The sequence below is a fragment of the Pipistrellus kuhlii genome, unplaced genomic scaffold (assembly GCF_014108245.1).
Source record: "Pipistrellus kuhlii isolate mPipKuh1 unplaced genomic scaffold, mPipKuh1.p scaffold_m20_p_34, whole genome shotgun sequence".
Classification (NCBI taxonomy): Eukaryota; Metazoa; Chordata; class Mammalia; order Chiroptera; family Vespertilionidae; genus Pipistrellus; species Pipistrellus kuhlii.
The window spans coordinates 3,591,358-3,729,274 of NW_023425534.1; the positions used below are offsets into that span (position 1 = coordinate 3,591,358).

Here is a 137,917-nt window from a genome sequence, read left to right on the forward strand (position 1 = left end):
AACTCGAGAACCACAACTCCAGGTTGCGAGCAGGTGGGTGGTAAGAAGCAAGTGCTCCCAGACTGCGAGAGGGATGACCCACTGCTGGCTTAGGCCCAATCCCCACAGGGAGCGGGCCTAAGCCAGCAGGTGGACATCCCCTGAGGGGTCCTGGACTGCGAAAGAGTGCCGACCAGGCAGAGGGACCCTCCTGCCCAGTGCACGAATTTTGTGCACTGAGCCTCTAATTAATAACTGAAAGGAGCAAAGAGAAGCTGCTTATCTGTCAGTCACACCTGGAAGCAGTTCATTGGCCAGAATAGTGTGGCCACTGCAAGGATCAGAAACCTGAGATGCACAAGCTCCTAGACGAAGGGAGTCCTCTCTGGCCCCAGCAGGCCTCCGGCCACTCCTGGCTTGTGGAACGCACATGCACTGCATTCACACACGTGCCCGTGGCCTGGGCTCCACACAATGGACCATGGACTTGAACTGCTGCATCGGACCAGGCTCCACTGCGAAGTGGAAACTCTGGACACTAGCTTTGCTTCTAGCTTTAGTGAAGCCCCGCTACACATTTTCCCGAACTTGACTGAGGGAACCGAGACTTTGGAAACAGAGAAATACAATTCCACGCAAAGAAAACCCATTCGTTATCCAGTGAGAGACTTAGAAGATTCGTTTTCTCAAGATACCACAAGAACCCCACTCCCACGAACCACAGAACTTCCCCATGCAGTCCTCCAAAACAACATGGCTTCTAACTGGCGGATGCCCACGTTTGCGCCATGTATCGCTGCTGAGCGACATGTCTGGTATTTAAGGCAAAGTGCACTCACGCTTCAGGGAGCCTCGCTGACTAGCGTGGCTGGCTCTCCCTACTTGAAGCCGGGCTCTCCCATGACAGTCTAAACCAGTGGTCGGCAAACCGTGGCTCGTGAGCCACATGCGGCTCTTTGACCCCTTGAGTGTGGCTCTTCCACAAAATACCACGTGCGGGCGCACACATACAGTGCGATCGAAACTTTGTGGCCCAGGCGCAGAAGTCGGTTTTCGGCCTGGGCGAGTCTATTTTGAAGAAGTGGCGTTTAGAACACTCAAGGGACCAGAGAACTACATGTGGCTCGCGAGCTGCAGTTTGCCGACCACTGGTCCACACTCACTGTGGGCAGCTAAGTCTCCTGGCCCCAAAGACTCGCTTTGAGAGTGAGGGTCCCCACCTGCTTAAACCGAAAGCCCAGACAGTATCTTTGATTCTTCTTCTTCCCTGTCACTACATCGAACACATCAGCAGACCCTGTCCATTTCCTTCCTTGAGCCTCTCTCTGCGGAACACAGGTGCCTCCTGTGTGTTAACCACGTGCTTATTTGGCACCCGGGTCCTGGCTGACCCTGGAGGAGGCGCCGCCCCCCCCCCCCCCCCCCCTCAAAAACAGCCAATTCCTAGGAATAGTGAATGATTCCCTGGGGCAGGCACATTTCCCTTACAAACCAACCCATAGGAAGCCCACACCTCCCACCTCCTCCTCCAGGGGGCGCTCACACCCAGGGCCGCTGTCCCCTGCCCTGATCACACCCAGGGCAGCCCTTAAGTCCCCAAACCACTGAAACTGTTCACTGGGGCTGGGCCTGAGCCTGCTGACCCCGTGTTCCCACAGAAACCGCAATGCAGGCTTTTGTCCACATTCCCTGTTCCCTCTGCCTCCGGGCCGACCCTGGTGACCTGTGACCTGTGACATGCGGCTGTACTGGTGACTTGGCCTGCCCCCTCCTCTTGGGGACTGTAACCAACCGTCTTCCCAATGACAGCCACCTCCCGATCGGCCGGCCTTGCCACGCCTAAAGGATCACACCTTTCCAATCAGCCCGGAGTTGTGTCTCTGGCCTGTCTGGACCCTTCGAAAGCTTCCCACCCGCTGTGTGCTCTCCATGAGGCCCGAGGCCCAGGAACCAGGGACGTTTTCCAAATGAAGACGATGATTTAATATCCTCCAGAGCCCTCCACTACACGTGGGAAGAAAGCCCGCAACCTCCATGGCCTCTGAGCCGGTGCGCCCGGCTCCTACCTCTTGCCCAGGATCCCGGCCACACGGCTTCCTGTCAGTGCTTCAGAGACGCCAGGCGGGCTCTGCCTCGGCCTTTGCATGCGCCCTTCTCTCTGCCCGGGACACCGTCCCCGGCCTGCGGGACCGGCCTGTCCCCCCTCCTCTCAGTCAAAGGTCACCGCTCGGAGTGGGCTTCCTTAACCAGGCTGTCGGACATCCCATCCCGTGTTCCTGTTGTATTCTCTTCCCCACACTTGCCACTCTGCCATGTTCTTTACTTGTTTGTTGTCCGTCTCCCCACCCCCCACCCCCCCACTTGGAGTCAAACATAAGCTCCTTGAGAACAGGGACCTTGTTCACAGCTGTGTCCCCCAAGTCTACACAGCCTGGCGTGTAGCACTGGACAGATTCATGCGGGGACCTTACCTGTACGTCCAGGACCGGAGCGAGGAGGGATGGGAGGAGCTGGGGGGTGCAGAGTTGTCCCAGGCTGTGGCCTTGCAGCCCCTAGGGAGTGCCGGCTCACCAGAGGCTCCCACACTCCTGGCCGGGGGCCAGGCCGCCCCAGTGCCAGGGCCGGGAAGGGCAGACAGGCCTGCTTCCTGGCCCAGCCGACGGGAAGCGCCTGTGTCTCGTGAGGTCCTGCTGACCATCGCACTTTCCCCAGACCCCAGGCTCACCCGCCGCCGGCTCCGCAGCTGGGCCGTCCCCGGCCGCACGGAGCTCGGCTTGGCCCACAGGATGCAATGCAGCGCTGCTGGTGCAGAGACGTCTGGGGTGGCTGCCAGCGCTTTATCTTTCCGTTTCATCTGCCAGCCAAGAGCTTTCCCTGCTTTTGCTTCTGGGAGCTTAAAACAAGGAATGCTGACCTTGAGTACAGGTGCCTCTTGCTTTGTACTCAAGGTCCCCTGTCCTGGTTCACGTCTTCTTTCCTTTGCTTGACATCCCCGCCCCACCTCTCCTACACACACACACACACACACACACACACACACACACACCTCCCCAGGCGGCCTCAAAGCAAAATTTTGCATTTCCCACCCTGAGATCTGGCTCAGGCAGTAGCAGCATTTCTCTTTTTCCCCAAGGGCACTGGGCCACCCCTTCAGACTTGGGCCCAGTGGCCACTCAAGTTCCCAGAATCACTCGGCCAAGTGCAGAGCCAAGGGGATCCGGCACCCAACCTTGGAGGCCCTGGCTCCCCACCTTGCATCACATTCATCTGACAAGCACTTTTGGAGGCTCTATCATTTGCCAGGCAGTGGTCAGCCAGGGCCTGCCTTGCTGGACCTGGTAGGGACTGCGGTCACATCAGTGTGGTGTAGCTATCCAGGCAGATGCTCCTGGAGCTCATCCCACCCAGGATGGCTGAAATCCCGCTGAGTTCCAGCAGCTTGTTGCAGGCCCCCAGATGTTGTGGCTTTGACGATGGGGCTCGGGGCCAAAGCCTGGGAATGTGATGTCGCTGGATGCTGGGAATGGCCTTCTGCTGACAGCCAGCAAGGAAGCATGGATCTCGGTCCCAAACCACAAGGAACTAAATCCTGCCAGCACCCAACTGAGCAAGAGAAGGGCTCCTCAAGGAAGGGACACAGCCCATGGGGACCCGTGTGGGACTTCTGACTGACGGGACTGGAAAAGTCTATGTTTGTGTTGTTTAAGCCACTAAATGGGGGCAAGTTGAGCGGACATACAGCTATTCATGGAGACTCTTGAAGCCATCCTTTACACAGCAGGGTGCTGGTGTTCTTGCGCCTGGGGAGGGAAAGATCTTCTGTGGCCAAAAACCCATGACACCTGTTCATTACCCCCACCACCACCACCACCACCACCACCATCACCAGAGCCAAGCGTGTACGGGCAGGGCTGACCAGGGAGCGCTGCCCAAAAATAGAAACTCCACAGACGTCCTCATGAGTCACTCATCACCCTGGGTCTCTGTCCGTGTCCGTGTCTGCGTCTGCGAAGCTGCCTGTGACCCTGACGTCTGCCCACCTCGCGATTGAGGAAGACAGACAAACCTGCTGACAGAGCCCCCGGGTGCCCGGACAGGCCCAGTTCAGGTCCGGGGACCCAGCGGGGGATGGGGCGACATCCCCTCTCTCTGGCTCCCTGCAGTGTCCCCCGCACACCTGGCGGCTGATGGTGTGGCCTGGAGTGTGTCTGCTGCATGGTTAGAAATGGTGCTGACGCTGGGACTTAGGTCCAGCTACCAGGTTTAGATATTTGCTTTGGGGGCCATACTCTCACACCTGGATGAGACCACACCGCTTGCAGATGGAAAGGAAGCAAAGCAGTGATCCAGCTCAGACGAGGAGGTGCTGAGCGGGGAGAGACGGCGGTAAGCACTGAAGGTGAAGGAGGAGGGCGGAGAAATGGAAAGGCCCCCGTGACGTGTGGGGTGGAAATACTCCCGGGAAACCAGGTATGACATCCTAGGCTCGTTGCCGTCACTCCTCAGACCCCGCCCCACAACATGCAACTGCACACACATTTTCTTAATAAGCCGGTTACAACTGACTGGCTTTGGGGGTATTTTTAAAGATGCCTTCGGGGTTCCTGACGATCACCCTCGTGATGGCTGCAGAGGGGTCTGGGAAAGGCCGCTCCGCTCACCTGTGTCTGGGCACCTGGCCTCTCCCGTCTGTGCCTGCCTTAGCCCGGGCTTACATGGCTGTGCGGGTGCATGGTGCGCCCAGAGTTACAGAGCGTGGGAAAGGCTCCTACCAGGAGTCCTGGTATCGCCCAGTCCAGTTTGGCTGGTCCCTGCCCAGACCCTACTGCCCATGTCCAGCTGTGGAGGCAGCCGGTGGGTACCTGGCTCCTTGACCCTCTCCGCACAAGCCCCACCCAGAATGGCCGAGTACCAGCAGCCCAGTGCAGGCCCCCAGATGGCTTGGGGCTTGGTGACGCTGGGGCCCAGCCCCCCTCGCCTCCCCAGCTTTCCTGGAACCCTCTTGCCCAACATCCTGTGTGGCAATTCTGCCCGTTGGCCCTACTTCGTCCTGCTGGCCACTGCCAAGTTCTCTCTGCCAGTTCCCGACCGGCTACCTCCATCAGACCCTTCAAGAAACAAAAAGCTGCTTCCCGTTTTCCCGCTCGGGTCAGATCCCCTCTTTCAGGGGGTTCAGCGTCCTTCAGTGAGATGGCCACGCATTCTTTCCTCTCAAGGATGGGAGGAAGCAGGGAGGAGCAGCCGCCTCTGAAATGCCCGGGGCGCCCTGGGCACACACATAGTGCAGTGGGACTGGGAGAAAAGTGGGCACAGGGCTGCTCCGGGCCGAGGAGCAGGGACTGCATGATAACGGCGAGGAGTCGGGTAGAGGACCATATATAAGGTGACCAGACGTCCCAATTTTTAACAATTTGTCCTGTGGCATTTAAAAAAAAAGTCCCGATTTTTTGAAAGATAAATCGGGATTTTTTTTTTAAACGCCACGGCACACGGGACAAATTGTTAAAAATCGGGTATGTCCCGCCAAAAGCGGTACGTCTGGTCACGTTAATCGCATACCATTCACTGGATGGCGGGCCAGGCAGCTGGCCAGGCTCCCTCACTGTACCCCTCGCATCACTCCACAGAGAGGGCAAGGTCTTCCTCCCACTTCCTGTCTCCCTAACAAAGCCCCCCAGGGGCAGGCTGCCCTGTACTGGGCACGTGTCACCGGCCTGAGAGCCCTGGGCCGGTGCTCTCACTGGCCCCCCTGGCGCAGGTGAAGAAACTGAGTCCCCGGTCACAGTCTTCAAGGTCACGCGGGGATCAACACAAATAAAGCTGCCTGGTGGAGGCATGGGAACAGCGGGCTCTCGGACCCCTCAATCAATGCCTCTGGATGCTGAACATGGGAGAACCCTGCCCCTCATCAGACCACCCGGATGGCGAAAAGGGAGGCCAGGGGCGAGGGGGGCAGGTACCCCGTTCCCACAGCGCGTGTCAGAGTCCGGGGAGGAGCCAGCGAGCAGGCTCCCGGGCTCCCGCCCGGACACAGCCTCTCCCCGCGGCCCCTGCGTCTCAGAGGCAGCCCCTCCGCCCCCAGCGGGGCCCGGCGCCGCGAACGGCAGGGAGGACGCGCCGCCTGGCCGAGCCCTGCGCTCCCAAGTGCAGCGCCGGCCACCACGCGAACCCGGAAATCGTCCCGGAGGCCCCGCCCCCTCGCCCTCTGACCCGAGCCGGGGGGCGTGGCCTCGCCTGCGTCTCCGCCTCCAGCGCGCGCCACGGGCTCAGTCCCAGTGCGCGTGCGCGCGCCCCTGACCCGGGCGCCCTGTGTGCGCGCGCCCCTGACGCGGGGACCCCCTGCGCGCGCGCCGAGGACGCCCGCGTCTCCGCGCTCCGGGCGGGGAAGGGGCCGCGGGGCTGAGCGCGCCCTCCCGGCTCGCCGCCCCGGCTCCGCTGGCGGAACCCGAGCGCGCGGTGGGCGCGGGGCCGTGACGCACACCTGTCGGCCGCCCGGCCCGCGGACAAGGAGGGTGCGCGGCGCCCCGCGCTTCGCGACCTTCTTACTTCGCGACGCAGTAAGCTCTTCCCCCGCTTCCCCGCGGCTCCTTTGGCCGAACCCGAGGTCGGTGGGTCGGCCGCCGGCCACGCGCGGCTGTGAAACCCGCGGGCCTTTCGCAGGGGCGTCCCCTTCGCCACCCCCGCCTGCTGCAGCCGCTGGGAAGCTGGCGGGCAGAGCTTGCTGGGACTCCCCTGGCACCCTCGCTGCAAATAAATGGCTTGTCCGCGCCCTGCCCCTGGGCATAGGTCTGTCTGCTGGCGGATCTGCAGCTGGCAGCCTGGCCCCTGCGAGGCTAGTTCTGGGCGCGCGCGCGCGCACACACACATATACACACACACATACACACACACACACACACACACACACACACACACACACACCCCGCTCCCTGGAATGCGGCTCATGGGAGGAGGAACTCGGTGCTTTTTCCCTGGGATCTGCTTCATCTTTGCATTAGCCCTCGGGTTTCAACCAGCGTTTCCAATGCACAAGGACTAGTTTTCCAGAAGTAAACCTGCCCAGAGCTCTGAAAATCGGCTCGCTCAAATTGGAAAGTTTTGCCTGAAATGAGAACTTACGGGAACATTATAAGCCTCGGTTCCTTGCTCCCCCCCCCACCCCCCCCCGTTATCCCCACCCCCGGAAAGGGGGCGATGAGGGAGCGCTGGTGCAGCGTGGCGTGTACAGGCCATGCTCTGACTCTGCAGCAGTGAACGGCTGGTTGAATGTTGGAGCGTGTGAGGCCCAGTGTGTAAGCTTCAGGAGCACCTGGGGTAAAACTCCGTGTTTGGCCTGAACAGAACTCACTTTCCTGGCAGCTTTTTTGTGTAACTTTCTTTGAGACACAGGACTGCTCATTAGTAACCGCTCCAGGCAAACACGCAAGTCATTTGTATCCAAACGCTGGAGTTTACTCAGTTACTCTGTTTAAAAAAATTGTTTTTCAACAATGATGTGTGAGAGAAATAGAGGAACATGAATAGGTTGTTCCACTTATTATGCATTCATTGGTTGATGCTTACACGTGCCCTGATGGGACCAAACCCACAACCTCGGTGTATCTTGGTTTTGCAGGATTATGCTCTAACCAACGGACCACCCACCCAGGGCTGCTAAGTTCCTATCGGATGGTTTTAGGCCATTGAGAAGGGAAACGGTTAAGGGCAAGGAAAGAAGCCGAGAGGCACGCTGTCACCTGGGGCCCTGCCATTCTCACTCTGTGGATGGCGTTGTCATCCTGGTTGGCAGACTGCACCTGGGGTGTGTCTGACCCTCCCCCGGCCAGAGCAGGGAGTCTGGTTTTGCTTCTTGCTGCCCCCCGTTGGAAGCCAGGAGGCTCTTGGGGAGAGTTCTCACTACTGTGTCCTCCCATCGAATTTCTGGGGGTTTTGGCGATGATCCCCATTTTACAGCTGGAGAAAAGGCCCTCGGCAGTAAAGCGAAAGCCTATAGCAGTGGTCGGCACTCATTAGTCCACAGAGCCAAACATCAACAGTACAACGATTGGAATTTCTTTTGAGAGCCACATTTTTTTAAACTTAAACTTCTTCTAACGCCACTTCTTCAAAATAGACTCGCCCAGGCCGTGGTATTTTGTGGAAGAGCCACACTCAAAGGGTCAAAGAGCCGCAGGTGGCTTGTGAGCCACAGTTTGCCGACCACTGGCCTAGGGCTAGGGCACATGTGTCAAATACAAGGCCCGCGGGCCAAATCCATCCCGCCAGGCCTTGCAATGTGGCCCGCACCGCGCTGTCATCACTGCACTCCGCTGCGTTTCCATCACAATGACAGTTTATGACTGTTCAGTAAACCATTCGGCCCGCGATTTAGGCTGGATTTTAGATTTTGGCCCCTTCTCTGATTGAGTTCGACACCCCTAGGCTAGGGAGTTAGAAGGTTACTCTCCTTGCTCTCTAGGCCCAGTTTTAAACCCCCTCTGGGGCTGGGGGGGACTTATAACCATTTCAGCATCATTTCCCGTTGCTTTTCCATCTGTGTGGTAGGAAGGTCAGGAAGCTGTCGATGAGCTAGCTTAGTTGTTCCTTGGCATTTTCTGCCTAGAGGTTAATTGTCTGGTAGCCGTTCCAGGAAGCTAGCGAGAAAAGTCCCTGGACTCCTGACGCTGCTGGTTTCACAATAAGGCCCTTTATGGGTGGCGCTGTGGGTTGCGTAACGGTGAGGCTAACGTTCCTAGGGTGCTTGCTGTACGCCAAGCTTCTCCACAGGGAACGTCCCGTTTGTTTTGTTCCGATCGGCGTGCTGTCCCCTCCGAGGGGAAGCACGGGAGGCTAAGCCATGTGCCAGGTCACACAGCTGCTGTGCGGCCGAGCCGGGACTGGAACCCCGAGTTCTCACACTTCAGAAACTGGAGGCACCTTCCTGGTTTTAACAGAGCAGCTCAGGCTGAAACACAAGGCTTTCCTGACGTCAGGGGGAAGGAGGAGGGTGAATCACGGCCAGGCAGAGGGGCCTGAGGCTGACCACAGCGCCCGGTGCTCGGGGCTGCTTGACCACACGCTGTAGAGCTGCCTCCCTGTGAGGGTGGCGGATGCTGGAGAAATGCCATGTAATTCACTCGTGTCCTGGCTGTGAGAGGAGCAGGATCTGTGTCCACCCTAATACAACGTGTACGTGTCGCCGTTTGGGGCTGGAGTCACGCATTTTTACAGGTGTGAGGGAGGGAGGGCGGTAGGGCTGAAGCCAGTCTGCCTGGATTTAGATCCTGTCACCTCTGACCTGCCTGACCTTCTAAGTTACTTCACCTCTCCCCGCCTTGACTTCCTCTTTCCGCATTCTAGAAACAGGGACAGTCAGTACTTCTTAGGCTGTGGTGTGATACATGTCCAGCTCTCAGTCTAGCATCGGACATATGATTAAATACTCTATAAAGATCTCTTTTATTATTCATAGTATTGGCACAAGTAGTAAGTTGCTGCTAATGTGTGCCGTGCCACGGTGCTGGATGTCACCGCTGGAGACTTGTTCCTGAGTGCCATCGCTCAGGCAGAGAGCTCACACACAGGCGGCGGTGGTCTCCTGCCAGTGGGTTTACTTGTTCATTCAGCAGATGTTTATGGCTCGCCCTCTGAGTGCCAGGCCCCTGTTTTGGATCAGGAGACATGCATTGAGCCGCCACGGAAACCTCTGTCCCCACCGGCACGTATGTTCTTGTGAGGGGAGGGGTCACAGACAAACCTCCTATTAATAAAAGGCTAATATGTAAATTGACCGAACAGTGGGACAGCCGGTTGCTTGACACTCACTAACCACCAGAGGGCAGACGCTCAACGCAGGAGCTGCTCCCGGTGGTCAGTGTGCTCCCACAGAGGGAATGCCGCTCAGCCAGAAGCCCTGAGCCAGGCTCACGGCTGGCGAGCACAGCAGTGAGGGGCGGGAGCCTCTCCCGCCTCTGCAGCAGCACTAAGGATGTCCGACTGCCGGCTTAGGCCTGCTCCCCATTGTCAGTCGGACATCCCCCGAGGGCTCCCAGACTGCGAGAGGGCTCAGGCCAGGCTGAGGGGAACCCTCCCCCCCAACACACACACACACACACACAGTGCACGAATTTTGTGCACCAGACCTCTAGTAACAATCACACATTAAATAGCGACATGTACCGTGAAGAGGAGTGAAACGGGTTGACTTGGGGACGAGAGGTTTCCGGTTTTACAGAGTCGGCCGAGAAAGCCTCACTGAGGTGACATTTCAGCAGAGAATCGAAGTTGCTGAGGGGTGAACCAAGTGGATATCTTTGGAAGAAGCAGGTGAGGCCGAGGGACCAGCAGGGACAGAGACTCGGGGGCAGGAGTGGCTGGAGCCTCGAGGGGGCAGGGGAGCCGGGGAAGAGATCAAAGAGCTAACAGCTAGGAGGCCAGAACGGTAGACCCTTCAGGCCGCTGAACAGAGAACACGGTGACCTGACCCGTCTGTAAAAGATCTCTCTGCCTGCTGTGTTCCGGGGAAGAGGGAAGCGGGAGGCCAATTAGCAGGTCTCTGAGCAGCCCAGACAGGTGCCAGGGGCGGCCAGGCCAGCGTGGCGCTGGGAGGTGAGAGAGGTGGGCGTTTTTACAGAACTGTCGGATTTGCTGACTCATTATGGCCCGAAGTTTGCCGGCCTGAGCACGGGAAGGCTAGAGGTGCCACTTACTGAGAACGGGGACATGTGCATGGGGAGCAGGCTGGGAGCTAAGTTCGTTTGATTTTCAGCGTGGGAAGTCTCGTAGACAGCAGCTAATGGTGTCAGAGTAGCAGTTGGTTGTCTGAGCATGCAGGCTAGGGGGAGAAAGTCCAGCCTGGAAACAGCCTTGGCAGAGCAGGCCGGGCATGCTGGTAAATGTGTAACAATCCCCCGGGCAGGGGTGCGGGCTGGTGGGGAGCTGGTGTGTGGTGTTGGCCGATGTCTGTTGTGTAAACACTGCTGGCTGGCCAGGGTCAGGCACTTGCTACAGAATATTTTCCCTTACAGATGCAACAGTGGGACTAATGGCAAGAGCACAGATAATAGTAAAATGCAATCTCACCTGTGTTTTTAATATAATTGGTTTAGTTCTAAATTTGTATCATCCCGTTATTAACAGTGGCCGTGCTTAACAAGTGGCTTGAAAAATTCCTGGAAGCTTAGCATTGAGTCTTGTGTGGAGGTACAAGGGGGCTCCGTCCAGCACACCGTTTGGGTCATGGGGACCCCAGATTGGTACCTAAAGAGGTGATAGGTACTCTCCGAGAGGAGGAAAAATGGCCTGAGTTTACCGTGAGTGTGGGGGGGGGGGGGCACAGACGGTCCCCCAAGCAGGAAAGAGTGAGGGAAAATTGAGTTGGCACTCACAGAAGGGACTGGGCACGGCCCTTTGTACTTCAGTTGAAAGGATCTTTAGTTTCACTTGTTTTCCTTTTAAAGATTCCAAAGTCCTAGGCTGTGGTTTGAGAAAACCTTCCTTCTTCCTGCCTGGTACACAGAAAGTGGGCGCCCAGGCTGTGGGTACCGGCAGAGGTGTGGATGCCATGCTGTGCTGGGGAGGGCAGGCCAGCAGCGGCCTCTGACCTTTACCTCCTGCTCCTCTCCCGCCCTCAGCTGCTGGGCCCAGGGGACCAGAGCCGCTTCCTCCCGGGCTTTACAGACACGCCGAGCGCGGCACGCACCTCCAGGTCTGTGCAGACCCCGGCAGGCACGGCGGGCGGTGCCCCACAGCCGCCTCTTTTGCTTGGGCAAAAGCAAGGACTGGAACCCCCCCGATTCTGACCCAAACCCTCTGGCAGCCAGCGCCCACACGTTGCATGTTAGCAGAGCTGTGCTGTGAAAGGTGAGTCCCCAGCATGCCTGTAGACCCCTCAGTCTGGAGCTGGGGCGCCTGGACCCTGGGCAGGTGCCTGGTCAGCCCCAAAGCCCTGATGAGCCGCCAGCAGACCTCCTGCCACCTCCGCACCCCTGCAGGAGGCCTCGGGCCGGCCCTGTGCTGTGTGTTGTGTTTCTGGCGAGTGTCTTGAATAATAATGGTTGTAAATGAACTTGCATTTTCTGCGCATGCAACTTACAGCTTCATAGAGTTTTGTCTTAATTTCTGAATGACACTCATTGCTTCATATTTTATTATTATTATGTTTTTATTGCTTCATATTTTAGTTCTGCATTTCCACCTGCTACTTTGGCCTCGGGCTGTGTTTCTCTGTTAATAGATGGCCATCTTCTTTCCGTGGAGAGCGTAGGAGTTGAGGACCGCAGAGTGTGGTGGCCCTGGAGCTCAGACCTCATGTCCTGGATAGGATGCTGGGGCCTAGCCCGGGTAGAAGTCTCGTTCAAGGTGGTGTGGTCGTTTAGCAGTGAACCCGGGCAAGAATCACCACGTGTTCCAACTCAGTCCGCTATTCCGTCCGTCCTGCCTGTGGCTTCTCCACCTTTTCACTGAGGGTTTTCTTGTTTATTAATGATAAAGAGAAGAGATTGAGAGCAAGGTCAGCGGTCAGAACGCCCCCTCCATGCTCTCGCGTGAAATGTAGCTTTAGATTTCCTCCACAGCCCTTCCCTCTCAGGGCAGGCGAGGAGGCAGGAGGAGGAGCTTCAGCGGAACCTCCCCAAGCAGAGCCGTGAGCAGAGCGGGCTCAGGCCACAGGCGCGTGCGGGGGCCGCCCCGGGGGCCCTGTTTGTCATTGAGGAGACGTGGACCCTCACTGTTGCAGGGACTTACTGTGTGCCAAGCCAGGGTCGTGTGGCTGAGCCCGAGGTGGCTTTGAGCCAGTCCTCTGATTGAAATGCCACGCTCTACACAGACGGAGGCTCAGGCTGTGTGGCCCCTCAGCTGCCCCTACAGTTTCCGCAGCTGTCAGACGGCCTCCGCGCTGAGCCTCCTCCACAGGCGCCTGGGGGAGGTCAGGCACTTAGCCCTCCGCGCACGCTGCCTGCTCGGGAACCTGGGGCATTAGCATCGGGCTCAGGGGGTCGGCAGCCGGCTGGACAGGCAGGTCTGAGCTGCCGTGGATGCCGAGGTGCCCATCGCGTGGTGAAGGGAGCAGGAGGCAGGTGTGTGTGTTTGGACCTGGGCCCCTCTGCTGAGAACTGCCGCTCTAGACTCAGTGCTCCGTATCCCGGAGTCTGGCTGTCCTAAGTGTGCTCTCCGGCCCCTCCCTAGGCCCTCTGCACCAGAATCTACGTTTTAAAAAAATCCTCAGGAGACCCAGATGCATATTAAGGTTTGAGAAACACTGTTAAGGTTAAGCAAACATGGCAATAAGCAAATCCAAACACACACACACACACACACACACACACACACACTCTCACTCTCACACACCGCCCACACTGGTTCAGGGAGGAGCTGTTCCCGGGCGTTTAGCAACCACAGAGTAAGCAGACTTGCTGCAATCGCGGGTAGCTCTGATCTGTGCTTGTTTCACGGAGTTCTGGGACATACGCTGAGGTGAGGGGGCAAACTGGAAACCGGCTGTCAGGGGAGGCTGAGTCAGAACCGGGTTACAGAGGGACTGGGAGGCGGGCGGGCAGGCCCGGGCCATCCATCGCAGCTCTCTGCAGCCTTCTGGGGTCGGGCCGGCGGTTCTGGCCCATGGGCTCCCTCACCTGCCCCCCCAGCCTCCGGAGGTTCTTGAGCTCCTTCCCCCTGGCACATCCAGAACCCTGGCCGCTGCTCGATCAGGAGCCCTGAGACGCAGCCTGCCAGCTGGCGGCTGCAGGCTTCACCTTCCTCCTGCTCTGACCTTGCAGCTCTTCCTCCCTCCCCACAGGGCATTGCCACTTAGGAAGGAAATGCTTGAAGGGCCAGGAGCTGGAGAGCAGGAGGAGAAAGTGGAGGGGCCTGTGGCTCCTCTGCATTGGGGGGCGGGGGGCAGGTGAAGGAGAGGGGAGCCCCCGGTCCTCCAGTTAAAGCTGCAATCGGGAAATGTCGGTGTCCTGTGCACGCTGGTGCCGACACTGTGGTCGGATCTCCTCTTGGTTTGGCTGCTAACGGTGCTGTCTCGGGGATGGGTCCCCAGAGATGAGGACGAGGCACAGGGCAAGTGGAGGAGGGGGTCAGATGCCTGAGTCAGGGGGCAGATCCCGGGCCTCGATCCAGGGGCGATGCAGCCTGCGGAAGGTCGGCTGGCCGGGGCTGCAGGGCTTCTGTCACTTCCTGTGATTTCTTTAAGCCTCAGTTTCCCTATCTGTAGACCAGATTACAGACTTGTGGTGGAGGATTCCCTTCATTTTTTATCTGCCTGCCATAATGGGTGTTAATCAGTCATTCTAGTTCCAAATAAATAAATAAATATTGACATGGTATTGATTTCGGAGAGGAAGGGCGAGGGGGAGAGAAGAGAAACGTCAGCGATGAGAGAGAATCATTGGTCAGCTACCTCCCTCAGGGCACGCTCCAGGGATCGAGTCCACAGCCTGGGCATGTGCCCTAAGTGGGAATCGAACCGTGACCTTCTGGTCCATAGGTCGATGCTCAACCACTGAGCCACACGGCTGGGCCTAGTCCCTTCCTCATTAGCACAGCCAGGCTGGACCCATTCCCCCACCTGTTCCTGAGACCCAGCTGCTGGCCCGACTCCTTCCTTCCTTTCTCACTCCTGCCTCTCCCTCGGAGCGAGGCCCTGGTGGAAATGGAAGGATGGGGAGCCTGGGAGTAAAACTGAGCCCGATGAGCTTTACAACCTCGGTTTGAACAGAGGCCAGAGAAGTCGACTCCCCTGGTGTGTTTGTGGCAGGTCCGAGGCCTCTCGCCCTTCATACGTGTCAGCTGCTCCAACCAGCCAAGTGGTAGGCCCGCCTGGGGGAGGCCACAGCGTGCCATTGCTGTGCAGTTAGCTCAGAGCCAGCGGCTGGTGCCTGTCCGGCTCCCCCACCTCTCACCTGGGGACCTTCAGTGCCTCGGCTCTTCTACCTGCAGGAGGGCGACGAGGTGGGACCCACCACTGGGTCTCAGGTTCCCGTCCGCATTCCGTGAGACCTAATGCTCACGTGCATCACGGTCATGCTTGGAACGTGTTGGCGTTCAGTGTTTGCTGCTCTTACTAATATACCACGATAATTATACAGCCCTGTCCCCGCACAACATAAACATTACCTCACTGTAATCTCGTAACAACCTTATGATGTAGGAACCGCTAATACCCCATTGCAAGTGAGGAACCGAGGAACAGAGGTCGTGATATTGTCCAAGGTGAGGGCTTGCGCTGAGATTTGAACTCAATTCTTTGGTTCCGGTCTGTGCTTTTATCCCCCGGTGTATTCGCTGTGTGCTGGAGCCAGTGCACTGGGAGAAGCCAGGGGAGAGGGGAGAGGGGTGGCATCTCTCACAGCTCCAGCCACCTTCCCGAGCTGCCCCGATGGTGCAGGCAGCCTGCGCGCTGGGCAGAGACTGGCCGTGGCCATGAGGTGGACAGCTCCGATCCCATGGCGGCCCTGAGGCCTCCCTCACGGCTGTGCCTCCTTCCCATGTTCCTGGAGCAAAACGTCCCACCTCTGCCCGGGGCTGCCCCCTTCCCGGCAGAGTCCTGTTGACAGAGCACACTGCCGACCCGCCGGCTTCCTGGCACTAACACAAGCTGCCAGGAGGAGCGGGGGGAGGGGGGGGCAGCGAACGCTGGGACTAGCGGTTTCCTGAGAAACACGTGGCTGTTTCTTGCCAGGCAGGAAATGTTCGATAGCCTGGAATCGTGTTTGCCTGCATCACGCCACCTGAGCGTGTCTGATCCTTCCTCCTTCTGTGTGTCTCTCCCAGGCGCCCGGGCTTCTGGAGGATGCTCCTGGTGGCAGTGTGCATGGCCCTTCTGGGCTGCCTGCGGGCCCAGGGCCTCCAGGGACACGTCTCCGTGGTCCTGCTGGGGGCCACGGGGGACCTGGCCAAGAAGTACCTGTGGCAGGGGCTGTTCCAGCTGTACCTGGAGGAGGCGGGGAAGGGCCACAATTTCAGCTTCCACGGGGCTGCTCTGACGGCCACCGAGCAGGGCCAGGAGGTCGTGGCCAAGATCCTGGAGGCCCTTTCCTGCCCCAAGGATGTGACGCCCGATCGCTGTACCGAGCTCAAGGGCCAGTTCCAGCGGCTGAGCCAGTACCACCAGCTGAAGACCACGGAGGACTACGCGGCCCTGAACAAGGACATTGAGGCGCTGGTGCAGCGCCAGGGCCTCTGGGAGGCGGGCCGCATCTTCTACTTCTCCGTGCCGCCCTTCGCCTACGCGGACATCGCCCGCAGCATCAACGGCAGCTGCCGCCCCGGCCCCGGCGCCTGGCTGCGCGTCGTCCTGGAGAAGCCCTTCGGCCACAACCACCAGTCAGCCCAGCAGCTGGCCGCGGACCTCGGCAGCTTTTTCCACGAGGAGGAGATGTACCGGGTGGACCACTACCTGGGCAAGCAGGTGAGCCTGCCAGGCCGGAGCGAGCTGGGGCCACGACACTGACTGTGGGGTTGGCCTGAAGCTGTGGGAGACATGGCTCCGTGGTCGTTTTGAAGCTGGGCGGGAGGTGAGAGGGCGAAGGGCAGAAGGTGAGCCGGTCTGTGTGGCCCTTGTCCTCGTGCCCTGTCCTTTTTCCCAGCAAGGGCTGTGCTCTGATCTCTCAGCGGTGCCCAGTGCCCCTTCTGGAGGTGGCCCCGAGACACTGGGGTCTGAGCCCGGCTTCGGCTGGCTGTGCTGTAGGAATTAGAATTGATACCTTATTCCACCCCCAGTGGCCTGGTTTTCAGTATCTTTTCTTCCTGGGTTCCGATCTTAGAACAGAATAGGGACCTAAGACCCCTGCTTCTCAGTTGGGCCCTGTGGCAGAGCGTGGGGCTGACCCGAGGGACACACCTCAGCTTTCTGCACCCTGGGAGCCCCGTTAGGACACACACCCCCCACCGCCCCCCCGGAAACGCCAGCAGAGAGCGCGCCTGCGTGCCCGGTGCTGACCGGCGGCGAGCCCTGGCCTCAGGCGTGGCTCTCCGTCCGTCCCCATTGAGTGTCAGCATTCCCAGAGTGGCCCTCAGCCAGGCCTGTCCCGGGGAGATGTCACTTGCTTATGAGAAAATGAAAAAAAATAGCACAATGTCGAGCTGAAGCTTTCCTTATTCCATTTTTGGTGTTACAGTATCTTTCTGATATTTAATGTTGATGGTAAGAGGCAAAAGATCATCTTAACTATTTCCTCTCCTGACAAACTAAAAGGCTGGCGGCCCTGGGGCGGTCACCTAAAGTGGGAGGTGGGAAGCCTGACGGCCAGGGCCATCGCTCTGACGGCCTCTCGGAGTCGGGAAGAGAGGGTGGGGCCCTCCTGGGAGCCAGGCCTCCTCCTCGGTCCCGAGGAGACCCCGCAGCACCCCGTCTGCTTCCCCGCCAGGCCGTGGCCCAGATCCTGCCTTTCCGAGACCAGAACCGCAAGGCGCTGGACGGCCTGTGGAGCCGGCACCACGTGGAGCGGGTGGAGATCGTCCTGAAGGAGACGGTGGACGCCGAAGGTGCGTGGAGGGTCCCGCTCCCGCCGCCTCGTCCTCCCGCCCGGTGTCTGCTGGGCGCTGGCTGCCCCTCTGCCTGCCAGTGCCTCGCAGAGGGTGCTGTCGCTGGTGTGCGGACCCCTAGCCCCCAGGGCCCTGCAGGCAGACCTGAGTGGCCAGCGCTGCCCTCAGAGCGTGGGGTCTCCTCAGGCCAGTGTGGCTCTGATGCTGAGCGGTTGGCCAGCAGTAAGTGCCAGAAGGTACCCCGAGTTCTCTGGGGGTGCGGGGGACAGTCGGGTCGCGTGAGGCTTCCTCAGACTTTTGTACTCGTCCAAGTGGCCACCTCTGCCTGGTGCCTGCCGGCTCCCCCACCTCTCACCTGGGGACCCTCAGTGCCTCGGCTCTCCTACCTGCAGGAGGGCGACGAGGTGGGACCCACCACTGGTCTTCTCAGGCTCCTGTCCGCATTCCGTGAGATCTAATGCTCATGAGCATCACGTTCATGCTTGGAACATGTTAGCATTTAGTGTTTGCTGCTCTTACTAATATTCCGCAATAATTATACAGCCCTGTCCCCGGCACAACATAAGCATTAACTCACTGTAATCTTATAACAGCCCTATGATGTAGGAACCGCTAATACCCCATTGCAAGTGAGGAACCGAGGCCCGCCCTGCCCCGCACTGTGTGCCTGGGCGGAGCGGGACCGGACCCTCAGGCCTGGGTGGGGGACGAGGATGTCTGTCCCTTGTTCTCTGCCTTCTCCTCTTTTTCCTTCTCTCTCCTGGTTGCTCTCTCCAGTTGCTCTCCCTCCTCTTTGGACGTGTATGCAGAGCTAGATCTGGTGACAGGGGGAGCAGTGAGATGCAGCCTCTGTCCCCCAGTACCTCACACATTCATGGGGGGAGAGAGTTTATGGGGACATACTCCAAACTGGATGAGGCAGGCAGGGGTGCGTGGGCAGGGGCATCAGGCAGCCCTTGGGAGCCAGGCCCGAAGTGCACTGCCGTCCTTCAGAGGAGCCGGGTTCCTCCAGCCCGGACCCCCATCAGAAGAGAGGTCCCCACGCAGTGAGCTTTCCGGGGTCTCGGGATCCCCCCAGCCCTGCCAGATCCCCCTGTGTCCTTAGCGAGGGCTCAGGCCAGGGCTCCCTCCTGGGCCTGTGTGTCTGAGGTCCTGGCGGCATGAGGGCGGGGCCTCCGCTTGCTCTGTCTGCAGAGGATGCTCGCAGGCCCTGTGCGGGGGCGGGCCGAGGGCCGCAGGATGAGGAGCCGGCCGCACCTGCTGCGGGACCAGCACTGCCCTGCTCTGTCTGCCTGGAATGGCCTGCTCGCCGCAGGGCTAGGGCGCAGGACTCCCCTCCTCCACGCTGTCTGGCAGCTGCTGCTGTGCCTGCGCCAGGCTGGGGAAGAGCCGCACTGTCTGGAGGTCCCAGTGGGCGCCATGGCCTCTCATTTTGGGGCCCCGTTGTCATTTGTGGGTTTCTTTGCAGGATCCCCATGGAGCCAGGGCCTAGACAAAGGGCAACATTCTAAAGGAAGTGAGTTCTCTGTCTCTGTGTCTCTCTCTCGCCGTCTCTCTGTCTCCTGTGTGTGTGTGTGTGTGTGTGTGTGTGTGCGTGTGTGTGTCTCTGTCTTTCTCTGTCTCTCTCTCCCTCCGACCCCACTGGGACTTAGGACACACATTCTTCCCATCCAGGAAGTGGCCTGTGCAGCTCTGGTGCCCCGAGCACTGAGCCTCGCTGTCCCCTCTGGGTCCTGCTTTGGAGCCTGGACCCTGCAGCCCCCCCACGATGGCCAGGAAGCCCCATGTGCAGCATGTCAGGCCTCGGCTCACCTTCTCTGGGTTGGGTAGGAAACAGGCAGGGCAGTCTTTTCCCTGCTGCTGGGGGTCACCGCCCGCTGCAATGGGACTGAGTGTGGCCAGCAGGCAGCTCTGAGCCCAGCGCTCTGCTCCGACCATTAAGCCAGAGGGCAAAGTGGGGCCTTCTCCCTCTAGCACCCCAGCCCTCAGCCCCTGGCTTTCTCCTTCTGCAGGTGCTCAGCCCTCACTGAGTCCTGTGAGGGAGGCAGGGGGGGTCCCTGGTGGCAGCCTGGACTACCACCCGAGTGCTGGCAGGGGCGGGGGTTTGAGCTGTACTGGCCTGAGCAGCTGCAGGCCCGGGAGAGGGACTTGTGAGCTGCAAGGTCATTAGGATGTCCCCACCCACTCACTCCCATCCACGGGGACGGGGCTGGCTGCCCCAGCTCCCTCCCTCCACGGCTGCGGTGGCTTTTTTCTTCCTTTTCTGCCTCAGCTTCTGGCCCAGAGGAGTTTGCTGCAGCGTCAAGGCCGCTGCACAGACAGCAGGGAGGGGGTGGAGGGAGGGAGAGGGAGAGAGACGCTGAGAGAGACAGACGGGAGGAGGGGAGGAAGACGCAGGCCTCCCTCCAGCTGCAGTGCAGCTCCCTCTTCTCATCGGGTGCCCTCCTGAGGGGTCCCCATCCAGTGAGCCCCTGAGAGTCGCAGGAGCCTGGGACCGGGTCCCCTGTCACCGCCCTGTGGGCCACACAAGCAGTGACTTCGGTGGGCCACTTCGCTTCTGTGGAGATGCCGCCTGCGGGTCCCAGTCTGGGCTACTGGGAAAGGCTCTGAGGAAGGAGGGCTGGGCCGCTGACGGACTGAGGCCCGGCTAGCGAGGGTCCCTGTCCTGCCCTGAGGATGGAGCGTGATGCATTCCACTTCTGAGGGCAGAGTGGCCGCTCGGTGCCTGTCACTGCGGGACGGGCAGCCGGGTCCTCCCAGAACCGGCTGGTGTGCCAGAGGGGCCGAAGCGCACTCAGCAGGGCACCCGCCTCCCTCCCGCCCCCTCTCCCGCCCCATCTGCAGAGCGGCCAAGGCGAGCCAGGCGGTGCCAGGCAGTGCCAGACTCCCTGACCAGTGGGCGCTCGCTCCTGGGCCCGCCCCCTTTTTGTTTTTAGTGATCCCAGAAGGCACTGGTGCGGTCTCAGCTGCTTTTAGTTTCTTGTGCTTTTAAAGCCCTGTTTGTACCAGGAAGTTGGGATCTCCCGTAACCTGGAGGCAACAGGACCGGTTTCCGGCCCCAGCAATCTCTGTACATGGGGGCGGCGACCCGGGGTCTGTCCGTCTGTCTCTCCCCGTCTGCCTCTCTCAGAGAGTCTTGGGGGTTAAATCTGATGGTGTATGAACATGGGAATACTTTACAACCGGAAGTGCTGTTCTCTATATATGTTGCAAGGGTAGGAAGTGGGCATGGCCTCAGGCCCTGGGTTCCACCTGACTTATTTATTTTTATTTTTAAAATATATTTTTATTGCTTTCAGAGAGGGGGAGGGAGCAAGAGTGAGAGAAACATTAATAATAAGAGAGAATCACTGTTTGGCTGCCTCCTGCATTCCCCCTACTGGGGATCTAGCCCGAAACCCAGGCATATGCCCTGATTGGGAATCAAACTGTGACCTCCTGGTTCATAGGGTGGTGCTCAACCACTGAGCTGCACCAGCCGGGCTAATATATACCTTTTAGGAGCTCTATATTTCTGTTCAGTTCTGTTTATGTCACAGAGTACGGATTGTTCTATTTTTAGGCATTTTGGTTGTTTCAGTTTTTGCTAATTTAAATAGTTCTTTGTGAGCTTTCAAAAAAATGTTAAGATATAATTCACATGCCACAAAATTTACCCTTTTAGCCCTAGCTGATTTGGCTCAGTGGATAGAGCATCAGACTACAAACTGAAGGGCCCCAGGTTCGATTTCGGTCAAGGGCACATGCCTGGGTTGCGGGCTCCATCCCCAGTTGGGAGCGTGCAGGAAGCAGCTGATCTGTGATTCTCTCTCATCATTGATGTTTCTCTCTCTCTCTCTCTCTCCTTCTCTGAAATAATAAAAATATATTTTTATAAAATTTACCCTTTTAAAATGTACAGTTCTCTAGTTCTTAATATATTCACAAAGCTGTGCAACCATAACTTTGTGAATATATTCTAGAACACTTATGAGTATTACGTTTATTTTCCCTCTAAGTTTAGGTGATCAGACATCCTGCTTTTGGCAGGACGGTCCCGATGTTTAACAATTTGTCCCGTGTCCCGTGGCGTTTTAAAAAAGTCCTGATTTTTAACGACTTGAGACAAATTGTTAAAAATCAGGACTGTCCCGCCAAAAGTGGGACGTCAGGTCACCTTACTCTTAAGTATATTTCCGAAGTGGAATGAGTAGGCCAAAGGAGAAAGTCTCCTTTGCTATTCCATCTCCCAGACTTCTCCTGCCTCCCCTGGGATGCCACCCCTTGAGGTTTCGAGGGGTCAATATAGATCATTTTCAGGAAAAAAAAAAAAAGTCCACAACAGCTGGTGGCAGCTAGAACAGCCCAGCTTGTTGGCATCTTCTGGAGTCCTCGCCCTCCCTTCCCTGGGCCTGTGCTTAGCTGCAGGCCTCCCTCTGAGAGGCACAGGTTCGGGCCACTGCACTTGAACTCTGAGAAGACAGCCAGCCAGGGGAGGATCAGAGTCTGCAATCTGTGGGCGGCGCCGAACGCGGCACCCCCAGGCGCCTGCAATGAGGAGGAGAGGAAGCGCTCTTTTACACAGCGGGCAGGACGCCTCGAAGTGCGTGCTCCCCGAGGATCGGGAGGGATAAAAATAGGAGAGGGCCACTGAGGGATTTGCTCAGCTAATGAATAGTAAGCAGATAACAGGGCTTTTAAGGACTCTGCTGTGTTCTCGCCATCAAAAATTCCTCTGTTTGCAAAGCTTTATTCTCTTTATACTCTTAAGTCCGCTGCGATTCATTGATTCTGAGACACGTCTTCCCCATCTCTGAAGTTGGATTTCCCACTGGCGAAATGGCGGTTGAATTGGCACTCCTTTTCTTCGAGGTTGTAAAAAAAATGATTCTTTCACCATCGATGGCAGTTTTGATTTGACGAAATCCAGCATATCCTTCCCATCATTGCCTCCCCAGGCCCATCTCAGACCACCAGCTACCTTTTAGGGTTTCTTTTTAGAGGAAGGGAGAGGGGGAGAGAGAGAGAAACATCAATGATGACAGAGAATCATTGATCGGTTGCCTCCTGCACGCTCCACACCCAGGATTGAGTTCGCAACCGGGGCCTGTGCCCTGACCCGAATCGAACATGACCTCCTGGGTTTGTAGGTGGATGCTGAACCGCTGAGCCACACTAGCCCGGCACCTTTTAGGTTTTCTTCACTGGAGGCCACACCACCTCTTCCGACTCAGCAGCGTTAGGACTAAAACCATCCTTGCATTTTTCTCATGAAATATAACGACTCTTTCTAACTCTTTATTCCCACGTGGTGACTGCTGTCCGAGTTGCCTGGCCGGGCCCCTCTCATGCCGCCCCTGAGCAGTGCCAACACCAGCCGGTGTTCATGGTGCTGCCTGTGTGCCAGGCACGGTTCCAGGCCTGCGTGTGTGCGGGCTCATTAGCCTCCAGCAGCCCCGCTGGGAGCACGTGTGAGACAGCCACTCCCCGGGCCACAGGCTAAGGCATGGCCGGGCGGAGACCCCACTCCAGGCCCCGACCCTGAGCTGCCTCTGGACACTGCTGCTCCCCGCACCCCGCCCCGCTTACTGTCATTCGGCCGCCCCGACAGGTCACCGGCAGGCCCTGGCCGCCTGGTCTCCCCACAGCGCCTCTCATGTCTCCACTTTGTAAAACAGTTCTATGGAGAGGTGATTATGTGTCACAGTTCACCCCTTTGAGGTGTGCAGTTCAGTGCCTCCCGTATGTTCACGGAGTGGGGCGGCCATCCCCACGACCCACTTGAGAGCATTCTCGTCACCCCCAGAAGCGCCTGCCTCTAACTCCCTCCTCTCCCCCAGCCCCCCGCAGCCCCGGACCTTTCTGTCTCTATGGATTTGCCTGTTCTGAACGTTTCACATCAATGGGCTGATTGATACGATCTGTGGCCTTTTGTGTTTGGCTTATTTCCCTTAGCGTGATGTGTTCAAGGTTCGCCCATGTTGTAGCGTTTGCCAGAGCGACCTTTTTCAATGCTGCCTAATACTCCGTCCTGTGGGCAGACTACATGTTAGTCCTGCGTTCGTCAGCAAGTGGACATGCAGGACGCTGCTCTTTGGTGGCTGCCGGGAGCAATGTGGCCATGAGCATCCATGTACAGGTTTTTGTGTGGACGTACGCTTTCCTTTCTCTTGTGTATACGTGACAGTAGGATTGCTGGGTCACATGGTGGCTCTTTAACTAGTTGCGGTCAAGAACTTACTGGCTCTCAGACTCCTCAGTCTAGTTCCCAAGGCCCTTCGCATCCGTCCTGGATGCCTGCTGTTCCCAGCCACAGCCGCTGCTTCTGCCGGGCCAGGCGCTGCCTCTGAACAGTGCTGGGGCCTCTGCCCTCTGGCCAGTGCTGTCCACCCAACTGGGATGTGGCCCAGGGACAGTCAGCCCAACATGCATGCCTTTGAGACACGCAGCATTTTAAGCAATCTGAACTATGTGTGCACATTGGAAAACCATGAGATTACGCTCCTTGGCCCAAATGCTTATGTTCTCCAAAACAATTAGAAGGCTTGGTCACCCGAGCCCACACTCCACGAGGCACCACCTGCTGGCAGCGGAGGCATTTAACTGTCCCGGGGGACGTAAGCGCTGCCCCATCCCCCTCACACCCGCACTGGCCCCCAGGCACGGGGTCCCCGACCTTTGACCTATCCCGTTCTCTGGATCCCTGTTCAGTTTGCTCCTCCAACCACAGTGCTCCGTTCTGAAGTCCCTGGTGCTTGGGCCACCAAGCGTCACCCTGAGTGCCGTGTCCTATGGTCGTTTCAGTGGGGTGGAGGAAGTAGAAAGGGAGATGTTTGGTGGCAAGAACTGCAGGTGCTGGGGCCAACTGCCTGGGTTCAAACCTTAACCAGCTGTGTGACCTTGGGCAAGTTACCTGACTTCTCTGGGCCCAGGGGTCACAGCAGGACGTCCTTAGATATCGGTATGCGAGGAGTGAGCGGAATGATACCCATTTGTTGTTATTGTCACAGCTTTTTCCTGGTGTCTTCTCAGCAATGTTGTAAGAGCTTTGATGGTCCGAACGCTGTGGGGCGGCCTTGGCCATTGTCTTTTTGGGACTCTGAGCATGCGGCTGGACAGGGCTGGACGGTCTGCTGTCCCGGGTTTCTGGCCAGGGATGCCGAACTCCTGGTGAGAAGAGTCAGCGCGCCCCCACGGGGACACGGCGCCTTCCTGCAGGCGGCTGCGGCCTCCCCTCGCCCACAGCACTGGTCCCCGTGTTGGCGTGGCCTGTTGGGCTGCTTTCAGGGCGGGTTGTTCCCTTGCCTGCTCCTGCTCACGTCCAGCTGCCGGAGCCGCGCTGGGAGCCGGGCAGGCAGGGGGCTCGGGACCTTACTCAGGCCCTGGTGGCCGCTGAGGGCAGTGTGCTGGCCATGCCACCTGAAAAAGGATCCCTCCTGTTGTTTGTGTGAACTAGATATTGACTCGATAAAAAGGAATGCGTACAAAATGCACATAAGATCCACAGGACTGGGGCACAGCAAATACCACATGCCCCCACCCGACTTTGAAATGGCTCTCGTGTCTCCGGGTCCCCCCGAAACTGCCTCCCGCCCCGCCTGTAGCGCTCCAAACTGCGGTAGACCCGCCCTGGCTCTGCCTGCTGCTGCCATGGCTGCCTGACCCTGACTTGGCTGTGGCATTTGGAGGGCGCGGTGCTGAGTGTGGGCTGGAGGTGGCTGTTTTGTCCCTTCATCCTGCACTCAGGACAGTCTCTGAGGTCTGGCTTCTAATAACTGACTCCTTCCCTGTTTCTGACACGGAAAGCATTCCCAAGTTCCTGGAGCAGGTTTCCTGTCGAGGTTCTGTTTCTCTGGCCATTCTCCATCCTGTGTTCAGTATTAATTTTTGAGGAAGCATTCATGTTTTTTTCCATCAACGTGTTTTTTGCAGTTGTTACATGGTGACGCGTGTCTAAGCGTTTTCTCCGCCGTTCAGCGTCCCGTGGCTGCAGGCGGCGCTCTCAGGCACCAGGGCAGCCGCTCTGAGCAGGGACCAGCTCCTGCTCCCATGGGGCTCCGGGTGTCGCCGGGCGGGCACTGAGTCGGGCAGGAGTGGGCAGGAGGCAGGGCCCACAGAGGGTGCCAGAGGTCAGGGACATCTCCCAAAGCTGATGGCGGCCGAGTGGCGCTGCGGGGGTGAGAACTAGCCTCATCGTGGACAGGGCATGCCAAGCCCCCACCCACCATCGCCCTCCTCTGTGTGTCCTCGGCTGGGGACAGGAGCCCTCCCATGTGCTGGAACCTCGCTCTCAGACAGTGGAGCATCTGCACTTGACTCTGACAGTCATAGCTCACGCCGAGCTCCGGAGGAGGGTGTGTGTGTGTGTGAGAGAGAGAGAGAGAGAGTGTGAGAACCGTCCCATCGCTGCTGTCCTCACCAAGTCCTCTCTTGCCCCGGGGGAGCAGGGACAGGCGTGGTGGCTGCCGCGCCACGGGACCTGCGGTGTGAGCAGAAGGCACGGGAGCCTCTGCACCGGGCTGGGCCACAGCGGGCTTGGGCTGTGCTGCGGCCGTGCCAGTCTGTGTTCCTCCCTCACCTCGTCCACCGCCAACGGGGCGTCTCCACAGGCATGTCCAGCCGGAACTCACCTGAAACGGAACTCGTGTTTCCCTCCATCCAGCTGCTCCTCGCCGTCTCCCCACCGTGGCGATGGCTCCACCACTCTCCTTCACTTAGGCCTTGATTCTAGGAGTCACTTTGGCTCCTCCTCGTTGCTCAGCAGCCCAGTCATCCCTCCCTCTAGCCCCTGTGCTCCCACTAAAGCCTTGTCCCTGGGCTCCTTGCTTCTACAGCCCTTCTCCCCTCACCTCTACAGCTCTTCTCCCCTCACCTCTACAGCCCTTCTCCCTCACCTCTACAGCCCTTCTCCCCTCACCTCTACAGCTCTTCTCCCTCACCTCTACAGCCCTTCTCCCCTCACCTCTACAGCCCTTCTCCCCTCACCTCTACAGCCCTTCTCCCCTCACCTCTACAGCCCTTTTCCCCTCACCTCTACAGCCCTTCTCCCCTCACCTCTACAGCTCTTCTCCCCTCACCTCTACAGCCCTTCTCCCCTCACCTCTACAGCCCTTCTCCCCTCACCTCTACAGCTCTTCTCCCCTCACCTCTACAGCCTTCTTCCCCCCAGCGGGCATGGTCTAGGCCGAAGGCGCCTCTGAGCTTGTCCCTTCCTGCTTGAAACCCACCAGGTGCTCCCCCTGAGCTCAGAAACAAGTCCCCCCCTCACCTGGGCTCTGGGCCCCTGTCCCTCCCTCTGGCCATGAGCCAGTCTGGCTCCATCTGCCTCAGGCTTCGCTCTGGAACTGCTCTCCCTGCCGCTGCCAGGCTGACCCATTTCAGGGGCCTTCTCTGCCTCTGTCACATCTCTCATTTCTCTGTTGACTTACTTTGTCCTCCCTCCACCTTCTTCCCCAGAAGCCGAAGATAAGGGCCTGTGTGTGTCCTTGGCGCCTGCACGTTGCTGGCACCTTGGTGCACTCGGTAATGGGTGGCAGTTGTCAGCCCCGCTGATCGGCGGGAGGCAGACACAGACACTCAGAGGTCACACAGTAAGCGGCCCTCGGACCGCAGAGCCAGGCCCTCCCCATGGGGCCGGGTCCTGGGCACATGCAGCCTGGCCGTGGCTGGGGCCAGAGCCTTCCCACCACTTCCTGGAGAAGCCCAGAGTGTGATGCGGTCTCTTAAATGGCTCCAGGGGTTTCCACATAACCCATGTTTGTGGGCTCTGCGGACGGGGCGTGGGTGCGGACAGGCGCCGGGCTGGGGTCTCGGTGCACCTCGGGACAGGGGCGTGTGGCCACCTTCACGGCTCCGGTCCTCCCCCCGCAGGTCGCACCAGCTTCTATGAGGAGTACGGCGTCATCCGAGACGTGCTGCAGAACCACCTGACGGAGATCCTCACACTGGTGGCCATGGAGCTGCCCTTCGACGTGGGCAGCTCGGAGGCCGTGCTGCGGCACAAGCTGCAGGTGTTCCAGGCGCTGCGGGGCCTCCGGAGGGGCAGCGCCGTGCTGGGCCAGTACCAGGCCTACAGCGAGCAGGTGCGCCGGGAGCTGCACAAGCCGGCCGGCTTCCTCAGCCTCACGCCGACCTTCGCAGGTGGGCCCCGGGCCGGGCGCGGGCTCCCCCCACCCCCCAGTGAGGCTGCGAGCCTGTCCGGCCACTGGCCGAAGCACCCCCCCCCCCCCAGAGCATCCTCTGGGCAGTCCCCGAGGCTCAGGCCTTCTGGGAGGGGTGCCCCTCAGACGGCAGATCATACCCGCACGGGAGCAGCACTGCTGAGTGCCAGGCATTCCATACACATCGTCTCATGCGGTCCTCACGGCACCACGGGGCAGTTGTGGTCATTATCCCGCTTAGAGGAGGAGGTGTGAGGTTCAGTGACGGCGGGAAACCTGCCGAGGCCCGCGGGCACAGGGATGGGACCCGGGCCGGGAGCTGAGTCCCGGGGACCCTCAGCCTGGCCCTTAGTCCACCCCCCACCCGCCCTTGAAGTCCGCCTTACCTGCACACCCCTCCCTTCTGCACATGACCTTGCTCAGGCATGCCTAAGTGCCCCCCCCCCGCCCAGCCCCCCAGCAGCCAGCCTCCCCCATCCTGGGACTCAGAGGCTCTGGGTCCCACCTCAGCCCAGCTCTCCTTCCTCGGGGTCGGTGAGCTTAGAAGAGGCGGTGTCTGCGATGGTCCCGAGGCTGTTTTTCTTGCTCCTTTTTCTTCTTTTTTGGTTGATCCTCACCTGAGCATATTTTTTTCATTGATTTCTAGAGAGAGGGGAAGGGAGGGGAAGGGACAGAGAAATGCTGATGTGAGAGAGACACGATTGGTTGCCTCCCGTATAAGCCCTGACCGGGGCCAGGATCGAGCCTGTAACTGAGGTATATGCCTTTATTTATTTATTTTCAAAATATATTTTATTGGCTTTTTACAGAGAGGAAGGGAGAGGGATAGAGAGTTAGAAACATTGATGAGAGAGAATCATCCATCAGCTGCCTCTTGCAACCCCCCCCCCCCCCCCCCACTGGGGATGTGCCCACAATGAGGGATATGCCTTTAACCAGAACTGAACCCGGGACCCTTCAGTCCGAGGCTGACAATCTATCCACTGGCTAGGGCTGCCATAGGGCTGCTTTTCTTTCTTCCTTTCTTTCTTTTTTTTTTTTTTTTTTTTTTTTATTATTTTTTTTAATATTTGTATTGATTTCCAAGAGGGAGAGGGAGAGAGAGATAGAAACGTCAATGATGAAGGGAAATCATCGATCGGCTGCTTCCTGCATGCCCCACACTGGGGATTGAGCCCATAACCCGGGCCTGTGCCCTGGACCGGGAATTGAACTGTTAACCTTCTGGATCATAGGTTGATGCTCAACCACGGAGCCACACTGGCCTGGCGAGGCTGCTTTCTGAGCACCGCCGGAGGGAAGGTCATGGGAGGGGTGAAGGGGGGGTGGGCCTAGCTAGGCCGTGGGTGCCCAGAGCGGGGCGGAGGCAGGAAGGGGAGGCGAGCGGGCGGAAGCCCGTGTCCGCGCTGGAGGGTCACCCCCCTGTCCTCGTCCCGCAGGCGTCCTCGTTCACGTGGACAACCTTCGCTGGGAGGGCGTCCCCTTCCTGCTGATGTCGGGCAAAGCCCTGGACGAGCGGGCGGGCTACGTGCGGGTGCTGCTCCGGAACCGGGCGTGCTGTGTGCAGAGCGAGGCGCGCTGGGCCGCGGAGCAGAGCGCCTGCCTGCCGCGCCAGGTGGTCTTCCACATCGGGCACGGCGCGCTGGGCGGCCCCGCCGTGCTGGTGAGCCGCAACCTGTTCCGGCCCGCGCTGCCCCGCGGCTGGGAGGAGGCGGCGGGCCCGCCCGGGCTCCGCCTCTTCGGCCGCCCCCTGTCCGACTTCCACGTCTACCGCCCCGAGCGCGAGCAGGACGCCTACTCCGTCCTCATCTCACGCATCTTCCACGGCCGCAAGGACTCCTTCATCGCCACCGAGAGCCTGCTGGCCTCCTGGGCCTTCTGGACGCCCCTGCTGGACAGCCTGGCCCGCGAGGCCCCCCGCCTGTACCCCGGCGGGGCGGACCACGGCCACCTGCTGGACTTCGAGTTCAGCGGCGGCCAGCTGTCCTTCTCGGTGCAGCAGGCGGAGCAGCTGGTGCCGGGGCCCGGCTCCGCCCCCACGCCCAGCGACTTCCAGGTTCTCAAGGCCACGTACCGAGACGGCCCGCTGGTCACCGCCTGGGCCGAGGAGCTGATCGCCAAGCTGGCCGGCGACGTGGAGGCGGCCGCCGTGAGGGCCGTGCGGCGCTCCGGCCAGTTCCACCTGGCGCTGTCGGGCGGCTCCAGCCCCGTGGCCCTGTTCCAGCAGCTGGCCATGGGCCACTACGCCTTCCCCTGGGCCCGCACGCACCTGTGGCTGGTGGACGAGCGCTGTGTGCCGCTCTGGGACCCCGAGTCCAACTTCCAGGGGCTGCAGACGCACCTGCTGCAGCACGTGCGGGTGCCGCACTACAACGTGCATCCCATGCCCGTGCACCGGCACCGGCGGCTCTGCGCCGAGGAGGACCGGGGCGCCGAGGCCTACGCCGAGGACATCGCCGCCCTGGTCGCCAACAGCAGCTTCGACCTGGTGCTGCTGGGCATGGGCGCCGACGGGCACACCGCCTCCCTCTTCCCGCAGTCGCCCGCCGGCCTGGAGGGCGAGCCGCTGGTGGTGCTGACCGAGAGCCCCTCGGGCCCGCGCCGCCGCATGAGCCTCAGCCTGCCCCTCATCAACCGCGCCCGGAGGGTGGCCGTGCTGGTCATGGGCCGGCTGAAGCGCGAGATCGCCCTGCTGGTGAGCCGCGTCGGCCACGAGCCCAGGAAGTGGCCCATCTCGGGCGTGCGGCCCGCGTCCGGCCAGCTGGTGTGGTACATGGACTACGAGGCGTTTCTGGGGTGATGGGGCCTCGCCCTCCGCTCACTCCCGGGCAGTCTGCCCCCTGTCCTCCCCCCTCCCGAGTCCTGCCACCTGCCCGGGCGCCTGGCTCTCTGGAACCGGGTGCCCCAGGGTCAGCCCCGGGAGAGGCCCCGTCCAACCCCTTTGATGGTCCCTGTCCCGATGTGGTCAGACCCGGAGACGAGGAGGAGATGGAGGCTCATGAGAAGCTTCAGATCCAGGTTAGGGAGAGGCGTCCCCCTAACGGGGAGTCTGGGGCTTCCACATCAGCATCAGCCTGCCTCGTGGCCAGGCTGGGCGCGGGTGCTCCCAGCTTCAGCAGGGAGCCTGGCCCAGCGGGTGCAGGGGCCGTGCCGGGCAGGCGTTGGGATTGCCTGGAGACCCGGGCTTCCCAGTCCTGCAGCCTCTTCCCTTCCTGCTTCCCTTTCCTCCCGGAGCCTCTGCTGTTCAGCTGCCGTCCTGCTCCCGTGGGCTGCCTCCTGCTCCGTGTGTCCTTCCTTCCTCCTCCTCCCAACTTGGGGGCGTCCATCCCTCCTTGGTAAGTTGGCTGTCCCCAGACTTCCTGTATAGACAGGAAGTTGATGACAAGAACACAGCCACAAATACTGGGTGCTATAACCGTGCCAAAACCCTGTGACTTGTTCGGGGCCCTTCCTAAGCAATGACCTCTGCATGGGGGGACCCCACCCTGGCCGCTGGGCACACGCTGGGCACAGCCTCAGGCCATCCAGGGTTCCCTCCCGAGGGCTCTTTCCCTCTCAGGACCTCCGGGTAGGTGTTGCTCGCAGGGTCCTCCCTGGCTTACCAGGAAAGATCTCGTCCTCTGATGGGGACAGCTCTCTGGGGGAGAGATGTAACACCAAGCGATGCATCGTCCAGACGCTCTGATCGGACCAGACAGGAGCCAGGCCTTTTGCTAGGGCGGCCGCAGCTCCAGCAGCCGGGGCTCAGCACCCTCCTCACTCTGCCTCTCCGGCACCCCACCGGCAGCCTCCTGCCTGCCCGCCCCTCTGCCGCTGCCTGCACCGCTGCATTGTGGGAGGCTCCCTGCACCGCTGCATTGTGGGAGGCTCCCTGCACCGCTGCATTGTGGGAGGCTCAGGAGCAGGGCCACCTCTCCTAGGAATGGGTGAGGTGCTCCTCTCTCGAGAAGCGGGGCCCACGGGGCCTGTTCTCCCGAGACCCCCCCCCCCCCCGGGGTGTCTGAAATGCTTTATAAAATCACCAGTGACGGGACAGAGTATTTCAGCTCCACCTGGGCATGCCCCCGCTGTGCTGTCAGGAATAAGATGCTTCATGTGACTGCGCCCCCCTCACCGAGACAGACGCCATCAGAGGGCTGTCCTTGGTGAGGAGGGCCCCCCGAAATCCATTTCTCTGCTTTTGACTGCTCAGACTTTCCTCGGCTACAATTTAAAGACTGTGGCTTCTGTGTGGGGTGGGAGCCTGGGAGCTGGTCCCTGTCCAGGGGCTCCTGTTAAAATCCTGCTTCCGCTGGCAGGCCGCCGCTGACCTCGGCAGCACAGAATCAGTGCCTGGTGGGGAGTCAGCATCTTGGCCTTTTGGCTCTAGAGATGCTGGTGGACACAGGTGGTTGCAGGTCGGTGGCCACGTGGGGGCGCTCAGGCACCATCCCTGCCGTGTTTTGCAGTCTGACCCCCATGAATTCCCCGTGTCCCAGGAATTCCCCTTGTCCTGCTCCCGTTTCTTGCACTCTGCCTCCCTGGGCCCCCAGCTCCCCCCCCACCCCCACCCCCCCAGCTGCTCCTTGGGAACGTGTTCCTCTGGGGTTGTAACACCAGAGCGGACGGGACCTCCCGTTCCCGCTTCAGTCTGGGATAAAGGGTGAGCCATCACCACTTCTGAATAACCGTGAGTCACTGCAGCCTGAGCCGAGCATGTCCTGTTCTTAGAGGGCTGCCTGCCCCGAATGCACCCTTTGTCTGGGGGGAGTTGGGGCAAAAATGCCAAAGGTTTCCTTCCACAATCCGCTGCTGTCTTAAAAGTCCCCCGGGGGGCCCTGTCAGCACTCACTCTCCCCACCCTTCCCCTCCCTCTTCCCCTTCCCCTTCCCCTCCTGGCCCTGAGCGGGGAAGCTCAGCTGGTGGTTTCCAAACGTTTGGGCCCGTGGCCCACAGCCAGAGCCCTGTCTCCAGCTCAGTGTGGTCAGGACCGGCCTGGGAGCATGTCCTCTTTTCTGTCTCGTTGAGAAAATGCTGCCCATCATCCGCTAACTGAGCTGATCCATAGTGTGAAAAGTGCTGCTGGAATCCGGCTTTACCCCGTTCCACGCCAAGGACCCCGGCTTGGGAGGGAGCACGCCTGCTGGCTCCCACGGGGACACTGCCACCATGCTGGGCCTCGAACCCGGGCTTCCCAGTCCTGCAGCCTCATGCCCAGGCCCAGAGCAGGGGCTCCCCCAGCACCTCAGGGCTGCTGGCGGGGGGAGGAGGGGTGGGTGGTGAGGAAGCGCTCCCCAGAAGCCTGGCAGCGATTGTGACGGGGGCTAAGTCCCGGGCTAAAGACTAAACATTCTGCACAGCGTGGTGTGGTGTCGTCTGATTGTTCAGCACCCTGTGAGGTGGTCCCGAGCCTCCTTCGCCGGTGACTGTGGAACTGGTGTCTAATGGCAACAGGCCAGGTGCTCCTGAGCCGGGTCTTAGGACTCTAGCCGGCCCTCCCAGCCCCGCGGGGCGCCTCCCTCTGGAGCCCCGGGTGCTGGTGCAGCGCAGTGGCCTCCTGGGCCGTCAGACCGGCATCTCTGGAGAAGCCGGTTGCCATGTGTGTCTGGAAAGGAGGGGACTTTCCAGGCTGCTGTGAGCGGGAATCTGATTGTGATCCGGGAGCCGCTCTCTGCTAACCACAGCCCCCGTCTGTCCGTGCTCCCGCCCGTGTCTCTGCAGACGGTGCTTCGTGGCCGTGGACTGGCACTCCGCCAGCTGGCTCAGCTCTGCCGGGCTCCCGGCCTGGGCGCCCGTCCTCCCTGCCCCCGGGATGGTGTGGTAGGAAGGAGGAGAGCGCCCATCAGACCGTCTACAGTTGGGTTTTCAGAAACAGTTTTTTCAGTGGAAACACCCACAGCCTCATCGGCAGTTGCCAGCAAGACGCCTGGAGGGGGTGGGGCAGGGACGCAGGTGTGATGGTGTCCGTCCTCTGCCCTCTGTCCTCTGCCCGGGGCTGGGAGACGGCACTGGGCTCTGACCAGGGAGCCGGGGAGACCCCTGGGCTGTTGGGCGGGGGGAAGGGGGGGAGCAGTGGGCACGGACACACCTCTGCCAAGCAGCAAGACTCTGCGGTGCCTTTTTGCCAAGAGAACTGCCTCGTTTTTATGGGAAAACTGGGCCCTTAAAGAGGCCTCAAACAGACACATTCAGTTTCAAAATGACTTTTTCTATGTGAGATGCAACATATATTTTTTTAAACAATAAAATTGTTTTGCCAAAATCCCTGTTTTCCTTCTTTCTGTGAGAGCTGGGGGGTGCGGGCTGTGTGTCCTCAGAGGAGGGGCTAGGGAAGCATAGAGGGCCCCCTGCAGACACGGGCCAGCCCAGCGGCTGCATCCTGTCTCCGAGGTATCTAACCCATCTCATGGGTCACCCACCTTCCGGGCAGCCCGCGGGGTGGGGAGGATGCCCGCCGGGGCGGGGGGGGGTGGGTACTGTGCACCCGGGAGGTGCCGGAGAGAGCAGTTCAAGCGGCAGGACCGGGGCCATTGCTGGCTTTGTCATGTCCTCTGCCTGATGCTCACCCCAACCTGTGCCACCAGGAACGTAGGGTTGTGGGCAGGCAAATAAAACTGCAGAACTGGAAGGGGGCAGGAGGGGGGAAGTTGGAGGGGGGGAGGTGGAGACGGGCGTGCACATCAGAAGTACAAACATGACGACTTCCCCTGCTGCCCGGAGGGTGTCCTCACTCTCTGGTCACTGATGGTCAGGAGAGCAGGTGCCATGGAGGCCCCTCCCCGGCCGCAGGGAGGTCCAAGGAGAGAGGGTGACCACAGGATCTCTGTTTGCCCACCCTCTGCTCCTGTCAGACCCGCCGATGGAGCGGGCGAGTGGAAATGTGTCACCCCGCTGTGCGGGCCGCCCGGACTGGCCCGTCCCCAAGGAGGACACGGCGCCCACGCGGCCTGGCCTCCCCGTGTTCATCGCTCGGGATCCCCACGCTGTTCCCTGCCGTTGAGCCTTCCGACCCGAGAGCCATTTGCTCTCAGACCTGGCGGACGGCTCACTTCCCACGCCCTCGGGAGGATCCGGGCCCAGGACTCGGGTCCCTGCTGCTCGAGGCCTTTGCAGGACCTCGTGCTGTGAGGGGCAGATCCCGGGCTCTGGGTTCAAACCCTGGTCCTGCTGGTTTGCTGGGGGGCGAGCGGCCTGGTTTACCACTGAGCTCTCTCGCCTCCTCTGGTAACCGGTAAGGGCTGCTTCCTGGGGAGGGGATCAGCGTGGCCCTCCCCCTGGCTCCCTCCACGCTGGAGGCACCACAGGGACGTGTGTCCACTCACCAGGCCCTCCCTCTGACACTGCAATCTCTTGTGCCCCAGGGGCTGTGAGACAAGGGGAAGAGCCGGGCGCACAGGAAAGGACAGTCTAGCAGGGAGCTGAGCTGCCCACCGGGCGGCCCCCGGTGCTGCCGCCGTCCTGGGCGGGGGGCACAGGAGGACTGGTGGGGGGGGGAGGTGCCAATTGACTTCACACCCCTCCCCTCCCCTGGTATTTATTGAGCACCTATTACGCGCCAAGCACTGTGCTTGGTCTGGGCAGTAATGGGGGCCCAGGACAGGGGAGGACCCAGTCTGTGGCTCCCAGTCCCACCAGTGGGGAAAGAGACAGGACCAGGTGGTCGCAGGCTGGCTGGAGCTGCGGGGGTGCCTGGTGGGGGCACTGCCCAGCCTGGGGCACCACAGACGTTCTCCAGGGAGCCCTGGTGCGGGCCATGGACACAGCCCAGCCCCCTCTGGGCCTGGGCCCCATCCTCTGAGAGCCGCGGGCCAAGGGTGCGGGACTGCGGCTGTGGGTTCTGGGGCTGATGGGATGCAATTCCCAGGAGGATCTGCTTCTACTCAGTGACCTGGCAGCCCCTTCGAGGGCTCGCTCAGCTGTCAGGATCGCGGCTGTGGAGGAAGATTGGTCCCCAGAGCTGTCCATCAGCAGCCCAGCTGGGCAGGGCCCCTCCTCTGAGCCTGCTTTGCCCACATGCTCAGGTCTTGGTAGATCTGCAAGTCCCCCTCCCCCAGCCACACCGGAACCCGGAGCCCCTGGCGGGAGGCAGAGCTTGTCTCTGGGCCTTTGCTGCCATCCCGGTGTCCTTCCCAGCTGCCCTGGGAGACAGGGTGACCCCCTCACAGGCCAGCTGCAGGGTCGCCTGGAGCCCCTCCTTGCAGAGACGCACAGGTTGACAGATGGCTTCAGGCATCTGCTGCGGAGTGTCTCCCAGATGCAGCTCCCAGACGGAGCTCAGCTCACGCTCGCTGCATGCCAGCCGCCTGGGTGGTCTGGAGTGGAATGGAATCCAGAGGCCAGAGGAGCCGGGTTCCGATTGCCACCAATTTCCTGAAAGTTCCTTCTGGAGCTGGCTGAGTGGGGAAAGCAGACCCTCACTGAAACCAGATGTCAGTGTCTGTCCCCACCAGCCCAGCCCGCCCACCACACAGCCGACGGGGAAGGCCCCGGGTAGAGGAAGCCGCTTCTTACTGGCACCTAAAAATACTGGCTTCGGTTTTCCCCTTTAAATAATAATAATTAAAAAAAAAATTCAACTCTCTTCACCCTAGTCCTTCCCCTCCTGGGTGCAGAGTGGGCACCCTGGGGACCTCACCCAGACTCGGCTTCCCCGAGGGACTGGAGCAAGGACAGCGTGGAGGACAGGAAGGGGCTGGCCTGCCCTGGGGGGGGGGAGCATTCCTGGGGTAAGCGGGAGGGGCTGACTGGCACTGGGTGGGCCCAATCTCCCAGAACACCCTTCATCTCTGTGGCACAGAGAAATCAGAGGACAAGGGTGACCAGATGCCCCAAAACATGAGAAAGGGGCAGGAGGGGCTAATGCCCAGAGCCACCTGGCTCCTGACGGCACCTTTGCCTATATCCTCCACGGGCCTGTGCCAACAGGGGGTGGCGGCTGGAGCAGAACCTGTCCCTCTGGGTCAGGTGCCAGCACTCTGCCGTGACTGAAGGCTCTGCTCCTGCATCTTGGTAGCTGGCTGCATGGGGGTCCTCAGTGGCTGGCTGCAACCATTACTGTCACAAGTCCAAGGTCACTTCTTTATTGATTTCTTTTCAAAGTTATGGGAACTTTGCCTGGTTTTCACCAGTGTCTCATTGAAAGCCACTGAAACCGCATGATTCCTTTATTCTGATGAGTGACCATGTCTGAGAGCGCTACACTGTAATGTCATGTGTTGCCAGCAGGTGGCGCTGTCCAATATGTGATCCTTAATGAAACCCACAGAAGTTGAAGGCCAGAGCCTATGAAATGAACCAACCTACTAATTCATGGATGCTGTGAGATCAAAGTTCTGTCAGATAAGGTCCACTCCGCTTCAGGGTCACTGCCTGAGGTAAGGAGATCCTTTGCTAGACATGCAGAACGGGTCTGAATTGTGTTAATACTCTTCAGTGTTCTTTTTGTTCTGCTGGACCTTGCCACACTTCTGTATTATGGATCCCATGCTTTCTTCTTTTAAAAAAAGATGAATCTTTATGGATTTCGGAGAGGAAGGGAGAGGGAGAGATAGAAACATCAATGATGAGAATCACTGATTGGCTGCTTCCTGCAAGCCCCCCACCAGGATTGAGCCTGCAACCCTGGGAATCAAATTGGGATTCCTTGTTCATCGATGGATGCTCAACCACTGAGCCATGGCCAGGCAAGGAAACCTCTTTTTATTCTTGTCAATAATAATATGTAACATGCGTCCATTATCTGGAAAGTCCTCAAAGCCCTATGATTAATATTTGTTGAATGACTGTCCCTCACCCCACAAATTCTGGGAAACGTGTAGAGCTGTACTACAGATGGGGAAACTGAGTCTCAGAGAGGTGAAGGAACTTGCTCAGGTCGCACAGCCGGTGAATGGCAGAGCTGAGGTTTGGGTTAGGCGTGTCTGGTTCCGAATTCCTTGCCCATTTACTCCGATCAGCAAAGGGACTTGGAGAAAATGGAGTCCCTCGTGCTTATGAAAACAGTAGGAGCCTGGCCCGTGTGGCTCAGGAACCAGGAGGTCACGGTTTGATTCCCGGTCGGGCACATGTCTGGTGGTGGGCTCCATCCCCAGTGAGGGGTGTGCACGAGGCAGCCGGTCAATGATTCCCTTTCATCATTGATGTTTCTATCTCTCCTCTCTCTTTCCTCCCCTCCCTTCCTCTCTGAAATCAATAAAATATATTAAAAAAAAAAAAAAAGAAGAAGGAAGTAAGGAGACAGTAGAATCCTGCTCTAGGGGCCCCAAGAGGGCACAAGACATTCCTGGACAGACTCTTCGTCATCAGAAAAAGCAGCTGCTGTTCATTTTGCTATCTTATAGTTTCTCCCCCTCATCTTCCTGAGACAGATTAGAGGCGTGAGCAGATTGTACTGATGAAAGTGATGAAATGTGTGTGTGGGTGGGGGTGGGGCTAGTCACCCTCCTGCCTCCTCACCCTTGTGGGACACAGATACTTAGCTGAGGACTCGGAGTCCTGTCTGCAGATTCCTGGATGGTGTTTATCAGCTGATGTTGCAGGATTACGTATCTTCTAACTAGCAGTAGTGTCGGCACTGATAAGGGGAGCACACAGGGGCCTCCTTTGGCTTCCCTGGTTGCTCAGCACCGCTCCCTGCCTGCGGGCCTCTGAGGGAGGACCGGCTTCCCAGGCTCCTCTGGCCCCCAGCCCGGTGTCCGGGCGGGGAGGGGGCCCCCGGGAGGCCGCTGGGAAATCAGGTCAGCTGATCTAGTTACCTGCCTGGGTCAGAGCTGGGTTTTTAGCTCCATGCTGCAGGCGAGCGGGGTGAGAGTGCTGAGGATGGCACACTGGGAGCCATCTGTCCGGGTTCCCATCAGAGGCGGGGGCTCTGGCCCCAGACAAACAGACCCTGCCCCTTGAATGAGGTGCACGCAGTCTGCATTGTCCAGAAAAGAATGTTCCGGAAGATGCCTCCAGGATGAGAAGCGAGGCCGCACCCTGAGAGGATGGCCCGATGGGGCGCACCCTCGGCATTACATACAGCACTGGGGTCACGGTGACCCCTCTGGGTCCACCGCATCGCGGCAGCTCGAACCAGGAGTGTGAGCTGAGCGGCCAGGGTGCCCGCACAGGCCTGTCCACCCCATGGCAGCCAGTTGAGCCCTGATCTTTATAAAAATTCAAAACAAAGCAAAACCGATTCACAGCACGAGGTGGGGAGACATGAGACTTTGGAAGCTAAGGGAGTCCGGTTGGGCTCCAAGCTTTGCTAAGCCGGGGCCTCTGCCACGTGTGGCCTCCTCGTCTTTACAAGGAGCTCGGCGGTCAGTCCTGCCCTTCCCGGCTCTGGTGCAGATGGAATACCCAGAGACCCACTGTACGTAACAGCTTCTCCGGCAATGCCGATGCCCCGTGCCCTTCTACACTACACAGCATGGGGTGGAGGAATATAAGATTTTGTTCTTAAATCAGTAATTTCTTTTAAAACGTCCCACGTCTAGGGTGCAAGTGGCTGCTGTGTAGGGGACGGGGAGCAAAATGACTGATGAGTGAGAGCCGCAGGACACCGTGGGGAGAAGTCTCGGCCGTGGGGACCTCCTGGGCAATTGCTCTCTCATTCATTCATTCGTTCATTCATTCATCATCACACATGGGACGCAGCCTGCTGTTTGCCTGGAGCCATCAGGACTGGGGTGCCCAGGCGCCCAGGCCCTGGGGCCTGAGGGTCCTGAGACCCCACACACACACACCGTGCGGGTACTGGACGCGCATAGGGACGCTGGAGGGGGCTCAGCTCTGCCCACCGCCGCTCTCCCGCGCCCTGGAATCCGGGACTTCCAGCCGCTGGGAACGTCGGGTGAGGCCAGCGCGGCCTGGCTCCGAGGTTCTGAGCCCCGCTCCCCGGGGGATTGCGAATTATTATTAGCGAGACCCCCTCCTGCCCTCCGGGCCGCACCGCGCTCCGGCGCGTGTTGCAACGCCGGCCTCTGGCCCAGGGAGGCCCCGGCGCTCCCCGTGGGCGCTCCGGGGGGACCGGCCCGGCGCCACCCGCGGCCCGCGGCCTGGAGGGCGAGGAGGGGCGGGGCGGGCGGGGGGCGCGGGGCGCGGGTGGCGCTGCTGGTCCCCCCGCCCGGGCCGCCGGGCCTCCCTCCGCGCCCCACGGAGCCGGGGCGGGGCGGAGCGGGGCGGGGGGCGGGGTCAGCCGGGCCGCCCCCCCCCCCCGCCCCTCGCTCTCACTTTAAAGCTCGGCCGCCGGGGCTCCGCGCAGAAGTCGCCGGGCGGCCGCGCTCCTCGGATCCAGCTCCAGGCGCCGGGCCGCGGGGCCGCGGGGAGGCGGCTCCGTCCCTGCGGGCGCGGCCGGCCCCGGCCTCGGCCCCGGAGAGCGGCGGCGGCGGCCTCCCCGGTAGGCAGGGCGGGCGGGCCGGCGGGGTGGGCGCGGGGACCGCGCACTTGGGGACCGCGTGGGAGGGCGCGGGCCGGGCGGGGAGGGCGCGGGGCCGGGGCCCACCTGCGGGGCGGGCGGGCGGGGGCCCCGCGGCGCCCGGTGAGTCCCGGCGCTGCAGCCCGGGCGGAGGGGCGGAGGGCGCGGCCCCGCCGGCTTCCAGGCGCCGGACCCCGGCCTCCGCTCCCGGGCCTCCGCCGCGGAGTCGGTTTCGCTTTTCCCGCCGTTTGCCCGCCCCGCCGCCCGGGAGCGCCTCCCCGGGGCCCTGGCGCCACCCGCCCCCGGAGCCGCCGCGGAGCGCGGAGCGCGGAGCCCGGAGCCCGGAGCGGGGAGCCCGGAGCCCGGAGCGGGGAGCCCGGAGCCCGGAGCGCGGAGCGCGGAGCCCGGAGCCCGGAGCGCGGAGCCCGGAGCCCGGAGCCCGGAGCCCGGAGCGCGGAGCCCGGAGCCCGGAGCCCGGAGCGCGGAGCCCGGAGCCCGGAGCGCGGAGCCCGGAGCCCGGAGCCCGGAGCCCGGAGCGCGGAGCGCGGAGCCCGGAACCCGGAGCCCGGAGCCCGCAGCCCGGAGCGCGGAGCCCGGAGCCCGGAGCCCGGAGCCCGCAGCCCGGAGCCCGCAGCCCGGAGCCCGGGTGGCAGGACCTTCCGGACGGAGAGCCGGGAGCCGGTCCGCGGTGAGGATGGCGGTGGACACGGTGAGGGCAGGGGCTCCGGGGATGGGAATGGCCCGCTTGGCTGCAAATGTGTGTGTGAGTGTGTGAGTGTGTGTAAGTGTGTGTGTGAGTGAGAGTGTGTGTGGGTGTGTGAGTGTGTGTGTGGGTGTGGGTGTGTGTGAGGGAGGGAGTGAGGGAAGGAGGTGTGTGCCTGAGTTGTGATGCCATGTGAGTGGGTCCCTGTGAGCCCGTCTGCGTGCGTGTGTGACTGAGTGTGTGAATGCATGTGAGAGTGGGTATGTGAGGCTCTGAGGTGTGAGTGTGCTTCTGCATAATGTGTCTCTGGGAGTGTGTGTCTCTGAGTGCATGTGTGTGTGTGAGTGCAAATGTGTGTGCCTGCATCTGTGTGAGTGTACGTCTGTGTGGGGTGAGTGTCTCTGAGTGTGTGTGAGTGCGTGCGTGTGCATGTGTGTGCATTGGTGTGTGTGAGTACTTCTGTGTGAGTGTGTGTGTGGGGGGGTGAGTGCATCGGTGTAAGTGTGTGTCCGTGTGTGTGAGTACTTTTGTGTGTGTGCGTGTGGGTGAGTGTCTCTGAGTGACTGTGCCGCCCATGCTCACTGGCCGTGGACCCTCTGGTCCTGACTGTGGGTGTGTTGGACCCACACTGGACGAGGGGCCTGCGGTGCCAGCTGAGGCGAGCAGTTGCCTCCCTCCCCCTCTCTTTCTCTGAACATGAACCCTGCGCTTGGGGTGAGCTGGCAGGGGCCGCTTCCTGAGTGAGTAATATTTAATTAAACACCAGCAGTAGCATCAGAACTGGTCATGAGTGAGTTTTAACAGGTGCTGGTGGGAAAAGCGCCGTCCATCCGGTGACTAAGGCTTGGTCCTGCAGTAAGCCTCCCTGGGGTCGGGGGGTGGGGGTGGGGGTGAGGAGAGCAGCCAGCCAGGCCGGCCGCCTCTCCCTCCTCGCCCGCTCCCGGCCTGGCTCCCGCTCTGGGTGGTGGGAGCGCTGGGTGACGCTCAGGGCAGAGGCTGGCCTCCAGGCGCCGGGAAGTCCTGTCTCACAGGCCCAGAGAGGGTGGCTGACTTACCCAAAGGGCACAGCCGGGGCTGTGGACCAAGCCTTCGGAGTCCTAGCTGTTGCCATTGGTTACTGTCCCCCGGGCTGAGGTCATGGGCCAGGCACTCATGTCTCCCCAGCTGTGAGGTGATGGGTGGATTAGGTCATTTGAAGCACTTCCCTGACTGCTTTCTCCTGCAGAGAGTGCTTTACCAGGAGATGGAGAGAGGGGGGGGAGAGAGAGAGAGAGAGAGAGAGAGAGCGAGCAAGCATGTGCATGGATGGGGTGTGGCATGACCTAATGCAATAACGTTATTAAGTCTTCCTTTTCTTTCCCTGGGAAGCACAGAGACAAAAAAGCAGTGACACGTTGACTGCTGTGGCTCGGACAGCCCTGAGCCAGCATGGATGTGGCTTTAGGGAGGTCAAGGATCAGGGGAGAACCCGAGGGCTCTGGGGGTGCCAGGAGGGAGAGATCCTGCTGGGGGCGCCAGTGATGTCACTGGGAGCCGGGTGGGGCTGCATTCGTGGCTGGTGGGGCCAGGCTGCACCCCACCCTCCCGGGTTCCCCAGGGCCGCCTCTCAGAATCCTAACGCCCTGGACCAAGGGCGCGTGTGCGGCAGGGGCACAAGGAGCAGGATCCTGGGATGGCCCTGGGGACGGGGACGGGTCCGGGCGGCTGGGCCAGCTCCAAGTGCCCTTGCCAGGCAGGCCGCTGAGAGGAGGGTGTGCGGGGGTCTCTGCAGGGGGCACCAGGGGGCCCCAGAGCCGCCTGGAAGGCTCTCTGCTTTAGGTTTTCTATGTCTCTCTTAAAAAGAAGTCACAATAACACCCGCGTAACATCCAGTGTACCGTGTTCGCCATCTCTGAGCGGCTGGTGCGGGCGGTTACACACTCCCTCCCTCTGCTGTGCAGCCAGCACCTCCGTCCCCCCAGGACTTCCCATCCTGCCCATCTGAATCTCTAACACCCTCCCCCTCCCCCAGGCCCGGGCACCCACCTTCGGGGTCCGTGCGTGTGACTGCGAGGTCCCTGGGAGAAGTGGAGGCACCCACGCCATCCCCTGTGGCCGGCTCATTCCACCCGCACGGGGTCCTCACGGTCCGTCCTGCTGCAGCCCGTGTCCGCGTGTCCTTCCTTCGTAACCCGCACAGCAGCCCGGTGTGGACAGACCGCACCGACTGTCCGTCCACCCCCGAGGGACGCCTGGTCGCTGGCGTCCTGTTGCTCTCCCTGAGTCGTGGGGAGCCTCTGGGGTGCTGTGGGGGTGCAGGGCTCTGTGGTGGACTTCTGGGGCCCCTGCCTTGCCCAGAGGGGACTGGCCCAGCCTCACAGGCCGCTGGCTGCCCCGCTGGCTGCCCCGCTGGCTGCTGGGAGGAGAGCTGAGGCAGCTGGGGGGCGGGGTGTGGGAGGGGGTGCTGGGAGCAGGGTCTCAGGCCAGGACCCGGGGTTCTGGCTTTAAGCACCCCCAGGGCTGCTGCCGGGTGAGGGGAGAGGCCTCCCGTGGAAGGCCAGCTCCCTCCCAGGTCAGCACGCCTGGTCCCACCTCCTGGCGTCCGGCAGGGGGAGGTCACTCCTGCCGCCCACATGCACAGCTTCCAGTCCGCCCCACTCGCCCGCTCTGCTGCTTCCCCTGCCCCCTCCTTTCTGCTGAGAGCTCCCGCCGCCCCCTCACGCCCCCCTAATGTTGGTGCTGTTGATGAGTCGTAAAGTAGATATCAGTGTTTTCTGAGGGTCCTAGGCGGCCCTGCCAGCAGTTCTCACCCTGTTGGTCCCATAATCACGGCGATGAAGTAGCAGCGAAAATAACGTTATGGCTGGGGGTCGCCACAACACGAGGAGCTGTGTTACAGGGCCACGGCGTGAGGAAGGTGGGGCACCGCTGGCCGAGGGCATTATGGGCCGGTGGCAGGCAGAGGTGAGGGGCAGGGCAGGGGCATTCCTGGTGGAAGGGTGGCAGGTGTAGACAGTAAGCAGGGGCTGCTGAGAGGCTGGAGAGGAGCTGAGGCAGGACAGAGGCAGGAGGATGGCAGGGGCTGGATGTGGGGGAGGGGCTGGGCGCAGGGGATGGACCTGTTGGGGGAGATGCGAGGAAGGGGAGATGCCGGCTTCCTGCGGGGTTAGGGGTTAATTGGACCAATGGGGCTTTTGGGGTGAGGATGGAGGGGCCCCGGGTTGTGAGGAAATGGGGGCTCCCAGCGGCAATGGGACCGGGTGGCTCAGTGGAATCAGCTCCAGGAGGGCTCTGATCCCTCAGTATGCCAATGGCTCAGGGGCTTGGGCTCATAGGGTGGGTTTTTGAATTGAGGTGACTGTCACATAACAGGACAATTAACCTTTTAAAGTTGACGACACGGTGGCATTTAGTGCAGTTGGCCCTCTGTCTCCCGGTTCCATATCCGTGGATTCAGCCAGCCGCAGGGGGAGAGGTTGGGGGGAAGTTACGTGGCTGCAACGTGCTCTGTGGTTGGTCTGTGCAGAGCACATGCAGGCCTCTTTCCTCGTCATTATTCCCTGAACAATACAGCATTACAGCTATTTTCACGGCACTTCCATTGTGTGGGCCATTAAGGGTAATCTAGATGTGATTTAAAGTAGACGGACGGGAGGCCCAGCCAGTGTGGCTCAGTGGTTGAGTGTCAGCCTATGAACCAGGAGGTCAGGGTTCAATTCCCGGCCCAAGGCACAGGCACAGGCACAGGCACAGGTTGTGGGCTCAAGTCCTTAGTAGGGGGTGTGCAGGAGGCAGCCAATCCATGATTCTCTCTCATCAGTGATGTTTCTCTCTCTCTCCTTTCCTCTCTGAAATCAATAAAAATACATATGTATATACTAATAAAAGGGGAATATGCAAATTGGTCAGGATGCCCTCACAGTAACGACCAAACACAGGCTGTGTGGGGCAACAAGCCTGGCAGGGGGGTTAGTGAGGGACGACCAAATGACTGAACAGCAGGCTTCGTGGGGTGACCAGGCCAGCAGGGGGGGCATTGAGGGGCGATCAGTCAGGCAGGCAGGTGAGCAGTTAGGAGCTAGTGGTCCCAGATTGGAGAGGGTGCAGGTTGGGTTGAGGGGGCCCCCTCCCCTGTGTATGAATTTCATGCACCGGGCCTCTAGTATATAAAATAAGTAAAACCAAGTAGACAGGAAGCTGTGTGTAGGTTATATGCAAATGCCGTGTCGTTTTACATAAGGGACTTTAGCACCTGTGGGCTTTGGTGTCCACAGGGGGTCCTGGAACGGATCCCCTGCAGATACAGAGGGACGGCTGGGCATGCACGGTGCTGTGCAGCCACCTCTCTCCAGTTCCAAACGGAAACCCTATACCCAGTGAGCAGCCACTCCCACGCCCGCCCCAGCGCCCGCAACCACCGTCTGCCGTCAGTCTGTGGATGTGCCGTTCTCTAGACGTTTCCTGGGGCTGGAAGCGCCACCCTGTGACCTCCGGGGCCGGCTTCAGATTACGGTGTTTGCCAGGAGGAAGCTGGCCTTCCCTTCCTGGTTCACTGGCGGGCGCCTGGGAGGTTCGGACAGATTGTCAGACACCAGGCCCCTGGTCGTGAGCAATCCTTCTCATTGTTTTTAATTTTCTTCCAGTGATCTTTTAAAAATGAACAGTCGGAGCCCAGTCAGTGTGGCTCAGTGGATGAGCATTGACCTCTGAACCAGAAAGTTAAGGTTCGATTCCCGGTCAGGGCGCATGCCCGGGTTACGGAATTGACCCCAGCGTGTGGGGTGTGCAGAAGGCAGCCGATCAATGATTCTCTCTCATCATTGGTGTTCCTCTCTCTCTCTCGCTCTCGCTCTCTCGCTCTCTTGCTCTCTCGCTCTCTCGTTCTCCCTCTCCCTTCCTCTCTGAAATCAATACAAAAAAAATAAAAATGAACACCTGGAGCCCTGGCCACATAGCTCAGTTGGTTAGAGCGCTGCCCCCATATGCCAAGGTTGTGGGTTCAATTCCCCATCAGGGCATATACAGGAAGCAACCAATGAATGCATAAATAAGTGAAACAGCAAATCTCTCTCTCTCTCTCTCTCTCTCTCTCTCTCTCTCTCTCTCTCTCTTTCTCCTCCCTTAAATCAATAATAAAAAAAAAATAATAATAATAAATACTTGGTGATGTCAGCTCCCTTCTTAAAGCTCGTCTTCAGTGACCATTGCTCTTAGGGTACACTCCCAAACCTGTTTTCTGAGACCGGAGAGGCCCCGAAGGGGGTGGGCTGTCTCTGGACATTCTGACCAGTGTCAACCAGCCATCATGCCATTTGCTCTCTGCCCGCCCTGACCAGTCACCGGCATCCTAGCCGTGGGCCCTGGCCCTGCCCCAGAGCCATGCTACCATGACTGCGGGTTGGGGGCAGTTTGTGGGGAGGAGACTGGTGGGTTACCCCAGGCCTGGGAGGAGACCTGCTGTGACCCCCGCCCCCCCAGGAACCCTGGCCCCTGGGCCATAGGAGCCCCCGACATCTTCTTCCTGCCTTCCCCCCTCCCCCCTCTGGCTGCCGTGCCGTTCAGGGTCTCCGCTCCCATCTGCTCTGAGGAGGGTTCTTTCTCTGGTGCCTGCCGCGTGCCAGGCCCGGCGCCCACCGTCGATGGGCTTCTAATCCTTCCCGCGGCCCTGGGTCCCGTGCTGCCTCGCCGTGTGCGGACGGGGAAGGAGTGAGCTGCAGGGGCAGCTTCTAAGTCACCGGAGGTGACGGGGCTCCGTGGAGGAGGGAGCTGGCCTGGTTCCACAGCCTGTGTCCTTTCTACTGTGAATATCGAACACCTGCCGTTTATTGGGCGCTTACTGTTTACCAGCCTGACTCTGTGAAGCAGCCTCGGCTCCTGAGAGTCTGCGTGGAGCAGGTGGAGGGGACAGGGTGTGCAGGACACGCTGGCTGCTGCCAGGAGTGCGGGGTAGGCGGCATGGCGGGCCTCGGGGGCTGTGCAGGAGGCGTGCTCTGGGCCGGGGTCTTCACGGTGGGGGGCAAGGAGGCTGCCCCATGGCAGGGGCACCTCCAATGCCAGGTCCGGGGGCTGTCCGCGGCACAGGGCTGTCCTTGCATTCCTCTCCCACCCCATTCACCCCAAAAGTTGCTCCTGAGATTGGGGGTCACCTCCATCTGCCTGTGCCTCCTCTGGCTGTCTCCCTAGGCAGCCCCGAGCCAACCCCCCCGGCCTTTTGCCCGGACGCTCCGGGGGCCTTCCCGGCGGGTCCCTAACCGTCCGCGTGGTGATCCGGCTGCAGGTCTGACCGAGGCCGGGGGTTCTGGCTGGGGTGGAGCCACCCTGTGGCTCTGAGTCTTTGCAAGGTCAGGGGTGCTGGGGAGGGTCCGTGATGGTCCCGCAGCCACTTCGGGGGGCCAGGCAGGAAACGGCCGTGCGGGTGGGTCTGCCTCTGAGGTGGACCCCAGAGCCCCAAGCAACCCCGAGGTGAAACACGGGGTTCAGGGTACGGAGGGTTTTGTGCAAGGCCAGTCTTTTAAAAAGAAATATATATTTTATGATTTTTTACAGAGAGCAAGGGAGAGGGGGAGAGAGTTAGAAACATCAATGAGAGAGAAACATCGACCAGCTGCCTCTTGCACACTCCCTACTGGGGATGTGCCCGCAACCAAGGTCCATGCCCTTGGCCCGAATGGAACCTGGGACCCTTGAGTCCGCAGGCCAACGCTCTACCACTGAGCCAAACCCGTTAGGGTGCAAGGCCAGTTCTTGAGGGCCCCTCCGTGGATTTCCGAGGGAGGGACCCCTGGGTGGGACAGGAGGGCCTGGGGGTCAGAGCCTCGCTGCCTGCTTACCCTGAAGGTGGGAGGGGAGGAGAGACCGGGACAGGGTCTGCCTCTCAGTGTGGAGACTGTAAGAAGCCCACTGACGCCGAGACCGGTTTGGCTCAATGGATAAAGCGTCGGCTTGGGGACTGAAGGGTCCCGGGTTCGATTCCGGTCAAGGGCATGTACCTTGGTTGCTGGCATATCCCCAGTAGGGGGTGTGCAAGAGGCAGCTGATCGATGACACTCTCTCATCGATGTTTCTAACTCTCTGTCTCTCTCTCTTCCTCTCTGTACAAAAAATCAGTAAAATATATTAAAAAAAAAAAAAAAAGAAGAAGAAGAAGAAGCCCACTGAGGAAGGTGCCCTCGGTGTGAAGCTCGGAAAGCCGTCCTCAGGGTCAGGTGGGGGAGAAACGTGGTCTGATTACGTCAGGTTCCGTGCAAGGCCAGGGTCCCCTCCACAGAACGTGCTGTCTCCGGAGGAAGGTGATGTTCAAAGGGCAGCTCCCCCTCCCCCCGCTGTGGCCCGGGGGCCGATTTTGATCCCATTTGTGCGAATGGCCCCCTTTGCCCGGCCTGCCCTCCGGGCCCGGCCAGCCCGTGGCCCTCCCTGTGGAGTCACACTCAGGGGTGTCTAGACGGCTCGGGGGAGAGGGTTTTTTAATTCCCCCCGGCCAGCCAGTCCTCCGTGAATGCCCGCTCTGTCTGCCTGTCGCCGTGCCTGGCTGAGCCGCCCAGACAGCCCGGCCCGGAGGCCGGGTCTGAGGGCCCGGGCCACGCCGGCTCCCCCCGCCCCGTGGGTGTCTCACCGCCGAGGTTTGCTCTGCTGCATTTTTTTTTTTTTCGTGGAAAATTCTGAGCCCCTCGGGAGCCCAGGGTAGGATGGGAGCCGTCACGCCTCCCCATGCCCAGGGCGGCCTCCCTTCGGAAGACGGGGCTCGGATGGCACCCACGGCCCAGGAAGGGGCAGCTGGACCTCTCGGGCTCCTGGTTTTAGTTTGTTTGTTTAAAATATTTGTATGGATTCCAGAGAGGAGGGGAGAGGGGGAGAGAGAGAAACATCCATGACGAGAGAGAATCATGGATCGGCTGCCCCCTGCACACCCCCCACTGGGGATCCAGCCCGCAGCCCGGGCACATGCCCTGGACCCGGAATCAGACCGTGAGCTCCTGGTTCATAGGTCAATGCTCCACCACTGAGCCACACGGGCTGGCAGCTTTGGGGGTTTAAAACCATGTCCTGACGAGGGGCACCGAGCTCCCAGGTGCCAGCCCTCCTCAGCTGGCCTGGCTCTGGGAGAAGCTGCCTGTGGGTGCCGCCTCCCCTCCCCTCCCCTGCCCCCTGCCCCCTGCCCGCCCCAGGGTGGGAAGACACACTGCCTCAGGACCTGACAGCACCCAGGGTGGCTTTATCCACCGGGTTTGGGGTCTGGGCTGCGACCTCCCTGGGTTTGGAGCCGCCTGGGGAATTCTCGGCGGCAGCCGGGCCACAGGTCAGGCCCAGCGGGAAACGGACGTGGGGATCGGGTAGAAACGGGGGCTGGGTTTCTCTCCCGAGGCCGGGGGAGGGTCAGGAGGCACCGAGACAGGGGACTCTCCCGATGACTCGGTGCTTGTCCTGCTGTAACCGTTTCCCTGAACGGACCGGCGGGCAGCACCCACTTCCTGGGTGGGGCACAGTGGGATGACTGACGACTTGTGGGGACTGCGCGTGCACACACCAGGCGCCGATGTAGGATTCCGTTCTGGCGTCGCCGTTCACATGCTCCCGTCGTACATGCCCACCCTGTATAGCTGGGCAGCCCTGGCGCCGCCAGAACCATTTCTCCTAGGACTGAAGCCGCCGGGCGGGCGGGGCCCGGGCCGGGTGCAGCCCCGGGGACCCCGAGGTGCCGGTGGCCCTGTGGGCGGGTGCAGCCAGGGGGTTTCTGGGGAGCAGCCCCCGAGCTGGTTCCTTGAGGCGGGACCACTCGCACGCCGTCACATGGAGTGGCGGTGCGGGCAGTGCGGGCAGCGGGGGTGACGGCGCTGCCCATGGTCCCCGGCCGGGCGGAGGCCCGAGGCCGCCGGGCCCTCCGGGCGGAGCCGGCGCACTGAGATTCCGTGGGCGCCTGCCATGCGCCGGGCACTGCTCTTTACCTCACTGACGCTGCCAGGAGCTCTGCTCAGGGGGGCTTCTCATGCCCACTGTAAAGGTGGGCAAACGGAAGCACACAAGTCAGATCGCTGGTGGGGATCACACAGCCACGGAGGGAGGCTGGACGCAGACCCGGGGTGTGCTCAGGCACCCCCCCCCCCCGGCCGCTGGGCGCCGGGAGGCTCGCCATGTGGTGGGGACGGGATGGGTCAAAAGGCCACAGTTCTGTGATTGGGTGTGCCAGGTACCACGGGGGGGGGGGGTGCTGGGTGCCATGGGGGGAGGGAGGTGCCGCGTGCCATGGGGTGTGTGCCAGGTGCTAAGGGGGTGTGCCGGGTGCTAAGGGGCGGGGGTGCTGAGTACCATGGGGGGGGGTGTTGGGTGCACACTGGTGGGGGGGCTGCCGGGTGCTAAGGGGAATGTGCTGGGTGCCATGGGGGGAGGGAGGTGCCGCGTGCCATGGGGTGTGTGCCAGGTGCTAAGGGGGGTGTGCCGGGTGCTAAAGGGTGGGGGGTGCTGGGTGCCACGGGTTGGGGGGCTGCCAAGTGCTAAGGGGAATGTGCTGGGTGCCACGGGGGAGGCGGTGCCAGGTTCCATGGGGGTGCCGGGTGCCACGGGGGTGTGTGTGCTAGATGCCATGGGGGGAGGGGATGCCAGGTGCCATGGGGGGTGCCGGGTGCCACGGGGGTGTGTGTGCTAGATGCCATGGGGGGAGGGGGTGCCAGGTTCCATGGGGGGTGCCGGGTGCCACGGGGGTGTGTGTGCTGGATGCCATGGGGGGAGGGGGTGCCAGGTTCCATGGGGGGTGCCGGGTGCCACGGGGGAGGGGGTGCCAGGTTCCATGGGGGGTGCCGGGTGCCACGGGGGCAGGGGTGCCGGGTGCCATGGGGGTGTGCCGGGTGTCACTGGGGGGTGCCGGGTGCCATGGGGTGTGCCCCTGCCGTTCTCGGTGGCCGGCCCCCAGCAGTGCTCCGTGGAGGGGATTGAACTCAGTCCCTGCAGAGGCGAGAGGCTGGAGGCCCTGAGTCTCATGCTTTCCCCTTCGGGAGTGACCACGACAGCTTGAAAATGCCCTCAAACGACCACCTGACACTTCAGTCCCTGCTGGGCTCTGAGTAGACCAGCTGGTTCCTCTTGACCCTGCCTCCCTTGGCCCCCCAATACGCAAAGCAGCCGGGGGCTCCCCGCCTGTGAGCAGCTGTCCCGGACCCCCAGCCACCTCCTGTGTGTCCGGAGGGGGACACTGAGCCGGAGGAGAGGGCGGGGCGGGGCGGGGCGGGAGGGCGGCTCGGCACCTGCCCTGCTCTGTGCGAGAACCTCGGAGGACTTCAGAAAGTGAGGGCTTCCCTCGGCCGGACCGGGCGGGGGCGTCTTGTTTTTCTGCCAGAAACATCGGCCGAACCGTCAGACCTCAGTCCCCGCCCGGGGGTGCTTCCTGAGCGATTCGGGTGGAAAGTGGTTCAGGCCACGCTTCTGAGTGAAATTAGGGTTTCAAACTGGGTCGCGCACTCAGGGGCCCCAGGGGCCCGGGAGGAGGTGCGGGCGAGCAGCGGGGAGGCGATAGGGGCGGGGGTGGACTGTGGCAAAGCGGAGTTCCGTGTCCGGCAGAGGGCGGCTCGCTGACCCTCAGGAGTGGCGTCCGGGGCACAGGCAGTGCCCGCTTCTGATTGTGCTAAAAGGAGCCAGGAACCCAGTTTTTAAAAGAAATGTTGGCACGTAACTTAGTGGTGGTTTGTTTGTTTGTTTGTTTTAAAAGAAACAACACAGCCAAAACCGGTGTGGCTCAGTGGTTAGAGCGCCGGCCTGCGGACTGAAGGGTCCCAGGTTCGATTCCGGTCAAGGCCACATACCTTGGCTGCGGCCACTTCCCCGGTGAGGGGTGTGCAGGAGGCAGCTGGTCCATGTTTCTCTCTTGTCGATATTTCTGACTCTATTCCTCTCCCTTCCTCTCTGTAAAAAAAAAAAAAATCAATAAAATATATATTTTTTTTAAATGAAAGAAGCAACACAGAATAAACTCCCTGGACCCTCCATGTACAGACGAGGAGGGCAAGGTCATGGAGCCCTGGGGCTCAGGGCGCTGGGACTAGACCCGTACCCGTGGGCGCCTGCCCAGGCTACATCCCCCGTCGCCTGCTGTGTCCTGGGGAGAGCGGAGGGCTGGGCTCTAACTCAGCCTATCCCGGGCACAGAGCCCCCAGACAGGGACCCCCCGCCTCCCCTCCCTCCGGAGTCAGCCCCAGGGCTGTCTCTGGGGACCCCGACAAGGCCCCTGCAGGTTCTGGTGCCCCATCTTCCCGGTGAGGAAACCGAGACCCCGAGGGGTCCCGCTCCCCGGACGGCATGGGTTCACTCAGACGAGGGTCCGATTCCTGAGCTGAGGCTTTTCGGCCATTGCACGCCGGGACCGGGCCCTCGGGCCATGCACCCTGGACCCGTGCAGGCGGACCTGCCATCCCTCCGCCTTCGGGCCCCTGCCCGGGGCAGGCCGTGCCGTTCGGGGTGGAGGTCGGGGGCACCCCAGGCCCCCCTGGGGCGCATGGGAACCTCCAGGGCACGGCGGCCCCGCCCCCCGGGGGGCCGCTCCGGGGCTCCCCCGGCTGCTGACTGCACTCTCTGTGCAAACGGCTGGGTTTCACATGCTCAAGTTTCCAGTAACTCCGTGGGCGGATTTGTTTCACTTCAGGGGAAAGCAAAACAAAACACAGCGTGGAGGGGGTTTTCTCTCCCAAGCGCAGGGCCGCCAATTACGGGTTCTGGTGTGTGCGGCCCGGGCACCCGGGCGGCCGCTGCAGCCAGAGGCTCTTGGCAGGCGGGCGCCCTCCGGGGTGGAAATCGCTTAGTCATTGGCAAGCGGGGCCGGAGCAGGAGGTCAGGGCGGTGCGCGCTCCGCCGCCGGGTCCTGCGGGGGGACGGCGCCCGGCTCTTCCCCTGGCAGCCTCCTGGCCGCCGGGCAGGGCCGGGCCGGGGCGGGAGCCGGGGACCAGGGGCCTGGGCTCACCCTTCCAGCCAGCCACACTCGCTGCGTGGCCTGCTGCAGGTGAGTTGGAGATGGGGGTGCACCAGGCACCTTGCCTTCTCCGGCGGGGGTGGGGGATGGGGTGGGGCGGGAGAGGCAGTCCCCAGGGGACAGCGAAGGGCTGTGGGTATGTGTGCACACACGTGTGTCTTCCCAGGTCATGTCAGCACGCTGGTCTGGGTGGGCACTGGCCACGCAGAGCAGACTTTGGAGCTGGGTTTGGGCAGGGTCCTGGGGCCTCTGTGGTGCCAGGCCTCTGGATGTGGGGGCTCAGGGGGAACCCCAACTCCTCTGGGAGAGCATGGGGATCTCAGGGCCCCTGCCCCCCTTCGGAGCACAGCAGACAGGCCGTGTGTGCCGCCTCTGGCGGATGCTTCCTCTCTGCGGGAGGCCGCCCAGAGGCTGTATTTAGGCGAGGGGTGTGGGCCGGAGCTGGGGAGGCAGATGGAGGTGGCCGGAGGGTGGCCCTGGTCCTTCCTTCCTCCTCCTGTGGCCTGGGCCTCGGGTCCCCCTCTGGGAAAGGGGGGTGGCGAGAGCACCTTGTGGATGGAAGGGGCCGATGTGGGGCGAGCTGTCTGGGGCAGCCCTTCCCATCACGGGGAGCCTAGGCCTGCGGGGCGGTGGGGCCTCCCCTTTCACCGTCCTCCCTGCGCTGAGGAGGGAACTGCCGTGGAGTTTCCAGTCCTTACTCCTGGCCTCAGAGCGTTTGCTTCCGAGCTTTCTGGAAGGGAAGAGGGCGAACCTGCCGTTAACCCTCAAACAAAACCATCTCAGGCAGCGCCTGCCCCAAAGCTGGAGCACGGAGAGGCGATCGGAAAGGTCTGGAGGCTTTTGATGAGCATGAGGGTGCACGCTCAGCAGGTGAATCCAGGAGGACTTCCTGGAGGAGGTGGCATTGGGGTGTGTAAGGACTAGAGGGGGAGGAGGAAGGGAAGGGATCTGTCGCTGGCCGAAGGGCATGTGGGCATGCAGAGTCGCCAGGGGCTGCGAGGGTGCCTGGCACGTAGCGAGCACGGAATGAAGGTCATTGTGAAACGCGGCATGCCTCCGTCCGGGGTTTCCAGTTTAGGTGTCTGGGAGATCTGGGAGAAGTGTGAGTGTGTGTGTGTGAGAGAGAGAGAGAGAGAGTGAGTTTCAGGCCACCAGGTAGGGGAAGAGTTTCAAACTGTACGCCACTGATTTCCTGAGGCGTGGGAACCGATTTTTTCTTTTTTTCAGTCCTGCAGCTGCTCATCTCCTTGGTGGCACTTTCATTCTTTACCTTCCCCGTCCCACCTGCCTGCACGAGCCTCTGAGTGCCGGGCTTGTCCTGCTCCGGCGGCCCGCAGGCGCCCCGGCCGGAAACGGGACCCGCGAGGACCTGGGAGGCCCCCGTCACTGCTCCGCTGCTCCGGGACTTCCCGGGGCCTGGCCGGCCCGGTGCGCGGCCGGGTGCTCTCGGCCCTCGGGGAGCCGGGGAACGTGGGGGGGGGGGGGGGGTAGCTGGGGAATGGGGGCCGCCGGAGAGCGGGGGAGCCGGGGAGCCGGGGAGCCGGGGCTCCGGGACCAGCCAGGTGGGGCCGCAGGAAACAGCTGGCCGCGCTCCCTTTCCGGGCAGGTTGGGGGGAGGTTGGGGGAACGTGGCGTTCCTTCTGGGAAGCTCCAGCCGGGCAGACGGCGTTTCCTGTGGTCTGATGGGGGGGGGGGGGGTCCGGTCCACAGCGGGCGGGGTGACGGTGGACCTGGGAGACCCAGGACGCACCCCTGGCTCCTTGGCTGGGACACCCTCGTGCCCGGCTGCCACCCCACCTGTCCCTCCGGCCTGTGGCCTGTGCCGTCTCCGCTGCGGCCCTCAGCCGCGGCCTCTGCTCTCGCGGGCGGGGCAGCGCTGCCTGAGGCCCGCATCCCCAGGCTGCGGGGGGGGGGGAGACAGAACCCGGGGAGCATCCTTCGCCGAGGCCCGCCAGGCCTTCTCCGTGTTCTTCTTTGTCCCCACGGCCCCGCCCCCAGCTCAGGGCCCAGCACCCGGGAGGAGCGTGAGTTTTGATTCTGGCTCGACCTGGTTCCCGGACAATTACTTGGCCTTCTTGAGCCTCAGTTTCCACATCTGTGAAAGCGGCATGAGCCCGGCCGGCGTGGCTCAGAGGCTGAGCTCTGGCCTAGGAACCAGGAGGCCGGCTTCCGTTCCTGGTCAGGGCACAGGCCCGGCTTGCAGGCTGGATCCCCCGTGGGGGGCGTGCAGGAGGCAGCCGAGCAGTGATTCTCTCTCATCATGGATGTTTCTCTCTCTCCCTCTCCTCTTCCTTCCTCTCTGAAACCAGTAAAAATTAAAGATAATTTAAAAGTGGGCCTAAGACCCATGTTGCAGGCAGGGACCGCTGCTGCTCCCCCTGAAGCTGGGCTGCGGAGGCAGCGGGGACATTTCGGGGCCGGGGCTGGGGCCGGGCCGGTGAAGGGGCTGGTGATGGGCGGGAGGAGGCCTGGCCCAGGTGTCCGCCGGGCGTGGGGAGCGGGGCCATGGGGCGGAGGGGAATTGGGTGGGTGTGGCGGGGGATGGAAGTGCCAGGTGTGGCTGGTGTGGTTTGAGCGGGGGGAGGGGGTGGTGGTGGTGGTAGGGCCACCCCTTGGAGCACTGTCCAGCCTGGTGGTTAGAGACGGGCCAGCCCCTCGGAGTGAGCTCCCGCGTCCACAGCCCTGGTCCTGGGGTGGGAAGCTGCTTCCGCCTTTCCTGTCTGCGGGCGTCCAGCCCACACCTGGTGGCCCTGGCTGGGCCTGGCCCCGGGCCCCCAGCACCTGTCTCCCTGGCCCTGGGTCAGAGGCAGAGCACCCCTCAGGAGGGAGGACGGGGATTCACACGCTCACGCCCATGGAATGCACGGATCCAGGGGTGGCAGCCGGACTTCCTGCTCAGCCCGGGGCTGGGGTCCCTGCCAGGGGCTCCCCGTGTCCGGTGGGTGTCTGCTTTTCACTGTTTCTGGGCACTGCCCCCCACACCCCGCCCCCTTCCTTAGGTTTCTCTTCAGTGTTCGTAGCAGAAGCTCCTACAAGTATTCCTGAGCTCCCGCCTGTGCCAGCATTGCCCTGGGGTGGGCAGGGTGGGGTGGGGAGGTATCTTCCACCTGCAGTACCTCCTCCATCCCTCCCCACCAGATGGCTTCACCCTCCTCTTGCCTTCCCTCCCCGGCCTACCTCAGTGTGTGCAGGTGTGGGTGCCCCTGCCCGCCTTTTGATGGGGAGTCCTGGAGAGCCTGTTCGTCACGGCGCTCTGGGGCGCGCTGTGTGTAAGCGGGGGCTTCTCGTCATCCCTTGTCCCCGGGGGAGGTGCGCCCTCCTGTTCCCTTTGGCGAGGGCTTCGGGCAGCGGAGAGGAGAAATGGGTTACCCACGTCACCGAGGGAGATGGGGGGGTGTTCCTGGACGTCCTGGGGGGGCACTAGGAGTCGCTGCAGCGTCCTGCAGGGAGAGGCCTGGGCTATCACACCGGGTGCAGTGGCTGGGACACCTGGGCTCCGTGGGCACTCGCTGGATGGATGGATGGATGGATGAGTGCCAGCCTCTTGAGGACATGGAAGAGTTGGCTCCTTCATCCAGGCAGCTCAGCTTTCACGGCCGTCTGTTAACCGCCTCCACAAAGGCAGGGCGCCACCGGCCTTGCCCGGCAGCCCCGAGCCTGGGACGGGGCCTGGCACACAGTGGGACGGGATCACTTGGTCCGGTTTGGGGTCTGACCGCAGCTCCCGAGGGGCTGCCCCTCTGGCTGACCAGGACCTCTCTCTGGAGGCGCCCGGAGGCGGGCTCGGTCTCTTGCTTCCGCGTGGGGGCTTGTCAGGTCGTCACTGGTGTTTTCCAGGCCGGTGTTCGTGGGCGGAATCAGAGGAAAGGCTGGTGTGTGACCGGAGGGGTCTCCCCAGGCTCCGGGGAGACCGTCCCCCTTTTCAGACCGGCATCCTGCTGCTCCTCGGCTGGTCCCGTCTCCGGATTCCTGCGTCCGCCACGCTCTCAGGCCCCGGCAATGGCGGCGGCTGGAACAGGTGGCGGTGTAATGGCAGGACTGGAAACGGCCTGTTTTCCTCGGAGCCTCCCCTTCCCCCCTCCTGTCCCCCTGCACACACACACACACACAGTTACACTCATACACACAATTCACACACATACACACACACACATTCACACATACATACTCACACACACACACAGAGTTACACTCATACACATTCACACACATACAACACACACACTCACACATTCACACACATTCACACATACATACTCACACACACAGTTACACTTATACACACACACTCACACACATACACACAGTTACACTCATACACACACATTCACACACACTCAAACACATAAACGCACGCGTGCACACATACATACATATACACTCACATATGCATGCGTACACACATACATACACACACTCACACTCAAACACACACGTGCACACATACACACACACTCACACAGACACACACATTCACACACTTACACACACACCACACACATACACGCATACACACACTTACACTCACACACACTCACACACACACACTCACACACATACACACACACTCACACACACTCACACACACTCACACACACACTCACACACACACACACACACACACACACACGCCCTAGCTGACAGAGCTCTTAGACGGTAGTTTAGTCTGCAGAGCATGCAGGCGGGCCTTAAACATTTACATTCCTCGGGCTTAGCCGGGTCCTGGGGACTCTTTGTGTCGCGTTTCTGGGTGAGTGGTGCGGAGGGGGAGGCGTGTGGGGGTGAAATGTCCCGATGGCACGGCGGCCTGAGCACCGGCCGCGCTGGGAGAGGCAGAGCCTGCGGACGGGGAGACAGGGTTAGACAGGGTGGAGAGCCCATCCGGCTTCCGGCCACCTGGGGGGCAGAGCGGGGGCAGAGCGGGGCGGGGACCTGCGGCAGCAGCCAGAGCAACGCTGTGGGCACTGTTGACCCAGTGCCCGCCACGGGCGGCCCCTTTGGGGCCTGAGCCGCCCATTCCCGCTCAGCCCCTCGCCCTGGGAGCAGTCGGGTGCCTGCTGTGCGGACGGAGGGCAGAGCCTGGGAGAGCGCCGGGCAGAGTCAATGCCCGCGCTCCCCGTGCTCCCCAGGGGCCTTGATCGGCTCTTCATTAAGGAACCAGATCGCAGGGCGCGGTCCCTGGGGCCCGGCTCCTCCGCGGCCTGGGACCCGCCTGCGGCCTCTCCGATCGAACCCTCAGCACGGGCCAGGCCCCGGGTGCGCCCACCCGCAGCATCTCGCCTTAAGCCATCCTGGAAGCGAGCGCCCTCTTAAAGGGACCATCGTCCCCGGAGCCCCCTCTTAAAGGGACCATCGTCCCCTCAGCCCCTTCTTAAAGGGACCATCGTCCCCTCAGCCCCCTCTTAAAGGGACCATCGTCCCCTCAGCCCCCTCTTAAAGGGACCATCGTCCCCTCAGCCCCCTCTTAAAGGGACCATCGTCCCCTCAGCCCCTTCTTAAAGGGACCATCGTCCCCTCAGCCCCCTCTTAAAGGGGACCATCATCCCCTCAGCTCCCTCTTAAAGGGACCACCGTCCCCGGAGCCCCCCTCTTAAAGGGACCATCATCCCCTCAGCCCCCTCTTAAAGGGACCACCGTCCCCAGAGCCCCCCTCTTAAAGGGACCACCGTCCCCAGAGCCCCCCTCTTAAAGGGGACCATCATCCCCTCAGCTCCCTCTTAAAGGGAACCATCATCCCCTCAGCTCCCTCTTAAAGGGACCACTGTCCCCAGAGCCCCCCTCTTAAAGGGACCACCGTCCCCAGAGCCCCCCTCTTAAAGGGGACCATCCCCATTGGCGTCACTAGCGGAGGGTGGGTCAGACTCTCCCGTGTGCTTTGGTTTTGGCTTTGGCCCAGCTGCCGGGGGAATGGTGGGGAGCCGCTGGGAGCCGGGAGGAGTGTTAATGGCTTTACTGGAGGAGGAGTTCTCCCCAGACCATGGCCGTGTTCCTCTCGGCCCTGGCGGTGTCCCATCAGCCTTTGCTGCTGGAATGGCCCGTCTTAGGAGCTTTAACGGGAATGCAGTTCCGTTGTGGGGAGAGGGGGACGCACCTACCACCTCGCTTCTGGCAGCCACTGGGGGGAAATACCAAAATAATAATAATAATAATAATAATATCTCACAACACCAACCACAGAAACCCTTAATTGCTCACAATGTCGTGTGGCATCCAAAACCGGCGTCTCTGTAACAAGTGGCAGGCGGTCAGTTTACTGTCCCTAACGCTGGCCTCTGAGAGGCAGTGACCAGTCCCCGCTGAGCAGCGACGGTGCCCGAGGCCAGCCTGTCCCGCCCCGCCCTCCCGGCCTGCGCCTCCGTGACCGGTCTGCGTCGGAGTGTCAGCGCGCATGAACAAGACTTCTCTGTGTGTCCCAGAAACACCCACGCGTACACCCCCTGTGAGGCCCATAAGGCTGTTGTCCCTGTTTCGCAGGTGGGGAAACGGAGGCCCAGGAAACCTCAGGTCGCAGCCAGGGAAGGGTCAGGCCTGGGATTTGAACCCGGGGTCGTCCGCTCGGCCGCCCCTGCTGCCTCTCACCCCACAGCTCTCCCCCAGTCCGCTCCCTCGCCTCCCAGGCCGTGTTGTGGCTGCACCTGTTGGCCAACAGGATCTGAACGTCCTGGCGTGGTGGTCGCTGGGGAGGGCGTCTGAGGGAGGGGACGGCACCCTCGCCCGGGAGCGCTGTGCTTACAGGGTCCTGGGCGGAAGGCGGGGGCGGCTGGGACCAGCGGGCTCCACGGGGCTGAAGCGGACAGAACCCCGGAGGTCAGCAGGCCCGGGGGGGGGGGGAGGGCCTGCAGGAGCACGCTCGGGCCTGCTCCGGCCGCCCTGACGGTCAGCTGGAGGCTGAGGGGCAGCCAGGGGGCCCGTGATGGAGGGGAGCGTGTGCGGGACCGTCAGACACCTCCGCCCGCCTCCCCCCTCCCCTTTGTTGTCTGGCCGCCGCAGACGTCTGGGCTTGCAGGGAGGTTCCTGAATGGGCCTCGGAAAGAGGTCACTCCCTTCCCGTGCCGCCGCACTGCCCCCCACGTGACCTGCCCGCGGTGACAGTGTCTGGCCGTCCCCCTTCGATGCCGGCTGCGCAGGGACAGGCAGTGTCTGGGAGCCGGGCGGCCGGCCCTCCCTGCGCTGGCCTTCGACGGCTGGCCGTGGTCCTGCCCGCGCCCCCTCCCCTCTGCCATCTCGGAGAGGGGAAACCCACACGGCTGACCCTCTGTCTGAGCATCCGACCTTTTCCGCCCCGTGGAGCTGGCGGCTTTGGCTGGCCAGCCGGGACAGACGGACTCCCGCTGGGCCTGCGCCGAGGGGGCCGGCGGCTGCACTCGGCCCCTCTCCGCCCCGGCCCCTCTGCCTGGCGCTCGGCGGTGGGCGGGTGTCTCTTCCACAGAATCGCGGGGGGGTTCCGTTTCTCCCCCGGCCGGCCTGGGCGCTGTCCCCCGGGGGCTGTCGGCAGAGATCACGGTGCATCTCAGAAGACGCCCTGCAGCCCAGGCGCCAAGGCGGACCAGGAAGGTCCACGCCATGTCGCCAAGCCGCCCGCACCGCGCCTGCAGCCCTGTCTGCGGTGGGGGCTGAACTCGGGCTTCCCCTTGGTCTCCATGGCACCCACCAGTGCATGGCCCCATCTCCCTCCAGAGGGGGTTCCGGCTGCCCCTGTGGCCCCTGGGCCCCCAGGCCCAGAGCCCAGCTGGGCAGATGCTGGGGCAGTGGCCCTCCAGGTCCTTAAGGCTGCCTGGGCCAGGTCCACCACGGACGTCCCCAGTGGGGCGTCCAGGTGCCGAGGCGTGGGTTTCAGCTGAGACGCCCACAGAGGGCAGGGCCGTGCCTCGGGAGTGTGGGGCCATGGGACTGCGAGCCTCCTCCCATCTCCCCCTCCCTCCTCTCAGGCCCTGCCTCCTGGGGGCCAGCAGGAAATTGGGGGGACTTTTCCTACAAGAAGAAGAACCAGCGTGCAGACCCCAAAGTGCAGGGCAGCGGAGGAGGGGGCTGCTGCAGGCTCGTCACTGTCTTCTCTGGGCCCCGGAATTGAGCTCCCAATCTGCCTGGGGCACCCTGCTCGCTTGGTCCCCCTTCCTTCCTTCCTTCCTTCCTTCCTTCCTTCCTTCCTTCCTTCCTTTTTTCCATTTCTGTTTTGTTTTTGTGTGTGTTTTTTTAGATTTTTTAAGGCCATATCCCTTCTGTGTGCCAACGCAGGGGACCAGATCCCTGGGAGTGATCACACGTTCACGCATCTGCTGCTGCCGCTGGCATGGGCTCCAGGTGGGCGGTACCTTCTGGCCCCGCAGGCAGGTGCGAGGTAGGACTCACAACGGTTCGTGGCATCAAGGGATTGAGTCCTAATTGGCTGTCATCACATCGATGGCTGCCTCTGCGGCAGGTTCCGCTCGGACCCCACTGCTCCGCACAGAGGGGTGCCCTGGAGGCTCCGGGGGAGACGAGGGCTGTGTTCAGGGTGGGAGCGCGGCCTTGGCTGTTGTCTGTGGCATCTCGCTGTGCCCAGCCTCCTCGGGAGGGCCGGCTGCAGGGGCCTGGGGCCCGGACGCTGTGTACCCGACAGGGAGGCCGCCAGCCAGCTGGTGGGGACGGGCGCCGTCCAGACAAAGGCCTGGTTGTGCCCCCGGAGAAAACCCAAACCTGGGTTTCCCTGAGGCTGCAGCCGGGTGCCGGCCGCCGGCTCCATAAAGGGAACTTTGTGCGGCTCCGAGGGAGGAGGCGCCGGGCTCCCTGGGAACCGCCGGACGCCCCGGAGCCACAGTTCAGGCGGAGATAACTCTGTGGCCCTCGACCTCGCAGACAGAGCGGACACCCGGCCAGACAGTCATGTTTGGGACAAGTCTGCGCTGGGTGCCCGGGGCCAGCTCTGTCTGGTCCAGGCCAGACGCGTTGCTTCTTGGAAAACGAGGGGGAGGGGCCGCAGGAAGGCTCCCCCGTGGCCGGAGGGGGCACCTCTGCCCACTGCGGGCTGGTTTCCGGGAAAGGGGGCCGGGGCAGGTGAGGGCCCTGCTCTCCCGTCCTGGCAGCCCCACACGCTGGGGACAGTGTGGGGTGAGGGGTGGGGACAGTGTGGGGTGAGGGGTGGGGACAGTGTGGGGTAAGGGGTGGGCTCTGGCCGGGGACAGTGTGGGGTGAGGGGTGGGACAGTGTGGGGTGAGGGGTGGGGACAGTGTGGGGTGAGGGGTGGGACAGTGTGGGGTGAGGGGTGGGACAGTGTGGGGTGAGGAGTGGGACAGTGTGGGGTGAGGAGTGGGGACAGTGTGGGGTGAGGGGTGGGGACTGTGGGGTGAGGAGTGGGACAGTGTGGGGTGAGGGGTGGGCTCTGGCCGGGGACAGTGTGGGGTGAGGGGTGGGACAGTGTGGGGTGAGGGGTGGGCTCTGGCCACGTTGAGGAATGAGGGGCCCCAGAGGGCAGACCCGGGGCAGTGGAGCTGCAGATGAGCTGAGGGAGAGACAGATCAGGTCAGGGACAGACAGGTGGTCACCTGTCCCCCCTTCAGGAAGCTGGTTTGGGAATAGGAGCCCGAGGCCCTGCTTCTGAGAGGTGGCATTTCTGCAGAGTGTGGCGGGCGGGGTTCAAAGTGGCTTCATGGGACGGAAGGAGCCACCCCCTTCCTCAGGTGTTCACTGAGCACCCCCTGTGCCCCAGGCGCTGCCCCGCCCCGGGGGACACGGTTCCCGAGGGGACCGGGGAGCACCATGGGGAAGCGCTGTGGAGAGGAGCTGGGTGGGAGGGACACGGGCAGGAATGCTGGGGACAGAGCAGCTGTCACTTAAACGAAGGTGGCTGGGAAAGGTGTCCGTTATGGCAATGAGGGATCGGCCACTGGAGTGCCCAGGCCCAGGGTACCTGGTACCAGGCAGAGGGCCCGAGAAGTGCAAAGGCAGGGGCAGCCAGGAGGCCAGGGAGGCAGGCCAGTGTGGGGGACAGAGGGGAGAGGCCCCGGAGGCCCAGGAGGCCCTGGAGGCGGGGCTGGGAGGGCCTGGGGGCCGCTGTGGGGCGTGTGCTTTTCACTGAGTGGAAACACGGGGGGTCCGGGCAGAGGAGGCTGGTGCTGGGGACCGGGAGGGGACGGCGAGGTGATGAGGGTGAGCGAGAGCTGCCCACAGCCCATGTCTGGGTTCTGGAAAGACTGAAGCAAGACCCTCTGACGGGCTTAGATGTCCACCCCAGCACCCTCTCCCGATGCAGCCGCAGTGGCGGAGGGTGCCTCCCCGAGGCAGGGGAGCGGCGGTTTGCCCGGTGCCTTCTGCATGCCGGGCTGTAGGCCTGGTGCTGGAGCAGCCTGGTCCCTGCCTCCCAGGAGCAGAGGCTGCCTGCCGACCCGGGGCGGGGCGCGGCTGCTCGGCACGTATCGGAGGACAGGGTGCATGCATGGAAAGCACCCCCGGTGTGAGGCCCGGAGCAGAGGCCTCCGAGTGGCGCGGGGGAGAGTTGGGGAGGCTTCCCCGGGGGAACCGGAGTCCAGGCTCCCCGCTCCCCGGGGAGAAGCCGATAAGAGAGCCGCGCCTCCCAAGTGGGCGAAACGGCACGAGCAGAACAGCGAAGTCTTTCAAAAGCTCGGCCTCGAGTCTGGCAGGACGTTCCCAGGGGTCAGGGACAGACACCCGATCCAAGCAGCCTTCCACAAGCTACTTGCTTTCTGAACTGGAAGCAGCTGGAAAGTCGAGGGGTTTCAGGCATGGCTGGATCCAGGGGCTCAGACGCTGGAGCTGGCAATTGCCTCTCTGTTTAAGCACCTGCTTTCCTTGTCTGGGGCCTCTTCCTCAGAAGATCATTAGAGCTGAGATCCCAAGGTGGGCTCTGACCGGCCTGCAGACTCCCTGCGAGCGGGTGGCTGATGGCCCAGGGCCGTGGACTGAGGCGTGTCCCCGCCCCCAGAGCTGGGACAGAGCAGGCGCACAGCCCTGGGCCGGGAGAGGGAAGACGGAGCCTTCCAAGTCAGAATGGAGGGGCATCACCGAAACAGGAAGGGCCTGGGGCGGGCAGGGGAGCCCGATGCCCGCCCCAGCGTGCCGGGGCCTCGGTGTTTTGTGTGTTGCAGCCGGAAGGGGAGTGGGGAATGAGGTCAGAACAATCGTGGTCAGAACCAGGTCATAGAAGGCGTGTGTGCGGGAGAGTTTGGTCACTGCCCCTGAGGGGGCCCCGTGACGCTGGCATGTAGGTAGCAGGCACGCGGTGAGCTTGCCAGGGCGGCCCGTGTGTTTCGCGAACGTCCACCGGGCGGCCTGAGCAGCCCCAGGAGATGGGGTTGGAGAGGGCTCTGGGTGGAGGGTGCGGGCCGGCAGGGAGGGTGGGCGCTGCCAGGACCCCGGAGGGCTCAGCACCGCGCGGCTTCCTCCCGCGGCCTTGCGCTCGCTCGGCGGGCCCCTCTCCCGGCGGGCCGTCTGGACAGATTTGGGCGGTGGGGCGGAACCCTGTCATTAGCTCTGCCTCGGCGTCCTCCGTGCCATCCGGAGGGCCGTTCGCTCACTTCCCTCTTTTAGCTGCCGGCGGGCGAAGGTTTCTAAAAGCAGCCGCCGCCCGGGGCGGCCTGCTCGCCCGGGTGGCCGGCTCCCTGGGCTGGCACGCCGCGCCCTGCAGCTGCCCCTTTCCCTCCGCAAGCACGCGAGGGGCGACGCAGTTGGGTGCCCTCGTCTGCCCCGGCGTGTCCCGGGAGCAGGGGGGATGCCACGGGGAGTGGGGTCCCTGAGGCTGGTCGGGCACCTGCGCCTCCTGTGTTCCGTCCTCCCCAGGGGCGGGGCGGGGCGGGGCGGGCAGAGGGCAGGGTCCCGCCGCGCCCGGCGGGAGGGGCCGGCGGAAGGCTCTGCGTGGGGCTGGGGCTGCGCTCCCCTCCTGGGGTCGGCTGGGCCTGGGTGCTCAGGAGACGGCTGGGCAGCGAGGCATCACCCCGCAGGGCCGCTGGGACCTGGCCAGCCCCAGCGCTGCTCACCTCACTTTTCTGAGCCCGTCTCTGCCCCGTGCCCTGGGGCCCCAGACGTCCCCCCTGCAAGCGCTCAGACTCGCCCCAGGTGCCCACGAACAGCAGTGGGTGGAGCCCGAGCGGCTGCCCCAAGCCCCCCTTGAGCGGGGACTAGCGGCCTCCAGACGGCCGAGGAGGGGAGAGGGGGCCTGGGTTCCTGGGGTCACTGACCATCTGGGTGCGGTGCTCTCCCTGGTGATGGGCTGCCTGGAGGGCTGGAGGGAGGGCCCCGGGAGGCGGCCGCTGGGCAGAGGTGCCCGGCCCTCCGCCCCTCGCCAGCCCCCAGAAGTCCCTTCACTCCGACTGCCTGGCGGCAGCGTCACCCGCCGGCGGCGTCTCAGGGGCTTTCCTCGTGGCTGCACGCCTGTGTGCGCTGGTGTAGTCGGAAAGACACGGTGCTCTGAGTCAAAACACAGAAATCCCCTGCGCACCCTGTGTCTGCTGCCGGGGAGCAGCTGGCGCCTTCTGTGGGGGGGTCCCTAATCCTGCCCTTCCTGCCTGCTCAGCGCCAGGCGGGTGTGGCTCCTGGCCCCGGGACCCAGCTTCCCCCCACCCTGGGGTGTTCTGGGGCAGCGCTCAGGGCAGACGTCAGGAGGAGCCCTGGCCCGCGATGCATCCGCTGCCCGTCACCGGGGCGAGGCGGGCACAGTGCCCACGTCCGGTGCATGTTCCTAGGACAGAGTCCACCACACAATCCAGGTCTTTTGGGGGTACACGCTTCAAAGTCTGCCAATGGGGTTCATAACCCCCTCAAAAAAGGCTGGTAGCTGCTTTAAATGAGGCTGTGGTTTGTGAAGGGAGGGGTCGGGGTCAGGGAGGTCTGAGGATGGGGTGGGGCGTGGATCCTGGCACTGCCCTGTGCTTTGGGCACGAGGTGGCAGCTGGTGGGTGTGACATGGGGCCTGAGCCTCCCAGAGCCGGCCCCAGCAGGCACAGGGCAGTATTCTTCAGTGGCCAGCGACCTTTTCCAGGTTCAGGCCAAAGGTCAGCTCACTGCGGGCCAGAGCCCATGTGGGCTGCGTGGGCCGTGGGACCTCTGTTGCATTTACCTCACTGCTGGTATCGAGAGCGAGCGAGAGAGCCAGCCGGTATGTGAGCAGAAGGGCAGGGTGGGTGCCAATAAAACTTTATTGACAACGCCAGGCTGTGGGCCCATCAGTTGCCAAATCCTGGTCTGGATGCAGAGGACGGGCCCAACAGGGCTCTTACCAGCCAAGATTGCCCGGCATAGAGCAAGGCCCTGACCTCTGGCCTTGGGCTCGAGGCAGACGGACAGGTGGGGGCCTGGAGACGCGGCGTGGACCGCGCAGAGTTTGCGGAGCTGGAGGTGAGCAGTGTCTCTGTCCGCCCGGGCGTCTCCCTTAGGGCCCGGGAAGCGGGGCGTGGGGGGAGGCAGGCCTGCTCGGACAGAATCCAGGAGCTGCCGAGCTGAGCGAGGTCCGGGCCCTCCAACGGGCGTCCCTGATGTCGGGGGGGAACGTGCTGTGGGGAGAGTGTCCCTTTCTTGTCTGATGTGGGCACCACGGAGCTAACACCTGCCGAGGGCACCCTGCTCACCAAAGCCCGAGAGAGACTGCCGGCTCCGAGGGCAGGAGGCACACACTGAGTGTTTCCAAGTCCAGCGTGAGTCATGGAGAGCAACGGGCTGCATTTAGGTGGCTCGTGGCTGGGCAGTCAGTTGGTTAGCACGTGGCTGGGTAGTCAGTTGGTTAGCTCGTGGCTGGGTAGTCAGTTGGTTAGCTCATGGCTGGGTAGTTGGTTAGCTCGTGGCTGGGTAGTTAGTTGGTTAGCACATGGCTGGGTAGTTAGTTGGTTAGCTCGTGGCTGGGTAGTCAGTTGGTTTGCACATGGCTGGGTAGTCAGTTGGTTAGCACATGGCTGGGTAGTCAGTTGGTTAGCTCATGGCTGGGTAGTCAGTTGGTTAGCTTGTGGCTGGGTAGTCGGTTGGTTAGCTCGTGGCTGGGTAGTCAGTTGGTTAGCTCATGGCTGGGTAGTTAGTTGGTTAGCACATGGCTGGGCAGTCAGTTGGTTAGCACATGGCTGGGCAGTCAGTTGGTTAGCACATGGCTGGGGCGTCAGTTGGTTAGCACATGGCTGGGGAGTCAGTTGGTTAGCACATGGCTGGGTAGTCAGTTGGTTAGCACATGGATGGGTAGTCAGTTAACACATGGCTGGGCAGTCAGTTGGTTAGCTCATGGCTGGGTAGTCAGTTGGTTAGCACATGGCTGGGTAGTCAGTTGGTTAGCACATGGCTGGGCAGTCGGTTAGCACATGGCTGGGTAGTCAGTTGGTTAGCACATGGATGGGTAGTCAGTTATAGTTAACACATGGCTGGGCAGTCAGTTGGTTAGCACATGGCTGGGTAGTCAGTTGGTTAGCACATGGCTGGGTAGTCAGTTGGTTAGCACATGGCTGGGTAGTCAGTTGGTTAGCACATGGCTGGGTAGTCAGTTGGTTAGCACATGGCTGGGTAGTCAGTTGGTTAGCACATGGCTGGGCAGTCAGTTGGTTAGCACATGGCTGGGCAGTCAGTTGGTTAGCACGTGGCTGGGCAGTCAGTTGGTTAGCACGTGGCTGGGTAGTCAGTTGGTTAGCACATGGCTGGGTAGTCAGTTGGTTAGCACATGGCTGGGTAGTCAGTTGGTTAGCTCGTGGCTGGGTAATTAGTTGGTTAGCACATGGCTGGGTAGTCAGTTGGTTAGCACATGGCTGGGTAGTTAGTTGGTTAGCACATGGCTGGGCAGTCAGTTGGTTAGCACATGGCTGGGCAGTCAGTTGGTTAGCACATGGCTGGGTAGTCAGTTGGTTAGCACATGGCTGGGTAGTCAGTTGGTTAGCACATGGCTGGGTAGTCAGTTGGTTAGCACATGGCTGGGCAGTCAGTTGGTTAGCACATGGCTGGGTAGTCAGTTGGTTAGCACATGGCTGGGCAGTCAGTTGGTTAGCTCATGGCTGGGTAGTCAGTTGGTTAGCACATGGCTGGGCAGTCAGTTGGTTAGCACATGGCTGGGCAGTCAGTTGGTTAGCACATGGCTGGGCAGTCAGTTGGTTAGCACATGGCTGGGCAGTCAGTTGGTTAGCACATGGCTGGGTAGTCAGTTGGTTAGCACATGGATGGGTAGTCAGTTGGTTAGCACATGGCTGGGCAGTCAGTTGGTTAGCACATGGATGGGTAGTCAGTTGGTCAGTTAGGTGTTGTTTAAGGTGACGCGGGTCTCGCAGGGGGTCCTGTGGGGCGGCTGCCTTCCGGGGGCAGTGGGTGGATCAGGGTGGGCACCAGTGGAGCTGCCCCGCCTGCCCGCCTCGGCGGCTGGGGCTCCTCTGAAGGCAGGAGGACGGCCGGCAGGTCAGAGCCAGAGCGCCGGGCAGTCACACGTTCCTCGCACACGCACACGCACACGCACGCTGCGGGGCTCGGTCCGCAGGATGCTCCGGAGACACGCCTGAGCCGCAGTCCGCGGGCGGGTTTGTGGCCGGAGCCGGCGCCTTGCTGGCTGGAGGTGACGTCCCCACGGTGCAGCCGCTTGTGGTTGCTGCCGCCGCTGCGGCCCCTCGAGGGAGGAGATGGAAGGTGCTGGGGCCGTGGACGTGAGTAAGGAGGGTCACTGACACCGGCCTCCTCCGGCTGACGGCCCCCACACATCCGTGGCCTCACGTGCGCACTCACTCCTCCCTCCTCCCTTTCCGCCTGCCACGCCGGCCCAGTGCTCACCTGGAGCACGTCTCCCCGTGTCTTCTGTAGAAGCTGTGGTAGGACACGTAACAGCATCCACCTCTGGCTGAGTCATCTCGAGCTGCTCTGACAGAAGACCACAGACCCGGCGGCCCGCACAGCGGATGCTTGTTTCTCACGGCTCTGGAGCTGGAAAGTCCGAGGCCGAGGTGCTGGCAGGCCCGGTGCTGGGGAGAGCCCTGCCTGGTGTGCAGATGGCCGTCTCCTCGTACACACGTGTGTGGACAGAGATTGTCTCTGTGGCCTCTGCTCAGAAGGGCACGAATCCCATTCACAAGGGCTCCACCCTCGTGACCATTGAACCACCTCCCAGAGGCCCCACCTCCATTGACTGTTTTTAAAGAGCGGGAGGGAGGAGGGGAGGAACGAGAGAGAGAGAGAGAGAGAGAGAGAGAGAGAGAGAGAGAGAGAGAGAGAGAGAGAGAGAGAAGAGAGAAACATCCACGTGACAGAGATACATCGATTGGTTGCCCCCCACCCTCTGGGGATCAAATGGAGGTATGTGCGCTCGATCGGGAATCGAACCCAAGACCCTTGGGTTCGCACACAGGCCGGCGCACTAACCGTTGAACTAACCGGCCAGGGCTGTTTGTTGAGTTTTCTTCTGAATTGCCTGTTCGAGTCTTCCAACCAGATGACGGTTGTGCGATCGATAGGAGGGCCAGCAGCAGATGTGACAGGCTTCATTGTAGGTGTTGAAAATACGCCGCTTTTGTGCACTTTTTAATTGCAGATTTTTCCAAATGAAGACAGGGTCCGAGGGAGAGCGTTGAGGTCAGAGAGACGCTGTGGGCAGGGAGACCCGTGTGGAGGCTCTTAGCTGCTCTAGCCCGGGAGGCGACAGTGACTTCACACTGAGAATGGGGACAGCTTTGGGCAGTGTGCTGGTGATGTGGGAAGCAGAGAAGAGGAGGAATCCAGGAAGATGAGGCGTTTGCATCTGGGTGAGGGGCAGAAATAGCAGAGATGTAGAGGCTGGGAGGGGCCCCATTTGTCAGGGCGGGGAGGGCTGGGGGTACGGGGGACAGGGTTGCCCTAAGAGTGCTGCTTTGGACCAGCCTGTAAGGTGCGTGATTGTCTAACCCAGTGGTCAGCAAACTCCTGCATCAGCAGAGCCAAATACCAACAGCACAAAGATTGGAATTTCTTTGGAGAGCCACATTTTTCAAACTTAAACGTCTTCTAACGCCACTCCTTCAACATAGACTCGCCCAGGCCGAGGTATTTTGTGCAAGAGCCACACTCAAGGGGCCAAAGAGCCGCATGTGGCTCACAAGCCGCAGTTTGCCTACCCCGGGCCTAACCGCTCTGCTGTACATCGGACACTGATGCAGAATAACACTGAGGCTAAGCGGCCGAGAGTGAGGCTGTGGGGTGGCTGTGTCAAGTTCAAGAGGAGCCTGTGGAGGGGGGCGCTCAGGAACGTGTGTGTGTGGTGTGTCTGTCTGTCTGTCAGGGGCAGGAGGAAGAACTAGCAAAGGAGCAGGGGTGGGGGCCCTCCCGTGCGGGGAGCATCCATCACGGGAACCAGCGTTCCAAGGTCAAGGGCGTGGTCGGGATTCTTCCACTCCGTGGGGGGAGGAGGAGATGCAGTTCCTGCCATTGGATGTATTGATTAGGAGGTTGTGACCTTGAGAGAGAATTTTCTTTCCCTAAAGCGGTTGGTGCGAGAAGCCGGCTTGCTGGGTTTTGTGGCCTGAGTGCTGGAGGGTGACGAGGCACAGGAAGTGTGGGCGGCTGCAGGAGCGGGTGCTGGGGGCACCGGCTCGGTGGCACCCGCCTCGGCCCTGGCTCCCGTGTTTTCACCAGCCGGTGTGGACGGGGCCGCCCGTGTGGTCCGTGAGTCCCAGCAGGTCCCCGGTCCCCGGGGGAATCCACCAGACACAGCCTCCTCCTGAGAACCCGAGAGCCGGGGTCTGCCTGCTGGGTGTCTGCTCTCGCTCTGTGCGGCCCCCCGGGCCCAGCGGAGACATGACTCATTTCCTGGACAGCAACCTGTCCCCGCTGCCTAGCCATTGGGGGCCTGGCCTCGCGTCAACGTATCTTCCTTTCATGGCCCCGTCTGTTTCCTGCCGGCTCTGTCTCCCTGTCGGGTTCGAGAAGCACCTGCTGTGGGAAGCAGTGGATGAGCAGCCCCATAGACTTGCCCAGGAAGCAGCCTGCGAACATTCAGTCTCTTCCTTCTTATGTCAAGCTAGAGGCCCCGTGCATAAAATTTATGCATGAGGAAGGGGTCCCCTCAGCCCAGCCTGCACCCTCTCCAGTTCAGGAGCCCTTTGAGGGATGCCCAACTGCCGGTTTAGGCCCAATCCTGAGGATCGGGCTGGCAGTCAGACATCCCTCTCACAATCCATGATCACTGGCTCCTAACTGCTCGCCTGCCTGCCTGCCTGATCACCCCTAACTGCCCCGCACCCCCCCCAGCCTGGTTGCCCCTAACTGTCCCCTCCGCTGGCCTGGTTGCCCATTACTGCCCCTGCTGTGGGCCTGGTCACCCCATGCAGCCTGCTGCTCGGTCGTTTGGTCATTCCTCACTGACCCCCCTGCAGGCCTGGTCATTCCACACAGCCTGTTTGGTTGCAATGGTCACTTGGACTTTTATATATAGAGATGGGAGGAAGGGAGGTTGGCAAACAGGTAAATGGCGACTCTCTGCCGCTCTGCCTCTGCCGCCTCGAGGCCGCCTTCCCTGCCCAGCACAGCGCCTGGGACAACTGCTCCTGCGCGGACACTGGTCGGCTTACAGGTGCAGACGGGCACGGCCAGGGACAGTCCCAGGGCCCAGTCCCAGGGCCTCAGGATAGGGGCGCTCCTTTCACCATGTAATCTTTCTAGGCCTCTGATTCTTTCTTCTTTTCATGTAAAAGGAGGCCTCTCTTAATTGTGTAACATATAGGTGCCATGTTTTGTGCCTGCGTTTTACACATGTCTTGTGCCTGTATTTTGATGGCCATTGGTACCATCGTGACCTGTGTGCCGTTCAGTGGCAGAAGCACCGTCCCACGGTGGTGCAGCCAACACCATCACCATCTGCAGAGCTTTCTCCCCCTCCCACCCTGAGGCTGTCCCCGGGAGGGGCCGGCCCGCCCTCCAGCTCCTGGCAACACCCCCTGCCTGTGCCCGGGTTCTAGAGGCCACCCGAGTGCACGCGTGCGGTGTCTGTCGTGTTGTGGCGGACACATGATGCCCTCAGGGTTCATCCGTGCCGCTGGGTCCGTGACCCGGCTGTGTCCGTTCCAGTTCCATCGACCGGGCCCACTGCACAGCAGCATCCCTTCCTCTGTCCGAGGACACGCAGCTGTGGAGATTGTGAACGTGTTTGAGACCCGCTTGCCCTGCTCCTGCGTCTGCGAACGCAGAAGTGGATGTGCCGGAACGCATGGTGCTGCTGTCTTTATTTTTTTTATTTATAGAATACACTTCTTTTTAAAAAGTATTTTATTTATTTTTTACAGAGAGGAAGGGAGAGGGACAGAGAGTTAGAAACATGGATCAGCTGCCTCCTACACCCCCCCCCCACCGGGGATGTGCCCGCATCCAAGGTACATGCCCTTGACTGGGATCGAACCTGGGACCCTTCAGTCTGCAGGCCGACACTGTCCACTGAGCCAAACCGGTTAGGGCTGTCTTTACTTTAAAAAAAAAAAAATTGTTTGTTTATTGATTTCAGAGAGGAGGAGAGAGGGAGCATGAGATAGAAACATCAATGATGAGAGAGAATCATGGATCAGCTGCCTCCGGCAGGCCCCCTACTGGGGATTGAGCCTATGACCTGGGCCTGTGCCCTGACAGGGAATCGAACCGTGATCTCCTGGTTCATAGGTCGATGCTCAACCGCTGAGCCACGTCGGCTTACCGTACCGCCCTCCGCAGCAGCTGCCCCGTTTTGTGAGCGGAGTGTTTTTATCCGGTCATCTGTAAGGTCTCTGTGGGCTCGATCAGACAGTGGGGCTGCCTGGTTCCGGGGTCGGAGGCTGGAAGGTGACCTTGGAGGTTGAGGTGGGGCCACCTGGGCATCAGGTGACCCCAGCACCTGACACCTGACTGTGTGTGAGGGGCAAAGTGCCCGAAGCGCCCCGGCATAGCGAGGGCCGTGCAGCACCCGGCATTGTCTGAGGACCCACGTGTGCGGGGGGGGGGGGGGGGGCGCCCTGCCCTTGGCCTCTTCGTGAATATTCCTGTTGCCTGGGACTCGGCACGCCTGCACAGCCGTGTGCGGAGCCCGCGGGGCCTCCACCCTCCTGCCTCCTGTGCCGGCTGCTGCCTCCCCAGCTGCTTTCTCGGTTCCTCTCCCTGTCTGTCTCTCTGTCTCTCTGTCTCTCTGTCTCTGTGAATCTCTGTCTCTGCTCAGAATATGTGTCTCTGCTTTTCTCTCTCTCCGTTTCGCTGTCTGTCTGTCTCTGTCTCTCTCTATGTGTATTTGTCTGTCTGACTCTCTCTCTCTCTCTCTGTCCCCTGGGAGGCCCCGAAGCCAGGGTCTGACTGAGGAGAACTAACCTGTGGGCCTTGGGGGTCAGGTGGTGCGACAAGTGTTCTGTGTTCTGGTGGCTCCCTGTTCATCGGGGTCTGCACCTGCTGCCACATTCCCCGTTCAAGGTCGGCGTCTGTCCCCAGAGAAGGCCGGGGGGATGGGAGAAGAGAGCATGGCTGGATGTGTGAAGGGCTCAGGTGTAAACCCAGAGGGACAGGGGGACCCTGCACGTGCCCCTGCCACCTGGGGAGGCCTGGGGGAACTGTCGCCTCCTGTACCCCATTCCACTCCGGTTTCCGCTTGTGGGAACCTGGGGCCCCGCCGGGGCCCAGGCTGCGGGGTGCCCCTGAGTGGGGGAACCCCTTTCCCAGGGAGGCAGTGGGGATCAGTGACCAGGCTGCGTCCGGGGGGAGCGGGGGGCGGGGGGCTCGGTGGGGGGCAGCAGAGCCCGGTGAGCAGGCATCTTACCATTCGCTGGTGGGTTTCTGTCCTTTTCATGACACGCTGCCTGGGGACAAGACAGCTGGCCGTGCTGGGAGGGGTGCTCGGAGGAGGCTGTCCCGCATCTGCCCTGCAGCCGGGCGGGCGGGGTCTGCAGACGGACCGCACCTCCGTACCTGCCGGCCGCCTGTCACTTCGCACACTTGGCCCGGTGGCTGCTGAGAGGGGTGAGGGCACCCCCGTGTCTGCGTGGGCGGGTCCCCTGGGACCCCAGCCGGCTCTCGGGGCGTCCGTCCCGAATCGGTGGACGGGTGGGGGAGGTCCCAGGGTCCCGGGAGGCACAGCAGCAGGAGGAAGGGCCTGGTTGCCGCGGGCTCCGGGCCCCGGCTCCCTGCGGAGGGCGTTGGAGAGCCGGCCGGCCGATTACCTTGTAATTGTTCCCAGCAGCGAGGCCAGGCCCGGAGCAGGAGCCGCTCCAGGGTTTGTTTGCCTCTGTGTTCGCCGGCCGCTGGTAACCAAGGGCCGCTTCCCCTTGGCGACGGAGGCGCTGGCTCCGGCCAGGCCGCTCCAGCCCCGGGAGCGAGGTCGGGGGACCGGCAGGGCCGGGCGCCGGCACACAGGGGGCCAGGCGCTGCCCGCAGACCCCTCAGCCCCCCGCCCCTCCGAGGACCGAGGGCTTCCCTCCCTGCGCTGCCCGAGCCACTCCAGGGCTCCGGACCCCGGTAGGTGTCTGGGCGCCCGGGAGGCCACTGGCCAGCGGCCCGTGTGGGGTGGACCTCGGCCAGCATGCGACGTGGGGCCCGGAGTGACCTTCCTTCCAGATCCCGGCAAGCCCCTGGGCCCTGAGGAATCCGGGGGAGGTGTGCGGGGAGCAGAGCCGAGCTGAGAAGCAGCCCGGGTCTGGGCCAGGGCGGGCGCTGTGGCCAGAGGGCAGCACAGGTCCTGGATGGAGTGGGGGGGGGAGGGGGAGGGTGTTGGTGTGAACGGAACAGCGTTATGACAGGTGTGGCCAGGAGAAAGCAGCCAGGCGGGTGGCTGGTGGCCTCGGGGATCCTGTGGGGGCAGAGAGAGTGGAGGGGGGCAGAAGGGAGCTCCTGCTCAGCCGTGAGCAGAGGAGGGGGCTGGACGTGGTGTCTGCCATAACCTTGGTCTTCCCGACCCGAGCAGCCGAGACCTTCCAGGCCGGCAGCCCTGCCTGTGACGGTTAACCTGTCGGCTTCCGGGCTGGGTGTGTCTGAGCCAGGTTCGGGGCCGGCTCCCTGCAGAGGGATGGACACCCCGTGTCTGCCTTTCCGATGGGTTTCCTCCACGTCTCCACGGCGGGAGGACTCCCACCAGAGCCCGCCCCCGCCCGGGCACGCACGCCCACCCCTGGGTGTCCGGCTGCGGTGCCACCCCCGGGCCGTGTGCGGGGGAGGGCCCGGCGCGGCCTCTCCGCAGCCCCCGCCCCGGTGATGCCCAGGCTGGGACCGGCCGCCCGGTGGGACCAGCCGGGGGCACGTGGGGTGACTGGCGCCCCCCCGAAAGGGACTGCTCCTCCAGGAAGGAGTCGGACGGCCCCGCGGGTAGGGTCCCGGTCGGTCGTGTCTGCTTTTCCGTTTGGGGACTGGAGGGGGTGCTGTTCGTCAGGAGCGGCGGGATATCGGGGCGAGGGGCCGGGCCGGGGCGCGGGGACCGCCAGGCTCCACTGTCCGGTTCACACGGACCCTCCCCTCGGCAGCTGCCGGAGCCATCGGGCCTCCTGGTTCATGGCAGCGCTGAGGGGAGGGCGTCATGTTACGAGGACATGGGTCCCGGGGGCCGGTCCCGCTGGCGGGTCTGCTGGCTCAGCAGGAAGGAGGCCTCTGATACGGGAGCGGAGACCTGGGCCAGCGTTAGGCGGAGGGGACCGCCGCCCCCGCCTGGCTGCGTCCGGTCCGCAGGCTGTGACCGGGCAGGCCCTCCTTGGCACAGGAACGTGGGGCATGGCCTCTGCTCCCCGTTCTGCCAGAGAAGGGACGCGGTTTTGTTTTCCGGGAGGAAACAGCTCTGCAGCACGGCCTGTCTGAGGTCTCGGCGCCCGTGCGAGGCGAGCACGTGAGCTGTGCGTCTGTAGCCCGTGTGTGTGTGTGTGTGTGTGTGTGTGTGTGTGTGTGTAGGAGCGGGTGAGGGGAAGCTGAGGGGAGAGGGGTGTCTGGAATGGCCGGTCCTGGGCTGGCTCACGTTCCCGGAGTTGGGCCGACAAGGGTGTCGGGCAAGCACGTGCCTTCGTTCTCGCTTCGTCTCCCCTCGGCCCTGATGGCCGCCAGGACCAGCCCGGTCAGTGGATATGGGTCATTTCCCCTTTTCCCTCTTCCCCTTTCTTCCTCCGTGTTCTCAGCGGTGACGAGTGGGACAGACGTGCCAGGTCACAGCTGCTTTCCTGAGACAGCGTTCTGTGTGTGTGTGTCCCGGGCACCTGGCCCCGGAGACGCCAAGAACCCCACAGACCCCCCCCCCCCCACCGCAGGGGCCACCCCTCCTGGAGCCGGCACAGCCGGGGGCTCCCCCAGGAGGCCTCGCCGTCACCGTCAGCGGGAGGCCTCGCCATGCGATGTGGCGTGGCCGCGGGGTGTGGCCTTGCTCTGCGGAAAGCAGGGCCCGGGAACCCCACATGTCCTCTGCTCCACCGCCTGTTCCCGGGGCGGGAGCGTGCGCACACACGTGTTCTGCCGTGATATCGGTTCTTCCATGTCCTCGCCCTCAGGCCGGCGGCCCTGGTGCATGCGGCCACTCCCCCCCCCCCCCATCACACTCGGGGTGCAGGCGCGCATTCCAGATTCCTCCGGGGAAAGGCGATCTGCAGGTGCCGTGTCAGGGCCGTGGCGCTGCCAGCCCGCAGCTCTGCATGCTCTCCTCTGGGGGCGGGGGCGGGGGCGGGGCGGGGCCCGCAGCTCTGGAAGGCGGCTCCCCACACATGAATGTCGTTAGCCGTGTCCCCGTGTGTCCCCGGCGAGCTGGTCGCCTCTGCTCCCAGCGTCCTCCAGTGCCTGCCAGGTGGGTTTGGGAAGATGCGCGTTTTTCACCTGTTTTTTTACGTGTTGGGGTAAAATTCACATACTACAGCAATAACCTTCATACAGGCCCAGTCCGTGGCATTCGGTACATTCCGATGTTGTGCATCCACCGCCTCTGTCGAGTTCCAGAACATTTCCACACCTGCCCACCCACCCCCCAAAAGAGGCTGGGACCCCGACAGCCATCGCTCACTGTTCCCCACTCCCTGGCCCTGGGCTCCTGGCCACCACTCACCCACTTCTGTCTCTGTGGACTCACCTATTCCAATTATTTCATATAAAGAACATGAAACAGCTCTAGCTGGTATTGCTCAGTGGGTAGAGCGTCGGCCTAGGGACTGAAGGTCCCCGGTTTCGATTCCAGTCAGAGGCACGTGCCCAGGTTTCGGGCTTTATCCCCAGTAAGGAGCATGCAGGAGGAAGCCAATCAATGATTCTCTCTCATTGATGTTTTTATCTCTCTTTCCTCTCTCCATTCCTCTCTGAAATAAAAAACAATATATATATTTTTTAAATGAATGCAATATGTGTCCTTTTACACTGAGTGGCCAGATTATTATGATCTCTGAACACACAATAATCTGGCCACTCAGTGTCTATCCTGTATAATAAAAGGTTAATATGCAAACTATCCCCTTAACCAGGAGTTTGACCAGCAGGCAGGCCGGCCAATCACCATATCCCCTCCCCCTGGCCAGGCTGGCCAGACCCCACCCATGCATGAATTCTAGGCCTCTAATACACACACACACACACACACACACACACACACACACTGAGTGGCCATATTATTACGCGTTCAGAGATCATAATAATCTGGTCACTCGGTGTATATCTGGCCTTTTTCACTCAGCATCAAGTTTTTGAGGTTCGCCTACATTGTAGCAGCCATCAGTACTGTGTTCCTTTTTTTTAAGTACATATTTTATTTATTTCAGGGAGGAAGAGAGAGAGAGAAACATCAATGATGAGAGAGAATCATCGATCCGCTGCGTCCTGCACGACCCCCACTGGGGATGGAGCTTGCAACCCGGGCCTGTGCCCTGACCTCCTGGTTCCTAGGGCCACGCTCAACCCCTGAGCCACGCCGGCCTGGCAGCACTTCATTCCTTCTTATGGCTGAATGGCGTTCCACTGTGTGTGTGCTACCATCGGTGTATCCACCCACCACTGCTCACCGTGGACGTCCCCCCTCCGTGGTGGTCCTGCAGTGGTGAGGCGGTGGTGAGGCGGTCTGAGCGGAAGGGAAACCAGAAGCTCCCCCTCCACACCCAGCGTTTCACTCCCCTGGGTCCCTTTCCGCCCTTCCCGCCTCTGCCTGGGGAGGTTCGTTCTAGATTTCACTCTCAGCGCGGATCCCGTTGTGCCCTTCGCTCCACTTGCCCTGGCACACCTTTGCCCATGCCCCTGCACGGCGATCCTTCCGGCCAGCCCCTGCGGGGCTGTCATACCCCCAGCGGCGCCAGCCTCCTCCTGCCTCCTGCCTGACCCCTCCCTGCCTGTCCCTCCTCCCGGGTCCCCCGTGGGAGCCCGGCCCGGCCCTCCCGCCTGCCCCCCTGGACTCGCTGAGGCCCTCCCCGCGGCCTTGTGGGCCCAGGTGCCCAGGCCTCTCCGGGTTGGCTGGGCCGGAGGAGGAAGGCCAGTGGTACAGAGGACGGTCCTGCAGGCCGCGGTGGCCTCCGGAGCGGGTCTAAGACCTTCCTGCCCCACCTGGCCTGGCCGCCCGGGAACCTCTCCCCGGGCTTCCTGCTGAGCCCCCAGAACCCCGGGGAGCGGGATTAGGCTGCGCCCAGAGCCACGCTGCCGGCTTCTCAGAACCCTTTCCAAGTTCATTGGCTGCCGTCCCTCCCGGGCCCCGAGGACGAACCTTCGTCCCCTGAGCTGCGCGGGAGCTCCTGAGCGCCGGCCGCCGCCACGGCCACGGTCAGCTCGAACCCGGGGAGCCCGGCGATGGGGTAGATGTTGGGTTTCCTTCCACGGGGGAAGCGGGGGGGGGGGGGGGGGGCGTGCCGAGGTCCAGGATCCTAAGGGCGGTGAGAGGAGAGGTGGCCGAGCACGGAACCATCAGGAACTGCCTGGGGTGTTAGGGAGAAAGCCCTCTCTTGGTGCAGACGCCCAGAGGCCCGTCTGTCGGGGGACGCCACGGGAATCAGGACTGTGGAACACTGTGCCGCTCCTGACGCGTGAACGTGGCCTCCCGCCAATAGATGGGTATTTGGGGAGAGCACAGGGGAGGACTTGGGGGAGGGGGTCCTTTGCTTTGCGTCTGCACTTGAATGCGCACCAGAGAGTGGCCGGGGGGACCCTTCACCTTACGGCTTACATATTCCTGGGCGGAGCGTTCCTAGGAGCCCAGGTGGCGTTTGAAATCTGTCAAGTCAGGACAGCACAGGAAGTGTCACAGGTTGTGGCGATCAGCCCGCGCCTGACGGTTCTCGTGTCATAGGGATGTGAGTTTCCAAAAACTGAGCTCCAGTCCTTTCAGCCAGCAGCGCCTGGCCCCCGGAGGACTCATTAGGATGCAGATGGGGCGGGTGGGGGGGGCACCCCACGTCTCTGACTCAGGAGGTCCGGGCAGGGCGTGGCTTTGTGGCTCTGACCTGCGATGCTGATCTGCTGGTGCCGGGGGGACCTCACTTTGGGAACCGCACCGTGAGCCTAAGGACAGGCCAGCATCCCTCCGGCCTCTGCCCGCTGCGGCAGTGGGCCCACGGGGATGGTTGATTTGGGGGTTCTGAAGTTGCACCCCCAGAGGCAGCTTTGCCGGAGTGCGGCCTCACGGGGGCGTCTCTCCTCTCCACCCTCTTCCCCGCCTGATGGAAGGGTGTCTGCGGGTCTCTCCCCTCCCAAAACAACCCCCAAGATGGGGCTGGCTCCTCGGCCGCCCTGGGAGGCCTTACCCTGTGCCCGTTTGGGCACTGCCTGGCCGAGCGCCCTCCCGCACTTGGCATTCACGATTCCATCCCTCCAGGTGTCCACGCGAGTTCAAGGGAGGCGGGAGGGGCTGGGCGGTGTGGACGCAGCTGCTGAGGCTGTCTGTCACCCGGGGGGGGGGGGGTGCAGGCTGCTGCCCCCGGCCAGGGAGGGGTGAGGGGGGACCAGTGTCCCCCAGCCTTTCCCCGTGGGCTCTCCCTGTGGAGGGGCCATGGCACTGCTCTCTGCCCGCCTTCCTGCCCCCTTTCCGTGGGGCGCCCCAGCTCCTGTGTGGACCAGGCAGGCCGGTGAGATAGACGGATGCCCAGCCCCAGGCTGGGTGAGGTCGGGGGCCCGGCACCGAGACTCCATCCCGCTGCCAGGCGAGGCGGGCTGGGCATGTCCCGCACACGTTCCGGAAGGTCGCGGTGGCCGCGGTGTGGCACCGAGGTCCCCCCGAGCCCGCCGTCGCCGGCACAGCCGTGGCGGGCTGCGGCGCGCCGTGAGCTCTCGGTCTCTGTATGAGTGTCGCGCTGCTTTCCCAGGCCCGGCCCGCTCTGAAAGCGCCGATGAGTCATCCGGGTCCTCCGTGGGTGTTGCCGGCAGGTGCGTCTTTTGGGGTCAGAGGCTAGAGCTTTGGATCGGCCGTGGGGGGACTTTTCCCTCCAAACTCCCTCGTCAGGACTTCCCAGGAGGGTCCGGCCTCGGGTGGTTCTAGGGGCAGAGACGTCTGCACCCCTGCCTGACGAGAGCGCAGCTCGGGGGGCGCTGTGCCCGCCTGGCACTCCTCCTGCCGGGGGCCCCTCCCCCAGGCCCGTGGCCAGGCCTGCAGGGGGTGCCCTGGGCGCTCCCACGGGAAGGAAGCGTGGTGGGCCGTGGCTCCCAGGGCCCCGGGCCCTCACCGGCGGGCAGAGCCGGCGCGCAGCCAGGCACAGAAGCTGCCAGCACAGACCTGCGAGGATCTCCGATCGCTCGGGGCGGCTTCTCTTGCAAAACCCTGGGCTGCAGCCACCCGTGGGGGGGGGGGGGGGGGAGCCGCCGTGGGAGGGAGCGGGCTTGGTCTCCAGGTGAAAGGAGGCTTTCTAAATAGGTCACCTTGTTCCACATCCTGAACTTCATTCTTCCCCGTCCTGGGGCCAAACAATGGTGTTACTGTTCCGGGGTCCGTGGGACGGACGGACGGACGGACGGAGGGAGGGAGGGGCGCACGGAGGGGGCACTGAGCGGGGAGGAGGTGAGTGTGTGTCTGCCTCTCCCGCGCACCCTGCCCCCACCCCGCTCCACGCATTTGTCACCCGTCACCCAATGTGCTGCCGGTGCCACCCAGTGCTGCGCCCGCCGTGAACTCTCTGGAGCACAGAACAAAGGATCGGTCACGTGGGCGGCGCCGCACTGAGCTGGGGGGGCCTCTGGAAGGCTGTAGAGGGGGGGACCCCACGGAGCGACAGGCAGTGCTGAGCCCGCTGTCCCCGGAGCCCAGGGCTGAAATTCCTACCCTCTGCGGCCACTGCCCTGCCCTGCACACCCCCTGCCCCCATGCCCCTGCCCGGCCCGCTGTCCGGCCTGCAGAGTGGAGCCGGCCGCTGTCCGGCGTGGCGGCTGGGGTTCGGGTTTCCTAACTCTCTCGTTTCCTGTGTGGGCCCGTGGAGACAGACATGGGGCCTGTGAGACAGACGGCGATCCCGTTTCTACAGGCAGATGAACATTTGCGAGTTAGAAGCGGTGTCACTGGACGTTTCAGGAGAAATTACTGTAGAAATAACACCCTCCTTCCCCCTCTGGGATGGTCCCGGAGCTCCCTCTGGGCGTTGGGACCTTCCCTGCCCGCTGTGGACTCGGGGTGCGTCCCGGGGGGCAAATGAACACGTACCCTCTGCTCGGCTAAAGGGCACGACACACACGGGGAGTTGTCAGGATCCACGTTGGTGCCCCCCTGCCCGGTGTCCCCTGTCACATGGTCTCCCCACGGCCATCCTCTCCCACAGCTCCCCTCCCCCCGCCCAGTGTCCCCTGTCACATGGTCTCCCCACGGCCATCCTCTCCCACAGCCCCCTCCCCCCCGCCCAGTGTCCCCTGTCACATGGTCTCCCCACGGCCATCCTCTCCCACAGCCCCCCCCCCCCTCCCAGTGTCCCCTGTCACATGGTCTCCCCACGGCCATCCTCTCCCACACCCCCCCCCCCGCCCAGTGTCCCCTGTCACATGGTCTCCCCACAGCACCCCCCCCGCCCAGTGTCCCCTGTCACATGGTCTCCCCACGGCCATCCTCTCCCACAGCTCCCCCCCCCCCCGCCCAGTGTCCCCTGTCACATGGTCTCCCCACGGCCATCCTCTCCCACAGGCCCCCCCCCCCCGCCCAGTGTCTCTTGTCACATGGTCTCCCCACGGCCATCCTCTCCCACAGCCCCCCCCCCCGCCCAGTGTCCCCTGTCGCCGTGGTCGGGGTGGGACCCTCCTCAGTGGGATTCTGAGGGGCCCTCCTGCTGGGGTGACAGAGCCAGGACAGGGCACTGGCTGCTCTGCTCCAGGAGGCAGTGAGATGAGCTCAGGAAGGTAACCGTGTCCCACCGGGCCCTGCAGAGGGGGTGTCCGCACAGCGATGGGTGTGGGTGCTTCTGACAGACCCGCCGTCCCCGGCTCAGAGGATGCTCCGGTGGAGGTTGGGGTCACCGCAGCCAGTCCCCGGGGTCACGGGACCCCGTGTCCACGCCAGCCTCGGCTCTCCCGCCCGCAGGCCTGGCAGCCAGCCCGCAGCCACGGTGCCCCTCGGGGGGCCGTACGGGGGTCCTGGAGGTGTCGGTGGCTCTCAGGGGTCGATGGGACTGGAAGCTTGGAACGGATGGTCCTGGGAGACCCAGGATGGGAGGACTCCGAGGTCTCCATACGCACAGAACTTTCTGGAACCCTTGGTCCCCCAGCGGCAGGAGGACGCCTCGGCTCTGCACTGGCCTGGCGGGCATTTGACACGAGGGGTCGCCAGCCTGTCTGGGAAGAAACGACGGGAGGGGGAGACGCAGGGCCTGCGCTGAGATACGGGGCCCGGGGTTCTCATCCGGAACGTTCTCCCCGCCAGGAGCCAGCCTCCAGGAGGCTGGCCGGCCCCGAAGGAAGCCATCCTCTCCGGGGCCTCCTCCCCGGGCAGGGCCGGCTCCGGGGGCGGGAGGGCCTCGGGAGCGCCCAGCCCCTCGCAGTCCCTCCTATCCCCCAACCTGGCCTGCTGGCCCCAGGCAGACGGGAGGACCTGGTCCCCGGCGCCCAGCTCCCCTGGTCCCTGCCCTCCGGGCCCTGCAGCATCCTGTCTCCGCTTCCGGGTGGGAGAGCAGTGAGCTCACTGCAGAGGGGGAGCCCACCCCCCGCCGGGCAGCCCAGAGGGAGCTCAGGAGCCCGGTCCCTGCCACTTCCCTTCCCAAGGCGGGCACGGGGGGCGGACCGGAGGGCAGGTGGGTGAGTCCCTCAGCCCCCCCCTGCTGAGCCCCTGGTGGCGGGCACACAGGCAGTGAGCGCTCTCCTCCCCCACCACCTGCCTCCCTCAGGGAGCCGGCGGCGGGCAGCCGGAGCGGGAGGAGGGGTCCTGGAGTCGGACTTCCTCCCGAGGGTCCGCTGGAGCCCAGGAGCCCCACGTGGCTTCGGTTGAGGGGAGAGGCGGTGGCCGTCCACGGGCTGGCCCGGAACGCTGGGCGGGGGAGGCTCTCCTGCCCCCTGGCCTGGGCTGCCTCGGGCACCCGAGAGCGACGGGGCACCCAGTCCAGGCACCATGCGGAGGTGGGACCGTCTGGGGGGCTGCTGCAGGCTCAGGGCCCACGAGCGAGCGGAGCGCCCGGGCCGAGCCCTCGCTGACCAGGAGTTCATGGCTGCCCAGCCCGCTCCCTCCCCGGCATGAGCCCGAGGGGCCGGTGGAGGCGGCTGTGCCGGGAGGGAGAGCGGCTGGGAGGTGGCGTCTCAGGGCTCTGCCGCCTGAAGCAGCAGGCTTGGGAAGCAAGCCCGCCCTTGCTGGCACCAGGGGAGATGCCCACCGCTCGGGCTGATCCCAGGCCTGTGCCAACTGGGCTTTCTGCCCTCAGAAATACCACACTGCCGTTCCGGATCCTTCTCTCTCCCGGCGACTGCCAGGCTGGGGGCCTCTCCCTTAGGACAGCTCCACGGCGGGCACCGGGCAGGGTCCCCTCGGTGCCAAGGCCCTGGCCTTCCCGGGGGGCCGTCTCCCCGCCCCAGCCCCCGCTCACCGGTCCTGTTTCTCTCTCCGCCCGGCAGGCAGCACGGACCGCGCGCCGTGTGCAGAGGCCGCCTTGCCGGGGGCGCCGTGAGGCCGGAGGCGGCGGCCATGGGCCAGAAGGTCACCGGCGGCATCAAGACGGTGGACATGAGGGACCCCGCGTACCGGCCCCTGAAGCAGGAGCTCCAGGGCCTGGACTACTGCACGCCCACCCGCCTGGAGCTGCTGCTGGACATGCCGCCCGCGCCCCGCGAGGTGCAGCTGCTGCACTCCTGGAACCACAACGACCGCTCGCTCAACGTCTTCGTCAAGGAGGACGACCGGCTGCTGTTCCACCGGCACCCGGTGGCCCAGAGCACGGACGCCATCCGGGGCAAGGTGGGCTACACGCGGGGGCTGCACGTGTGGCAGATCACCTGGGCCACGCGGCAGCGCGGCACGCACGCCGTGGTGGGCGTGGCCACGGCCGACGCCCCCCTGCACTCCGTGGGCTACACCACCCTCGTGGGCAACAACCACGAGTCCTGGGGCTGGGACCTGGGGCGCAACCGGCTCTACCACGACGGCAAGAACCAGCCGAGCAAGACGTACCCGGCCTTCCTGGAGCCGGACGAGACGTTCATCGTCCCCGACTCCTTCCTGGTGGCCCTGGACATGGACGACGGGACGCTGAGCTTCATCGTGGACGGACAGTACATGGGCGTGGCCTTCCGGGGGCTCAAGGGCAAGAAGCTGTACCCCGTCGTGAGTGCCGTCTGGGGCCACTGCGAGATCCGCATGCGCTACGTGAACGGACTCGACCGTAAGTGGCCGCTGCTGCATCCCGCCTGTGTCCGAGGGGCCTGGCGGGCCTGGCCAGGAGCTGGTGCGGTCCTCGGGGTTCAGATGCCTTTCGGTAGACGCCCCAGCGTCCTCGGGTCCTCAGAGGCGACGCTTGCTTGCCTCTGGTTAGATGGAAAGTTCTTGCTGGAGTCTGCCGGCCAACCTGGCAGCACCTGGTGGATGAATGAGCGGGTGGCTGGTTGGATGGATGGATGGGTGGGTGGGTGGATGGATGGATGGGTGGGTGGATGGATGGATGAGGAATGAATGAGTAGATGAGTGGGTGGATGAATGAATGGATGGGTGGGTGGATGGATGGATGGATGGATGGTGAGTAAAGGAATCAGTGAACGGATGGATGGTTTTTGACAGATGTGGCTTGTTTCTGGTCGACCTGCCTTTAGGATGTGCAGTGGACCAAATTCTAGCACAGCAGTCAGCGTGGTGTTGAGCTGGGGTTGGTGGTGCTGGTGGTAGTAGGTCCCTCGCATAATTGTGCTCCCGTAGTGGCAAGCAAGGGGCCTCTCTCACTCATTAGGGTCTTTCTCTCTGTGCTGGCGGCTCCTGGGTAGGCGCCTTTGGGACACAGTCCCCTGGGGGGACGGCGGGGGGGGGTTGTTCGGCCATGATGTCAGAGGCCTGGGAGAGGATCCAGAGGAGGAAACACGTGAGGGCTCTGCGGCGTCCTCCGCCCGCTGCCTCTGTGGGGAGTGGGATGAGGGGACGTGGGCTGGAGCTGCCGGCCTCGCCTGCTGACTGACCCCCGGGTCCTGCGTTGAGAGGCCACGGGGAGGCCAGGGCGGAGCTGTCCAGGGAGCGGCCATGTCCAGACGGCTCTGGAGGCTGGAGGCGGTCTGGAGACAGGGTCTGGAGACAGGGTCTGGGGGGGACTCTGTGGCTGGGGGGTGTTCAGAGCTGTGACCACTCCTATCTGCAAGCAGTGGTCACTGTCCCCCGAGGGAGAGCCCCTGGCCCGCAGGTCCCCTCTGCCCCCACGGGAGCCGCCGTCTCTGTGCCCGAGGCCTTTCCGTGCGTTAGACACGTTCACGTTCTCCCTCTGGTGCCTCCCGGATCAGGGTGCTGCCGTTTGTTGCGATGGATGGTTCAGCCGAGACTCGGCTCCTTTCTCTGGGAGACTTCCGACTTGCTGACCTCCTCCTGTGTCCTCCTGAGTGCCTCGCCCGTGGGGGGCCCCTCCTGCGCCTCCCTTCCAGCGGGGTCCAGGGGCCATCCCCTCTGGGGGGACTGACCACCCGCCCTGCAGGGGCTTCTTTCTGGGGGACGTCCTGCCTCCCCCGAGGGGCTGGTCCTGCAGGGACAGTGGGCGCAGAGTTGGGGGCAGGGGCCCCAGGGGGGCCACGCTACCTGGCCAGGTGCCAGGCGTCCTTTCCCACTGGGCACAGACGAGGGGTTCTGTTGGGTTTGCTGCTCTTTTGTAAGAGCTGCTGCCTGTGAAGGGGGCGGGCGCACACGTCCCGGGAGGCAGGCCAGGCCCACCACACGCTCTAGGCTCCATCTCCCGGAGCAGCGCCCCTGCCGCTGCCGGTGGGAGCGGCCAGGCCCGGGCGGGAGCGGAGGAGGGGAGGGTGAGGACGCCGCCGAATCCGGGTCCTTCCAAAGCGCATTCACGTGGCCGCGAATGAGACGCGGCGGCGTGGGCTCTGGGGCGCCGGTGGTGTCGCAGGCTCCGAGGCCTTGGAGAGCCGCAGGCCGCGGTGCTGGGCCGAGCTCGGTCCCACAGGCCCCAGGTCACCGCTTCTCCGAGAGACGCGGAAGTTGGCGCCCGGACGCCCCAGTTCCTCAGCCTTCTGCTCCCATAAATAGCGCCGACTCACTTCCCGATCCTGAGCCGTGTCCCCTCTCATTCATAGAAACGATGCAAACGAGCGAGATGGCACCGCGGCCGGGCCTCGCCCAGTAGCTCTGCCCCCTCTGTTTGGGCACCAGCTTTGTGGCTGGAGCGGGGTGTAGAGCCTACGGCTCCCCCTTGAGAAGTTTTAGGGGCGGGGGAGGGAGTGCTTGGGGCCTGCTAGCAACCAACCAATAGCCTTTAGAACCTGCCCGTCACCCCCAGAGAAGCCCACCGCCGGGAGCCGTCACCCCGCCCCTCACCCTGACACCCTCAGCTGTAGGAGGGGGTCCTCAGGGATTTGAGGTTTTTAATGTGACTGTTAATGTGCTGAGACACAGTGGTGAACATGTCGGTGGCATGGGCTCCCGAGGGGAATGCTGGGTCTCTCTGGGTTGTGGGGGGTCTGGGCTTCGCTCTGCTCACAAAGGAGTCTCAGAGTCAAGGGGCGCCCATTTGCGTGTGCCCTTTCTGTGTCCAGGACACTGTGCTCCCCAGGCCCTGCTTTTAGGGACGAGGGAAGGGGAGGTCACCTGGGGGGAAGGGGTGAGCAGGGCCTCGGCCTGGCCGGCTCCTTCTGAGTTGAAAGTCTATCGGAGCCGCTGACTTACAGGGAGCCCCGCTGGCAGGAAGATGGGGCCGGGCCCTCAGGGGACACCAGGACACGGGCGCCCTTACAGCTGCAGAGAGGCCTCTTCCCAGTCCGGGTGCCCGGCCTGTGACCTTGGCCTATGACCTCTGTGCCTCAGTGCCCCCAGCTGTGACATGCAGATGGGAACAGTACCCGTGGGCAGTTGGGGGGGGGGGGTCCTCACAAGATAATTCCTTTCCCGAAAGCTTCGTACAGTGGTGCGGGGTGCACTCAGGGAAGAGCCGGCTGCTGGTGCCCCGGCAGCCGCCGCTCGCCCGGGTGTAAGAGGGGGGCAGCCTGAGTCAGCACCCAGCTTCCCGTCCGCCTGGCAGCGTGACCCCGGGCGTTATCTGGACTCCACCCCTCCGTTCCCCCGTCTGCCTGTGACCGTGACATCTCCGCCCCCCGGGTGGTGGGGACGGCCCTCGCGTTTTGCAAAGTGGGTTCTGTGCTCGCCGAAAACGATGGCTTTGAAATGAAATTGTCCTCTGCGTGCTCCCCTGGGGGTGGTGCGCCCAGAGCCCAGCCCGCCTCACCCGCTCTCTCCCCGTCTCCGCAGCCGAGCCCCTGCCGCTCATGGACCTCTGCCGCCGCTCTGTGCGCCTGGCCCTGGGGAAGGAGCGTCTGGGCGAGATCCAGGCGCTGCCGCTGCCCGCCGCCCTCAAGGCCTACCTCCTCTACCAGTGACGCCGGGCCCGCACCACGGCCGCCGCCCACAGCCGCCGACAGCCACGGAGCCAGGCCCCGCCGCCCGCCCGCCCTGCGCCTCGGACAGGCGTCCGCAGCGGGAGGAAGGCCTGCTCCTCCTCCTCCTCCTCCTGCTGCCCTCGGGACACGGACGCGGACACGGGCCCCCTGGCCCCTCCCGGCCCTGGCAGAGGGCCCTGCGTGCCCGTGCCAGCCCCTCCTGGGAAAAGGACATAGGACCTCAGGTGGCCTGGGAGCCCCCCTGCCGGGTCCGGGGAGCGGGGCCCGGAGCAGACCCAGGGTGCTAAGAGGTGCTCGGCAGGGCTGTGCCGGGCACCCCGCTCCGGACGTCAGAAACTCACGGGACGAGGCAGCAGCCGGAGGGACCGCCCGCCGGCCGGCACGGAGGCTCAGCGCCAGGCCCGCGGCCGGTGCCCGGACCCTGTATTTATTCTCTCCACAGTAACGAAAGCCATTTATTTATTCCACGTAGAAAGGGACCGCCTCCGGTCCCCGCGCTGGAGGGCTCTCCTGCTTTTCTCCGTCCGCCCTGCCGCTCCTGGCACGTGCCAGCCTCGCCCGTCCTCGCCGGCCGGCCGTGCCGTGTCCCCGCGTGGCACACGTGTCTGCGTGGGTCCCTCGGCCCACAGCTCCCCGGGGGCTCTGCCCTGAGTTCCAGGCGGTCGGAGCGTCGTGAGGGTCACGGCTCCACAGCGGCCGCGACGGACACGTGGGCTCCCACGCCTTCGCACGTGGCTTATTTCCGTGTCTTCCGTGGGCTCGGGCTGTGGGTTTGGTTTTGCTCCTGCCTTCCTGGCTGAGATGGCCCACAGGAGGACCGGACCGAGGAGGGAGGAGGAACGAGGAGCAGGCTGGGGTTGCGGGAGACGAGCGAGGCATCACGCCTCACGCAAGCCCACGCGTGGCCCACGCGTGTCTCCACGTAGTGCCTAGCTCATCACGACCCCCCAGAGCCAGGGGGCGGGGCGGGGCGGGGCGGGCGGCGGGAGAGGGCCCCCCTCCCTGCCGCAGCCCCCCCACGTAGCAGCCCCGGCCCCTGCCACCACATTTGGCGTTTCTCGGTCTCGAAGCCGGCTCCGTCCCCTTCTGCACAGGTACAATAGATGACTTTATTTGTTTAAAATGTTTAATATATATGCGTATATATTTGTCCGTAAGAATTATGTTTTAAACAGCTGCTGTAGGGTACCTTTAAAAAGAAAAAAAAAAGAAGTCTTCCAGTGAAATATATTTTTTAAAGCACAACCTCGGTGCCGAGACCGGGGGAGGCGTGTCAGTGGCCCCTTGTCACGGCGAGGTGGCCGTTTCAGCTTCCCTTCCCTGTGAGGCCAGAGACCTGCCTCCTCCTGCTCCAGGCCAGCCCCGCGGTGACCGTTGCACATGCGAGTTCCACTCCCAGGGCCCCTGCCGCTTCCCACGGGACCCCGCGCCTCCCGCCGCGGCCGGACGCTGGCAGGGCTCTGTCGTCTCTGCACCCCTCCCCCCGCCGCCCTCAGCGTCCCCCTAAGCTCCCCTCCTCCTCTCAGCCCAGAGCCCTGTGACCTGTACAGTCTTGAAACTCCCATTCTATTTTATGATGGTTGATCATAGTAACCGAATAAAGGAAAGTTTATTAACTCTGAGTCCCTCTCTGTGCCTTCGGGGGGAGGGGAGAGGCGTGGCCGGCCCCTCCTGGGCTCGCCAGCTCCAGGGGCCCCGGTTTTCAGCGGATAATGAGGGGATGGCCGGCCTCCACCCCGTTCCCCTCGTCACATGCCAGCCAGAGCCTCCGAAGAGCAGGAGGGCCCTGGATGGGCGATCCCAGAATGCCCCCACCTCCTTTCGGAAGTCTGTGAGCCCGCGCCCCAGACCGCGGGCCTTGCTGGCCTAACAGGAAGGACTGTGCGCCAGGCTCAGGGCAGTCAGTGGAAGGAGCTGGTCATTCGTCGTTGGGTCTGTCCCTGGGGCCAAGCACAGGGATGCCCTGGCCGCCGCCGTGGGCAGGGTCCTCACACACACCTCCCCTCAGCCGGGAACACGGGAGAGGCTGACTTCCTGGGAGGATGGGCAAGCGATCAGGAGAACAGTCGAGAAACAATCCCTTGTCCTGACTAGTTTCCAAAGAATTAGCCAGAGTGCATCCCTGTGGGCATTCTTCATCCTTAAGGCATGCTGGGGTCCGCGGGGCGGGGGCGTGTGCTGGCCGGACAGCCGAGCGCCCAGGACCAGAGTCCTGTGTCCCGCCCGGCGAGCTGTGTCCCCCGCCCGCCCTCCCGCCCGCCGGCACCAGCGGCACTGGGAGGTGTTGGTCACAATGCAGGCCTCCAGGCCCCGCTGGAGCTGGCCGAGCCCACATGTCCGGGGCCGGGCCCAGGAAGGTGCTGTTTTCTCAAACTCCCCGAGGGGCCTCGCCCGAGGCGGGCGCCCCCGGGGCGGGGTCCGCTCTCTCCCGGAAAGCCGCTGGGCACAGGGGCACGCTCTCGTGGGCTGGTGGCTTGGCCCGGCGACGAGCACACGGCTCCTGAGTCAGCCCTGGCCTCGGGTGTCGGCGCTGACCCTGGCGGGCGGTGGGATGTGGGGTGGGCCTCCCTGGGGGACAGTCCTCCTGGGCCCATCGCCCGGGGGCAGGGGCAGGGTGACGTGAGGTGTTAGAACCGGCCGGCCGGGCCCCCCGCCAGCGTGCAAACACGCTGTCGGAGCCACGCACTGCGTTCTGTCCTGGAAAGGGCCCGTTCCCGGCCTGGACCTGGCCTCGGAGAAGGGACCGGGCATTCCTAAACCGACTTCCTGATACACGTGCTTCCTTCCCAGGCACGGCCGCCGGCGATCACGGTGGGTGTTGGGGAAGGGACCCCGCGAAGCCTTCCCCAGACACGTGTGGAGGGCAGGGGGTCTGACATGGTGTTTAGGTGGCCTTTGGAGCTCTGGCTGGCTTGGGGTGGGGGGGGCCGGGGAGGCGTGGGGTCAGGCGGTGGGAGTGGGAGGGGGGCGGGCTGGTGTCGGGAACACGGAAAAGGAGGGCCTTTGTGCGGCCTGGAGCCTTCTGGGGTGGGGGCGGGGGCAGGCTTTTGCGTTGAGGGGAGCGATCTTCATAAAACCATCCGGCGACCAGCCCATGTGAATGTAATTAATAGCCTGCCCTCCAGCAGGTAGCGAGCAGCCTCTCAGCTTGCCCTTCTTCCTCCCTCTTCCCTCCTTCCTCCTCCCTCCTCCCTCCTTTCTTCTTCCTCCTCCCTCCTCCATCCATGTCCATCTCCTGCACTCGGCTCCCCCAATCGCCCCCCCGCCCTTCCCCCTGCCCCTCCTCTCCTCTCCTCCCCTCCCCTCCCCTCCCCTCCCCTCCCCTCCCCTCCCCTCCCCTCCCCTCCCCTCTCCTTGGTGAGATGAGGAATGCGGGCTTCACTGAACCACAAAGTATGCCAGGGAGCCGGGAGGGGCCGAGGACAGAGCAATTAGTTCATGCTGCAGCCCAGACACCCAAGCGTGGTTGGAGTCCAGCTGCAAGGAATATTTGAAATAACGAGCTGCCCGGGGCCAGGCGTTTGCTGTGTTTTCGGGACGGGGCCATGGCAACCGGGGAGGAAACCGTGAGCTAGGGACTGGGCTCTAGAATCAACAAATGATGTCCTGGCCGCGGAGCCCAGAGGAAGCCGCTCCGGCCCTGGGGGCTCCGGGGGCTCAGCGGCTGGCGGCCCAGTGCGTTCTGCACCGCCCGTCCAGCTCGGCGTCCTCGGCAGGACTCTGAGGGTCTTTTTCTTTTCTCTCTCTCTTTATTTTTAAGAGAAACGCTTTGAAAAACTACTTCTCCAAGCCTTTCCTCCCAGGCTGCTGGCCTCGCGATGTGTTTCCTGGGCAGAGGGGTGCTCCCCGTGGGAAAGCCCGGCCGGAGGGCAGCGGGCCACAGGGGAGGGCGCTGACCTTGCCCGGGGCCTCCCCCCCGCCCAGGGCACCCCCTTCCTGGTCGGCTCTAGAGGCGGGGAAAGTGAGGCCACACTATTCCCTCCCTTTCTCCTCTGAGAGTGAGGTGACCAGACGTCCCGCTGTGGGCGGGACAGTCCCGATTTTTAACAATTTGTTTTAAACGCCGCGGGACGCGAGACGAACTGTTAAAAACTGGGACTGTCCCGCTGGTCACCTCATCTGAGCGCGACCTTCCCGCGTCCCTGAGAAAGCCCGGAGAAGCCCAGGAGCCAAGGACCGAGTTTGGGGCTTTCGCTTGAACGTCACAAGCGCCTCCTGCATCGCCGGGGGCCTTCGGGGGGGAAAGCAGAAATCCCCGAGGCTCAGGCCCGGGACCCTGCGCGGGGAGGGGCCGCCGCTGGCTCTGACACGTTGGCGGTTTCCGGGCAGAGCCGCCCCGTGCTGGTCCAGGGAGGCTGGGGGACCCCGGGCGGCGGGCGGCTCCGTCGGCTCTGGGCCCAGGCCCGGGGCTGCGGCGCCTCGTCTTCCCGGCCCCGACGTGCTTGTCTGGAGGGAAAACGCGAGGGGAATACCGGGAGCCGGGAAACGGCTCTGGCTCCTCGGCCCCGGGTTTCCCCGAGGAAGCGAGTCCTGGCAGCTGGGCCGGGAGCTCAGCTCTCGGAGCCGCCGCTCCGGTGCCGTCCAAACTGCCGTCCACGCAGAGGCTGCTCGCGGCTGTTTCCTTGGCAGCACCCACCCAGGATGCGTCTCCCCTGTCTCTTCACAGACGCCCCGCCCCATCCTCCCTCCCACCAGCACCTCGGGGCCCCTCCTTTTTATTAAAATTGTTTTTTAAGTATATATCTTTTTTTAAAAAACATATTTTATTGATTTTGTACAGAGAGGAAGGGAGAGAGATAAGAGAGTTAGAAACATTGATGAGAGATACACATCGATCAGCTGCCTCTTGCACACCACCTACTGGGGATATGCCCGCAACCAAGGTACATACCCTTGACCGGAATCGAACCCGGGACCTTTCAGTCCCCAAGCCGATGCTCTATCTATCCATTGAGCCAAACCGGTCTTGGCTTAAGTATATATCTTATGGATATTTTACAGAGAGGAAAAGAGAGGGATGGAGAGTTAGAAACATTGGTGAGAATCATCAATCAGCTGCCTCTTGCACACCTCCTACTGGGCATGTGCCCGCAACCCAGGAACATGCCCTTGACCGGAATCGAACCTGGGACCCTTCAGTCCGCAGGCCGATGCTCTATCCACTGAGCCACACCGGTTTCGGCTGGGCCCCACCTTTTGAAGATTTTTCAATGGCAGCACGTAGGCGGAGGTCCCTCCCCAGGATCTCTGTTGGGCAGGGCTGCCGGCAGGGCCGCCGATGGCCCTGGGGAGAAGGAACTTCAGCCGAAAAGCAAAGCCGCTCGCCTCGCAGCCGGTCCCCGCGATGGGGCCGCGTGAGGGGGGAAGGGCCGGCCCTCCCCGCCCTGGGAATGGAAACCCCAGAGCCGCTTGACCTTGCCCAGGCCCTCTGACCCCCATTTCCACGTTGTGTTCGTTTCCGGTGGCTGCCACCGTGAATTGCCACCTACCGGGTGGTGTAACACAACACACACGTAGATCCTTGCGGCTCTGGAGCCGGAAGTCCGAACATCCAGCCGGGCTCCCGCCGGGGCCTCTGAGATAAGGTGACCAGACGTCCCGCTTTTGGCAGGACAGCCCCGATTTTTAACAATGTGTCCTGCGGCGTTTTAAAAAAGACTTTTTTTAAATGCCACGGGACGCGGGACACATTATTAAAAATCGGGGCGTCTGGTCACCTTACTCCAAGGGAGACTCCTCCCTGCCTGGTCTCCCCGTCGGCCTCATGGACTAGGGGCCCCTGGGTCATCGGGATGGAGTCACCTGAAGATCCCTATCGAGGCGGCCTCCGCTAAGACCCTCCTTCAAATAAGCTCACGCCCAGCCCGGCTCCCGTGGCTCCGTGCTGGGGCGTCGACCTATGAACCAGGAGGTCACAGTTCAGTTTCCGGTCAGGGCACAGGCCCGGGTTGCGGGCTCGATCCCAGTGTGGGGCATGCAGGAGGCAGCCGATCCATGATTCTCTCTCATTGCTGATGAATCTCTCTCCCTCTCCTTCTCCCTTCCTCTCTGAAATCAATAAATAAAAATATATTTGTTAAGCTGGCTTTAAAAAAATAAATAAATAAGGTCACATTCACAGGGCCCAGGGTCAGCACGTGGACATTCCCGTCCGAGGGCCAACATTCAACCCTCCACCCGCCTTCAGAACCAGGACTGAGACAGTAGCCACTGGTGGGATGGCCGTGAGGGTTTATGGAACGGTGAGGGGGGAAACAGCCCAGGGCCAGACTGTCCGGCAAGTCTCCCCACCGTTATGGCCTCCCTCCTGCCCCTGCCCCTGCCCCTGCCCCTGGCGGCAGGCCCCCAAGGGCAGACCTGCTGTAGAATTGAGGGGCATTCTCCTAGGACAGTGCTTCTCAGCCTTCCTAAGGCCGCGCCCCTTTCATACAGCCCCTCCTGCTATGGCGACCCCCAGGCCGAGAACCGCTGCTGTGGAGCCTGAGACCATCGGGAAACACAGACATTTACATCACGGTTCATAACGGAAGCAACATCACAGTGGTGAGGTAGCCACGAGAATAATGTTATGGCTGGGGGTCACCACCACACGAGGAGCTGTGTTAAAGGGTTGAGCGTTCGGAAGGTGGGGAACCACGGTCTAGGGTAGGGGTGTCGAACTCAATCAGAGAAGGGGCCAAAATCTAAAATCCAGCCTAAATCGCGGGCCGAATGGTTTACTGAACAGTCATAAACTGTCATTGTGATGGAAACGCAGCGGAGTGCAGTGATGACAGCGCGGTGCGGGCCACATTGCAAGGCCTGGCGGGACGGATTTGGCCCGCGGGCCTTGTGTTTGACACATGTGGTCTAGGGGGACGGTGCCCAGGTTGTACGTGGAATCCTCAGACTCCGGCTCAGGCCAGATGTGGAGAGAACTTGGCACCTGCTGTGGACAGAGACGTGGCCTCCCTCTCTCTCCTCTGGGTCCCTCGGACCAGCTACAGCGAGTGGGCTGGGTGGTCGGGGAAGGCGAGAGCATTGCTCAGAAGTCACCGGAAACAAGCCGAGCCAGGGACGCGGTGCCCGGGTGCCAGGCTCCCCTCGGCGGGCGGCTCCGGCCCGGCTCCCTCCATCTCTCTGTGGGACGGAGGGAGGCGGCTCCCCTCCCCAGCCAGCCGCACAGATTCGATCGTACAAGGACATGGAATGCGAGCCCCGGGCTATTTAAAGAGCCGGAGCGGAGCGGCCGGCGGGGGCGGCCGGGCAGGGTGCAGGCAGGGTGCCTCGGGCGGCGGGCTCCCCTCACGCTCACATGGTTTGATTTACTGGACGGCGAGCAGCTCCGGCTTCAGACAGAGAAGTATTTGAAGCAGCTGCCAGATGTTGTGTCTGAGCCGGGCTTTTACAACGTGCTTACTGGTTAGCAGCCTGCCTCCCGCCGGAGTCCGCTCGTCCCGGCGGGTTCGGGGCCCTGGCACAGGCCCACGGGCCTTGTCAGCGTCCCAGCCGCTCCCTCCCCCGCCCGGAGCCTGAGGGCCTGCAGGCAGCCAGGGGGGCGCCCGCTCCGAGCACCTTGCCTGCCCGGGGTGCAGCGTGGCCTGACTTCGGGGCGTCCTGCAGGCACCCTGAGCGTGTGGAATGTTCTGGCTGCTGGACGTTCTGGGATGGACAGAGCTCCCCCCGCCCCAGACGGCTTTGCAACGAGGCACCTGCTGGGGCAGGCCCTACTTTCTGGCCTCTACATGCCGGGTGGACGGGCATGGGGGGGGCGGGGCTGGGACCGGCTCCTCCGGGGGTTCTGGAAGGTCCTCAAACCCCTGGAAACCCCGGTGAGCCAGGGAGTTCCCAGGAAGGCACCAGCGGGTCTGACCTTCGCACGGAGGCCACCGTGTCAGGCTGGCAGCCAACCTGATGAGCGAGGGAGCCAAGATGCCCCCGTGTAGGCTGTGGGGTGCACAGGACGCAGGTTTGGGGGTGCACTGGACTCAGCCCCTCCCCCCCACCAAGGAGGCCTGTGGCGGAAGGCACATGACTGAGTGTTCACCCCTGAGGCCACTTGGAAGGCTGCTCAGAGGCTGCGGGTGATGGGGCGGGCAGGGGGAGGGGGTCAATCTCGCTGCTGTGAGAGCGCACTTGTGGGTCCAGGAACCCCAGACGCCGCCCCAGTGGGCACGGTGTCCAGTCCCCTCGGGCGGCGCCACAGACAGGAACAGCCCCGCGGACGTGTCAGTGCTGGGCTCTCCTCGGACGGGACGCCTCCCGGCCCGCTGGAGGAGCGGGGCCCCAGGCTGCGGGGCTGGGGAGCCGCTCGGGGCCCCGGGACCCTGCCTCCCGGGCTGCCGGGGGGACCCCTGCGTGCCTCTCCGACAGCCCTGAGCAGCCCGGCTTCTCTGACCCTCTGCCCTTGTCCCTTCTGGATCTTCCAGAGAAACAGAAAGAGAAAGAGCACCCAGGGCACCCTCCCCAGGAGCCCGGTTCCCAGAAACGGGGGCGGGATGTGGGGAGTTCCCAGGCTGGCCCCCGGCAGGGAGAAGCCCACAGCAACCCAGCCACCCTCAGGGGGACAGACAGACCCAGCACCCGCAGCAACCCAGCCACCCGCAGGGGGCAGAGAGACCCAGCACCCACAGCAACCCAGCCACCCGCAGGGGGACAGACAGACCCAGCACCCGCAGCAACCCAGCCACCCGCAGGGGGACAGAGACCTAGCAGAGGACAGGGGGCAGGGGGCTGGGGCAGGGGACAGAAGGCAGGAGGTGGGGTGGGGGGAGAGACAGGGGCAGGGGTAGGGGCAGGAGGCAGGGGGTAAGGGGCAGGGATGGGGGCAGGGGGCAGGGGGCGGGGGCAGAGGGCAAGGGTACTGGACTCAGAAGGCCCATCGCCGATCCCATGACGAGGACGCTGCCTCTGGGAGCCTCCGTTTCCCTCTCCTATAAACGGGATAATGACCTTCCGGCCGAGCCTATGGCTGCAAAGACCCAGTGAGTCTGGGGAGGGGCGATGCCTGAGAAGCTGCAGACCCACACAGGCCCGGGTTTTATTGTTACAACCTCTGTCCCTGGGGAAGAGGGAGACCCGCACCTCAGAGGGGCCTGCCCTTCGCAGGGCGCACCTCCCTCGGCCCTGAGGCCTCACCTCCTGCACCGCAGCCACCCCGAGAGCGGCCCCCCTCTCGTGTCCCCCGCCCCACTTCTGGGAAGGAGGAGCAGAGGCAGCACCGGCCCAGGCGCCCCTCGGAGGACCCAGGCCCCTGATCCTCCTGCCACCTCAGGGAGACCAGCACCTCTACCTCAGGCCATGGGGGCAGAACAGGTGCCGCCGCCTCCGCTGTCCCCCTCGCAAACACTTGGACCCCGTGTCTCCGCCAGACGCGGGGGTGCACAGGGGTTCAGATGCCGAAAACCAAGCCTTTGGGCATAGAGCTCGGGGGTGGGCACCGACCAGCAGCCATGAGCGGTGGGGCTCGGAGCGATGCAGGGGAGGGTGGAGGTCTCTGCCAGGAGGCCAGGGCAGGGATGCCCAAGGGCTTTGAAGGGTGAATAGGAGTTTTCACAAGGGGCGAACAGAGCCCCTCAGTGTAGGTTCCCCTATAGTTGGCTGAGATAGCCGGGTGAGTGGCCTTGGGTGAGGTGCAGGGAGCAGTGTCTGGCCACGGGGGGGGGCGCCCTTCCTTGGGGGGTGCCTGCAGCAATGCGACCTCCAGTGACCTCAGTCGTGCTGGGCTCTCAGCCTCTCTGTGTCCCACGGGCACCCCCTGGAAGGAGCCCTGAACTCAGAGCCTCAGGGTCCCCTGTTCTGCTCCCGTCCGCAGCAGCTCCTGGCCCAGGCCCCGGCTCTGGACCCCCCTGGCTGCTCCTGGGGAGACCCTGGGCCTAATGGTGGCCCCTTGAGCCCCACCTTTGGGCACCTCGTTTTGGGGAGCAGTCACAGTGGCTGCTGGGCCCACTTAGCACAGGGAAGGGGGTTCGGTGCTCCCAGACCTCTCCTGTGTGCAGTGAGCACCCCCCACACCCCTGCACTCAGGGGGTGTCAGTGGGTCAGCCCGGTGAAGCTGCTGTGTGGGGGCGGGGACAGGGCCCCAGCACCCCTGGCTAAATCGAGGCTGTGGCAGACAGGCCAGGGGCTGGGCCTGGGCCTGCTGAGACATGGGGCTGGCGGCTGGGAGGGGGGGCTGGGCCCCAGGTCTCCACACAGCGCCGGCAGCCCTTTAGCTAAGGGGCTGATACGATCAGATCAGTTGCGAGTCTCCTGCATGTCACCCTGAACCTGAGTCTGTGTTCTCATGTCTGCCTCCGCCATGGCCCTCGGAGGCGAGACCTGAGTCATGTATAATAGATAAATGCTCCATCTGTGTGTGTGGGTTGATGGAGGGAATGAATGAACAAACGAATGGATGAATGAATGAATGAACGAACGAATGAGGTTGTGAATGTGAGCCTAGAGCAGGTCTCCTTGTCCATCCCCCGGGGCCTGGCTCTGCCGTGAAGCCCAGAGGGCAGGGGGCCGGCCACAGCCTCTGCTGCTCCCTGCAGCCTCCGGGCCTCAGACTGCCCCGCGGCCGGCACCTCCGGTCGCCGCTGGTGAGGGAGAGGCTGCAGCTCCTGGCAGGCCTCTCCGGAGGACCCGGGCAGGACGCGCGGCTCCCCGGCCCCACGCTCCCTGTTTTCTCTGCAAACATCCCCACGGCCCCAGCCCTGGTGAGCGGGTTACCTGGTCCTCCCGCCCCGGGCTGTTCCCAGCTCGTTTATGAGCTGTGTGATCTGCCGTCCTCTGTTCTCAATAACCGGGCTGCGCGTTCCGGATGGCCTCGGTGATAACGCCAGCTGTCTAGACAGAGGCCGGCCCACGGACACGCTCGTAAATAAAAATAGCTCTGTGCTCCGCTCGCTCTCGTGAGCCTGGGGAGGGGGAGCAGACTCCCCGAGGGCGGCTGGGACTGGCTGCCCGACTCCCTCCCGCCCCTGCCCCACCCCTGCCCCCACCCCTGCCCCTGCCCCCGCCTCTGCCTCTGCCCCTGCCCCCGCCCCTGCCTCTGCCCCTGCCCCCGCCCCTGCCCCAGCCTCTGCCCCTGCCCCTGCCCCAGCCTCTGCCCCTGCCCCCGCCCCAGCCCCAGCCTCTGCCCCTGCCCCTACCCCCACCTCTGCCCTTGCCCCTGCCCCAGCCTCTGCCCCTGCCCCCGCCCCAGCCCCAGCCTCTGCCCCAGCCTCTGCCCCTGCCCCAGCCTCTGCCCCCGCCCCAGCCCCAGCCTCTGCCCCTGCCCCAGCCCCAGCCTCTGCCCCTGCCCCTGCCCCCGCCCCTGCCCCGAAGACCCCTGCCCCACACCTGGGGGGCCTATGAGCCCACACTGCCTGTGGGAGGAAGGAGGTCCGACATCCCTGGGGGGCTCCTGGGACCCCAGCAAAACATCACCCCTCCCTCTGGCCTGGGGCAGTGGACACAGCTGGTCAGTGCTCCGAAGTCAGTGCCCCGCCTACTGGTCCCGGGGATGCTGGGGGACCATTGGGGTTCCAGTGAGAAGACAGGGCGCCCCTCCCCCAGCACAGACCCGGCGGCCGGTCTGAGCCTGCTCAGCCCTCGAGGTCAAGGCAGACTTTGCTTGAGTGCATGCCGGATTCGGACCCGGTCCCAGGGCCCCGGTAATGAAAACAGAGCCGCCCACCCCCCCGTGTCCACAGCACGGGTTCCGTGTGCCCGGCACATACATGCATGTCCCGAGTGGATCCTTCATCATCCATGTGCCCTGCCTGTCTCATGCCGTGCCTTCATTCCTTCGGGTCTGGGTCCGAGAGCAGTAGGCCTACAGAGGGACCTCAGGGTATCCCTGAGCACAGTTGCACACACATGTGCATGCGTGTGCGTGCATGTGCCAGGAGTGTGCAGGGGTCTCCTGAGTGCGTCCAGGCCAGGGAAGGGGGCTCGGCCAGCTCCCACCAGCACACACACGCTCCCACATAGACCAGTCTGTGTCGGCACGGACAGCAGCCCTTCCCTGAGGCTGCCTGAGCATCACGGGACCTGTGCACCTGCGAGGCAGTCCTCGGCCACCTGCCTCCCCCAGGCCCAGAGGGAGCCCTGGACAGACAGCTGGCTCCTCCTCGGTGGTGGCCTCCAGTGTGGGCCGGGGGCGCCCGGGGTCAAAGGGCGAACCCGGGGTCAGAGGGCAAGTAGGAGAAGTTTTGCACAGAACTAAGAAGCGATGCCTGGGGATGCGGGAGGGGGCGCTGTGGGCCGGATCCACTTGGGACACGCGTGTGAGTGCCGGGCACACGGTACTTGTGCTGTGGATGAATGAGGGAGGGCGGGCCCTGGGACCAGGTCCAAATCCACCAGGTCCAAATCCGGTGTGCAGCCCACCCCGGACAGGAGGGCCCCCCAGGGAGACACACTGGCTTCTCACTCTCTTCTGGGAGCAGAGACAGAGAAAATATGGGCCACAGGCAGGAGGGGAGGGCTGCGCCTGGGCCCTCCCAGCTCCCCAGAGCGCCAGCCGGGGTGCCGGGTCTGTTCTGTGGGGCTCCGCTGGCCTTCGGCCTCTGAGGGCGGGCGCTGGTGAGGAAGTGCCACACCAGGCCGCAGCCGCGCTGGGAGGCTGTCCCACTCAGCCCCAGGCCGGGTGGCCTCTCCGAGACCGCTCAGACCGGGGTGGCCCTCGGGAAGGGGACCGTGCACTCCCCTCAGCCCTCTCCCCTCACACCGCCAGCGTCAAAAGGAGAGGATTTGGAAGATGCTGTCTCCCCAAATTGCTCCCATCTCAGTGGCACTGAGACCCTCCGGGGCCAGTGTCCCTCCTGGCACCGTCCTTCCCGGCCGTGCTGAGAGGTGTCCGGGAGGTCCCAGGGAGGGACGAGAGGTCACTGTCCCGGTCCCCCTGTCCATGAGCCTCACACCTCCGAGGTATCGGTGCGGGTGGCGTAAGCCGGAGGGAAGTCAGAGAGGCAGGGGGGGCTGTCAGGGGCAAGCAGACGCTGCAGGAGGCGACAGGCTGTCCTCCTCTGCACAGGGAGGGCCGGGCAGGGGGCACCTCGCCCAGGACAGGAGTGAGGGGACGAGCAGGCCACAGTAGCCACTGGCTCAGAGAGGACAGCAAGGCCAGGGCAGACGAGGCCACACCTCAGGTCCCGTCCCCGGCACCTCCGCCCCCCTCTCCCCCACACTGGCTACAGGAGCTGCTAAACAGAAGCAGAGGTGATTGAAGACCTGTGAGTCCAGGGCCAGGAAGGAGCGGTTTGACCGAGCGCCGCTGGGGCGAGTGACCAGTGAAATCCGGCCATCGGGGCTGCCGGATACACCGCCTACCCACCAGCCTCGACGCAGCGGCCAGGCCCGGGCAGGGCCCTGGGAGGGTCTGCCTCCGTCCGCTCTCAGCACGACCGTGTGGCCGCCGCCCACCTCTGTTTCACGGGGGAGGAAACTGAGACAGACGGGACAGGTTTTCCCAAAGCGGCCCTCCCGCCAGGAGGAGGCAGGGCCCGTGTCCACAGAGACACTCTGATGCCCGGCTGCCCTGGGCCCTCCGCCTCCCATGTCCCAGGCCTCCTGGCACCGAGCTGGCACGGAACATGTTTACTCAGCGTGCGAGCCAGAGAAAACAGCCTCCCCGGCCTCGCTCCGGGCCTCTGGCGCTCCCTGAGGATGCTGAGGGAGGCGAGGAGCCCGGGACAGGCCCGGCCTCACGGGCCTCCCGCCTGGCTGGACACCCGGTGACCAGAGGGGACGGGAAGACACGGGACCCACTGCAGATCCCATGGTGGAATAAAACATCAGAAAAGCTGTACTGGTGTGGCTCAGTGGATAGAGCGTTGGACTGTGGACTCAAGGGTCCCAGGTTCGATTCCGGTCAAGGGCATGTACCTTGGTTACGGGCACATCCCCAGTGGGAGGTGTGCAGGAGGCAGCTGATGGGTGTTTCTATCTCATCGATGTTTCTAACTCTCTATCCTTCTCCCTTCCTCTCTGTAAAAAATCAATAAAATTAAAAAAAAATTTTTAAATCAGAAAAGAGCCAGGACCAGTTTGGCTCAATGGATAGAGCGTCGGCTTGGGGACTGAAAGGTCCCGGGTTCGATTCCGGTCAAGGGCATGTACCTTGGCTGCGGGCATATCCCCAGTAGGGGGTGTGCAAGAGGCAGCTGATCGATGACTCTCTCTCATCGATGTTTCTGACTCTCTATCTCTCTCCCTTCCTCTCTGTACAAAATCAATAAAATATATTTTAAAAAAATAAATAAAAATAAATAAAATCAGAAAAGAGTCTGCAGGAGGGGGTCCGGGAGGATCGAGGTAGGGGCTGCCTGGGAGGGGTGTTCTCTCTCCTCTCCCAGGCCACACCGCGGAGGGTGGAAGATGGCCACACAGCAGGGGGCTGCTCGGGGCTCAGGGAAGGCCCCAAATAAAGCCACGGGAGGATGAGTGCAATGCCTCACGGTGCCCCCAGCAGGCAGGGTGGGGCATTGCCACTGTGGTATCACTGCCGCCTGCCTTCCCAGCGAGATGGCTTGCCTCCGTGCAGGCGGCGTTTGGGGCAGGATTAGGGGATCCCGTTAAGCCAAACCGGCTCTAGTGGTTCCTGTGTCAGAGGCTCCGCATGGGGCTGCTGGGGGCCTGACCGGGTGGGCAGGAGGCACCTGGGACCCTTCTCGGTCCTGGGTTTGACGTCCTGCTCGGGCTCCCTCCCCAGGCAGGGCCCGCCCCGCGCTGGCCAGATGGCCACCGGCTGCTCCAGGCTTACGTTCGTCCTCAGCCACCTCAGTGGAAAGAGTGAGTCTCTCGTCCCCACGTTTCCATGGAGATGCTGTTCTGACCTTCCCACCCTCACCTGCTCCGGCCTGGGACCCAGCGAGGCCTGGGCTGTTTCTGCAGAGGCGTTTGTTGGCTTCACCAGCTCTGAGTCCATCTTTTTAAAAATGTAGAGTGTTGTTGTTGTTGTTATTTCAGAAAGGAAAGAAGAGAGAATCCTCGGCTGGCTGCCTCCCGCACATCGCCACCGTGGGAACTGAGCCCGCAACCCCGACTGTGCCCTGACGGGGACTCAAACCGGGGCCTCCTGGTTCGCAGGTCGATGCTCAGCCGCGGAGCCACGCCGGGGGTGGGAGTCACTCTTAACCCCTAAGGCTTGCTGGTGGCACCCAGAGTCCAGGCGGGTCTCAGACATGGCATTCCAGTCCGAGTCCTATCAATGAGACCACGCAGCCTGGAACCGGCCTTATTGGGTTTACTGCAAAGAAGCGTATTGCCACGGCTCGCTCATGAGGAGCCGCCAGACTCTGGAGAGCCGGGTGAGGAGAGAAACCAGCAGTGGGCCATCAGCATGCCCTGGGGCGGCCAACAGACCCCCAGCCTCTTGGAAACAGGCTTCCTGTTGGCAAACACATTGGCGCTTCAGGAGTCAGGAAGGTGAGACTGGGGAGAAGGAGCCGCTGAACCGGCCACTGCCCCGCTCCCCCATCCGCCCCGCTCCCCCCTCCCGCCTGGCTCCCCCCCCCCCCCCGCCCGCCCGCCTCCCCCCTCCGCCCCGCCCCCCCCCCCGCCCGCCCGGCTCCCCGCTCCGCCCGGCTCCCCCCTCCGCACCGCTCCCCCCGTCCGCCCCGCTCCCCGCCCCCGCCCGCCCGGCTCCCCCCACTCCCCCCACCCCCCCCATCCCCACCCACCCCGCTCCCTCCGTCCACCTGTGTGGGATTTGGGGGAAGCACTCCAGACACAATAACGGGCTGTGAGTTGTGTGTGTGTGTCTGTGTGTGTGTGTCTGTGTGTGAGTTTTGTGTGTGTGTGTGTGTCTGTGTGTGAGTTGTGTGTGTGTGAGGTGTGTGTGTGTCTGTGTGTGTGTGAGAGGTGTGTGTGTGTGTGTCTGTGTGTGTGTGTGTGTCTGTGTGTGAGGTATGTCTGTGTGTGAGGGGGGTGTGTGAGTTGTGTGTGTGTGTCTGTGTGTGAGTTGTGTGTGTGTGTCTGTGTGTGAGGTGTGTCTGTGTGTGAGGGGGATGTGTGTGTGTCTGTGTGTGTCTGTGTGTGAGTTGTGTGTGTGTGTGAGGTGTGTGTGTCTGTGTGTGAGGTGTGTCTGTGTGTGAGGGGTGTGTGTGTGTCTGTGTGTGAGTTGTGTGTGTGTGTCTGTGTGTGAGGTGTGTGTGTCTGTGTGACGTGTGTGTGTCTGTGTCTGTGTGTCTGTCTGTGTGAGAGTTGTATGTGTCTGTGTGTGAGTGTGTGTGTGTATGTGTGTGTGTGTCTGTGTCTGTGTGTCTGTGTGTGAGTTGTATGTGTCTGTGTGTCTGTGTGTGAGTGTGTGTGTGTGTGTCTGTGTGTGTGTGTGTGTGTTTAAGGGAAATGACCTCCAGGAGGAGAAGAGGCTGGATTCTGACCATCACCCTTCCCTGAGTTGGCACCTACAGGTCGGATCACACGTTCAGCGGGATCTTGGCAGCTCCCGGGCTGGAGGGGCCCTGGCAGTGCTGCTTGTTGACCAGGGACTGGGCCCGCTGGCCGTGCCCCCGGATGGTCTCAGAGGTCCCGGGAGGCAGGAGAGGAGGGTGCTGCCCAGAGAGGTGGTGCCGAGGCCCAGGGTCGTCTACCTTCCGCCAACCGCGGGGGCCACTCCACGAAGCCCCGAATCCTGCCAAGCTGGCCCCCGGGCGCCTGCAAGCTTAGGGACCCGCTCGGGGAGCACCCCGGCCGCTCTGGTCTCTGCGAGGACCAGGCCTGTGGGGCTGAGGGTGGAGGCTGCCCTGGTCCCCGCAGGTGGTCCCCAAGGAGGGACCCCAGAGCCCACAGTCCTCTGTCCAGGCCTCAGTGACCCAGCAGGCGAAGAGATTTAAAGTGACGCTCCAAAATAAATAAATAAATAATAAAATGGCGCTCCAGCCCTAGCCGGTTTGGCTCAGTGGATAGAGCGTCAGCCTGCGGATTGAAGGGCCCCAGGTTCAATTCCGGCCAAGGGCCCATGCCTGGGTTACGTGCTTGACCCCAGAGCAGGAGTCAGTGATCCTCTCTCATTACTGAGGTTCCTATCTATCTCTCCTTCTCCCTTCCTCTCTGAAATCAATTTAAAAAAATTTTTCTTTTAAATAAACTGTGAAGAAAAAAGATTTATGAATAAATAAATAAATAAAATGACTCTCCAGCCCTACCTGGTTTTTCCCAATGGACTGAAGGGTCCCGGGTTCAATTCCTCTCAAGGGCACCTGCTCAATCCCCAATAGGAGGAGTGCAGGAGGCAACTGATCAATGTTTTTTTCTCATCATTGATGTTTCTATCTCCCTCTCCCTCTCTGAAATCAATTAAAAATAGTTTTTTTAAAGAAAGGAAGAAAGAAAAAGAAAATGAAAGAAAGAAAGAAAGAAAGAAAGAAAGAAAGAAAGAAAGAAAGAAAGAAAGAAAGAAAATGACTGTCCGGCGACATCGTGAGGCTGAGTGGTGGCCCCGGCTTGGGTGTGGAGCCGGGCCCTGAGGCGGCTCCGTTGGCACGGGGCCCCTGGCCAAGGCCAGGGCCACACCCTGGGACAAGCCAGGCCTTTCCTGAGTGGAAACAGGGTTCAAGTCCCGTGTGCTCTGCAGGACCGAGGAATGCGCGGCCGCCCCGGTCCCACAGAAAAGGTGGGGTCTGGCCGGCAGCGGGAGGTTGTGGGAGAGGAGCCGAGGCACTTCCAGGCGTGCCCAACCCTCCTGAGTCACACGGGGACTGGGCAGTTGGCCGGGAGGCCGGGGCCGGACACTGGCTGGGCTCACAGAGGGGACAGGGGGCGGGGCCTGGAGGGGACGCTGGAGGAGGGTACAGCTCAGCCCGGAGAGCTCTCCCCACCCCCCGCCCCCACCCCGTTCCAGGGACAGGGCCCACCGAAGACCTCACTCTGGACACGCTGGTGGGCCCCACCCACACGGACAGGGAGGGGGTGGGGGTGGGAGGTGGCCTCCCCATTCCCAGCTGACCCCATAGCAGTCACGCCTGGACTCAATTCCCCCTCCCTCTCCCCCCACCCACCCCCCTCCCCGTTAGCTGCTCATCTTCTTTCCATCCCCAGCATCCAGCGCCAGGCCAGGCATCGGCCCCGCTTTGTCCCAGAGGGTCCCCCACAAATTAGGTTTGAAATAATCAGAAGAGCTGGGTCGCATGCCCTGGGAGAGGCGGCTGAGAACCAGCCAGGGCCCCACATACTGAGGGGAGGGGTCCCCCCCGCCCCAGGGAGCTGCTGATGCAGACCTGCCCGTGCCAGCATCCTGGGGCCACCCACTGCCCCCCCCATGTGCAGGCTGCCTTCGGGCACCCCCCTCGCTCCCTGTTCGGTGCCTCGAGCAAGCTGAGCCGTGTCGTGCCAGCTGCCAGGCTGGCAGCCTCCCGTGTGCTGCAGCTGGAGGCCCGTGAGGGGAGCCCCACGGACCCTGGGCAGCCTGGCCTTGGCTGACAGCTCCGGCCTCCCACCCGGGAACCCACCGCCTCTCGTGTGGACAGACACCCCCGGAGCCCGCAGAGAGCAGCCATCTCCCCAAGAATCACGCGGCCAGGCGTGGCTCTGCGGAGAGCACTGCAGGGAGCACTGCGGGGAGCACTGCGGCAGACGCGGGGGCTGGGCCCGGGGCTCTGCAAACCGGCCCTGGCTTTGGGGTCCTCTGGGGTGCAGAAGGGGAGCCAAGCGAGCTCAGGCTGCCAGGCCAGGCCGGGTCCGGCCGTCCAGCCATCCGGCCTCCTCTCACCCCTGTGGGGCGAGGAGGGCCTGGGGGAGGGGCTCGGTGCCAGCCGCTGCCCTGCACGGGGACTGGGGGCCGGGCAGCTGGGCTTGGTCAGAGGCTCCGCGCCGGGTCCGAGGCCAGCCCAGCCAGGGGCCCTTCTCCAAGCGGAAGCCTCCGCCCGGGCTTGCCCAGAGGCCGGCTCCGGAGCCACGCCATCTGGGACCTGCGGCGAGAAGGAGCTTGGCTTTGACCGCTCTGGCCGAAGGAGAGGGGAGAGCGCCTTCCTGCCGGAGGGGGTGGGGGCGCGGGGGCCCCTGAGAAGGGTCTTTACCCCAACAGTTGAGCCTCCGATTCAGCCAACCAACAAGCAGCCCTGACGCCCGCGCTGTGCCAGCCCGGGGTGGGCGCGGGGATGCGGAGGTAGACGGGTCTCAGGCCCTGCACTAGCGGGATCCCGGGCAGCCCGGTCTGTCTGTCTGTCTGTCTGTCCGCACAGATGCCCAGAAGCCCGGAGGAGCCGGCCGGGAGCCCCTGGGCCGTGCCCCAGGCAGGGCCGGGCAGGACGGGGAGTGAGCTGGGCGGCCCGGGCCCAGGGCGGGGGGAGGATGCAGGAGGGAGGCTTCGGGGCGGGCAGCGCCTTTGGCTCGGCCGTCCCTGCCCAGCGCCCACGGCGTGCCAGGCCCTGGGAGGCCTGAGCGAGGGTGCCAGCCCGCAGCCGGGGGCAGCGGCTCCCCGCCCGCCCAGGCTCCTCAGGAAGGACGGCGAGGTTTATGGCCACTGGAGTCAGCGCGGGCCGGGAGGGCGCGGGCCAGGCGGCCGGTTCTAATTAGGGGACTGGGCTCCGCGCGACGCCAGGCCAGGTTCGCAGAGCGACCAGCACTGTTTTGCAGGGTGTCTCCCAGCAACGGGGCCCCTCTGATGGGGGGGGGGCAGCGAAATGGGGGAGGGGGACACCGGAAGGGTGAGAGCCACAGCCAGCCTTGCTGCACGGCCTGGGAGCAGCCAGACCCGGACCCCCAGGCCTCACTCTTGCCTCCTCGAACCTCAGCCCAGGGCAGCGATGGCAGGACCCCGAGGGGGTTAGGGCGGGGCCTTGTTCTGAGTTTCACTCCCTGCCTTGGGTTGCACAGTGGAGAGCATTCACCACGGTGCCTGGCACGCACACACACACACATAGTAGGTGCTAAAAAAAAAAAAAAAAAAAGGACAAATAACTGGGACCTAGTATCTAGACAAAGCCTAGCACACAGTAGGTGCTCAAAAAAAAAAAAATGTAGACCTGCCTGGCTGGGTTGCCCAGTGGTTAGGGCGCCAGTTTCTCCCCTTCCTCCCCCCAAAGAGTCATGGGTTCAATTCTCAGGCAAGGGCATGTACCTCGGTTGCAGGTTCCCCTAGCCCCGGTTGGGGCGCATGTGGAAGGCAACCAATTGATGTGTCTTTCTCACATCGATGTTTCTCTCCTCCCCTTCCTCCTTCCCTTCCACTCTCTCTAGAAATCAATGGAAAAAAATATCCTCGGGTGAGGATTAAAAAAAAAGAAGAAGTAGACCCAATAGCCAAATTCAGTGCTTAGAGCTCCCCTGGCATACAGCAAGCGCTCACTGTGTGTGCTGCGCGCCCAGAGGCGGCACGCCTCTGCCCCAGGGGCAGGGAGCCTCGGAAGCAGGTGGCCCGTGTGCTCGTCCGGTGTCCGCAGGGCCCAGCCCGGGGGGGGGGGGGGGGGGGGGACGGGCCAGCGGCCGGTCGGACAGGGTGAGTCTGGCTCAGAGTGCTATTCCCGGCAGGCCCTCTGATTCACAGCTGCCCCGGGAACAGCCACGCTGTGTCAATAAATACGGGCGACTCCGAGTGACCTCTCCCTCCTGCAAGGCCAGGAGGGCCTTCCTGCCCGCAGACCCAGCCGGCCGCTGTTACGGAGCCGCCTGGGGTCCTGGCTGCTGGGGTCCACCCGGGAGCCCCTTGCTGCTCCCGGCTCTGCCCAGAGCCCGAACCCCCGGGAATTCACCGGCAGGGTGCGGGGGGCGGCCGGCAGGGAGGCTGAGGCTCAGAGCCGAAAGCTGCTCTACTGAGGGGGGGGGGGGGGCGGGGAGCCGGCCCATCCTCCCACACCCTCGCCTGGAGGGCCCTCTGTTCTGAGAGGACAGTGTCAGGTCTGGGTGGACAGGACGGAGGGAGGCCAGCTGCCCTCGCCCTTGCTATGACGGTCACTGTCTAGGTTTAGCCTGAGAGGGTTCCCAGTATTTCCTCAGCTGTGTCCTCACCCTTTTTTTTTTATATATATGTATTTTATTGATTTTTTTACAGAGAGGAAGGGAGACAGAGCGTTAGAAACATTGATGAGAGAGAAACATCCATCAGCTGCCTCCTGCACACCTTCTCCTAGGGATGAGCCTGCAACCAAGGTACATGCCCCTGACCGGAATCGAACCCGGGACCCTTCAGGCTGATGCTCTACCCACTGAGCCAGACTGGTTAAGGCTCAGCGGCTTCCCCTTTACCAGGCAGCAGGTCTCGCTGAGAGAGGAAGGGGTAGCTGTGATCACACAGGATTGTGTCAAGTCAAGTTCAAAAGCTATGGATTGGATTGGGGAAAGGAAAACATGTGATACTTTAAACAATAAAAAAATTAAATAAAAAAATTAGCCAAAACCGGTTTGGCTCAGTGGATAGAGCGTTGGCCTGCAGACAGAAAGGTCCCAGGTTCGATTCTTGGTTGCGGGCATATCCCCAGTAGGGGATGTGTAAGAGGCAGCTGGTCGGTGTTTCTCTCTCATCAATGTTTCTAGCTCTCTATCCCTCTCCCTTCCTCTCTGTAAAAAAAAAAATCAATAAAATATTTAATTAATCAATAAATAAATAATAAAATTTTTTAAAAAATTAATTAAAAAAAGAAAAACACTATGGATTGGGTGCTCTGGGGGACACACCCCAGCCTGGCGGTTCGGCCTGCCTCTCTAGAGCAGGCTCAGGGCTGTGATGGGCAAGCCCGGCAGCTGCCGAAGGGACCGTGGCGTTGAAGGGGACAGGCCCCCGGACACCACGTGTGACTCCTGCCGGCTCCTGAGTGACGGCCACATGCAGGGACGGCTGGAGCCGGATCCCGCATCGCCTGGGGTGCGGCACTTCCGCACCAAACTCACCTTCCTGGGTGTGAACACGGGACTTGGTCACGCCAGAGACTGTCCTTGAGCTGAGAAGGCACTTGTCTAAACAGTCAGGAGGGAGCAGCTGCTGTGGCTCGGAGGTGGAGCCCAGGGACCAGGAGGCCAGTTCCCGGCCAGGGCACATGCCCGGCTTGCAGGCTCAGTCTCCATGAGGGGGCATGCAGGGGCGTAATGAGATGTTCTTCTCTTTTCCCTCTCCTCTTCTCCCTCTAAAAATCTATAAAAATATATTTAAAATAAGAAAAATATTCCGGAGTGAAGCGTCTGTGTCTGCACAGGAGTGAGCCCAGCAAAGCCGGGGAGGGTACCCAGGATGGAAGCAGCCTGGTGAAGGCCCGCACTGGGGAACAGCTGCCCAGAGAACAGGCGGGGGCTGGGAGGCCTCAGGAGGCGATGGCAGGATGCAGGCAGGGCCAGGAAGGGGGCAGGACCAGAGGGGGCAGGTGGGGAGACTTGGGAGGTCCTTGGGAGGTAGAATTCACACGGCCCGGTGCTGGCTTGGATGTGGGAAGAGGGTGTAGAAGGGTCAAGAGCTCCTGGTTTGTGACATGGCATCCGGGCCCATGGAGGGAGGGGCCACGTCAGAGGCAGGGGCCTGGGGGACGCAGATCCCCAGGGGAGACGGCCGGGGCTGGGTTGCAGACCTCCGAGCTTGGGGCCGGGGAGCATCTCAGTTAGAGGCCCAGGATTTTGCCCAAATAACCGTGAAGCCAGAACTCCGGCCTCAGGGATGCCAGCCAGGTATCCTGGGCAGGAATGGGAGACAAGAATGTTCAGCCTGGCGGGGGCGGGGGGAGGGGGACAGATATATAAACAGATAGTTGTATGGGGCCAAGGAAAACTTCGTGGACACCAGAGCTGAAAGCCCAGGGATTAGCAGGAGCTGGATGGCTAAGAGGTGCGAGGCAGAAGGCACAGCCGGGGGAACACATGGAGGTGAGAGAGGGAGAGAGGTGCTGGGCTGAGTGTATGAGTTTCTTGTTGCTGCTATAACAACTCACCACAAACTTGGTGGCTTCAAACAACCTGCCCTTATTCTCTTCTACTTCTGTGGAGGCCACAAGTCTGAAATCAGTGTTTTGGGGTGTTTTGGGCTGAATTGTGTCTCCCACAAATTCAAACATTAAAGCTCTAACCCCCATTGTGACTACATTTGGGGAAAGGGCATATTTAAAGAGGTAATGAAGATTAAACCAGGTCATAAGTGTGGGGCGTTGATCCAATAAAAGGTATCCTCATAAAAGGAGGAGGAGCCGAAACCGGTTTGGCTCAGTAGATAGAGCATCGGCCTGCGGACTGAAAGGTCCCAGGTTCAATTCTGATTAAGGGCATGCATCTTGGTTGTGGGCACATCCCCGGTGGGGGTGGGGGGATACAAGAGGCAGCTGATCCATGTCTCTCTCTCATCGATGTTTCTGACTCTCTATCCCTCTCTCTTTCTCTCTGTAAAAAATCAATAAAAGATATATATTTTAAAAAAAAAAAAAAGGAGGAGGAGGAGACACCAGAAGGACCACACACACACACATGCACACACACGCACACACAGAAAATGTCATGTGAGGACACAGGAGGAGATGGCCTTCCACAAGCTAAGAAGAGAGATCTCATCAAAAAGTGAATTTTCTGGCCCCTTGATCTTGAACTTCCCAGCCTCCAGAATTGTGAGGAAGTTCCAGCCTCCCCGTCTGGTTATGGTGGGCCATGCTGAGGAATACCCTGGGCTGGAATCGAGGGGTCAGGAGGGTGTGGCTCTTGGAGGGTGTAGGGGGGAATCCGCGGCCTCACCTTTCGCAGTTCCTGGAGCCCACCTGCTCAGCCCCCATTCACTCCGTCTCTCTGTTCCCGTCGTCACGTCTCCATCTCTGACCTGGACCCTCCCGCTACCCTCTTCCCAGGGTCCTTGACATGGCATGGGGCCATCTAATATTATGTAACCATGATGTTCAACATACAATCCCAACCTAAAACATGCGTCTGGCCGAAACCGGTTTGGCTCAGTGGCTAGACTCTAGAGCACATGTGTCAAACACAAGGCCCGCAGGCCAAATCCGTCCCGCCAGGCCTTGCAATGTGGCCCGCACCGCGCTGTCATCACTGCACTCCGCTGCGTTTCCATCACAATGACAGTTTATGACTGTTCAGTAAACCATTCGGCCCTCGATTTAGGCTGGATTTTAGATTTTGGCCCCTTCTCTGATTGAGTTCGACACCCCTAGGCTAGAGCATCGGCCTGAGGACTGAAAGGTCCCAGGTTTGATTCTGGTCAAGGGCATGCACCTGGGTTGTGGGCACATCCTCAGTAGGAGGTGTGCAGGAGGCAGCTGATTGATGTTTCTTTCTCATCGATGTTTCTAACTCTCTCTCTCCCTTCCTTTCTGTAGAAACCGATAAAATATATTTAAAAATAAAAATAAATAAATAAAACACCCGTCTGGAGGATTAAAGGAAGCGTTGCCAAGGCGGTTCATCTAAATTCCAACACGTCAGGCCTGGACACACGGCCAGGCCGCAGAGCAGCCCTCTCGGAAGCGCACGCTCCATACCCAGCGGCTGCGCAGGGGATGCTGTTTGGGGGAGTCAGGCCGATAGAGAATGGAACCAAACTAATGTCATGGTCAAAGAATGAAAACGTGACCCTCTCCGGTGCCACAGCCCCTTGGGGCTTGGGGCAGACCATCTGTTCTAGAAAAATGCCCTCAAGCACCTCCCGGGTGCCTGGCCTGGAGGGCAGCGTGGACGGACAGCAGGTCCCGGGCGCCTCATCACCACCACCACCCCCACCCCCACCACCCCCACCCCCGCCCACTCCTGCCAGGGCCCCCTCTCTCCCCCCCTCCCGCCCACTCCTGCCTCGCCGGACCCAGCCTCCAGCCTGTCCTCACCCGGACCCCAGGGCTGGGCCGGCCTGACCTGACCCGCTTTGCCTTCCAAGCGGAAGCAGACGCTGCAGAGGGGAGTCGGCTCAGGGCAGAAGCCTGGGGCTCTGGTCGTGGTGACCTCTGGTTCTCAGAAAGCTGCTGAGAGCCTGGGGGGTGGGGGCCCCAAGAAGGTGGAGGCGGGGGTGGGGGGGAGAGAAGGGAGATGCTCTGAATCACAGGATCTTATTCGTGCAGGCAGATGTGGCCTCAGGACGGGCGGGGCGGGGAGCGGGGGGAGGTGGGGAGGCTGTGCAGATACAGGCCTTCTTACCCACCCCACCACCACTCCTCACACCCCCTCCCGCACCCCCTCCCGACGCTCGTGCATTTCCCGGGAGGAGGAAGGAGAGCTGGCTCCCAGATGGAGGCTGGGTGGGGCGGGCCGGCCTGGAGGGGGGAGCTGGCCTCGTCTTGGGGTACATGAGTCAGCAGCCCTGTGGAGCCACCTGAACCCTCTATCACATCCCCTGGGGGCCAGGGCGGGGGCCTTGGCAGAGCCGCGGGGCCAGTGTCCCCACATGAGCCGGGCGAGGCCAGACAGGACCCAGCAGGCCTGGCCCCACCGAACCGGCTTCTGATGGGCAACCAGCCCGTGGAACCCAGCGGGACACCCCACCCCGGCCCCCAACGCCCGCCCCCGGGGAAGGGAGAGTCTCCCCCTGGCGGGAGGCCCAGGCCTTGGGCCGGTGGGGATTCATCCGCCAATCACTCCCTAGAAAGGCATGGAGAGGGCCTGGGGCCTGGGTGGTCCCAGGATAGCTCCCAGGTGGAGGATGGAGGTTCCCGGGTCCGAGGGCCGGCATGGAGCCGCTCTCCCCCGGAGCCCGGGCCAGAGGCCTCCCTCTTCCCGCAGCCACAGGAGCTTCCAGGGAGCCGGACCTGGAGCCCAGAGAGAACGCCTCCAGCATTCCTGGGCTCTTCCTCCCCGTCAGGGAGCAGCTATTTATAGACGTGGAAATCTGCGCCGAGGGAGGCCGGGGGGAGAGGCTCCCCAGGGCCACTGCTTGTCTTCTCCTCGATGGTCTGTCTCCCCAACCCAGGAGGAGGAGCAAAGGTGTTTTCAAAGTATGCTTCCTCTTTTTTTAAAATATATTTTATTGATTTTTTACAGAGAGGAAGGGAGAGGGATAGAGAGTTAGAAACATGGATGAGAGAGAAACATCGATCAGCCACCTCCTGCACATCTATTAATACCTCCCACTGGGGATGTGCCCGCAACCCAGGACCATGCCCTTGACCGGAATCGAACCTGGGACCCTTCAGTCCGCAGGCTGACGCTCTATGCACTGAGCCACACCGGTTTCGGCAGTATGCTTACTCTGGATCTAAGAATCCGTGCGTCTCATAAAAGAGTGGGAAGGAGAAATGTGGAGTCACCCGGCGCACGTTTTGCAGGGTTTTCTGCCGCTCTCTCAGGCAGGCCTGCTGGGCACGGGGCTGGGGTGTTTGACGTGGTGATAATCGCCGTACGGTATTGGGAACCGTCCCGGCGAGCTCAGCCAGCACGGACTGCCTCTCTCTGACGCCGCTCTCATGTGCACCCGGCGGGTGAAACCTCCCTCCAGCCTCCTCCCCGGGAGCGGACATGGAGCCCCCATCCTCACGTGGTAAACACCCCCCGGGAACGGCTTCTGTCCCCTTCCCCACCCTCCGGGGCGGGCTGACGGGGGGAAAGGCTGCCGCACGAGGAAACAGAGACCTTGAACCCAAGTTAGTCTCACTCCCAGCCCCACCTTCAATCCTAACGAAGGGCCTGGGCAGAGCTGGGATCTCTCCTGCCTCCCACATGCCCACCCCAACCTCACCCCCACCCGCACCCCACACTCACCCGCACCCTACACTCACCCCCACCCCACACTCACCCCCACCCCACACTCACCCACACCCCACACTCACCTGCACCCCACACTCACCTGCACCCCACACTCACCCACACCCCACACTCACCCACACCCCACACTCACCCACACCCCACACTCACCCACACCCCACACTCACCCGCACCCTACACTCACCCCCACCCCACACTCACCCACACCCCACACTCACCCGCACCCTACACTCACCCCCACCCCACACTCACCCGCACCCCACACTCACCCCCACCCCACACTCACCCCCACCCCACACTCACCCACACCCCACACTCACCTGCACCCCACACTCACCCGCACCCCACACTCACCCGCACCCTACACTCACCCCCACCCCACACTCACCCGCACCCCACACTCACCTGCACCCCACGCTGACACCCTCTCACGCTCCTGCCCCCACAGCCCTCTCGCTGACTCACTCTCCCCAGGGCTTGGCATGTGGTGCCCCTCCTGCCCCTCAGAGGCTGCAGGAGGAGCAACTCCTGCTCGAGGAGAAGCTGCTGGCAGGCCAAGGGCCTCACTGGAGGGTAGTGCTGCCCACAACGGCGATGGGCTTCCACGGCCCCACATTTGCAGGCCCGCCTCCCCGCCTCCCTCCATGGAGGCCCGGTGACACCTGCTTAAGGACCCGGCTGAGTGCTGGCTCCCCCACATCAACTTCTGGGCACTGGACCAGCCTGTTTCCCTTCGGGTAGGTGTGGGGCTCCTTGCAGGAGGCATCACGCCTGCTCATTGCTGAGCAAGTGGCAGCTGAGCTGCTAGGCGAGCGAGGGGCGAGGGCCACCGTGACCAGAGCTCCTCAGACCCCCGCCACCAGCACCTGGGCGCCCGGCTGGCGGCCTGCAGCCTCTGCCCCGCAGACCTGGGGCCCAATGCCCAGAGCTGCCAGCTTCCTGCCCCGCACACACACACACCCTCCCACTTCCCGGACCACTTCTCCCCCACACCCCATCCCCGACCCCCCTGCCGGTCTCCTCTCCCCTCCCATGGCTCCTGGTCAGCAGGGGCGGCCTGTTCCAAGCCGGGAGAGCGAGGCGAGTGGAGCACGCGGCTGGGCTGGCGTGTGAGTCAGTGTCCTGTGACCCTCCCCTTCCTCACCAGCACGACCATCCTCACCACCACCCAGCCAGCCGGCGTTCCTGGAACCAGCTGGAAGCTCAGCCAAAGAGGCCTTCCCGGGAGCAGCCTCCACAGACAAGGGCACGTGGGGGAGATGGAAACTCCCCCGGGAGCCGCAGGAAACCACAGCTGGGCATGATCCCCGCGGCCTGGCCACCAGGAGCCACACCGTCCACCAGGCCCGGAGCCCCGACGGCTATGCCTCTCTGCGCTGCTCGCGCTCGGTCTGGGGCCAGTGGTCACCGGCGGTGCTGGGGGGCAGCCTGGGCTGAGGTCCTGCCTGTGACATCACCACCCATCTGGTGCCTCCGGGTGAGGGAGACCAGCGGGGTCTCTGCTTTCCGTTCTGTGCAGCCGTGAAGGGGGCCCGGGCCCGGCGGGCGGCGTGTGGGGCCCAGCCCGGCTCTCCTTAGCCCTGTGACCGGACATGCTGCCACCCCCCGGGGACCAGCCTCCTCTGCAGGAGGGCGGTGACGGTGGCTCCCCCCGCTCAGGCCGCAGAGCCGGACACGGGGGGCCGGGCGGCCTCACAGGAGAGGAGCCGCGGCTGCGGCTCTGGTTGGGATTATGTCTTAGCTCCCCCTGTGCCCGGGGCAGGGCAGGAGCCAGGTGTGCCCCCGCCATGGGGGGGCCGGGCAGAGGCCTCAGCCCCCAGCGGGGCTGAATGGTGAGGCCTGAGCACTGAGCTGACACAGGCTTCCCCCTTCTTTGCAGTCTGCCTCCTCCCCCCCGCCCCCACACCCCACAGACAGGAGGGGGGTCAGCCCAGCTCCTTCCGCAGAGCTCGGCGAGGCCACCCGTGCTGCAGGCAGGGTGGAGGGTGAAGGGTGATAGTAACTGCAGCTGGTTTTCGGGGATCAGGGGATTTGATGCCAACCTCAGCTTGGGAGGATTCTGTTCCACTTGCAAGATTCTGTTTCCTTCCTCCTTCCCTTCCTCCCTGCATCCCTCCTTCTCTCTCTCCCTCCCTCTCTCCTTCCTTACTTCCTTCCTCCCTCCGCTCCTCCCTCTTTCCTTTCCTCCTTCCCTTCCTTTCTTCCTTCCCTCCCTCCCTTCCTCTCTGCATCCCTCCTTCCCTTCCTTTCTCCCTCCCTCCCTGCCTCCCCTCTCTCCCTCCCTCCTTTCTTCCTTCCTTTCTTCCTTCCTCCCTCCCTCTCTCCCTTCCTCTCTCCCTCCCTCCACTCCTTTTCCCACCAGTCCCAGAGGGTCAGTGGGTGGGTGGGTGGATAAAAACCAGGGACAGGTGGAAGCGGGAACCAATGAGGAGGTTCTCCTGGGAGCGGCTCGTTCTGTCACCAAAGGGGCAGTGCGGCTGGGGGGCAGCGGAGCTGGAGGGCAGTGCGGCTGGGGGGCAGTGCGGCTGGGGGGCAGTGCGGCTGGTGGGCAGCGGAGCTGGGGGGCAGCGGAGCTGGCGGGCAGTGCGGCTGGGGGGCAGCGGAGCTGGCGGGCAGTGCGGCTGGTGGGCAGCGGAGCTGGCGGGCAGTGCGGCTGGTGGGCAGCGGAGCTGGCGGGCAGTGCGGCTGGGGGGCAGTGCGGCTGGGGGGCAGTGCGGCTGGTGGGCAGCGGAGCTGGCGGGCAGTGCGGCTGGTGGGCAGCGGAGCTGGGGGGCAGTGCGGCTGGGGGGCAGTGCGGCTGGGGGGCAGCGGAGCTGGTGGGCAGTGCGGCTGGTGGGCAGCGGAGCTGGGGGGCAGCGCGGCTGGGGGGCAGTGCGGCTGGGGGGCAGTGCGGCTGGGGGGCAGTGCGGCTGATGGGCAGCGGAGCTGGGGGGCAGTGCGGCTGGTGGGCAGCGGAGCTGGGGGGCAGTGCGGCTGGTGGGCAGCGGAGCTGGTGGGCAGCGGAGCTGGGGGGCAGTGCGGCTGGCGGGCAGTGCGGCTGGCGGGCAGTGCGGCTGGGGGGCAGCGGAGCTGGTGGGCAGCGGAGCTGGGGGGCAGTGCGGCTGGGGGGCAGCGGAGCTGGGGGGCAGCGGAGCTGGGGGGCAGCGGAGCTGGGGGGCAGTGCGGCTGGCGGGCAGTGCGGCTGGCGGGCAGCGGAGCTGGGGGGCAGTGCGGCTGGCGGGCAGTGCGGCTGGCGGGCAGCGGAGCTGGCGGGCAGTGCGGCTGGTGGGCAGCGCGGCTGGCGGGCAGGAGTCACACAGGAACTCGGCCGAGGGCAGCACGGGATGGAGATCCGCTCTGAGAAAGGCTCTTCTGGGTGTCCTCCCGCCCTGCACTCCCAGGGGACCCACAGGCCCAGGGTGAGCCCCCCTCGGAGACAGCCAGCCAGCGGGCATCTTCGGGGAGAAGGGCCGGCCTCCCTCGGCAGACACACGTGGAAAACGAGGCGCTGCCCGAGCCCCCGCTTCCTTCCTGCACAGCCTCCCGGCACCCAGGCCGGCTTTTCCGCTCCGTCAGCTGTTTTCAAACAGCCCTTTCCAAGCGGCCCAGACGTGGGGGCTGTGGCTGGGCCTGAGGTTAAACAAATAAGCGCAGGATCCACCAACACTCGAGGAATGAGATTTCTCCGGGCACATTCCGGGCTGCGGGCTCCAGGAATGCCGATGCCCCGTGGCTGGGCCCCGGGCCACAGTCCCCTCTGGGGTGCTTGAGGCCGGGCTCTGTGCAGCGTCGGGGGGACTCTGGCGGAGTGGGGGGCAGCGGGCACACCACCTCCTGGCAGCTTCAGCCTCCCACCCCGCGCTACGGGACCCTGGGAGCTCCTGGGGCCCTGGCTCCTCTCCATCCTGGGGGCCGGGGCCAGACTGCTGGCTGCTGGGGGCAGACTGATCTTCTTCCCATGTTTTGAGGGTAGACAAGAATGAGAAAGGGGCGGGGGGTATGGGGGAGACCCACATTCTCAAACAAATGAAACTCCACTCCACCAGACGGAAAGCGGAGCTCCTCAGGCTGCAGGACGCAAGGACCACGCAGCAAGGAAGTGCTCCCTCCTCCTCTCTCCAAGGGACGTCGGTCTCAGCGCCCAAGCTGGAAGCCTGGACCTCCCTCCTCTTGGAAAAATCCTGGAGCAGAAACAATAAGCTCACCCACTATGCCATTTGCTCCCCTACAGGTCCGGCGGTGCCACGTGACCTGTTTTGGCCAATGAGACTGAGCAGAAGTGACGCGTGTCATTGCCAGGCAGAGGCGGCGAAAAGCCCGCCCTCCAGTCCCTCTTGGGCCTCTGTGACGATGGAGGGGTCCGGGTGGGGCAGCTGCAGGGCGGAGCTCCTGTCCGCCTGGGTCTCTGCGTGAGTCTGTGGAGCAGAGCCGCCTGCTGACGGGCTGGCCACACAGCATGAGGGAGAAACAAACTTTGGTCGAGTTCAGCCAGCGAGGCCCAGGGTTGGTTGTTACTGCAGCGGCACCTGGCCTGCCCTGACTGCTTCCCACTCCCGGCACGCTGGCAAACGTGACCGTGTTGTTCGAGGAGAGATTAGCGTGCAGGAGGCGGCAAGCAACACCCCACCCCTCTGGCCAACAGCCTGCACTCACGGGAAAGCTTAGGAGCCAATATTCAGGGGCCCCATGGTTCCCCATCTCACCGAAGGTCTAAGGAGCTTCGCTGAGGCCTGGGCCTGGGTCTGTGCCTTCCTCTGAATTTCTCTACAGCGTGTGGTTGACCCCTGCCATAAAGATGCCCCTCCTCTCTCTCTTTCTCTCTCTTTCTTTATATATATATTTTTTTATTGATATTTTACAGTTAGGAAGGGAGAGGGATAGAGAGTTAGAAACATCAATGAGAGAGAAACATCAATCAGCTGCTTCCTGCACACCCCTACGGGGATGTGCCCGCAACCAAGGAACATACCCTTGATTGGAATCGAACCTGGGACCCTTCAGTCCACTGGCCGACACTCTATCCACTGAGCCATCCCAAGGCATGGGAGAGGGCGTGACACCAGTGAGTCAGGGTTCACCCTATTTTAAAGAGGAGAGCACTACGCTCAGCCAGACTTAACGTCCTGTGAGGTCACACGGCAACGGCAGAACCTGACCCTGGGCCTTGTGTCTCTTGGCACAATGCCGGGATTTCTCAACATGCAGTTCCCAGGCTCCGCGCCGGGCCCTGGAGCTGCATTTTCGAAGCTCCTCGGGCAATCGCTGTGCTCCGTGTCTGAGAACCCTGGCGCCACACCATGCTGCCTCGTCCGCCAGACAGAGCCACCCTGGAGCGGTGGGGCTGAGGGGTGCAGCCAAGGGCCACGTCCCCAACTTAGACGACACCCACCTGTGTCTCCCAGCCAGACCGTTCCCTCACAAACTCTCCCCAAAGAGCCGTTTCTTTGGGTTAAAATTCAGCCGTCCCGGAAGTCACTGGGGTTGTTCCCAGCTCAAAGCAATGGCCTGGAACAGGGGTCGGCAAACTCCTTAGTCAGCAGAGCCAAATATCAACAGAACAACGAATGACATTTCTTTGGAGAGCCACATTTTTTATACGTAAACTTCCTCTAACGCCACTTCTTCAAAATGGACTCGCCCAGGCCGTGGTATTTTGTGGAAGAGCCACACTCAAGGAGCCAAAGAGTGGCATGTGACTCAAGCAAGAGCCGCGGTTTGCCAACCACGGGCCTGGAAGAAGCCACTCTGCAAAGTGACGTTTCTGCAAGGAAATGAGGAGTCAGGGCCTTGGTCTGACAGTGCAAATCCAGCTGGAAGCTGCAGGGGGTGAGGTCCAGGCGGCAGGAAGAGGCTGGGGGTTAGGGGATGGGGGCAGGAGTTGGGGTAAGAGGGTGGACAGGGGGGAAGTCTGAGGAGGAGAAAATGCAGCTGGGGAAGGTGCTTCAAACCTCACACAAGAAGGAGTGAGAAAGAGCTGGAGAAAAGTCTCGCCTTCACTGCGTACTACCTGTGTGAGCTTGCAAAGGTCACCTCCTCTCCGAACTCCGTCTTGTCACCTGTGAAACGGGCCGAGTCACAGAGCCTGTTGTCAGAATGCAATGCACGTGTGCAGGTGACGGTTCCCCTTTACCCGCCCCCCACAGCCCACAGCTGTTCTGAGTGCTATGGATCTCTCACCCATTGACTCACTGCAACGGCCTTCTGATGTGGTTTCCGCTTCACCCGTTTTATAAACGAGGAGACGGAGGCACAGAAAGGGAAGTCTCGGGCCCAGGACTGCAGCACTGCTCGGCAACACAGCCAGCCTTTGAACCCCGTCGGCCAGACTGCAGAGGCAAGACCCCCCTGGCCCCTGCACAGGGCGGGGGGCAGCAGGAGGCTGGGGCTCAGAGCACCTGCTCCGGTGCCCAGACTGAGCAGCAGCCATAACTATCACTGTCATTACTGATATTACTAATATCACTATTCGGCCTCAGTATACAGACCCTCAGGGAGCACTCTGCCTGTTCTCCCCTGGGAGCTCCCCAAGGCGCTCACCCTCCTCCGCAGCCAGAGAAAGACACTGGGTGGCCCTTCCCAGAGACCTGCACGTGCCCCAGTGTCCCCCTCGGCGGCACCGACCCAATGCCAGCCCTCCCGCTCCACGGCCCCACCGACAGCTGTCCTGGGACCAGTGCTCTGGTGGTTGCATCTCGTCTGCTTTTCCAGCGCCTCTCGTTAAGTCAGCAGCAGTGTTGCAAGAAGAAAAGGAAACCAGCAGTTCCTATAAGCAAGTCTCCATATCAAGCAAAGCCACGTGTGTCATCGGCCCTGACGATTGGTGAAATAATATGATCGTCTCCATTCTGCAGAAGAGGAAATGTGCTGAGAATCAATTCCAGCATGAAATAATTACAAGAGTTCCGTCAAAAGGTTGATGGGACTTGGGAAGTCAACAAGGGTGAGCCACATATGTTGTTTGCCTGTTTGAAACAGCCAAACGACACTTCCCCCACACCTGAATAGGATAATAGTTTGCTGCCAGACAGCTCAGGGCATTTTAGTGCCTCCTGTTGGCCAAACACCTGAACAGCTGTAGGCTATTCCCCGAACTAACAATGCTCTGTACCCTTTGACGTGTATTATCTACACCACATGTGTCAAACACAGGGCCCGCGGGCCAAATCCGTCCCGCCAGGCCTTGCAATGTGGCCCGCACCGCGCTGTCATCACTGCACTCCGCTGCATTTCCATCACAATGACAGTTTATGACTGTTCAGTAAACCATTCGGCCCGCGATTTAGGCTGGATTTTAGATTTTGGCCCCTTCTCTGATTGAGTTCGACACCCCTAATCTACACCTTGCCTTGGGACAAATGGTGTTAGAATAAAAGCAGGGTCCTGAGACAAGGAGGAGGGTCTTCAGTTCCCTTTAGCTGAAGCTCCTCTGACCCCCAATGCCTCTCAAAACTATCTTTCCTCTCCGGATTCTTTAATCATCTACATGCAGCCCCTTTCTCCAGAATGCTGACCCCTTTGTAAGACGGGGGGAGAAAACCCTGGCCATAACAGTGCCCTAACAAGGGACCAACAATTATGGCTGACCGCAGTGGGGCTACTGGAACCCTGGAGGCACCAACAGAAACAGGCCCGGAGAGGTCCAATGACTCGCAGTAAACCAGGAGCTCGGTGCTGCTCCGAAACCTTGTCTGTTTGAACCCAAAGGCGCTGATGAGAAGTGATGGCCAGCGGGGGCTTTTAGAGCTAAGTCCAAAGTTGCAGTCCCCTGTCCCTCATCCATCCCTGCGCCTGTGGAGTGCTTCTTCGCGGCTGTTCTATGCAGATGCGGGGTCAGTGACAATGGCAACCTGGCCTCAGCTTCCTTCTGTTCAGCAGGGGTGCAGGTCTATGCTAATCGTGTATTTAGAGAGATTTCTTTTTTCTTTTTTAACATATTTTACTGTGGGGTTTTTTTTTTACAATAAAAAAAAATAAAAACAAGAGAGGAAGAGAGATAGAGAGTTAGAAACATCGATCAGCGGCCTCCTGCACACCCCCCACTGGGGATGTGCCTGCAACCAAGGTACATGCCCTTGACCGGAATCGAACCTGAGACCCTTCAGTCCTCAGGCCAACGCTCTATCCACTGAGCCAAACCGGTTAGGGCTGGAGAGATGTCTATCGTCCCCAGGTTCTTTGAGGGCCGGCCGTCAGCCCAGGGGCTGCTTTTCAGGGATGGGAGTGGAAGGGGGCGGGGGGGGGGGAAGAGCCCCCTCCTGGGAGAATCCCGGCTCTGGGTGTTTCAGGAAATGTCTGACCTGTCCCGCTTCCATGTGGCTGATCAGTTAGAGCTGGGGGATGGGGGGTCGGGAGGGGAGGTTTCCCGTCAGCCCAGCTTTTGTCTCTCACATGAGCCCGAGACAGACAAACCACAACCACAGACTCGACCAGCTGTGGAAGCACCGAACAGGAAACCCAGAACATCTGGTGCTCCACTTCCTCGGAAGGCTGCAGGCTGGGCTTGTGTGTTCGCCGGTGCGCACGTCTGCTCTCCCTCCCGCTGCTGGCTAGTGGGACGCGGATGCAGACAGGGTAGGAAACCACAGGCCCTGTGGTGACAGGGCAGCCAGACACCCGCTTCCCAGCCCTTGCAGAGCCTGGTCCTCAGACAGCGACCCAGGCTCTGCCCTGAGCTCACAGGCCGCCCTCAGACCCCTGGCACATGCTTAGCATCAAGCCACCGTGAACTTGGAGAAAAGGATTTTATTTTTTTTATTTTTTGTCCTTTTAGATTTGGTGGTTTTGGAGGAGCTTGTTTGGGGAGGAGGTGGGAGGACTCTGCTTAAATATAACTTGGCCTCAGCACACAGACCCACAAAAAGCAGTGTCTGGGTGAAAGCTGTTTTTAAAGCAATTTGAGGAGAATCTGCGGACGACCTCTGAGGCCGTGGGCCAGCTGGGGGGCTGTTTTCCCACTAGTGGTGGTGTCTTCGGTATGAGGCCTGAGACAGACAGACAGACAGAAGGGAATAAATAAGGAAGTGGAAAGAAAAGATACCTCAAACCCAGGCATGCAGTTTAAGTCTCAACAGACACCTTTAAGAGGTAGGCATTTTATATTTTATTTTTATTGATTTCAGAGAGGAAGGGAGAGAGAGTGATAGAAACACCTATGATGAGAGAGAATCACCAATTGGCTGCCTCCCACACACCCACCACTGGGGATCGAGCCCAAAACTCAGGCAGGTGCCCTCGACCGGGAATCGAATCATGACCTCCCGGTTCATAGGTTGACATTCAACCACTGAGCCACACCAGCCAGGCTGGAGGGAGGCATTATTATGCCCGTTTTTATGAATCATGTAATTGAGGTGCAAAGAGGGTAATTCACCCAGGATCACTCAGCAAGTAAGGAGCAGAGCCAAGGTTTGGAATCAAATCTGACTCCTGGGCGAATGCTAGATCCTAGACCATACTTCATTCTTCCCATGGGCAATAACAATCCAAGATGTGCCGGGCACACGGTTGAATTCATCAGCAAAGCAAGCTATCACCTAAGGGGGAACTGCCATAATCGCTGTACCCAGGGCTCAGCATACTGCCCAGGACAGGGGTACTTCGTAAGTCTCAGAACCAGGACAATTCATTCACCTGTATCTCATGTGCTTAGCCAGGCGGACTTGTTGGATCCTGGCTAAACATCTGAAAGCAGGCCTGAAAGAACTACCAACGGTCAACCTAAGTCACAAGTCCTTACAAGTTCCCGTACTTGACTTAGAGAACTCAGGCCCTCAGGAGAAATCTGGTTACCTTTACAACTGGTGAAAAAAACAAACAAACAAAAAAAACTTTGCTGATCCTACAAGCACCGGTTTAGAAAGGAGATAGTTCGATAGAGGAAGCTTGCTGGCAACAGCAATTTGGGGATGCAGCTGGCATTTTCAGACTGGTAGGTGGTAGTATGGATGCAACGAGGAATGCGCCCGAAGAGGTAGGAGATTAAGAAGACAAAGTGAACTGTCAGATTCTCGGACAGCTGCCCTCAAAATGGCACCCAGAAAGCCAGCGAGAACTAGCACCCCCCATGATTTCTCTGCTAAAACTAAAGGCGCGCCGGCGAGGGCTGGCAGGTAACTGTGCGCGCTCACCCCTCGGTGTTTAAAAGCAACAAGAGCCAATCTGAGGTGACACATGCGCAGTGGCCCAGGCTGGGGAGCCCTCCCTGCAGAGCCCTGTCTCCGGAGCCAAAGCTGACGTCGTTCCAGCGCCGCTGGGTGCGTGACGTCATCCTAGCGCGCCTCCGCCGTGCGGAAGCCCGGAGCTGGGACTGGCAGCAGCATCGTTGCTGTGGAGACGGTGCGTCGGTCCCCGCCCCCGAGAGGGGATTGGAGGAGAAGTGGTCAGCTGACCTCGGTGAGGTTCCGGAAGCACGCGAGAGGCCCCGCGGGAAGCTCTGCGCGTCGGTTCCTTGGCAACCCGGACGCTCTCGCTCTGTCCGGACTGGCGATCCCAGGAATCCCCAAAGGCAGAGTCAGAGCCCAAGATTCAGTTTGTTGGGTTTCTGAGACCAAAATAGTATAAATACCGGAAGTGCCACTGGTCCAAGGAGAGTGAAAATTCGGCTCTGCGTAGGGCAGGAGGCCCCAGGAAGGCTTGAATATGTTGCTCTTCTGCGCAAAACCTCCGAAGACTCCTCCGTGGGAGTAAAAGCCACCATTTTCCCATGGCCAGACATCCCTGCACCACCAGCTCCCTCTCCTAATCTGGACTCCCGCGTTTTACTCCAGCCGCATAGGTCGTCTGTCCTGCCTGCTTCTGCCTCTGGGACACAGCACCTACCTGTCCTCAGACACCCGCAGGGCCCCTCCCTGCCTCCTTTGAGGCTTGGCTCCAACATCCCTGACTCAAAAAGGCCTCCTCTAATCTCATGACTCCCTGGTCTCACGTTCCCGCTGGCTCCACTGCATTGTCACCTAATATACACGAAAACTTATTTCTTTATCTTATTTGATGTCCTCTCTCCTTGTGAAGGCAGCAATTTTGTCTTTTTTCATCGCTGCATCCCCAGTTTCTAGATAGAAGCTGGCACGTGGTAGATGCTCAGTATTTGTTGAGTGAATGGACGTATTTCAAAATTAGAGGGTTAAGTAGTGTTTAAGTGCCAGAGTTTTAGGGGCTTGGGTCCCAGTCTCCCTTTGCCACTTAGCTGATTTGTGACTTTTAGGAAGTTTAACCTTTCTGCTTCTCAGTTGTTGGTTTTTTTTTAATATTTTTTTAAATTATATTTTTATTGATTTCAGAGAGGGAGAGAGAGAAACATCAACGATGAGAGAGAATCACTGGTAGGCTGCCTCTTGCACACCTCACGCTAGAGAACGAGCCCAAAACCTAGGCATGGGCCCTGACTGGGAATCAAACTGTGACCTCCTGGTTCATAGGTCAACACTCAGCCACTGAGCCACCCCGGCCGGGCTGTTTCCTCATTTTTTTTTATATGAGTGAAACAATATGTCTGCCTTTCATTCAACATTACAAAACACCTCCCTGTGTGAGCAGCACACTGCTGGTTGCTGGAGACGTGATGGAGAACCTCACTGCACATGTTTCCTCACTCCCTGCAGTCTGCATCCTGAGGAAGGATCACAGACAATAGCCATACAGTCATCCAAATAAACGATTATTCACAAGTGTGACAGAGGACAAGCAATGAGTGCTCCAGGGGCGAGGGTGGGGAAGAGCTTCTTCGCTGTATTAGTCAGCTTGGGCTGTCCTGCGAAATGCCACGGGGTTGGTGGCTTAAACAACGGAAACTTGTTTCCTCACAGTCCTAGAGGGAAGAAGCCCAAGGTCAAGGTGTCAGCAAGTTTGGTGTCTCCTGGGGCCTCTCTCCTGGGCTTGCAGCTGGTCGCCTCTTTCCTCTGGGCACGTGCGCTCCTGCTGTCTCTCCAGGGTCCTGGTCTCTTCCTGCAGGGACACCAGTCAGACTGGATGAGAGCCCACCCTAGCGGCCTCATCGACACTAAGAAAAGGGTCAGATGCTAATTAGACTGGGAGCCCTTCCAGGGGACCTTCTGGACGTTCTTCTGGACAAAGCTAAGGTGGCGGGGCCAAGGGAGAGGTGGTTAGGGGCCAAGAGAGGAGGGCAGTTGTGGGTGATCAGGCCGGCATGGGGGACCAGTTGGGGGTCAGCAGGCCAGCAGGCAGAGTGGTTAGGGGCAATCAGGCAGGCAGGCAGGCAGGCAGGAAAGTGAGTGATTAGGAGCCAGCAGTCCCAGATCCCTCGGCCTGGAGAGGGTGCAGGCCGGGCTGAGAGAGATACACACACACACACACACACACACACACACACACCCCTGCATGGATTTTATGCGCCAGGCCATTAGTTCTAACATAATTACCTCCTTAAAAGCCCTATCTTGAAATACAGCCACAGTCACGTTCTGAGACGTGGGAAGCACAGTTCAGCTCAGAGCGTTAATTAAGATCCAAAGGCTGCCTTCCAGGCAAAGAAAAGAATATGAGTCGACATCCTCTGACAGGAAGGACTGTGACAAGTTGGAAGAAATGACAGGCCACGTGGCCTGAGCTGGGGGTGAGGGGTCTTGGAAGGGCATTGCAGAGAGCAGCCCGTGCAGGGCCCGGAGGACACCCAGGTCTGTGGTTGGTGATGCGATGAGTCGCCTCATGAAAAAGTGCTCTTGCCACCAATGGGCTGGAAGGAGGCTGCTTGGGGCTCCGAGTGGAGGGCAGTGAGGGCTCGCTGGCAGGCAGCATGTGAGTGTCTTACAGGTAAGGGCTTAGGAAGGGTTTTAAAATTAATTAAATGTATTTGAGGGACATTGGTTAATAGGCTCATATAGGTTTCAAGTGCACATTACTGCGGTACGTGATCTGTATGTGGCACTGTGCACCCACCACGTGTGGCCATGAGGGTTTCCCGTCGATGGGGAGACTGAAGGAAAGAGGCCGGGAACGAGCTGAGAAATGTCAGAACACGCTAAGGAGGGCCTTCAGAAGCGCTGAGTGCCTGTGTTCCGGGTGCTGCAGATAGTGTGGTTTATGACGAAACGGGAAGTTTCAGATGAAATCAATGCAAAGGAGAAGAGGGGTAGAGCGCGGTTGTACACGTACCCGCTCGTCTGCCTCCTGGGAACCCAACCGTCCGCGGTGGAAATGACTTAGCGAGGAGAAGCGCTCGCCTTGTTTCCTGTCTCAGATTCAGCTCAAAGCTTCCCCGAGGTTTACATTAAGGCCGTGGTCGGCAAACTCATCCGTCAACAGAGCCAACTATCAACAGTACAACGATGGACATTTCTTCTGAGAGCCAAACTTTTTAAACTTAAACTTCTTCTAACGCCACTTCTTCAAAATAGACTCGCCCAGGCCGTGGTGTTTTGTGGAAGAGCCACACTCAAGGGGCCAGAGAGCCGCATGTGGCTCGAGAGCTGCGGTTTGCCGACCACGGGCCTAGGGGAACTGATACACAGCAGGTATTCCCGAAAGATGGGGGGGCAAAGGGGCGGCCATCTCCCCCCGGCTCCCCGTCAGAGTGTGCTGGGCAGCAGGACGCTTTCTCACTCTCTTCCCGGAATCCGGTGCCAGGAAATGGAACCTGGCGTGGCCGCCCACCCCCATCCACCCGCCTGGTGACCCACCCTTTGATGACGTAACGCAGCGGAGACCGCTGCCCGTTTTCCTCGGAAGGAACCACAGGGGCTCGGCCTCCCTGTGGCTGCAGAGCTGCGCCTGTCCGCTCAGACACCCCGGACCATGGGCTGTCGGCCAGTATCTGGGAAGGCACACGGAAGCCCATTCTGATCTGGGACAGAACTGACGGTTAGAAGCTGCTCCGTAGTCTTAGGCCACGTCTGTCTCTTGTGAAGTCTGGTCTGGCCTTCAGGAGCGACACAGGCCCCAGTCCCTCCTCTTGGCAGCATTGAGTATTGGACACCAGCTGTGTGGCGCCCTCCTGAGGCCCCTGGCCTTCGGTTCCCAACTGAACATCGGCCCCCAAAGTATTCTTTTTCCTAACAGTGCTTTTGTGCATATCCTTATGCATATCCCTTTGCATACTTGTCTTTTTTTTTTTTATAACATATTTTTGGGAGGGGCGGGGGATGGGAAAGGTGGGGATGAGGACAAATATGTGATACCTTAATCAATAAAGAAATTTAAAAAAATTTTTTTTGATTGATCTCAGAGAGGAAGGGAGGAGAGATAGAAACAACAATGAGAGAGGCATTTCGATTGGCTGCCTCCTATGCAGTCCCTACTGGGGATTGAGCCCGCAACCCGGGCATGGGCCCTAACTGGGAATCGAACCTGGCACCTCTTGGTCCATGGGCTGACGCTCCATCTACTGAGTACACCAGCCAGGCTGTATTCTTGTCTTGGGATACATTTCCATAAACTAAACCGAGGGGACAAATGGTCCCTGTGATCCCTTTTGCTGTGCATTTCCAGACAACCCCCCAGAAAGAGAGCTTTTGGCCGAAACTGATTTGGCTCAGTGGATAGAGCGTCGGCCTGCGGACTGAAAGGTCTCGGGTTCGATTCCAGTCAAGGGCATGTACCTTAGTTGCGGGCACATCCCCGGTGGGGGGGGGGGGGTGCAAGAGGCAGCTGATCGATGATTCTCATCGATGTTTCTATCCCTCTCTCTTCCTCTCTGTAAAAAATCAATATAATATATTTTAAAAAAAAAAAAAGAAAGAAAGAAAGAAAGAGAGCTTTTGTTTACACACCCACGGCGGTTCACAGAGAGCCTGTCTCCCCACGCCCTTGCCACCAGACCTGGGGAGTTTTCACTGTTTTCATCATTGCCCCGTGGGAGAGGGGAAAGTCATTATCTCCCGGCTGCCCTCATTTGCATGTCTTTGATTGTGGGTGGGGTTGGCCGTGTTTTCCAGCTCCATCGGATACTTTTGCAATCAAGTTTTGGAGCCCAGGGCAGGACCCTGCGTGTATTCCAGCTAAATTTCATCGTGTTGGATGGGATCATTCTTTCCCGCTGAGATAATTTGGATCCCGATCCTATAATTCCAACATATTGGCCTCCCCGCCCAGTCGTGTTATTTGCACAGTTGATAAGCAGTTATCTTTGGCTTTATCCGAGTTGTTGATAGAATGTGAGAGGGTTTGGGGCCAAGGACAGAACCGTTTGGCAGGCCATGAGAGAACGCCCGGGGACAGCTCTGTCCCATCTGCTGCTAATATTCTGCCTCGCCAGGCCCTGGGCGGAGCCTTTGCCTGGGACACAGAACCAGGCATGGGCCCCAGCCCTGACACCAAGCGCCTACGTGGCCCCGAGCAGGGGGGACCCCCTTAACCAAGCAGGTGCCACCTGGTTTGCTAATGTCCCTTCGAGCGCGGCAGTCTTTGTCGCTCTTCTGTCCGTAAGGATTTCACGAGAGACCCTGACACTGTGGTCAAAAGCCATTGCACTGCAGCAAAGGAGGTGCTCGTCTGACAATAATCCAGCAGAAGACATTCCTCTGATCATCGATCCTGACCTTTGGATTCCCCCTTTCTAAGCGCCGGTCACCCGTTCACTTCATTATCTGCTCCGGAATTTGCCCGTGATCAAAACTAAGCTCATTGGCCTTACGTTAATTCAATTCATCTTTTTTTTTTTAACTTGGGATATTTATCTCAATTCCCCACAATTCCTGGAAATACCCTGAGACCTCAGAGGTGCTCGGCGCTCCCTGCCCGGGCTTGTCAGCGCCGATTATTTTCATCTCGAGAAAGAACAGCCACTGGGCTTGCCTCCTCCCGCCCGACACGGCCAGGGCGCCTGGGTATCCAGAGGGAGTTCACGAACAGCCTTGGTCGCGCTGAAAGGAAACGGGGCAGATGGCTTGGGCTCCGGGGGAAGGAGGGCTCTGTGAGGCTCTCAGGTGCCAGCTGCTCTCGTCATCAGCCGGAGACACAGCCCTGGGCCCGGGACAGGCACCGCTGACCCAGCGCCACATGCAATGAGGAGCAGAAGCATCCACAGCCTGGTCTGCGGATGAAATGGGGACACGTTATGGCGCCTTCCTTGGCATTGCTTTACCATCAACAATCGGACGAGATGATTCTCAGGAAGGGAGAGTAAGCATAACCCGTGGTGACAGACATAAAGAAACTAAAAACGAAATTGGGAAGTGATTTAAGCGGCGTAGAGAATGGGTCACAGCGGAGTCCCCCGGCCTCCTCTCTCCACGCCTGGGATGCCGCTGTTGGTTTACGCCTCGTAAACGTATCACTGGGCTGTGCCTGTTCGGACTGTCTGTTCTCACTCCTCCGGACTAGTAATGGCCGCGACAGTGACCACAGAGGCTAGCGTTCAGCTCTTCCACGTGGCAGGCTCCGCACGAATGAACCCGGACGCCTCCCGCCAGCGCCCCTGGCGAGCAGGTGCTGAGTCCGCTTGTGTCTCAGGGGCTGAGGTGGATCCACAGAAGACAGTCTCGGGGACCTGCTCCGGTCCCCCGTCTTGTCGGCGGCAGAGCTGGGGAGGGAACCAGGGACTCTGCAGCCTGCCACGTGCGCGAGGAGAAGGGAGGAACCGCTTTTGCAAATGGCTTCTCCCAGAATGTGGAACTGCATCGCACCCAGTGGTGTCGGTGACTGGAGTAACAACCAGACTCCTCGTCTCCCAAGTGAGAAGGGAGGGAGTGGCGAGGGGGGAGAGGGAGCCAAGGACAGGTCCCACCTGTCACCAGGGTGCGCAGCCTCTGAGCTAACCCTCCCCCCCCCCCCCCGGAAGGACGGGGAGGGGACAGTGTAAGCCAATGGGAGAGAGGTGCCCACGAAGCAGAACACAAACACCAGGGCCCGGGGTTGCACCCGAGCCGGGATCACGGGACAGACCCTGCTCTCCAGCCGTCCTCCAGCAGCAGGATCCCAAGGCCAAGTGCGGTAACCGCTGGCCCGCGGCGCGCTCCAGGCGCGGCCAGGGCTGCGCGCCAACCACCGGGCTCCCAATGTTGTCTTCCAGTTGCTAGACTACGCTGCTTTCCAGTACATTATCCGGGCATAAAAGCCGGGATGTAAGGAAAGCATTTTCACACAAATAATCTCAACCGCAACAAGGCAACTGGCTTCTGACGAAGCTGGCAGGGAGCGGCGGTGAACTCACCGCGATTGACATGCTCGGAGCTCCTCCGCCAAGTCCCATTGGCAGCTCCGTAATTATGGGAACGTCCCTGTTATTTCCACTCCACCGGGCCGGCCCGCTGGTATCTGATTCAGTGTTTACTTCATGAATGAGGTCAGTTCCCAGCACAGCTGGGGCTTCGGCGGGGACTGGAGCTGCTGGTCAGCACACCGCGTTCCCACCAGAACCTGCCGGCCCCCTCCCCGCAGCTCGCCCGGGGCCACCACTGTCTCTGGTGTTCTCTGGGCTCTGGCCCCCGCTCGCTGCTGTGCTAGCACCTTCCCGCAGAGGCGGACAGAGCCCGGGCTGCAGCCTGGCACCCCGAGGGAGGGCCAGCCCAGCTCCCCATGGCCAGGCACTCGCTCTCCAGCCTGCCCCCTTGGTATTGCAACATCTTGCCCCATAGGAGCCTCGGAGCTGCCAGGAAACAGGGTAGGTTTGTTTGTCTTGTTTTTATTATTTATTCCAGGATGGCTCCGCTTGTGTGAGTGACTCAGTGCCTTGGACGCCACCTCCAAAGGTAACTATGTCCCACGGGCCGGCGTGTCCCGGGCCAGCTCTCCCACTCTGGTGAAAACGAAAACCAAGGCTCCCGCAGGCTCAGAACGCTCCTTCGTCAGAGCGCACAGGTTCGGGGCAGAGCACACAGGTACTGAGCAGAGCACACAGGTACTGAGCAGAGCACACAGGTACGGAGCAGAGCACACAGGTACTGAGCAGAGCGCACAGGTACGGAGCAGAGCACACAGGTACGGAGCAGAGCACACAGGTACGGGGCAGAGCACACAGGTACTGAGCAGAGCGCACAGGTACGGGGCAGAGCACACAGGTACTGAGCAGAGCACACAGGTACGGAGCAGAGCACACAGTACTGAGCAGAGCACACAGTACTGAGCAGAGCGCACAGGTACGGAGCAGAGCACACAGTACTGAGCAGAGCACACAGGTACTGAGCAGAGCGCACAGGTACGGAGCAGAGCACACAGGTACGGGGCAGAGCACACAGGTACGGGGCAGAGCACACAGGTACGGAGCAGAGCGCACAGGTTCGGGGCAGAGCACACAGGTACGGAGCAGAGCACACAGGTACGGGGCAGAGCACACAGGTACGGAGCAGAGCACACAGGTACGGGGCAGAGCACACAGGTTCGGGGCAGAGCACACAGGTACGGAGCAGAGCACACAGGTTCGGGGCAGAGCACACAGGTACTGAGCAGAGCACACAGGTACTGAGCAGAGCACACAGGTACGGAGCAGAGCGCGCGTGTACGGGGCAGAGCACACAGGTTCGGGGCAGAGCACACAGGTACTGAGCAGAGCACACAGGTACGGAGCAGAGCGCGTGTGTACGGGGCAGAGCACACAGGTACTGAGCAGAGCACACAGGTACGGGGCAGAGCACACAGGTACGGAGCAGAGCACACAGGTTCGGGGCAGAGCACACAGGTACTGAGCAGAGCACACAGGTACTGAGCAGAGCACACAGGTACGGAGCAGAGCGCGCGTGTACGGGGCAGAGCACACAGGTTCGGGGCAGAGCACACAGGTACTGAGCAGAGCACACAGGTACGGAGCAGAGCGCGTGTGTACGGGGCAGAGCACACAGGTACTGAGCAGAGCACACAGGTACTGAGCAGAGCACACAGGTACGGAGCAGAGCGCGCGTGTACGGGGCAGAGCACACAGGTTCGGGGCAGAGCACACAGGTACGGAGCAGAGCACACAGGTACGGGGCAGAGCACACAGGTACGGAGCAGAGCACACAGGTACGGGGCAGAGCACACAGGTACGGAGCAGAGCACACAGGTTCGGGGCAGAGCACACAGGTACGGAGCAGAGCACACAGGTACGGGGCAGAGCACACAGGTACTGAGCAGAGCACACAGGTACGGGGCAGAGCACACAGGTACGGAGCAGAGCGCACAGGTACTGAGCAGAGCGCGCGTGTACGGGGCAGAGCACACAGGTATGGGGCAGAGCACACAGTACTGAGCAGAGCACACAGGTACGGAGCAGAGCACACAGGTACGGGGCAGAGCACACAGGTACTGAGCAGAGCACACAGGTACGGAGCAGAGCGCGCGTGTACGGGGCAGAGCGCACGTGTACGGAGCAGAGCACACAGGTTCGGGGCAGAGCACACAGGTACGGAGCAGAGCACACAGGTACGGAGCAGAGCACACAGGTACGGGGCAGAGCACACAGGTACGGAGCAGAGCACACAGGTACTGAGCAGAGCACACAGGTACGGGGCAGAGCACACAGGTACGGGGCAGAGCACACAGGTACGGAGCAGAGCACGCGTGTACGGGGCAGAGCACACAGGTTCGGGGCAGAGCACACAGGTACGGAGCAGAGCACACAGGTACGGAGCAGAGCACACAGGTACTGAGCAGAGCACACAGGTACGGGGCAGAGCACACAGGTACGGGGCAGAGCACACAGGTACTGAGCAGAGCACACAGGTACGGGGCAGAGCACACAGGTACGGGGCAGAGCACACAGGTACGGGGCAGAGCACACAGGTACTGAGCAGAGCGCACAGGTACGGGGCAGAGCACACAGGTACGGAGCAGAGCGCACAGGTACTGAGCAGAGCGCGCGTGTACGGGGCAGAGCACACAGGTATGGGGCAGAGCACACAGTACTGAGCAGAGCACACAGGTACTGAGCAGAGCACACAGGTACGGGGCAGAGCACACAGGTACTGAGCAGAGCACACAGGTACGGAGCAGAGCACACAGGTTCGGGGCAGAGCACACAGGTACGGAGCAGAGCGCACAGGTACTGAGCAGAGCACACAGGTACGGGGCAGAGCACACAGGTACTGAGCAGAGCGCACAGGTACGGAGCAGAGCGCGCGTGTACGGGGCAGAGCGCACGTGTACGGAGCAGAGCACACAGGTTCGGGGCAGAGCACACAGGTACGGAGCAGAGCACACAGGTACTGAGCAGAGCACACAGGTACGGGGCAGAGCACACAGGTACTGAGCAGAGCACACAGGTACGGGGCAGAGCACACAGGTACTGAGCAGAGCACACAGGTACGGGGCAGAGCACACAGGTACGGGGCAGAGCACACAGGTACGGGGCAGAGCACACAGGTACTGAGCAGAGCGCACAGGTACGGGGCAGAGCACACAGGTACCGAGCAGAGCACACAGGTACTGAGCAGAGCGCGCGTGTACAGAGCAGAGCGCACAGGTACTGAGCAGAGCACACAGGTACTGAGCAGAGCACACAGTACTGAGCAGAGCACACAGGTACTGAGCAGAGCACACAGTACTGAGCAGAGCACACAGGTACTGAGCAGAGCACACAGGTACTGAGCAGAGCACACAGTACTGAGCAGAGCACACAGGTACTGAGCAGAGCACACAGTACTGAGCAGAGCACACAGGTATGGGGCAGAGCACACAGTACTGAGCAGAGCACACAGGTACTGAGCAGAGCACACAGTACTGAGCAGAGCACACAGTACTGAGCAGAGCACACAGGTACTGAGCAGAGCACACAGTACTGAGCAGAGTACACAGGTACTGAGCAGAGCACACAGTACTGAGCAGAGCACACAGGTATGGGGCAGAGCACACAGTACTGAGCAGAGCACACAGTACTGAGCAGAGCACACAGGTACTGAGCAGAGCACACAGTACTGAGCAGAGCACACAGTACTGAGCAGAGCACACAGGTACTGAGCAGAGCACACAGTACTGAGCAGAGCACACAGGTACTGAGCAGAGCACACAGGTACTGAGCAGAGCACACAGTACTGAGCAGAGCACACAGGTACTGAGCAGAGCACACAGTACTGAGCAGAGCACACAGGTACTGAGCAGAGCACACAGGTATGGGGCAGAGCACACAGTACTGAGCAGAGCACACAGGTACTGAGCAGAGCACACAGGTATGGGGCAGAGCACACAGTACTGAGCAGAGCACACAGGTACTGAGCAGAGCACACAGGTATGGAGCAGAGCACACAGGTACTGAGCAGAGCACACAGGTACTGAGCAGAGCACACAGGTACGGGGCAGAGCGCACAGGTACTGAGCCGTGTCCTCCCGTTCACGGAGGGACTGGCACACCTCGGGACGGGGGAAAGGCAGCAGCCCGCAGCCCGATGGGAGCGCGGCCGTCACCAGCCTGTCCCCCGCGTCCCGGGCCCCGCACAGCGCGGGGTGAAGTCTGAGGCAGCTCCGTGGCGACTTCTTCACCTCCGTGCCGCCAAGCGGCAGGCGGCTCAGAGAGCCATTGGTTTGGATCCCAAAGTAACTGTGGGCATCGGACGGACGCCGGAGCAGGGCTGCCTCACGAAGTCTGGGGGTGAGCCTGGAGCAGGCGGTGGGTTAAGAACTGGGTGCCAGGGCAGACCCAGGAGGGGGCTCCCTCTTTCTCAGCCTCCAGGGGGCACAATGTGCTCCCAGGCCGAGGCCTCGCCTCCTCGCAGCACGGCGAAGCCCTCGGCCGCTGGTGCAGACGCAAGAACAGAACCCCGCGGAGGAGACACCATCCCCGCTCTCTCCCTCGGCCCCGAGCAGGCGAAGGCTCAGGCTCGGCGCTCTCCTGCCTGCAGGGTCCGCCGGCCACCACAGGAGGGACCAGGGCATCTCTCCGGACACGAGGGCCGCCATCCCCGTGGGGTCCAGAGCGCCTGCGCAGGGCCTCCAGGTCACTGCTCTTCCATGCCTCCCCGGGGCACAGCCTGTCTCAGAGCCCAGGTGTAGGCCGCCTCCCCGCTCCCGGTGCCCCAGCGCCAGTTCCCTGCCGTCGATTCCGCAGCCTGTCTCCTCCACCGCTGTCCCATCGCGTCATCGCATCACCGGCCTGGTCCTTTCCCTCGGAGATGCTGCTGGAAGTTTCTGAAGATGGGCCCTACGCAAAGCTCATTCCTTCTCGCGCTCTGGCCCCACGGCCGGTGCTCTCTGCCCGCTGGGCTGCAGCTGCATGGCTGCCTCGCTGAGGCTTCAGCTCCCCACTCACCGACCTCAGGGCCTTGGCACGTGCCATTGCCGCTGCCTGCAACACTCTGTCCAGGTTATCCACGTGGCATCCTCTCTCCCTCCCTCCTCACAGGCCCAATACTCGGTGCGACCTCCCTACCACTCTGGCCCCTGGGCCCGCGCCGTCCACGCCTGTCCCCTCCCTCATGTGATCTCCCACGAGCTCCCACCCCCTCGAGCACAGCCCACATGGCTGTGTCTTCCTCATCCGCCTTCCCCACTGGAATGTCCGCCCCACGCAGACGGGGAACTGGGACACTTTGGTTCGCAGCCACCAGTCACTGGCCTCAGCCCTGAGCTTTTTAAAAAATATATATATTTTACTGATGTCTTAGGGAGAGGGATAGAAAGCTAGAAACGTCGACCAGCTGCCTCCTGCACACTCCTTACTGGGGATGTGCCTGTAACCAAGGTACACGCCCTTGACCAGAATCGAACCTGCGACCTTTCAGTCCGCAGGCCCAAACCGGTTTCGGCAGCCCTGGGCAGCTCTGCCCGAGTTTCTCCGGTGACGGAGGAGTTCGCTCTCCGGGAAGGCGCTGAGGGAGCTCTCTGAGCCGCGGGAAGCTGTCGGTTCTGGGGAGAGGCCTGCGGGCTGGACCATGTGCTGCCTCTGTCCCCTCCTGCACCGCCCCCCGAGTCCGTGCATGCTGCTGTCCCCCCCGCCCGGCCGGCAGGCGGGTCCCTCGGAGGGAAACAGAGCCTCGGGGACTTAGGGACGCGGCGCAGCCTCCTCCGGCCCGGGTCCTGCACCATGAGCTCTCGGAGCAAGTGCATCTGCGCCGTCCCCGCTGGTGCGGGCAGAGCGCCCCCCGGTCGGTCGGTGTGGGCGAGGCAGCTGCACAGGCAGGCGGCCATCGCCCAGGCTTTCCAGGGAGCCGTGCCCACTCCGCGGGCAGAGGGACGGCGCCTGCAGCCAGTCGCCCCCTGGAAAGCCTGCAGAGGGGCCACCTGGAGGAAACGGCTTCCGTCGCCCTCTCCGCCCGGCCGTAACCCCGTATTTCTCAGCCCAGCCTGGTCACACGCCGACCTGCCCCCCCAGCATACGCCGGCCGGCCCCCAGGCTCACCCCATCTCCACAGCCTGGAGGCTCACGGCTGGCCGCCCCTCACAGACCAGAGCGGCTTTCTTCCGTCTGGCTTGAAAAGCCCTTTGTGAGCGGGGAGTGACCCTCGAGTAACCCCTCCGTTGCTGTCTGAAGGGGAAACATTTCCAGATCAGAGCCCACGGGCGGGGCCAAGCCCGGGCCTATGTGAATACCGGGTTATGCCTCCGGGCCCGGCCCTCCGCCCGTGCCAGTCGCCGCCTCAGAACCCAGCCAGGAGCCGAGCAGAGCCACCGAGAATCAAGAGGTTGATTCTTTCCCCCCATTAAGTCCCTGGAAACCAACGTTTCCACATTTCTGGGGCTTCGATGTCATAACATTCCCATGTATGACTGCATTCTGAAACACAGAGTCCCCTGTGTGTGTTGGAATGGGAGAGGTAACCTAGCAGCCTGCGGCTTAGGAAACAAACTCCTGAGCTCGGAATCTGAGATGCGCAGGCAGACGGGCCGCGGGCCGGGCTGCGTGGAGTCCCGGGGCCGTGAGGACCGGCCCCGGCTGTCCGGACATGAACGCTGGTCTGCAGAGGCCCGTCCTCCGAGCGCCAGCTGTCCTCCCCCGGCGTGCAGCGTCAGCAGCTTCTATTTGAAACCCTCACACCTGGCTCTCCAACGGCCCTCGTTCCCCGGTGCCCGCTCCCCGGGGGTTCTTTTCCGCCCGCCCCTCCCCGGGCTGGTCTGGTGCAGCCCAGCCTGCTGGCACGGAGAGGCCTGTGTGTAACGGGAGCTGGGCAGGGGGTCCTTCA

The 137,917-nt window shown here is 62.0% G+C and overlaps 2 protein-coding genes across 5 annotated transcripts; both read left to right on the forward strand.

Annotated features, from left to right (window-relative positions):
* Positions 1-6,269: 6,269 nt before the first annotated feature.
* Positions 6,270-33,828, forward strand: H6PD (hexose-6-phosphate dehydrogenase/glucose 1-dehydrogenase). 3 transcript variants are annotated; one of them, XM_045570592.1, is made up of 5 exons: positions 6,270-6,536; positions 15,736-16,372; positions 17,331-17,448; positions 27,298-27,567; positions 29,027-33,828. In XM_045570592.1, the coding sequence occupies exons 2-5, from the start codon at positions 15,755-15,757 to the stop codon at positions 30,385-30,387; spliced, it is 2,367 nt and encodes a 788-aa protein (XP_045426548.1). In that variant the 5' UTR covers positions 6,270-6,536; positions 15,736-15,754; the 3' UTR covers positions 30,388-33,828. The 3 variants fall into 3 exon arrangements, with proteins under 3 accessions (XP_045426548.1, XP_036316766.1, XP_036316767.1); XM_036460873.2 differs by lacking the exon at positions 6,270-6,536 and adding an exon at positions 11,625-11,820; XM_036460874.2 differs by lacking the exon at positions 6,270-6,536 and adding an exon at positions 13,305-13,431.
* Positions 33,829-51,995: 18,167 nt separating this feature from the next.
* SPSB1 (splA/ryanodine receptor domain and SOCS box containing 1) lies at positions 51,996-89,029 on the forward strand. 2 transcript variants are annotated; one of them, XM_045570593.1, is made up of 3 exons: positions 51,996-52,628; positions 83,442-84,205; positions 87,265-89,029. In XM_045570593.1, exons 1-3 carry the CDS (start codon positions 52,011-52,013, stop codon positions 87,698-87,700), a joined length of 1,818 nt encoding a protein of 605 aa, XP_045426549.1. In that variant the 5' UTR covers positions 51,996-52,010; the 3' UTR covers positions 87,701-89,029. The 2 variants fall into 2 exon arrangements, with proteins under 2 accessions (XP_045426549.1, XP_036316829.1); XM_036460936.2 differs by lacking the exon at positions 51,996-52,628 and having other exon boundaries at positions 87,265-87,522.
* Positions 89,030-137,917: the final 48,888 nt, after the last annotated feature.

Coding starts and splice junctions, on each gene's coding strand:
- H6PD (XM_036460873.2), top strand. CDS start 11,795: ATGTTAGCAGAGCTGTGCTGTGAAAG. Junction 16,373..17,330: donor ACCACTACCTGGGCAAGCAG/GTGAGCCTGCCA, acceptor CTTCCCCGCCAG/GCCGTGGCCCAGATCCTGCC. Junction 27,568..29,026: donor CCTCACGCCGACCTTCGCAG/GTGGGCCCCGGG, acceptor CTCGTCCCGCAG/GCGTCCTCGTTCACGTGGAC.
- SPSB1 (XM_045570593.1), top strand. CDS start 52,011: ATGCACCCTGGACCCGTGCAGGCGGACCTGCCATCCCTCCGCCTTCGG. Junction 52,629..83,441: donor CGCTGCGTGGCCTGCTGCAG/GTGAGTTGGAGA, acceptor TCCGCCCGGCAG/GCAGCACGGACCGCGCGCCG. Junction 84,206..87,264: donor CTACGTGAACGGACTCGACC/GTAAGTGGCCGC, acceptor CCGTCTCCGCAG/CCGAGCCCCTGCCGCTCATG.